Source organism: Amblyomma americanum, chromosome 8, assembly GCF_052857255.1.
Source record: "Amblyomma americanum isolate KBUSLIRL-KWMA chromosome 8, ASM5285725v1, whole genome shotgun sequence".
Lineage (NCBI taxonomy): Eukaryota > Metazoa > Arthropoda > Arachnida > Ixodida > Ixodidae > Amblyomma > Amblyomma americanum.
The window spans coordinates 92,255,582-92,399,760 of record NC_135504.1 but is presented as its reverse complement, the minus strand read 5'-3'; the positions used below and the strand labels follow the sequence as shown (position 1 = coordinate 92,399,760).

The 144,179-nt window shown below is 47.2% G+C and overlaps 2 protein-coding genes and 4 long non-coding RNA genes across 6 annotated transcripts; 1 reads left to right on the top strand and 5 right to left on the bottom strand.

Moving 5' to 3' along the window:
• Positions 1-44,942: 44,942 nt before the first annotated feature.
• On the bottom strand, positions 44,943-57,807 carry LOC144100543 (uncharacterized). Its single transcript, XR_013307717.1, has 3 exons — positions 57,671-57,807; positions 48,191-48,361; positions 44,943-45,080 (listed from the first exon to the last, which is right to left on the bottom strand). It is a non-coding gene; the product is annotated as an uncharacterized LOC144100543 (long non-coding RNA).
• A 4,084-nt stretch (positions 57,808-61,891) lies between these two features.
• On the bottom strand, positions 61,892-68,639 carry LOC144100542 (uncharacterized). The gene is made up of 4 exons (XR_013307716.1): positions 68,536-68,639; positions 66,619-66,665; positions 64,123-64,339; positions 61,892-61,978 (listed from the first exon to the last, which is right to left on the bottom strand). It is a non-coding gene; the product is annotated as an uncharacterized LOC144100542 (long non-coding RNA).
• A 2,387-nt stretch (positions 68,640-71,026) lies between these two features.
• On the bottom strand, positions 71,027-75,111 carry LOC144100573 (uncharacterized). The gene is made up of 3 exons (XR_013307739.1): positions 75,017-75,111; positions 73,111-73,157; positions 71,027-71,205 (listed from the first exon to the last, which is right to left on the bottom strand). It is a non-coding gene; the product is annotated as an uncharacterized LOC144100573 (long non-coding RNA).
• A 2,133-nt stretch (positions 75,112-77,244) lies between these two features.
• On the bottom strand, positions 77,245-78,324 carry LOC144100541 (uncharacterized). Its single transcript, XM_077633461.1, has 2 exons — positions 78,021-78,324; positions 77,245-77,675 (listed from the first exon to the last, which is right to left on the bottom strand). Exons 1-2 carry the CDS (start codon positions 78,305-78,307, stop codon positions 77,363-77,365), a joined length of 600 nt encoding a protein of 199 aa, XP_077489587.1. The 5' UTR covers positions 78,308-78,324; the 3' UTR covers positions 77,245-77,362.
• A 33,090-nt stretch (positions 78,325-111,414) lies between these two features.
• LOC144102608 (uncharacterized) lies at positions 111,415-113,212 on the top strand. The gene is made up of 3 exons (XM_077635834.1): positions 111,415-111,605; positions 112,395-112,456; positions 112,810-113,212. The coding sequence occupies exons 1-3, from the start codon at positions 111,415-111,417 to the stop codon at positions 113,157-113,159; spliced, it is 603 nt and encodes a 200-aa protein (XP_077491960.1). The 3' UTR covers positions 113,160-113,212.
• Positions 113,213-126,605: 13,393 nt separating this feature from the next.
• LOC144100540 (uncharacterized) lies at positions 126,606-139,268 on the bottom strand. Its single transcript, XR_013307715.1, has 3 exons — positions 139,131-139,268; positions 130,561-130,681; positions 126,606-126,811 (listed from the first exon to the last, which is right to left on the bottom strand). It is a non-coding gene; the product is annotated as an uncharacterized LOC144100540 (long non-coding RNA).
• Between the last annotated feature and the right edge of the window lie 4,911 nt (positions 139,269-144,179).

Genomic DNA, 144,179 nt, shown 5'->3' with positions numbered 1-144,179 from the left:
CCTTAAGATGGGGCCAATCTTTAACGTGCAATGACATCGCACCGAACACTGGCGTCTTTTGCTTTTCACCTTCATCGAAACGCAGCCACCACGTTCGGGTTCGAACCCGGGTATTCTGGCTCTTTAGACGAGCGCATTCACCACTCAGCCATCGTGGCGGGTCATTTAGCTACTGCTGAACCTGGTTAGAGTGCCCCCCTCCCCCCTACCATCCTCACACGTGGAAGTTAAATTAATGGTTGACCGCGAGAGGTTGGTCACCCACTGAACGCTGCTGATTATAGCAGTGCCGCGTGTCTGCCACAATGTTGTCAGCGCCGGTTAATGCATGAAGCCCCCATCTCTCACTTACCGCCGCCACGTACTCCAAAACGCGACTGAGGCGCCCACTGACCCACGGAGCCAGTCATGCGCCCTTGCTTTCCTCAATATGATCGGTGTGTATAGAACGTTGTCAACCCCAATGCGTCAACACAATGAACACCGACGGCCTATGGCTTCAGTGCCGCGTTTCTTCCACGTTGTAAATGCCAACGCATGCGGCGCACATCTGTCTCTACCGCCACGGAGCTCAACCCGTCGCGGTGGCTCAGTGGTTACGGCGGCGCTAGACTACTTATCCGGAGTTCCCGGTTTCCAACCCGACCGCGGCGGCTGCGTTTTTATGGAGGCAAAACGCTAAGGCGCCCGTGGTATGTGGTGCGATGTCAGTGGACGTTAAGGATCCCCAGGTGGTCGAAATTATTCCGGAGCCCTCCACTACGGCACCGCTTTCTTACTTTCTTCTTTCACTACCTCCTTTATCTCTTCCCTTACGGCGTGGTTCAGGTGTCCAACGATATATGAGACAGATACTGCGCCATTTCCTTTCCCACAAAACCAATTATTATAATTATTGGTTTTACGGAGCCCTACGGGTGGCTGAGGTTTACACCGTCCCAGGGGGCCATCAGTAAATGAATGAATGAACTTTATTCCCGTCATCAGGGGGCCTCACGGTTGGGGCGCAGCAAATAGGAGGGGGTGCCTCCAGGCCGGCTCTCAGCACCGGAGACCGCGGAGTATTGTAGTAAGCTGTCTCCGCCTGACGGATGAGGAGTCTTTGCTGATCCGGGTCGTGGCTCTGGATCACCTCATCCCAGGTGGCAAGGTCTGGGATGCTTTGTGATTTAGCCCCAGGAGAATCCTTACACTCCCAAATTACGTCAGTTTGCGAAGTCATTCTGTCGCAGCTACTGCAGAGCTCAGGTTCAATAGTGTCTTCATCGTGTAGCAGAGAGTACGGAAAAAATCTGCTGACCTGAAGCCTCCTCCAGGCCCTGCACTCCTTTGGAGTGAGTGACTTACCCGGAATTGAGAGTGCTCTCCTATCAAGTCTAGATGTTTCGGTAATTTCTTTATACGTTATGAGAGGGTCTTTATTCCCACTCAGGGGCACTTCCAGGGCAGCTCGGATATATAATTATCGAGCAAAGCTGTGAGCAGCCTCATTCGTTTGGTTTCGAAGCTCCCGCTCTTTATTGGCTTCGCCACAGCTGCGGCTAGGCGATGTCACGTGGTTCTTCTCGGTTCAAGGCCATATGAAACACACGCCGAACAAGCTACGGAAGGCAGTAGTGAAGCTTTCGCTTTAAAATGTGTGAGAGAAGAGTTTTATGTGGCTTTGCGCTTTCAAGTACTGACATTTTGCCAGGCAAAGATATGTAAAACTCCCTCGGTTGCTGCCATCACCATCGCTCCACTTAAGCGAAAGCTCCTAAGCCTCGATCGAATGCATGGCCTTAAAAAAGAGTGAGGAGGTGCAGCAGCGCAATGGCTGGCGAGGTCACTAATGTTTCGCGTTTCGATTAGTTTCAAAATTACCCGCCACAGTGACTCAGCGGTTACATGAACTAGCTACTGAATTCGAAGACTCGGGAGCAAATCCTGCCCGCGGTGATTGTTTTCATGAAGATATTGAACCATTGGTCCAATGGAGAACTGGTGACACTCCTGATAACCAGGATGACCCAAGAAGAGCCATTCACAACCTACAACGAAATCACAAGAAACTAACCAGAAGAACTCTCCCACCCCCACATAAATTACTGAACAGACTCTAACAGGTAATCCGGAGACAAATACAGAGACTTACCCTAACTCGACCTATTTTGCTAAATTTAATGATGAAATAAATCCTCTCTGCTGCTTCAGTACCCTCAGCCTCAGTACCTGGGTTCGAAGCCGACCGAGGCGGCCGTGTTTAGATGGAGGTTAAACGCAAAAGCCGCCCGCGCGCTGTGCGATGTCAGTGCACGTTAAAGATCCCCAGGTGGCCGAAATCATTCCGGAGCCCTCCGCTACGGCACATCTTTGTTCCTTTCTTCCTTCACTCCTTCATTTATCCCTTCCCTTATGGCGCGGCTCGGCTGTCCAGCGAGATATGCGAGACAGTTGTATGTAAGTGGTTTTTAATAAAATAATAATAAAAATGAAGGAAAGATTTTTGCTAGTCCCGGCATCTGCCATCGATACTGAAGCACCTGAGCTGGGGCAGCGGAAATAAAGGATAGCAGGCAGAATGGAGAAATTAAATGAAAGAGGTGAGGGGACAGAAAGAGAGGATAGGGGAGAGGTAATATACACAAACTATTTACATAATAAGAAATGTGCCCAGGTTGTGCGCGTGCTTAGTTCATGATCGAGCAATAAAAACACACGCGCACAGCACTCTGTTGACTACGACTGGAGTGAGGCATTGAGTTGTTAATTGTCTAGTTATTGCGCCATTAAGAGAATTCGGTTGTTGGCGGAAGGAAACGGCGTAGTATCTGTCACGTATCGGATGACACCTCAACCACGTCGTAAGGGAACGGGTAAAGGAGTGACTAAGAGAAGAAAGGAAGAAAGAGTGGCCGTAGTGGAAGGCTGTGGAATAATTTCGACCACTTGGGAATCTTTACCGTGCACTGACATCGCACAACACAGGCGCCTTAGCGTTTCGCCTCCATTAAACGCGGCCGCTGCGGTCGCGTTCGCACCCGCGTACTCCTTTCTCAAAAACCAATTTTTTTAGAATAATATAACGGGTATTCTGTTTGACTGAAAATTCTTCGAAAATATATGGTAATAGCCGCAGAGCATCACCTTTCGCGTGAGGTACCCGGCCAGTTCGATGTGAAGCACATATTTGCTTAGTCACATACTGTATAATTAGGATTATGACCCTTTATTATTGTTTTTTGGATAGAATAAAATAGGATCTATGATGGACGAACTAGCAGGTCTTTGAATGGTTGAATGCATGTTTGTGTTCTCTTTAAGGAAACCTTGTCTTATATAATATTTTTTATATTTCTCGCCGCCTGGAGCGTGGAATTTCGCCTGTGGTGGCGACAGATTTAATAGCGGACACCCTGCGGAACATAGAATCGTTGCGTATAACCTCAAATCTTTAATCCGCGCGTGCACGATTCCGCGTCTTCACAGGCCTGTGTACCTGATGCGGGGAGAGAGGGGCCTCTTGTCTGGTGGAAATAAAAGTCTCAATCATCAATCAATATCACGCACCTTGTTCAACAGCCTAGCGCGTTCCGCTCTCCTATAAAGCTGACCCTAAATTCACACACGTGATTTAGTTTTCACGATGCGTTTTTAGTGGCCCACTCAAACCACGTCTTCCTGCGTACAGATCAGTTCTAATGTAAAGAAATGCAGAGTACAAAGTGGTGGATATAGGGATCAAATTCTCACTACAGGAACAGATGATCCCTATAAAGGGTGACTGTTACCACAAAGAAATATTAAGAAAGTAGGGCCGGCTTGCGTGAAGCAAACGTCATTGTGTAATCATATTCGGAGTCTGAAACCTTTCTCGGTTTTGAGAGAAAGAAAGGAGCATTGCTGGTGCACTTCGTCGGCGGACACCTGAAGCGCACCACGAACGCCGAAATCTTGGCAACTCAGTTTTTTTAGTAAGCGTTCGTGGCGCGCATGAGGCGTCCCCCGACAAAGTGAACCAGTAACGAATGCGCCTTTACATTTCTCAAAACCGAAAGAGGTTTTAGACCGCTAGTAAGATTAGACTGGGAATAGACTGTCTTAACTGCTTCATGCAAGCCCCCTATTGTTGTTGTTGTTCCCTCGCCCCAGGAAGCAGAGGTGACCACCATCGCCCTAGCCCTTGCACATTCGGACGCCCAATACATCTTCAGCGGCTCCAAAACGGCTCTGTCCACCTTTGGCAGGGGCAGGATTCACACCAGGGGCTTGAATCTTACCTGGCAATGGTTGAACACTCGTACCCAAAATTTTCCGCATATGGTTGAGCTCCACTGGGTGCCGGCTCAATCTGGGAACCCTGGAAACGAGGCTGCCGATAAATGGGCCCTAGGTTTGCTTTGCCGGGCTCAGAACAGTCTCGATCCAGGATTCTCGAAGGAGCGGGTGCACACCTTTGCAGAGCTCACGCAAATACCCCGTTTGGACCGTTGGACGTAACCGCGCTACTCACCCGTTTCTTACGCACTACCAGCAGATCCTCTTCAGACGCGTCCATACCCGCTGTCATCCCCTCAGCTGTTATCCCACTATTATGGCACATCCCCTGCATGCTCCCCATGCGGTGACCTTCACGCCACACTCTCCCACATCCTTTTCGGCTGCCCTGCTGGCCCTCCCCCGCAAGGACAGCACGCCATCTGCAGCTGGGAGAACTAGGAGGTCCTGTTCACGTCTGCAGACCCGCATCGCAGCTTGCTGTGGTGACTCGGGCTACCGACGTCCTGTCCCAACATAACCTGCATGATGCAGTGCGGGACCGCGCCGTGGCCCGAGGGGCCGTCAGGGTCTTAAACTCACTTGCGAAAAAAAGTTTTTCTGACTGTCTGTCTGTCTAGGCTTATATTAAGTGGCTCAAAAATAAAAATTGAGGAATCTTCGAAAACACCCGCCGCGGTGGCTCAATCGTTAGGGAGCTCGGCTACTGATTCGGAGTACCCGGGTATCGAACGCGACCGCGGCAGCCGCGTTTGGATGGAGGCGAAACCCAAAGGCAACCGTGTGGCGTGCGTTGTCAGTGCACGTTAAAGATAACCAGGTGGTCAAAATTATTTCGGAGACCTAAGGCCGTGTCGGCGAAAGCTGTGCAGGAGTAGAAAGTTGTTACCAACCATTCCTTCATTACGGCACCTCTTTCTTCCTTTCTTCTTTCAGTCCCTCCTTCATCCCTTCCCTTACGGCGCGGTTCAGGTGTCCGCCGAGATGTGAGATAATGCGCCGTCTCCTTTCATAAAAGCCAATTTTCAATTTCCATTTCATCTGGGAAAACGAAATACAAATTTTGAGAGATTCGGAGGAGATTGGAACGAAAAGCGAGGTAACCAGAAATGAGGGTTAAAATAAATTCTTCACTTTGTTGTGTTGGTTGTTTTAGTTCTTGTTTCAGTTTAGCGGATTGTCTTGTCTTTGTAGGTGTGTACTTTGTAATTGGCTTATATAAGAGTCAGGTGACTAAAGGGTATAAATATAGGAGTCTTCGTCTCGAAACGTGTCCATCGTATACCACTTGTAAAATGAGCCCCGTCTCTGTGTGCTTGGAGGCTTCTGCCTCCACCGCATTGACTAGTTAGACCTGAGTCCCCAGTTTTATAATTAGGTCGTACGGCAAAAGCCGCTGCAAAATAATCGCAACTAATATTCCTTGGGTCCGTATGCTTCGGCTGCTACTTCAAGCTTCGTCGGCACAACTCCCACAGCAAGTGTGAGTCCTTCACGTCATTTTCCTTTGTTCGACTGGATTGAGCGTCGTCCTTCAGCAGGGATCAAAATGATCCATTACAGGGATGATCCGTTTCAAGTAATCTGCTTATCTGCATTCTTTTTGTCGGAGTCTTATTCTTTTTCAACTTTCGAGGTTCCCTTGGCGGGTATCGTTCGTAATCGGTGGTAAACCGCGGGGCGAAGGCGTCACTTCGAAATCCATGAACATCGATATGTAGAGCCGATGTGCACCATGAATTCTATCAAGGACTAAGAGGATATACAAAGCCTACTGTCTAGCTACAAGTATTTTTAACGGAAACCCCGAAATTAATGTCGAGTGGTTCGATTCAGTAGCCAGCGTCCGTGGACACGTTTACTTCACGGCGCACAACATGGCTTCTCATGAGAACGGGCATGCGAGATCTCAGTTCTTCAATCCATACGCAACGACAGAAATTACAGCCAAGCGGCCTTAATTCGAGGCATAATGGAGGGAAAATTAGTAGGAAAGGGCCAAGCACAGAATAGTTTTGTGGGGAGCCAAAAAATAATTTTGCAATATTAAGCGGCAAGCGATCGACGACGGCGTCCACTCCCCGACGGGGATTGAGCGCGTGGCGGCAACGGTCAGTCGCGAGGCCTAACGGAACCAAGGCAGTTCTACACTGCGTAGTAGACTCCGAAGCTCAGCGTTCGTTAAAACAGTGACTCACTTTTTTTTTTTATTCGAGGAATGTAAAGAGTTTTTTCTGGAAATGTCTCAGTACGCGGTAATACCGGAATTCCACATCAGCCGCCAACGGCGTTCTTACTGAGGCCGCGCTAGCCTTAGGACCCTGTTTCTCATTAGTTGGCACCAAAGGTCACTGCATGGAGGGTCATGACTGCCAGCAGAGCACAAAGGTGCACTCATTTATCCCCTCGATGATTATGGTGGTGTTATTTATAATGCAGGAAAAGCTATTCAGCCGCCTTTTGTTTATTCAGCCTTCAGTTTAGTGGACTGTCTTCTCTTTTTAGGTGTGCACATTTCAAATTGGCTTATATTTTTTATGTTTTACTTACATTGTTTTTAATTTCTATTCTTTTTATGTTTTTGCGTTTATATTTATATTTTTTACGAGCACTGGAGCCAGATCCACGTTCAATGTTGCTAGCATAGGCTCGTGGCCTATGCTTGCGTAAGGGTTCTTTCGTCTACCGCTCGACCAATGAGTTTTGTCTCGCTCCCTTCGAGGGCTTTGTCCCCCACCACACCCTTTTTTTTGCTTCGATAAAACTTATTTGAGAAAAGACAAGGGAGTTAGCTTGAGCATGACGCGAGCAAGCGAAAGGGAAGATGTGGAACACTGGTCCACATGATATCGCGACGTATGGCGTTCATCCCCATCACTTGGCGCACTCCAGCGTCAACTCGATAACATATTCCGTGGTAGACGCTCCCCAAACCGATCTTCAAAAATTTATGAGGGCACTTCTCTGCTTACGTGCGTCTGCCAAAGTATGGAACTTTGTAGAATGCGGGTTTACTTCCGCGACGCCTGTACCCACTGTTTTTTTCTGTTTTAATTACTTTCGTTATAATTTTTATTTTGTCCTGTGTGTATGTTTTTGTGTTTATTTTTATATATTTTTGCCCTGTTTTGGTTAACGTCTGCCTGACTGTACTTCGCTGTATTCGTTGCTTCCCTCTATTCCAAGCCGTGACCATTCGATGTGAGAAATTTATTACCCCCTTACTCCCGTTTTCGTTTCCGTCCAGTTTTTATTTCTTTATTTCCTTTGCGTTCGTTATATTTTTGCTGATGGTTTTGTTTTTATTTATTATTTTATTTTCGTGCTTTTTAACTTTTCAACTTATTTGATTTCGTTTTGTTCATTGCATTTTTGTTTATTTGTTTGTTCTCTTTATTCCGAGCTGTGACCGTTAGATAGATGTAAGAAATTTATAAACCCCCTTACTCTCGTCTTCCTGTCTATTCCGTTTTTGATTTTTTTATTTCTTTGCGTTCGTTATATTTTTGTTCTGATTGTTGTTTCTCTTTATAATTTTATTTTTGTTTTTAACTTTTCAGTTTATTTGATTTCGTTTCGTTCATTGCATTTTAGTTGTTTTAAGTCTGCTTGCGGGCAGCAATGTCAAAGCATGGAACTTTCTAGAATGCGGGTTTTTTTCCATGACGCCTGCAGGCATTTTTTCCAGTCCCTATTTTTCTTTTTTAATTCATTCTTTTGCGTTATTACATTTCATTTTCTTGCTTTAATTCTTTTTTGTTTTTGCTGTTTTAATTTTGATGACGTCTTTCGATTGACAGGTGAGTTGGACACTACCTGCTAATGGACACATCCGGCACACTTCCTGCTAACGAGCACTTGCGCCGGACCATGAACCATTACAGGGTTTCACCTAAAAAATGCGGAGCAAGTGTCTTCTGGAGGGTATCGGTGCTGCTGTTGAGGACTTGGGCCAGTTGGAGACTGCTGGAGCTTGACGGTCTGGAGGATAAAGCATCGGAACTCGGAACCACAAGACCACCACAGGACCTCGGAATTATTGACGACCACTGAACGGAACCTCGGCGCACTGGGTCATACTGGGCAGCCGCATCTTCGGGTAGGGGCCTCGTACCTCAGGATCCCATCTTGCTGAAGGACCTCAGAGCAACACAAAAACCGGCCAAGAGCGTTTCCTTCAGCTGCGGTCACCATCGCGAGTCGACACGTCATCGCATCAGGTGAGCATTGGCGATCACTACCGAAATGGCTACAGCGATCACACGCACAAATGGGTTTATGCTTGTTCATTGCATGTGCTCAACATGGCCCTCTTAGCCAGTCATTACTACCGGTCGTCGGTTTCAAATAGGTCGGTGCCTATCATTAACTGAGGGCGCTCATACAATATGAGGCGATGCAGTCCCGCACAGGACATGAGAACAGTGGGTGCATATGCAATCATTGTTTTGTACGGAGTGGTCACGCAGGAATTTTCGCTGTGTTTAAACTGGGTTCCTGGTTATTATGCATCGAGTTTTTGCCTCCGTGAAATAACTTGAGCAGCAACACGCACTTCCTGTTGTGTCCATCAAGCTGTATTTGCCATTAGATTCGCGTAGCTACCAATCCGACTTTTATTCGCGGTTGTGTACAGCACTAGCCTTTTCATGAATTCGCTGCTGCAGCTTTGAGCTTGCTGCTTTGCCGATGGAGCTGCTCTTATCGATTGAAGTGCGTTCCTACCAGTTGTGCTTTTATTCGTGACACCGACAATCATCACGCGTAGCAATGTCCACCGCGATGAATGGACGAATAGTACCTACATAAAAAATGCCACAGTACTGGCAGGAGTGACGTAGGCTACGTCATCAAATGGAGGATAAAAAAATTAGCTACTGTTCCACTACTGCTAAACCTGGTTAGAGAGCGTGTATCGTTCAACTACACGCGGCTTCGGGCGTCTAGAACGTTGAGTGCGTTCCGCACACTGGGTAGCGAGCGCGCCCACCCTGCCACACTGGCAGGTGGAAGTTAAACTAATGGTGTACCATGAGAGGTTGGTTACACAATAAACGCTGCGGCCTATTTGCTGCAGTGTCGCGTGTCTGCCACAAAGTTGCCAGCGCAAATGCATGTAGCCCACAACCCTAAAACCACCGCCACATACCTCAAAGCGCGATTGAGGCGTCCACTTTCCCAGGGATTAAATTATTCGCAATAATCGTTGTCTAGAACGCGGTGTACGCCAACGGCAATGAGCCCAATGAGCGCCGGCGGTCTCTAGCCTCAATTCCGCGTTTCTGCTACCACGTAGTTAATGCCAACGCATGCAGCGCACATCTGCCACTACTGCCACGCGGGATAAAGCGCGACTGAGGTGTCCACTGTCCCAGGAGGCCAGTTGTGCGCCTTTCCTTTGCTTTGGAAGAAAATTGTAGATTGGCATCGAAAACTAGGTTTGAGGGAAGGAAATAGCGCAGTAACTGTCTCACATACATCGGTGGACACCCGAACAGCGCCGTAAGGAAAGGATAAACGCGGCTCGGCTCAAAATTGCTCAAGGTCACTCTCCGGCCCACGCGTCTACTGCTTTATCTAGCGTAGGGAAGCTTTTCGGTTCAAAAGCGGCCTCATCTGTTTCAGAGAGTCAGTGGATAAGTTTTCACACTTCGTCATTCCTTTTCCTCGCCCCGTCGAGCTCGGAAGAAATATGGAAAATGGAATCCGTACACACACGCAATGTGTTGCTCCAACCAGTTTACTGCTTCCCGTTTATTGCGACCGTCCGTTTGCTGTATCTTGCATAAAAATTCTGGACAAAAGCATTTTTAAGCGGGAAAATTGTTTGAGAAGGCATTTTTTTCAAATGTAAGATTTCGCTATAACAATATATCCGGAGGTCTCCCTACGTTGGTGATGAATGTTTCTCCTATTGTCGATTTTGCTATACTACTACTACTACTAATAATAATAATTGGATTTTGGGGAAAGGAGATGGTGCATTATCTGTCTCGTATATCGTTGGACACCTGAGCCGCGCGGGAAGGGAAGGGATAAAGGAGGGAGTGAAAGAATAAAGAGGTGCCGTAGTGGAGGGCTCCGGAATAATTTCGACCACCTGGGGATCTTCAACGTGCACTGACATCGCACAGCACACGGGCGCCTTAGCGTTTTGCCTCCATAAAGAAGCAGCAGCCGCGGTCGGGTTCGAACCCGGGAACTCAGGATCAGTAGCCGAGCGCCCTAACCACTGAGCCACCGCGGCGGGTATTTTGCTATCGTCAAAGCATGCTTTAAAGGTTTCGCTACATGTAAAAAGACTGGACCATTACCTTAAATATTTTGGTAAGAGTATCTTAGAATTTTCAAATTTTCAATTTTTTTGTTCGAATATGCTGAACATTTGCTAACTTGCAAGCTGGTTAACTAATGTTATGTTATCATTTTAACTATTACTGATAGGCTCCTTAATTGTTTAGACGTGTAGCCTGCCATAAGCGATATCCATATCAGATTCTAGAATTTCGAAAATGCGGTGAAACTCGGCGCTGTAGTCCATGCAATTATGGCTACATCGCGCCAAAGTACACGCGCTTTCAAGAAGCTTGCAGGCAAAGCCGCCTCTCCAGTTCATGTAAGAGGTCGAAATAGCCAAAATTTGATGGGTGTGGCCGTGTTTTCGAAATTGAACTGATATCTATATCACTTGCGCTGGGCTACATGCCCCTCAATAATTAAGAAGCCCAGCAGTAATAGTTAAGATTACTATTCAATATTAGCCTACTAGTTAGCACTGCTTATAAACTCGCGGAGACATGCCGTAGTACAGCTCTCGCTTTTAGGAGCGCCATAGTTAAGGGGTGGGGGGGGGAGGGGGAGTATAATTTTGAACGCCTTTCCTTTTTTAACCGGTGCTTTCAACACACAGCGTACGGGCGTCTTTAGCTTTCTGAATCCATTTAAATCCGACCTCCGCATTCGGGATTGACTCCGCACCTTTGAGCGCAGTAACCAAGCATGTGTAACCGCTTAGCCACCGTGACGTGAAATCTGTTTTCTCATAAGCAAATGCGGAATGACATTGTCATTACTCAGTGCGCATTTGAAAATTACTTTTGATGAGAGGAAAATTGCAGTGATTTCCTCACTCATTGGTGGACATCAAGACCCCACCGTGAGCTAAGGATTCAAAAATTTCGTAGCTGTGGTCTCCGGAATAATTTCCGCCACTTGGCCATTGCACATAACACGGGCGCCTTGTCTGATGGCAGTGGACGCTAAATTTACGCAGGCAACTTGAGACTATAGTTAAGCAATGTGAATGCAAAAACATTTGCGTCTCATCGTGGGCTGCTAGTTAACGGTACCTGTTTACTATTCAGTACTAGACTGATGTCCCAAATGCTTCTAGGGTAAAAGCGTTTACGCCAAAGGTCTTTCGGGTGAAAGCTCTCAAGTTCAAGACTTTACGTTAAATGTCTTTGTTATCTCAAGCTTTTATCTGTTGTGTCCGTCGCAGAAATACCCCCACACAACACTCGTCAGCAGCTAGCAGTACTATGTTTTCGGTTGCTTCGACACGGACAAATTTCTGTGCTTACAATTGCGCTAATTCATTCCTGCTCGCCTGTAGGTCCCGAAGAGGATGCCGTTCCTTGCTTGTCGTGGAAACAGGCTACAAATACACGTGGTGAATCTCCGTGGAGATCACGGCGGCCTCGATGCATTCTCGCACAAAGAGGCTGCATTCTGCTCAGAACGAAGAACATGTTCAAGTGTACCACCTGCGGCAGCCCGCGCAGCAACTCGGCAATTTGACGTTCGTGAGTATCTGGCTCTTCGGAAAAATGTGGCTTCTGTGTGTCTCTGATGATTTTATTGCCGTTTAAAGAAGAGGAGCGACTTTTCGGTGATGGGCAGAAAATGTCCGGTCGTGCCATAGCGCCCGAAGAGGAGGAGAGATTTCGTCCACTCTTGGCGTTGGCTCGAACCTGTAGCTGATGTCCAGCATTTTTTGTCTGTGCAAGTCAGCTTCTCTTCACATTGCACAGGACATTGGTGCGCATCTTGTTGACAGTACAAGCGCTGATAAAGCACTTACTAGTGTAAAGCACGATGTATATGAAAGTTTCGATACTGGAAATAGCACCTAATGACATAACAGACAGTTTAACTACTGCTGAACCTGGTTAGAGAGCGTAAGCTCTGCTGTATCGGGCAAGTAGACGCCGCTTGGCGTCTGTAACGTCGAATGCATTCCGCACACTGCACAGGCAGCGCTTCCACCCTGGCAGGTGGCAGTTAATGGTTGATCGAGAGAGGTCGGTCACCCAATGAACGCTCTACGTGCGCTCCTCGCCGCACTCCTCGATGGCGTACAACGGCAGTTTCCATCGCACGACATCACGCGATTGCCACGTGACTACTCTACCGACCTCTACCGGCGAGTCGAAAGGTCAAAGGTCATGATCAGGTGGTGCGACACCGTGATGGTCCACAAGGTTAGGCTGAAGGGCTTAACTGTGGTGCAACTTATAGCCATACATGGCCTCTAACTCGGTGAAGGTCAAATGTAGTGCCCCGCGACACCACAGCGCAGTCAACCTTTCGCTTCAAAACGCCGCCGCGGTGACTCAGAGGTTATCGAACTCTGCTGTTGACCCGATAGACGCGCGTTCAATTCCGGTCGCTGCTTTCGAATTTACATGGAGGCTAAATTCTAGAGGCTCTTGTATTGTGCGAAGTCAGTGCACTTTACGAAAGTTCCGGAGCCCTTCACTATGCGGCGTCCCTCATAGGCTGAGTCACTCTGGCACGTTAATCCCCCGAGAAACCAGTAGGCTAGGAAACAAACAGGAGGTAGGGATGTCTGCGCTTATATCGAGAGTACAAAACTGATGACAGCAGTCCAACAGAAAATGGATAGTCATCGGGACTATCTTCCAAAGAAAAGGAAGTGCAGCAGGGTGTGGTGGGGAATACGGTGAGTTCGTTTCAAAACCGCACTGGGGAAAAGCTGTCTTCCTCGGTATGCATCAATATTGACGGCTCAGTGTTGCGCTATCGTGGTCTGTGTGGAGGAAAATATAAACAAAATAATCAAGGGGCAGTATTATCTGCACTGAAGCACAAATTGCACAAACAGAGCAGTGCACTGGTAATCCAGTCTTAGCATTACGTGCTGATAATAACGCGTAATAAAGCCAGAGCCACAACGGATGGGAAAAAAATTACAGAACTGCACTTGTCTGCTTAAGTGCCGAAATGCGAAAGCCTTTCCCTTTCGTCTTTCTTTCTTTCTGCATTTCTCATTTTTTGTTGTATTTTTAAATTTTGTTTGCATAATTTTTATTCTGTATTTTATTTTTGCTTTTCATTCACTAATTAGGCCTTCTCATGCATTTATGTCGTTTTTCATTTGATCAGTCACACGAAACCTGATTCAAACACAGCATTTTTCATTAATTCAATTTAATTAACTTATCGCAGTTTATCAAGAAAACTTTTCTCATTTCAAGATCGACTCACGCAATACCTAACACAATTAAACTTTTGCACATTTATCTCCGCAGAACGACATAATGACATAATCGTGCGGATAAAATTTGCGGACACTTTATTGCTGGCACGACATCATCATTTAATGCTTTCGATTTGATAACCTGAAATTTCGCTGTGTCCCCTGTTAGGTCGGTATTACTGACAACGAGCGAACGGAAGTGTGCACTGCACAAGCGCGCAACGAGGAACCCAAGAACATAAATGTGGCTCAAAGAATTTCTTGAAGGTCATGATAGTCATTGAAGTTCATGGTGCTGGAAATTCCATGATTGTTAGGTAAATAACAAATTGTCTATTTAAGCCCATAATATAGCACATTATCGTTTTATGCAGCAAGCTCGAGTCACTTAGGACGCTGCTCGCAACCTAATAATCAACGTCCCCAATCGCATCAGAGAATACTACTTGGAAGAAATCGCGGTCGTTGGCGGCACTTCCTGTGTGTTACTAGTTTATGAGAACCACACCTTCTGTACAATAATATTTTATTAAACCTTTAATTATTTTATACTGTTCAGAAACAGCCTTGCGTTTGTCCCATGATGGTTGCTTGTGCCCCATGATGCGGTACTTGCCACTTGAAGCAGGTGAGAGGCTTCTCCTCGGGCCTAATTTCTTCAGTCAGTCCACTACCCATTCTGTTGTGTAATACTGCTTTGCGTCACACAGAGCATCTCTAGTGAGAATATCAAGCAGCACGCTAATCCTGCACGTATTCGTCACATTTCGCGAGGGATAGTTTGAGTTAACACTCGCGGGTGAGAACAAGGGAGTTAATTATGAGGAGGTGCTGTTTAATGCTGTTTCAACATGCTCTGGTTTAAGGAGCTACGATTTCGTGTCCTTTATGCCCCTTTAGGCACATATTTTTTGAATTGAAGGGGATATCGTTTAGTACACAAAGATTTATTTTTATGAAAGACGCGGTGGGAGGCCTTACTTTATATGACCTATTTATCTGCTTTGCCGCTCGCAAAACAATCCAGTATGGTTCAGATAGACTGCTCGCTTTGCTCCTCAAATACCTTGCGGTCATGCACCATTGTAGCAAGTCGTTTAATATACTGCACTTCACAATAGCGTAGTCAGTACAGGTACACGGTCGTGCACTCTTAAAGGGAACACGCGCGCGCGTGGCCGCGCAGTTAGCAGCAACACTGCATCCCACACGGCCACGCATCGAGGCAAAATTGGAGTAGGGGAACATGGATGTGGCGATCAGTCTGCTACATCGATTTGGTGCTCGGCTCGCTCCGCTGAGGAACATCAGTGCTGATCTGCAATATTCGCGTTTGCAACAGGAGCTTATTTATACACATTAGGTGTCAGCTTCGACGGTTTCGTATATCTGTGACAACCACGTATGCACAGAGCCGCTTTTAGAGCGAAAGCTCTACTCTTTGCATTACAATTCCCTAAGGTCAAAGTCTGCGCGCGTTTGACCTTGAGCCGGCGGAGCGGAGGTGTGGCAAGCGACGTCGTACCACGTGACTCGCTGTGTGGAGGCGCCGCAGCTGCGCTCGCTCGGATCCTCGCCGCTGCTTTACCATGTGACTAGCGGGGAGGGGGGGGGGGGGCATCACAGCTTTGCTCGGTCGTTCAGTCGTGCCATGGATGAGGTGCTCGCAGGACCGACTCCGGCGCCAAACTATGGGTAACCATGCTTAACAGAGCTCTCGCTCCTATCACTAGGTTTAACAAGCGCTAAGCAGCTGCCAGTGTTTAATCTTTTTCTGCCTATCACGCGCTCTTCGCAGCCCAGGCCATTGCCGCTGATTCTTCGGTGTCTTGGAGACGCTGTCGGAGGCGGGTACACCAGAGCCTTACCTCTTATACTGGTGCGTGCATGGAGAGGCTGTAGCGACGGCCAAGCTTGTCTCAGCATGGCGTCGCTCGAGCCAGCGCAGTACGGTGAACATGTCCACGCCGCACGACCGCTCCCCTTCGCCCGAAGGAGCGCAATGCAAGCGGTGAGCACATGCATCCCTGGACAAATGTAGCACAGATCGGAGGCGCTCTCCTCTTTACTCTTGCAAGACATCAGTCCTTGAGAGAACAGATTTGATTATTGGAATACCGTGAAAATATGGTCGCACCGTAGAGCCTAGGGAAGGGTGCGTCAAGCAGTGCTCTGTGTAGACTGTCGCCTGGAGCCTGCGGACACCTTGAGTGACTGGCCGAAACACTCTTGCTGAACCAAAGTACTATGTCAATGGGATGCAGACAGGCTTTGAATATTCTGTGACCACTTTGAAAAGGACACAAAGCATGGCAGCTGTGTCAAGTCTGGCTTTCTGTGGCAAAAATTTGGAATATGGAAATATGTAAGACACTTTATGGAAGTATTGAAGGTAATGGTCCATCATTCTGCTATGTAGCAGAATTTTTCCTTTAAGGTGTTTTCCGTCAGTCGCATCGAACAGTAAGTCTGCCATAGAAAACCAATGGGGAGCGCTTTTGACTACAGGAAAAACGTGATAGAAAAAAAAATACAAGACTGCCGTCTGGTGATCCGCGAATATATCCCACTCAAAATGTTTTTGTCCAGAATTTTTTGGGTATGAGCTTGTAGACAAGTTGGTACAGATTCACAGATGACAACAGCGCGGTGGACAACACGGATTTGAAGGGAAGACAGATTGGAGAGTGGGTCTTTTCCATGGCATTGCTGTTCGTGGCTTTGTTGATGTATCTACTCCGGTAGAAAATCATGCGTTCATTGCTGAGACAATCAGGTTTTAAAATTTTCCCGCCTCTTGGTTCAAAGTCGTGACTGAAGGCCTGAACAGGCTTCCACAAGTTAATAGCAATTCAGTCTTGCCTGAGCGATCCGTGCAGCAAAACACAATCTTGATAGCTTGCTTCTGAAACTTGCCGAATGTGGCGACACCCATATTTGATGTCTGCAGCGCAGCTATTTGGCGCCCGTTCCTATGTGCAGCACCGGTGGCGTTATAACCGTAAGAGCTTGATGGGCAGACCGGCAAGGGGAGCGTAAGGAGCGAGCATTCGAGCAAAACATACACGCAACGCGAAGAAAAGCATATTGTCACAAGTGGCTTGCAGAATCAAAATGATAGGCACAGGCCACAAAAAAGGAAGGAAGGAAGGAAGGAAGGAAGGAAGGAAGGAAGGAAGGAAATAAATCAAGCAGTGTCCCAGCTTCTTCTTCTTCTTAGTAAGCATGGCACATACACACGCAAGGGGATTGGCCAAGGTTCAGTAGATAATCCCAATGAGGTATTTGCGTGGGGAAAAATAGGCGTGAGAAGACTAAATCAATATACAAATTCGAACAGTCAAATGAATAAAAGAAATATGAATTACCAGGAATAGAATCGATCATTTTTGGACATGCGACAAAATTTTGTATGCAGCTATCAAGGTAATCGGCCAGCTGCAAAGAGAACGCGCGACTCACTTCTTTGTCCTTAGACGCCGCCTGGGGACAGCTGGCGGCATTATTCCCCCTCCACATCCAAAAAAAAAGAAGCAAATACGTGGGCGCACTTGGAGCGAACTAAGTGCCCGTTACTGCGTAAAGTACGGCTTCATACACAGCATGCGCACGACCTCATGCTGCGGTCGACGGCGCGAACTGGGCAGAGTGCCATCGGGGAGGACTTCATACGTCACATCCGTGATGCGGCGCAGCACTGTGTAGTGTCCAAAGTAGCGGCTCAGAAGCTTCTCCGACAGGCTGGGGCGACGTACCGGGGTCCATACCCACACTTTGTCGTCGGGGTGGCACTCGACGTGGCGATGTCGTTGGTTGCAGCGTTCTGCATCCGTTGCCTGCTGCCGGCGGATGTGCATACGGGCCAGTTGGCGGGCTTCCTCTGCGTGCCGAGTAAATTCCTCGGCGTCTGGCATGAGCGCCTGGTCGTCAGGGGAGCACGGAAGCATGCGTCGAGCATCGATTGGACATCAAGGCCGTAGACGAGGCGAAACGGCGTGAATCGAGTCGTTTTCTGAATCGCCGTGTTGTAGGCAAAAGTCAAATATGGGAGGATCTCGTCCCAAGTCTTGTGCTGTACGTCGACGTACATTGCGAGCATGTCTTCTAAGGTTTTTTTGAGGCGCTACATGAGCCCGTTTTACTGCGGGTGGTATGCAGTAGTCCTGCGGTGGTTCGCGTGACTCAGCTGGAACACCCCGTGCATGAGCTTCGCTGTAAACGCGGTGCCCCTGGCGGTGATGACGGAGGACGGGGCGCCCTGTCGTAAAACAATGTGGTGTATGAAGAAGCGCGCGATTTGAGAGGATGTTCTTATAATCCACTTATTGCCAGAAGACGACACAGGGAATGGGCCCAGAACATCAATGCCGACTTGGTCAAAAGGAGTGCGAGGTGGCGCAATTGGTTGAAGCAAACCAGCGGTCTCGAGCGGGGGTGACTTACGACGCTGGCACTCACGGCAACCTCTGACGTAGCGGTGGATGGTCTTTGCAAGTTTAGGTCGATAATAGCCCTGACGCACTCGAGCGAGCGTGCGTGCAAGTCCCAAATGGCCAGAGGTGGGCTCATCATGACACGCCGAAAGGATGTCGTCGCGGAGGTCTTATGGCACGACTAGGAGGTAGGGTCGGTCACCGTTGCTGGAGTATTCTTGAACAGTGCGCCACTGCTAATGCAAAAAGAGTACAAGTGGCGGGAAAAGTGTCGAGGTATGTTGAAAGTATGGCCCTCCAGGTGATCCATGACAGACCACAGGTCAGCGTCAGCACGCTGCTTTGCCACTAAATCCGAACTGCTGATCACACCTCGGAAACGATTGTCATCCTCTGCGCTGTCATCAGCTTGCTTGACGGCTACGCGTGAGAGCATGTCGGCTTCTTCGTGTTTACGTCCGGACATATATGCAATTGTGGAATCAGATTCTTGAAGACGAAGGCTCCAGTGTGCAAGGCGGCCTGATGGGTTTCGGAGATTGGTAAGCCAGCATAAGTAATGGTGGTCGGTGACCACTTTAAAATGATGACCATAGATGTAAGGCCGAAATTTCATCGTGGCCCAGACGACAGCGAGGCATTCCTTTTCCCAGGTGGAGTAGTTGATTTCGGTGCGCGAGAGTGTGCGACTCCCATACGCGATCACACATTCCACGCCTTCTTGGTGTTGAACGAGGACGGCACCAAGCCCGATGTTGCTAGCGTCGGTGTGTATCTCGGTAGCAGCCTCCTAATCGAAATGTGCCAGCACAGAGATAGTGTGCAGCCTTTGGCGCAGCTCTGTGAAAGCAGCCTGTTGCTCGGAAGTCCAGACGAATGGTGTATCGTCACGTGTTAAACGGGTGAGTGGTTCAGCGATCTTGGAGAAGTCGTCTAGTAGGAACACAAACCCTAGAAGCGCTTGAGCATTTTCTATGTAGTTGGACGGGGATTTGGCTACGGCGGCAGTTTTCTCGGGATCGGATGGTATGCCATCGGCGCTCCCAACATGGCCGAGATACTTGAGCTCTTTGTAGCCAAAGTGGCATTTCTCGGGTTTAAGTGTCAAGTCGGCCAACCGCAGGGCATCCAACACGGTCCGCAGGCGTTCAAGGTGTTGGTCGAAGGTTTCTGAGAACACCACCACGTCATCTAGGTAAAATAACCAGACTTTTGAGGCCAGCCAGGACAGTATCCATCATGCGCTGAAACATCGCTGGCGCAGAGCAAAGGCCGAAGGGCAACACCTTAAATTCATATAGGCCATCGGGTGTGATGAAGGCCGTGTTTTCGCGGTCACGTTCATCAACCTCTATCTGCCAATATCGGGCCTTTAGGTCGATCGACGAAAAATACTTGACGCGGCGAAGTCTGTCCAGCGAGTCGTCGATGCGGGGCAGAGGGTAGACGTCCTTTTTCGTTATGGCGTCGAGCGTACGGTAATCCGCGCAAAACCTTAGTGTCCCATCCTTCTTCTTAACAAGCCCGACGGGCGACGACCACGGGCTCTTAGAGGCCTGAATAATGCCGTCTGTAAGCATCTCCTTCACCTGCGTTTGGATAGCGTCGCATTGCTTCGGGGAAAGGCGGTACGGCTGCTGTCGTATGGGGCGAGCGTCATCGGAAGTGATGATTCGATGCTTCGTGATCGTCGTTTGCCTCACTTTCGAGGAGGATGCGAAACAGGTTTTGTACTGGAGCAGTAGGGCGCGGAGGTCGGGCTGTTGAGTCGCTGAGAGCCCGGAGCTAGTATCGATGCGATCCAGGGACGTGTCCAGACGGTCCATGGCCTCGGACGCAAAGCACTCAGTGACATCGGCCAGTTGGTCGGCCCACGCGACGGCAGTAGCTCGGAAAAGGTGACGAAGTTCGCTCGTAAAATTAGTAATCAGGAGTTCCAACCGAAAGTTACGGAGGTGATACAACACTTCGGGCCGCGCAAATGACATGTGTCAGCAGCAAGGAAACGTTGCCCTCGGCGACTGCAGGTCCATCACGCAGCCCATCATCGCATTCGACGCTTGCAAAAACACTGGAGCGCGGCGGAATCAAGACACATTCTGTGGAAATACGATGGGCGGAGCTGCGTTGCCGAACGCCGGAGGTGTCGTCGGCTTTCGCTGTCGAAAACGTAACGATTCTGTGCCGCAGGCAAATAACAGCATCATTCTCACGGAGAAAATCTGCGCCCAAAATTAGGTCACGAGAACACTCGCGGAGCACGAGGCTGCTAACTATGAACGTCGAGTCGCTGATCTTGACCCTAGCCGTGCACTGTCCAAGCGGAGCAATGATAGGGCCCCCCGCCGTCCGGATCTGCACGCCAGAGCAAGGGGTTGTAACTTTCTTCAGAACCGCTGCCAATTTGCCACTGATAATTGAAAACTCCGCTCCTGTGTCCACCAACGCGCTAATGTTGTGACCATCGTGAAGCACAGGTATGTCGAGAGAGAAGCAGTCCTTTAGTTCAGCTGCTGTCGTCGACGTTGTCAAAGCTCTATCATCGGATGTCTGCGTCGTCTGCATCGTCAGGAGGCCTTTACAGCTTCGATATCCAGTGGCCACACCCAGGAGGTGGCGGTCCTCAGTTTTCCTGGCGAGGGCTGGGCGAGCGGTCCGCCGTCGCTAGCGAAGAGTTCTGCGCATTCGGCGAAAACGATGATCGGCGAGGTAATGGTGATCGGGACTGACGGCGCGCCATGGGCCACTGAGGCTGCTGGGTCATTGTACTCTTCAATCTCACGGGACCGTTGGCCAAACCGGGGCCTTGGCGCATCGGAGGGAAAACTCTGCAGGTCAAGCATTCGATATGGGCACCGGCGGAACAGGTGACCGGGCTCCCCACACTGGAAGCACAAATGCCGGCGGTCAGGGCCACGCCAGACGTCCGCTCTGCGCAGGGATTCTCGATCACTCGAGCTGCGGTGCTGCCCTGGCTGCACGGAGGGTGTCTGGACGTCGTGGTGGTTGAGAAAAGCTGCCGCTAGATTCGGGCCAGGGCATCGCAGCGCGTCAGCGTAGGTCGGGCGGCAGTAGCCTGTCTGGTTAGGCTGTGGATCGGCGTGTAGTAACGAAGGCCTGATAGCTTGCTGCACCTCTTCGAGGATAACGCTTATAAGGGAGCTGGCCACTGGCTGCGACGTACCACAAATCTTCTCTAGCTCCTCACGGACAATAGCGCGGATCATGTCGCGGGGAAGGTCGGTATTGCTGTTGAAAACCGGGAGGGACTCCGTACCAGAAGCAGCAAGGACTGGCCGGCCGTACGCGGTGGAACGCTGCCGGAGGACCTGCTCCATCGTGACTGCCTCCGCTAGAAACTCTGCTATAGTGCTGGGGGGGGGGGGGGGCTGCGCACGAGGCCGGCGAAAAGCTGTTCTTTAACACCGCGCATTAGGTGGCGCAGCTTTTTGGCTTCCGACATGGCTGGGTGAGCCCGTCAGAAGAGCCGCGTCATGTCTTCGACGTGCATGGTAACAGTGTCATTGTGCATTTGCATACGGGACTGCAAGTCTCCGTCAGCCTTCGTCCGCATTTCTTTCAGATCGGCCCACTAGAAGCCCTCAGCAACAGACGACGAAGTGACTCTGTCTTATTTGCTAAGTCCGCATTTGACCATTGATCCGCCCGCCGCGGTGGCTCAGTGGTTAGGGCACTCGGCTACTGATCCGGAGTTCCCGGGTTCGAACCCGACCGTGGTGGCTGCGTTTTTATGGAGGCAAAAACGCAAAGGCGTCCGTGTGCTCTGCGATGTCAGTGCACGAAAGATCCCTAGGTGGTCGAAATTGTTCCGGAGCCCTCCACTACCGTGAGATGTAGCGCCCCGGAAAAATAAAACACGACACGACGAGATACGAACGCGTGAACACGGCATCTGCATTCGGTCGTGTTACCCAACCCTGCAGGACACAAAGCCTATACCATGGCACTGAACTCGAATATTCACTTCTTCTGGGAAGAAAGCAACTTGTTTTTGTAGCTCTGAGGGTCCACTTAAGGGGACAAGGTAAGAGAAAATCTGAAAATTTTCGATTTTTTATTTTTGTTATGTTTCTAATTCTGCATTCTTTTCTGCACTTTTCTTGTATCGCAATTTTTCCTGCGTTGTGTATTATTTCACTTTAAAGAGCTTTGCAAATGAGGAAGCACGGCCAGGCCCCATTTTTGGTAGAGGCAATGTCTTGCCAGCGATTTGAAACACAATTCCATGAACGGAACTAAATGTCTCTTACTTCAATTGGAGTGAACACACATTTAAGAACAATCTCGGAGCTCTCAGGCTGCTTTATATCATTTTTGGCCTTCATTCGCATCATCTGGTCGCAAGCTCCAAAAAATACATCTTTAGTACCAGAAGCACTAAGCATGTGCACAGCACATGCTCTCATAACATGGAACGGTGCTAAAGCAGCAAGCGCAAACGTTCTGCAGCCCTTTTGGCTAACCTGGAGTAGCAACTCTCTCCACCGGCTGAAAGACGTTGACTGGTGACAAGTTTCGTCCTGTCGCTGAGCAGCATAGCAAGTAAAAACAAAAAGTGTAGGAAACTAAACGAGCTTTAAAAAACCCTAAATTACATTGGAATAATGAATATGGAGGTCGTGCCTGTGGAATAAATTGGTCAACAAATGTTTTCAAAGCGAAAAAGTAGGTAATATTTACTTTTTGCTTTGAACTCATTTATCTCAATGCAATTTTTTTGTAACGACATACCATTATCTTCAAAACAATACAAGGCAGAAGGCCCATTCTCTTTCTCGGCTTTTTATCATAATGTGGGAATATACTGAACTAAAATTAGCTATGCGAATTTTATACCGAGGTAGTCAGTTATGTTCATTTTAATGGCGCAAAAGCAGCTTCGCCAAAAGCAGCCTTGATTATTACCTAGTCTTGGAGAGAAACATAATAAAAAATTAGTGTTTTAATAGTGTTACAAAGTGTTCATTTGATCGAAAGAGTGCAACGCAAAGATAAAAATGATACAGACAGTTAGGCGCTACCTCTATTGGTTGTTGCGGAATGTGTACCGAAACATGCCCTACAATACATGGGAAAGATGGGGCTTACCTTGTCCCCTTAAAAAGCAAAGCACAAAATGGCCGGTGTGTTCCTCTTACGTTGAGGCAAGGATGTGCCATGCAGCGCATTACAGGACAACAATAATCGCCGGCGATGACATTCAACTTCAAAAAGTTTTCTTCTTGCCCAGGGCATTAAATGCTTCGTTAAAAATTGCTGAACGCAGTTACGATCATATTACCTATTTGATAAGCCGTATCTTTTATTTTTACTTGGAATGCCTCTCTATAGAATTTGAGGCTGAATACGCGACAAGTCTGGCATTTTTTTTAAACCTGGGACCTTTTTTACGTTCGCTTTGTTTTATTCCACTTCAAACATTTTTACTAAGTAGTACACGTGCTAGAAAGTCTATGAAGGGCTTGGTGGTACCTCATGAGTGTCGCATATGTTTTGTAAAAAAAAATTTAGCTCGTACATTTTGCGTTAAAATGAAGAACTAAAAATTTATACAACATGTTCTCCTGGCAGTTTATTCTTGGTTGACACTAAAGCACAGTGCGTGTACATTGTTCGCGAAAAATTTCGACCGTAGAAAAGAATTTTTTAATGACACGTAGTTTTGCACTCTTCTGGAAAATTCAGAGCAGGGTCACGTGACTACAAGTTCGTTTCCGCAAGATATTGGAGGAAATTATTTTCGACCGTCTGATAAAGGGTCATAAATTTTGGTTGAGAAATCGGGAGGGTCGAGCGCGATGTCTGGTACGTTTGTCGCGGTGTTTGGCTTGGAAGCACATACTAAGGAGCACAAAGGGGCACCGATTGCTGTATTCTCTTCTAAGTTCCTGTCCTTTACCACCAGTGCATGGTTGTCAAGCGATTCTTTGCATTTTCCACACCGCCCGAGGCAGAAGAAGACGGTCGTCAGTATGAGTAGCTAATCCCAATGTATCCTAACAATACACACGCTCCGTCCCAGGCTCTCAGTTTGCAACGAAATGGAGTGAATAAAATATTTTTCATTTTTATTTCGTTCCTTTGTTTCATTCTCGTTACGGAGACCGTAGCAAAGCCAAAAGGCAAGAAGCCTAACACAGGGATATGAGTAATCTATTCAACTACTTGACGTATCATTAGCAATATTCACATTAAAAAGAAAAAAATAGTGGCATGGGAGACAAGAGCTTAAATGTTGTTGCCAGAGGAACCTGAAGTTCAGATCTTGGATATAAATTTTTGTAGAGCGCTGCAGACATATCTCTGCAACCTTTGTTGATGGCTGTCACGTAGCACCCGTTGTGGAGACGTGACGAAGGAGTCGTTTCGATGCGTCTCCCTGAGTTGCCAAACTGAGAACAATGTTCTCTGTGACACAAGCTCACTTTATCCAGCTGCACCGTAAGCATCCAGTTCCGACATAGCAAGCCAGCTAAAAAGGGCCGGAGACCTCTCCGTTACGTCCTACCGTTTGAATTGCAACTCAACCAATCATCGTAATCCACTGAGCCGAAGCTCCCGGGTTTGAACCCGACTGAGGCGTCCGCGATTCGACGGGGGCGAAACTCAAATAGGCACCCGTGTGCTGTGCGATGCCAGTGCATGTTAAAGATCCCCAGGTGGTCGAAACTATTCCGGAGTTCTCCACTACGGCATCTATTTCTCCCTTCCCTCACTCCCTCCTTTATCCCTTCTCTTATGGCGTGCTTCGGATGGCCACCGAGTTATGTGAGACAGTTACAGCGGTATTTCCTTTCCTCGGGAACCGATTCTCATATTAATCTTTGGAGAATTGCCTTTTTGGGCGCGAAGCCCACACAGCTTGTAGCGATTTCAATTTATCGTTCATTCAGGGAGCATCTGCATTTGTGTCTGATTTTGCAGGCGAGCAAGACATTCCGCAGACTCTGAGTGGTCGGCCATTGCGGCAAGCCGCAGTGGGAAAGAACTACAGAGAGCCTGGAAGTGGAAGGTAAGTACGCATTTCATCTCCTTGGAACATGTGTGAGGGTATGCTGGACGAAGGAGCGCAGTCTCTCATGCGAGCGACGATGGTATGGTTGAAGTTGAAGCTGGCTGTACTGACTACTCCTAAAGTGTAACGTGGCCCACTGTGTGCAAGAGTATGCGCCGAATATAGCCGGGATAGAAAGTGAACCAAAATTGGTTGATAGCTTCCGCTGTATCATGCAGTAAGGACTCATTTTTTAATTCTGAATCTGTATCCCTCCATGATCTCAACCCTATCGCCGTGCATTCACTGTTTGTATGCAGAAGCCACATGGCAGTAAGCGGACGGTCAGTAACGTGAAACACGGGTGCGTATCATATGCATATGCGAACAGGGCTGGTCTTGTGCGGAGCTGAAATGAGGTGCGCTGTCGCAATCACTTTCGCGTGGCATGAAAAGGGTCCTTGCCTCGTGCCACTTTTTTACAAAATGGTCCGAGCTCAAATGCGAAATTTGTGATCATGTAACCTAGTATCGCTGGACAAGGTAATGAATACCGGTGCCAAAAACGGGTGCTCCGAGAAGGTCTTCGAACACCATTTTCGTTTAGATTGAGCAGAGCCGTGTTCCCACCGGTAACACAACACATCTATGGTACGCGGCCTGCAGTGACAGCAGGGACCTATAACGCTTGCCGGCCGATTTGAAGTGCTTATGCCGCAACTTCCGTTTTCTGGAAATAAAGGGACAATAAATGTTCACTGCTTGAATTCCACTTTATAATGAATCCTTAACTGTTAAACACAGTTTGGCTGCCTTCCGAATTACTCTAATGCTCACGTAATGCGAGACCCAAATCCTATGCTAGGAGTTAAAAAGAAAACACCAAGAAAAAATAATCACATGCTGAGTACTGGCTTTTACGGCACCTGCCTATACCGTTTTTTAGAGTGCCTGCTTTAGTCGTACCGATGCCCCTTTGTGCTGGAGGCACGGAAGCATGCTGGAAACATGTTGCCTATGGAGCGAAAACCGAAGCTCGAGGAGGCGGCCTCTACATGATGGAGGGAAGGGGGGGGGGTCGACTCACTAACGCTTGAAAGTAGGAAACGAGTGAAAGCTGTCGTCTTATTCTGTAAACTTCCACTCCTGACCGCAAGACACCCTTCATCACGCCCGACAGGCTCTTCGTGCCAGCAACATTTCATCGGATTATGGACAAGGTGTTGGCAGGCTTCAAGTGTCAAACCTGCTTCATCAACCTAGATGACATTGTTGTCTTACGCCTAACTTTGACGAACATCTAAAGAAATCGCACGCACTACTCGAAGCAGTCGAGTCTTCTGGGCTTACATTAACTCCGGAAAAATGCCGCTTCGACACCTAGAGGCAGCGACTCCTAGGCCACATTAGATACATTATTTATAGGGGGACCCTATCGGTTAGGGGCATAGTGTATAGTGGAATAGCGGGTAACTAGTGCGCATGCGTAGGACAATAACCGGAAGGGCGTTATTGCTCTGCGCCTGCGCACTGGCGCCTTGCTTTTCCCCTATTCCCCTGGCCGATGGGGTCCTCCCATTCCGAAAGTCTCTATCAGCAAGGACTGCGTCGTTTCCGCAGATATGTGGGGTATTCACGTGACTTGACAGCGTCACTTGAACACCACCGTGGTAGCACGGTTGGCCTAGTCGCCACAGCAACTGTCCGAGATATGAGCGATGCGCGATCATTCAAGCACAGTTAGGATGAGGAGGAGGAAAAAATGTTATTTGAGGCCGCAATTAAGGCCCAGGGAAGAACAGTGCTCGCTCCGCCAAGGCCCGCTGATAACCTGCTGAGTGCGAGTGAAGCCAATGCACTCCAGAAAGAAGGGGGGGGGGGGGGGGGTGTAGGGTAAATATGCAGAATCGTCGAGAAGCTCGTCATTTTTTTATATCTTGCTTCATGGAGGACTCTAAAGGTCCAACTCCATCGGCCCTTTCCAGCGCGCGTGCTGTGCGCTTGGGCGCCCACGCGCCGGCCGGAGGAAGTCGGCATATGCGCAATGTGTCGGCCGCCGCCGAGCGCATCCACAGACGCTCGGCTCCGACAGTGCCAGATATTCTGCGCGCGCTCTACTCGCGGCAGCGCGTATGCGATTGCCGCCGCGCCAGCATCGACCAATCAGTGGGCGTTCTGCTTCTGTGTATTCTAGAGCGGATCGGGTCACGCGCGAGACCAGGCGCGTACTCGAGCCATGCGCTGGGAGTTGTGTACCCATTAAGGAAGGAAAAATTCGTTTTTGCGTGTAGCGCTTTTTTTTTGCGCGTCCGGGCGCGGCGCTAGGCGCACAGACGCGTGGGACGCAGAAGTGTCTATGGAGTGGGACCTTAAGTGCAGCAAACGCGGAAACCTGCAAACCCCGGGCACTTTCTCTTCGAGCCAGTGTATGCTTGTATATCGTGTATCTAATGCTCGCAATGACGATGGCACTGCAAAATGGTGGATACAGTGGCATAAATAAACATTTATTTTTTTTTCCGGCTCTGCTTCATCTAAAATCTCAGTGTCTGGTGTCACACCATCAAATCCCACCTGTCCAGTACATGTTCGGTACTAAAATTGTCAACAGCAGTGCTCGACAGCACCCCTGAGCAATTCGTGGTCGTCCACTTAGGTGTTACTATCTTTATCTTAATGTTATTGCTTTGTTTATCTATTATCATTACCTAATTGCGTATTTCCCATTGTGAGCAGACTCTATGCCTTTTCATTTTCTGCAGGAAACCAAGGCGCCGGTGACTTCATCGGCCTGTCTCCTACAAGAAGTTTTTTTTTTTTGCCCTGAGGCATCTTTTCATTTATATTCGTTCTAAAACCAGAAGTGTGCCCCGCCCGGGAGTGGCCCTCAGTCCAGGTATTCTATGGTGGCTGCCGTCAGTCTGGCCCTGCCAACCAGCTTGCGCTGGTCACCCAGGTCCAAGCTCGACAGCACTGCTTACCATTGGGCGTGGGAGGGGTTGGGTGACAGGGGGAACTGCTGGACTCAGGTGGCACGCCCGGAAAGCATTCACGAATTTATCTGCTCATTCTTCATTCTGATGTGAAAACATTATATGCCTTATCCGCAACGAAACCCGGCGTCGGCGTTGACCAGCAGCAGTGGCCCCAGAAATTCTGGTTGATGTCAGCGTTGTATCAGAGAAAAATAAAATTCTTCCGACGGCGCCCGTGTGCTGTGCGATGTCAGTGCACGTTAAAGGTCCCCAGGTGGTCGAAATTATCCCGGAGCCCTCCACTACGGCACCTCTTTCTTCCTTTCTTCTTTCACTTCCTCCTTTATTCCCTCCTTTACGGCGCGGTTCAGGTGTCCAATGATATATGAGAGACACTGCGCCATTTCCTTCCCCAAAAAAACTATTATTATTATTATTATTATTTCGAAGGTACGGGAATTTAGCCCCAAACTTCCAGACTGAAAAGCGAGCATGGAACCCGCCACCAAACAGCGTTGCTTCTTGGCGAACAAAGGTTAACCTAGAATATGCGTCACCGTACATGACTGTGCTATGCGACTATGCTAAAAGACGTTTATGAATCCGTCTTCTCGGCATAGTCAAGGAGCTTAAAAATAGTCCTTAGAATACCTCTTCTAGACGTCGTAAAAGAACGTCTAGAAATGCCCAACAAAGACCTTTTTGTCTATGAACGCAGGTTGTTTTCAATATGTTTGCAATATGATTTGTTGCCCCGATTTCGTTCCCGCGAATTTTGTTCTTGTTCAGCAAAAGAGGAGCTAGAGCACAGTGGGTCACCGTCAGGCATTCGCTGTGCACTGCATAACCAGCCTCCTTCACGCTGCAAGCGTGACGATGGCGTCAACTGCTGCTGTTTCGCGTAACTGAAGAGGAAAAGTGAAAACAACGCTTTTTATTATGACGTATAAAGGACCATATCCAAAACAAACGGTACTAGCAGCAGCTCAGCTGATGGTACTAAATAGGGTAGCGGAAAAAAAGAGCGTACCTGGAATATATTAAATCACCAGCATCCGATGTAGATGAATGGTGCATCAGAAACGCAAAAAAAAAAGCAGCATTGCGACACAGAGCCAAGATCCCATTCGGAATCTCCCGAGGAAAGCTGCTTAGTCGCGGTGATATGCGCATGCACGATTAGGCTTATTAGGCAGCGAAACATTCATATATGGGTGCCTGCCCACTTCGGGAATACCGGAAACGAGGCTGCCAACGCTTTAGCCCAAGGTTCTCTCAAGCGGGCACCGGCGGTCTCCGATCTAGGGTTCTCACGGGAGCTCATGCTTCAGTGAACTGACGCAGGCCTGCAAAGCCGAGCGTCGGCTCTACCCCCCCAATCCCTCTCTCGACAATTTGGAGGCGGCTCCAAACACGCACCTTACCCTCCCCTTATATACGCTGCCGCTATCAAGTCCACACAAACCCCTCTTGTACCCTCTGCCACCACCCCAAAGCCACTCTCGATCATATCCTTTTCCTCTGCCCGGCGGATCATCCACCGGTCCCGCCGCGGTGGCTCAGTGGTTAGGGCGCTTGACTAATGATCCGGAGTTCCCGGGTTCGAACCCGACTGCGATGGCTGCGTTTTTATGGAGGAAAAATGCTAAGGCGCCCGTGTGCTGTGCGATGTCAGTGCACGTTAAAGATCCCCAGGTGGTCGAAATTATTCCGGAGCCCTCCACTACGGCACCTCTTCTTCCTTTCTTCTTTCACTCCCTCCTTTATCCCTTCCCTTACGGCGCGGATCAGGTGTCCAACGATATATGAGACAGATACTGTGCCATTTCCTTTCCCCCAAAACCATTTATCATCCACCGCGGTGCCTGGAGCACGTCTTACCATTTGGGAGGCTTGGAAGACCCTACTGCGCTCCGAGGAGCCGGCCAAGCAAGCCATCGCCACAGGCGGGGCTGGCAGCGTCATGAGCCTCCGGGACATGAACGTTTGAGTGCAGTGGAGCCGTGCGGGGGCCCAAGGACCTGCGTGTCCTAAAGTCACCTGTGTCTATTAAAGTTTTCACCACCACCACCACCGCGAAACATTCGTTTTATGGCGAGTAGCCCTACAAAAAAAAACAGCCCTGACCGCGCCGGCTTTGCTCAACGGCCAAAACCATTTGATAATATAATGAGGAAACATGCCTTGCCTTGTGACCTCAACCGTGCCAGAAGTTTGGAAGAACGCAAACATTATCTTAAGAAAGGAGAATCCAAGGACTTGAAAAATTACAGATCGACCAGCGTGCTGTACGTTGCCTACAATGTATTTACGTACAAACGAAATCGCTTATACAGTCAGGGCAACCTTAGACTTCAATGAACCAAATGTTCAGGCAGGCTTTCTTAAAGGACATTCTGCAATAGAGAACATCCACACTATCAATCAGCTGATAGAGAAGTGCGCTGAATATAACCAACCCCTATATAAAGCCTTCATTGATTACGAGAAAGCAATCTAGGGTGCGGAAACCTCAGCAGTCATACAAGCATTGCGGAATCGGTAGCCTTATGTCAATATATATATATATATATATATATATATATATATATATATATATATATATATATATATATATATATAGCAACTACACAGCTGCCGTAGTCCTCCATCAAGACAGTAATAAAATTCCAATAAGGAAGGGCGTCAGGAAAGGAGACACGATCTCGCCAATGATATTCACCGCCCGCCCGTTTACAGGAGGTACTCCGAGGCCTGAATTGGGAACAGTTGGGGATAAGAGTTAATGGAGAATACTTAAATAATCTGCGATTTGCTGATGACATTGCCTTGCTGAGTCACTCAAGGGGTGAACTGTAAATCATGATCATTGACAAACAGCACAACGATGGGCCTAAACATTAACATTCAGAAAACCTAAGTAATGTTCCCCAGTGGCTCAGTGGCTATAGGGCATTCGGCTACTGATCCCGAGTTCCCTGGCTCGATCCCGACCGCGGCGGCCGCATTTGATGGAGGCGAAAAGCAAAGGCGCCCGTGTGCTGTGCGATGTCAGTGAATATTAAAGATCCGCAGGTGGTCGAAATTATTCCGGAGCCGTTCACTACGGCACCTCTTTCTTCCTTCCTTCGCTCAGTCCCACCTTTATCGCTTCCCTAACAGATTCTAAAGAAACGTGCAAAAACTACACGAAGGGCAGAATTAGCAAAACGGCTCTCAGGATACTCAGCGGGCTAGCCCCTACCGAGTTAAACAAACCCAGACACAATCTGATTTGGATCCCAGGCCAAGCGGGGGTAGAGGGAAACGAAAGGGCAGACAGCCTAGCTCAAGGCGAAGCAATCCGAGCAGGACAGTCTAACGCCCCGGAGTTCCATCTGCAAGCCTGCGAGGGGGGATACGCAGAACTTTTAAACTTACACAGGGGGATCAGAATCAAATATCCACCACCACACAAAGCTCTGACAAAGGAGGAGGCCACCATCTAGCGTAGACTACAGACAAACACCTTCTCAAACCTACACATACTCAACAAAATGTTCCCATCACAATACAGGGCCACCTGCCCGTGGTGCGGAGCCACACCCACACTATCACATTACTTGGGAGTGCGAACGCAACAAAGCATTCCGCAAACACGAACACCTGAGTGCGGAGCAATGGGAGAGCCGTCTCACCAGCAGCAAGCTCACGCCCAACGGGCCTTAGTGAGGCACGCGGGCGATGCAGCACGGCTCAGTGGAGCCCTGGAACAGGGGCCCACCCATGCTGAAGAGAAGACTCCGATCGCCAGCGCCAAGAACGAAGACGACGGAGCTTTCGAATCCGCGAATCTCTTGACTGTATCAATAAAAGTTTTCACTCACTCACTCCCCAATAACCAATTTTCATTTTTCATGTTCAGCAGTCTAGCAAGGAATCAGCAGTTCACAATTGGCAGCGAGGGGCTGGAAGCGCTAAAAGAATACGCCTACTTAAGACAGGTAGTGACAGCTGGACAGGTTCATGAGAGGGAAGTAACTAGAAGAATAAGGATGGGGCGAAGCGCATATGGCAGGTTCTCTCATATCATCAGTGACAGTTTACTAATATCAACCAAGAGAAAAGTGTACAACAGCTTCATCTTACCGGTACTTACCTACGGGGCAGAAACGTGGAGGCTAACGAAAAGGGTTCAAGTTAAGTTAAGGACAACGCAGCGAGCTATGGAAACAAAAATGATAGGTGCAAATTTAAGAGACCGAAAGCCGTCAGAGTGGGTGGGGGAACAAACGTTGGTTAGTTGGGCGGATGAGATTAAGAAGTTTGCAAGCATAGGGTGGGCGCAGCTAGCAACGGACAGGGCTAATTGGAGAGACATGGGAGAGACATTTGCGCTGCCGAGGCTGTAGTAAGGCTGATGATGAATGAGGAAACATATCGTGAACTTTTCTGTCTCCTTGCGCAGACTACGCGGCGGAACGATTGTTCTTTCTTCCTGCAATAGCTTCTATAAGACGTAAATTTACTGACCGTTAGGCTGCAAATCAAAACCAGGACAATTCAGCGAAACGCGTGCAAGGAAATGCGTCGATATTGTTTTGACGGAGACGTTGAATGCGCTGTGTGGTTGGCGGGAACATGCCGGCTTCGACACAGAGAATAAAATAGTAACGGCGCTTTTAGTACAGCTCTGGTTCAGTGTAAATAATATGTGCCCACATTCTTCACCTGTCCGCAAGGCGAGGAGACCATTTAAGCATGGCGAATCAATTATCTTAGAAGGAGCGAAAGCACATTCTGTATACTAACTTGATAAAATAAGGGAGTAAAGCCATACCCATGCATGCGAACAAAATGGGAGGAGTACTGTGGCAATAATGGGGCATAGAGACCCACAATTCTGCTGCCCTTTATAAGGAGCACTGCTGGGAACTCGATGGAGAGGAGGATTGTGGGGGGATTGGGTGCGTAGAGACAAAGAGGCAGAGGGGGATGCAGAGCGAGTAGGAGGGAATGTGGTTTGAGTGCTAATCCAGGACACATTTGAAACATGGGTCGAATGACACCACTCTTAGCGTTGCGTACCCTAGCTGCTACAGGACAATGACAACGGGTGGTGGGACGTGCAGTGGCAGACCCTCAAGAGCAGAGGGGCCTCCAGGCCCACACACCGCACCCAGTGGCGTCTGCTACAGGAAACATGGTCCACCACTAGAGTCATCGCCACCAGCTTCGCCCAAATGGCAGCAGAGCGCAGGGGCGCCTCAAGTCCAATGAGACGCTGCAGCTGCAACAGCTCCCGGGAAGGTGATGCGAGCGACGATCGAGGCGCGCGTAGAGGTGTCCACAGTTCACTGAAGTCGGACGGCAGCTACATGAAGTCGGACGGCGGTATACATTTAGAGGCACGCGGACTGAAGGAAGCACGGTGGAAATGCCGCGCGAGCAGGGGAAGATAGCTGAGGAAGCACTACACAGCGATGGTGAGAATTGTGTCCTCAATGGTCGCTGCACGACGGGGATGTCGAACAACGACTATATAGAGTTCGTTGGATACCACTGCGTAGCGGTGGCACGAAGGGAAGAACGCGCGATATCCACCGTGCAGCGAGAAAGTCGCACGAAGGACAAAGGAACCACCGGTGTGACCTCACTGTAGCTTCTAGGCAGCGACGCGGACAGGTCTACAGACACGCGAAGGTTCGCACGAAGACCGCCACAGGACGAGTACCGGGCGACGATGGGAGGCCCACAGGATACTCACCCAAAGCGGTGGCGCGAAGAGCAGGGCGAGCGCACGAATTGACACAATGGCCGCCGTGCAGGGAAGAAGCCGGACGAGCTACGAGGGATCCGCTGCTGAAATGCGCTCAGTTGCAATACACAGTATAACTGTGTGCGTGTGAGTGTGTGCGTGTGTGCATGTGCGTATGTGTGTGGCTGCGAAAACAGGTGAATCATGTTAACCTGTTAGCTTTTTAACTGAATTTTGGTACGTAACTTTTTAATTATCACATATATTTGCCTGGTTGCGGTAACAGTTTTCTAGTCGGCTATTGGCAGTGGTGTTGCCAGTTATAAGAATCTCGGAACCGCTGAGGAGTGCGCGCAACAACTTCCACCAGTGCGCTTCACTTGGTGGCGCATGTGTCACATGGCCTTCCCTGCCTCGTTTCCATGATATAGAGGGTGACGTGGAGTTACGTGCGCAAAAAAGTGATTTCTTGGTTTTAGACTCACTTCGTAGCGCATTTTAGTTGCTTTCAAATGATAGAAAACGTGCTAGGGGTATACACTCCAAATAACTTTTACCGCTTTCTTTCAAACAGTGTGAGAAAGAATTGAGAAAGGGCCCAATCCAGACAAGGCTAATTTTCGCTAGTTTACCTTGTTTTCTCGCATTTAACATTTCTTTTCACGGGGTACTTCGCTTTTCGTTTGCAAGATTTGTCATTGGAGCTAGTACGCTTTCCGGATGCTAGACGTCTTGTAGAAGCTTGAGTTCACCGTTACTGGAAATGCCAGCTGAGCACTCAACAACATTGTTCGGTCGAGGAGCCCACAAACCACTTTTCAAAACATGGACTATTCAGAGAGCTACTGATGATGCAGTTCCAAAAGTTAATGATATAAATATGCGAAGAATCAAAGTGTTTAACGATTTTCAGTCCTGGACAGCTCTTTACGTCTAGACTGAGAAATTTAGATCCACGATGGATACATAGAAAGCTGCTCTAAACTCGTGGATTTAGCGAAACAGCACAGAAAATGTAAAATGAACAAACTGGCTGCACAGAGAGAGTGCGAAACTGAGCAATATTCGGAGGCGGTAATCAGCTTTCGAAGGCTTCGAGCATCTGTTTCTCAGAACATACTTTTTGTGTTCATGTACCATTTTTTTCCAAGCACAATCTCCAGCTCAATGAAATTTTTTGATCAGGTGAAGTAAGGACTCATACACACTCAAACCGCTCCAAATGGTGAACGCCGTTTTTCTGGGTACTTATTAAATGTTGAACTCTGGAACCTAGAAATTCGATCAGCTCTGCGCAAAATTAAATAGAATCTATTACATGATTTCCTTCTGGGCTCAGTGTTCTAGTTTCTGATGTGTAGGGACAATAGGCTTCCGTGCATGCCTATTTCAAGGCCGTGGGATCAAACGCTACTCAAGGCGCAATTTTGTTTTGTAAAAATAAAAATAAAAATGCGTTGAGTGTTTTTAAGTTAAACAGTTTTAGTGACTGTTGTTTCTGTGGAGTATTTATTTACACATTAAAAACGACAGCCTCAAGTGTCATCTCTAAGGCCTCTAGCCTAAACCATCTTCTATTGCCGAGTATTTTTGCCTTATCACTTATTTGCTGCGTTTTGTAATATTTTAGTTCCTGCTTTTGATTTTCTTGTTTTGTAATGAAATCCTACGTAAAGTCTTGCCCGTTCTTTTGCGGTAACACATATAAAATTAAAAACAGAATATTTGTTTTGGTTTGGTTTTATGAGGCTTTAACGTCCCAAAGCAACTCAGGCTATGAGGGACACCGTAGTGAAGGGCTCCGGAAATTTCTACCTCCTGGGGTTCTTTAACGTGCACTGACATCGCACAGCACACGGGCCTCTAGAATTTCGCCACCATTGAAATTCGACCGCCGCATCCGAGATCGAACCCGCGTCTTTCGGGTCAGCAGCCGAGCGTCATAGCCACTGAGCCACCGCAGCGGCTAACAGAAAATTTGTGTCACCTCGATAATCAAATGTGTGCTCAATTGGTGCTGCTCTATTTTGTCAGTATTTCAGTCAAGTAAAAGTATTCAGAAAATTGTTTTAAATAATTACGCGTTGGCGTGCATACCCGGAAAACGCGCATTATTTGCCATCTCCGTTACCACCAAGTCGTTTGTATTCATATTTGCTTACTATGAGCTGAAGCTTTGCCATCGAAGACCTCACCTCCAAGAACGAGTTGCCAACAGATGAAGGCTATTGGGTTACTCCCAGGGGTCGAAGATTGACCTCAGAAAACAGAAAAAATGCCGCTAAAAAACACTTAAGTGCAAGCAGGCAAACAAGCGCTCTGAAAACGATTACTCTTCTTTTGGCGGCCGGCTAAACCAACGCCACTTTGACTCCGCTGCAGCCGTTTACTGAAGAGATGAATTAAAGGAACCAGAAACAATAAACAACGTATTTAGTGAGAAGCCTCGCCATGTGTTGTCGCGAAAGCGGGCAATTCGTTTGACTGTGTACGTAAATCCTTTGTCAACGTGGTACAAAAGTTTTTTCTATTCATTATAACAGTTTGCACAGCTGCGCCAGAAGCGGTGCTGGGCTACAGCCCCACTTTTTCTTGGTACTCCGTTTAACTTTGGCGCCTGCAGAGCGCCTCATTCAAGTCATCTCACCTGCGCTGCAGTTGCCGTTATTCTTCCTTCGATATGTAATAATTCAGTTTGTTCCTTCATCATCAGCTGGACTACGCCCACAACAGGACAAAGGCCTTTCCCATGTCTCTTCAATTAACCCTGTCCTGTGCCAGTTGCGACCACCCCATACCTATAATCTTTTCATCCACCCACCTAACTTTCTGCCGCCCTCTGCTACGCTTGTCTTCTTTGGAATCCACCTCGTTACCCTTATCTTGCCTTCACATTACAGGCCCTGACCAAGCTCGTTTCTCCCCCTTGATTTCTACTAGGATGTCATTAACTTGTGTTTGTTTCCTCACCCACACCGCCCGCTTCCTGTCTCTTAACCTTACACCTTCCATTTTTCTTCCAATAGCTCGCTGAGGTTTCCTTGAGTTGAACCCTGTTCGTCAACCTCCGCTTATTCTTGACGTCACCGTTAGAACGTGCTTCTCCTTGATTCCTCCGCCGGCTGTCGAGGTAGTCGGACGTGCGTTCGACGAGCTCCGTCGACATCGGGGGTTGCGAAGCACTCAGGGCCGAGGGTGCTAACCTTCTTGGCTGGAATCAACGACGACAAGGGACGCCCGATCAGCGGATTCACCGAATTTCACAAGTTGGGACCGTATTTTTCTACATTTCATGCCCGTGAAGTCGCCACATGCCACGTGGGACGCTGAGCCTACTAAGGCCTAGGGGCAAGACGGAAGACAAAGGAGGAGACCGAGGCCTAACGGCCCCGCTAGGCGACTCTGTACGACATGGATGTCGTAGAAGGGACGGATATCGATCCCAGCGAATTGAAATTCCCTGGACAGTGGTTCAAGGCGAAAGGAAACGGTAAGATAGTCCCGGCGGAGACGGACAATGGTGGCCACGATTTTTTTTTCAAGCCGTAAAGGAACGGCTTTTCTTCTTGGCCCCTTTCACAATGTGTACGTCATGTTGTGAAGAACAAATAAAAATGAATGAATGAATGAATGAGAGGCGTGAAGGGAGACGACTAGCGGCGAAGTCGGTGGAAAGGCAATTCACAAGAATTCCAAGCGTCTTTGAGTACATCGTTATGAGACCTCAGGGGGTCTCGAGAAACCGCTGAAGCATGGAGGCGCTTTCCTGGCTGACGCAATCAGCAAAGCGGCCGGCACCAACGATAGAGGCATGGACGACATCATAACATTCAATACGAAACAGCAATCCATCCTCATTGCTACGGAGGACGAAGCGAAAAGAGAAATACGCAGCGGTCAAAGAACTCACGATAGGAAACGAGAAGGTGGCAATAAAAGCCTACGTGGCGGCACCGGAGAACAGCGGCAAAGGCGTAATCTACGACGTCCCATCCTTCTGGACGGAGGAAGAAATCATGGAGAGACTCGAATACTTCAAAACGAGGAACCCCTCAATCTTAGGGGTAAGAAGACTAGGGAAAGACTCCAAGGCTGTACTCATTCTCTTTGAGGACAGGAAGGTTCCGTGGCAGGTCTACCTCTCACCCGCACCGACTAAGTGCGTACTCTACAAAAAAAAGATACGAAGTTTGCTACGCATGTGGCCGTATGGGCCACAGAGCGGACGTATGCCCGGACCCTAACAACAAGAAATGCAGACAATGCGGAGAGAACAACCCGCAGGAAGACCACCAATGCAAGACCAAGGGCCAGCTCTGCGGCAAGGAGCACTCACTTGGCGACAAGAAATGCAAAGAGATGTACAGAACACCGTACGAGATCAAGAAAAGAATATGGGAGAAGAAGATCGAGAAACAGGAGGAGCTGCAAAGACAAGCCCAGCAACGGGAGCAGGCCGCGGACAGAGTTAAGGAGCTCCGCAGGGAAGGCAGCTTCCCAAGGTTGGGAGAAGACCAGAAGGACCAGGCGACCCCCGGGAGCCAGGAGGCCCCCAAAGAGCACATAAGATCGAGGTCCAGAGGCCCCAAGAACCCCTGGGGCAAGACGCGGAGAGACCCGAGCAGGGACGCGAAACAAGTAAGCTTTGTAGAAGGGCCCTCCCAGGCTAAAGATGATAAGGATAGGGAGATCGAACAACTAAAAAGGAAGGTAGAGGAGCTTCAAGGGCTCCTAACCAATTTTATCAAAGAACAGAAGGAGGATAAGAGAAAGGCAAAAGCGGAATCCCCCTCTCGCACACAACTAGCACAGCCAAAACAGATAGTCCAACAGGTCACCCCTCCAGCACCCAAACCGCAAGCAATAGCAGGCGAGGCGATGGAGGAGGAAGAAACCATCAGGAGACCCCCGCTCAAGCGTAGGGGGAGGAAGAGGCCGACATATGGGTAGCATTCAAGAAAGAGGGAGAAGCGAATTGGGCCGCAACTAAGGCTAATCAGGCAGAACTCAGAGAATTCATGGCACAAATGATGCTTGCCCACAATCAAGCGCTAGAGAACGCAAACCAATAACACGAAAGCCTAGTCGCAGAACTACAGGCGCAGAGAGTAGAACTGCAAGAGCAGAGAGCAGAGCTACAAATGCAAAGAGCTGAGCTGGTTGACCACGCGGAGCGGCAAAAAAACGTTGAAGGAATTCTAACTCAGCTACAACATGGCCAGAAACTTGCCAATGGAACTGACGAGGGTTCCAACGCAAGCGAGCGCTACTGCAACAATACATAGACACCTTAGAAAAAAAGCCGCTGGCAATAGCGATGCAGGAAACCGGTAAACTAGCAACCCTCCCAGGATATCAGGCATTTCACAGTCATAGGGGAGAAAAATCACATGTAACGACTCTAGTGAAAAGAAACATAGCGACAATTGAACATGAAATCAACTCTAAAAACATAGAAGGGTTTTTAGTAGAGATGCTCACGGGCGAAAGGAAGAGCCGAGCCTCTTTCTCTTAAACATCTACTCGCGACCAAAACAACGGAAATTCAGATTCAGGGCCATCTTTAGGCAGGCCCTGAAGGCGGCGGGGAGAAATCCCCTGATTACAGTGGGCGACTTAAATGCGCAACACGAGGAGTGGGGCTACAGAAGAAGAGACGGCAAGGGCAGGCAGCTATGGGAGGACATACAGGAGCTAGGTTTTACACTACACACCGACCCAGGCTGCCCGACCAGAAGAGGCAATAGCGTGATGGTGGACACCACGCCTGATCTGACGCTCTCCAAGAACGTAATAGCGGTTACTTCGGAGAATACAGAGCAAGACTTGGGAAGTGACCATTATATAATAGCCACAACATTAACGAAAGGGGTGAGGGAAAACCGGCAAAAACAGCCAAAAGTAACGGAATGGGAAAGATTTAGAAAACGGCGGGGGGAAATCTCGATCGGAACCATCACGGACATTGGGGATTGGACAGATACACTAAAGAGACACGTCGCTGAGGCGACGATATCTTTAGAGGGTTTAGACGCTCCAATAATAGCCGACAGCAGGCTCCTCCACATGTGGGAGGCAAAATATGGCCTAGAACGCAGACTTAAAAAGCAAAGGTGGAATCGAAACCTCAAAAGAAAGATAGCCAGACACAACCGGGAGATCGAAAAGTATGCGATGCAACTTTGCGAGCAAAACTGGTGTAGAAGGTGCGACGACATGGAAAGAGGTATGAGCCTAGCAAAAACGTGGAACATTCTGCGACACTTGCTAGATCCAACCAAATCAAAATCTCAGGCAGAATTCAGGCTAGCCAAAGCGCGACACGTATATGATGGGTCAGACGAGGATTTTATGGAGGGAATCATACAAACATACGTAGGAGATGTAACTTGCTTTAGCCTACCGGAGTATAGGGAGCCTCTTAGAGAGGAACTCGATGCGCGTATAACGGAGGCAGAGGTGAGAGCAGAGATAAGCTCAAAACGAAATCCGCTCCGGGCCCGGACGGAATCAAAAACACAATGCTGCGGCATCTAGACGACGAGTCGATCACAGCAATCACAAACTACATCTAGCAAGCGTGGTAAAATGGTGAGCTCCCCAAGCAGTGGAAAGAAGCTAGTATTATACTAATTCCTGAACCAGGCAAACCACCAAAGCTGGAAAACCTTAGACCGATCTCTCTTACATCCTGCGTAGGAAAGTTAATAGAGCACGTGATCCAAACGAGAATGACTCGATTTAAGAAAGACAACGAGCTATGGCCAAACGAGATGGTCGGCTTCCGAACGAGCTTGAGCACTTAAGATGTAATGCTGAGACTTCAGCACGACATCATAGATTCACGGTCGAGAGACGCAAAGGAAATCTTAGGATTAGACTTTAAAAAAGCCCTTGATAATGTCAAGCACGAGGCAATCCTAGCAGAACTGCAAGAAGTAGGTGTAGGCTGTACAACCTACAACTACATAAAAGACTTCCTGTCTGATAGGACAGCGCGTATAAAATATCAGGACATAGAATCAGAGGAAATCACGGTGGGTAGCAGAGGTACCCCCCAAGGCTCGGTACTATCCCCGCTCCTCTTTAACCTAGCAATGAGAGGCCTCCCCACGAGACTCAAAGAGATAGGAAACCTAAACTTCAGCATGTATGCGGACGATATAAACGTTTGGATTAACCAGGGTAGCGACGCTGACATCGAGAGCAAGCTGCAGGAAGCCACGAATATAGTGGTGGACTACACAGTAGCTAGGGGGCTCTCGTGCTCACCAGAGAAGTCAGAGCTCTTGGTGTACAACCCTAAATCTCTGAGACTTAAACAAGGCAATGACTTTAACATCACACTCGAAGGTAAACAGGTCCCCAAGGTAGACAAGATCAGGATTCTTGGTCTCCAAATCCAAAGCAATGGATATAATGATGCGACTATAAAGAAGCTGGAAGGCTATGCGGCACAGGTCATAGGAATCTTTAAAATAGCCCTCAAGGAAAGAGGGCTTAAAGAGAGGAGCCTAATTAAGCTGGTGCAGGCTTGCGTTATTAGCCGTCTGAGCTACGCCACACCATATTTTAATGTACGGGCCTCGGAACGAGACAAACTAGATTCGATAATCAGGAGATGCTACAAGCGAGCACTCGGTACACCCATAAGCACCTCAGTCGAAAGACTCTTAGGAATGGGAGTTCACAACACATGGAGGGAAATCGCCGAGGCTGTTAAAAAAGCCCAGCTGGAAAGACTTAGCCAGTCCAGCACAGGTAGGGCTATCCTAAACTTGGTAGGACTACAAATAGACAGAGGTATGCAAAAGAAGCAGGACATCCGAAGAATAATTAGAGAACCACTTAGGGTGGATCCTCTCCCTAGGAATATGCACTCCACCTTTCACAAGGAAAGCAGGGAGAAGAGAGGTGAGGCGCTAGTCAGGCGCTTCAGCGAGGAAAACGAGAAAACAGTAGCATACACGGACGCGGCGAGCGGCAAGCTGGGAGCGGCGGTAGCCTCGGCGGTGGATGGCCGGGGTGAGGCAGTCTCATCAGCAACCACACGCAGCCGCAATCCGGAGTCAGCAGAAGAAGCTGCAATAGCGCTTGCTTGCGTAGGGACAGAAGCAAAATTCATAGTTAGCGACAGCAAAACGTCCATATATAACTATGGTAGAGGTAGGATTGCACCAGAAGCGGTGCGGATACTAACAGGAGGAAAGATAGACAGGAAAATTAGCCTCGTATGGGCACCAGCTCAAATGTCAGTTCCAGGCAATGAGGCGGCTTACGCTCTGGCTCGAGATCTCTACTTCCGAGCCGGAGCAGAACCGCCCAACTCCAAAGAACTAGACGAGAGACTGCAGAATTACACCGAAATAACTGAAAACTACAGATTACAAAGGAGACTAGTCCCTCCACTGGACAGAGATCTCGGAAACAAAGAGGCGACGATCTGGCGGAGATTACAGGCAGGAAATTACATTAATCCGGTCTGGGCATCGCACGTCCTCAGAGACGAAGACATAGATTAAAAGTGCAAAAAAATGTGGAGAGGGGGACTCTCGATCACGTAATTTGGGAATGTGTAGATTCCCCAGGGGCTAACGAAGGAATTGATAGTAGAGAAGCCTGGGAGACCCTTCTGCGGAGCACTGACCCCGTCAAGCAGAATCAAGCCATTCATCTGGCGGTGGAGCCCGCGGAGAGCCAGCAACTCTTTGCCTGCCTTGCCTGCCTGCGTGCCGGGGGTAGGGAGTAGGGGGCCTCCCTTCTGATGGAAATAAAGGTTTTTGGAATGGAATGCTTCTCCTTGTTCACTTTGTGCAGCGCGTAGCCAAACGGCGGCTTCTACTCTTTAGACATAGGTTCAACACTATAATGATAAGTGTGACAGACTGTGAAATAAGCGTCGCGTGTTTGACGGCGTTCTCAGGCTTACGGTTGGCGTCGCCGTTGCGAATAACCTGAATACCCTTGAAATGTTCCGGGAAGGCCGAAGCGCGGAAGAGACGCAGAACAAGCGCTGTCAACGGCAATTCTGACAATCAAATGAGTGGAAATGATATCGGGTTCGCATAAGCACAATTAACGTTACTTGGACGTCGTTCGCCATCGAATAATTTCTCAGGCATGGATTACTTTCTTCCTGAAAACAAAACGAAAACACGAACCCGGACTGCACAGTTAAGAAATAAATCATTCAAAGTTCAATGCCTTCCACGTTACTCCAACGTTACCTAGCCCCCGAACCACAAAAAGCTCCATTTAATCGTCGCGAATTTGTGCAAGCGTGAAAAGCATTGCTCAATAGTTCTTGCGCATGCTAGAACGGCTCATAGGTGGCGGTAGCCTAGGGTCTTTGGGTGCACAACATGGCCCCGTCTTCGCCCGCTTCTTTTCTTCGAGCTAGGCAGCGCAAGCGGCCTACTTTCTTGTTTACACGGCTTGCGAAGCCTGCGTCATCATCCGCTTTTCTGAACTGGTATATGCAGATACATGCCCCTGGTGTGATGGTATTGCTACATTTACAAACATCACAAGGACATGTACAGCTAAATCCAACCACTTAGAGCCGCCGAACGCGGCGCTGTATCAGTGGGAGGTTACACTGGCCAGCGGCACCCTGGAGGAAGTAGAGGCACTAGTCGCCATCCCCAAAGCATCGGAGGAAGCTACTGGAATCCTGGACCGAGGACTCCACCCACAATCTGCTTCGGTCGTCATTAACATATTTATTCCCTCTCTTAACTAGACAACGTGATTAAGCTCCTTCGCCATTTGTAGACCTTTACATACCGCCTCGCTGAGCCGCCGCTTCTTTTCCTGATAAGCGGTGTTCTCACCGTTCTGCGCTGTTTGACACGCCAGAGTGTCCGAACGCTCTGTGTGCATAAGCGACACGTTGGGCCGCTATGGGCGCCCCTTAGCATGTAGCTACCTAAAGCTGCCTTTGGCGAGATAGAGCCTTTCAACCGGCTCGCTTGAACAGTCACGGCGGCAGCACTGCTGGCTCCAAGAAGAGGGCGCTCTGCCTGGGCTCCGCAAATTGTCGCTTCTTCCCTCTGTGCACGTTATATTGCGTTTCCTGTAAAGTTCAGAGTGATTATAGGCTGCACAATGACTATACGTCATGACTATAAATACGAGTGATGTTTTCATTGGTCATAGTACTTCACGTTTCATCATGGCTATACACCTCCGCTTGAGTGTTCCTAGACTACAGCGGTCGGCTTTTGTCCCAACGTGTCATATAATGCGGTCGCATTTAAAAACGCCGCAGCTGCATTTGCTTCGCAGACAGGAGTGGCGAGGTTCGATCTCTAGTGGTGTCAGGTACCCACCGGTAATACAATGGGTGCAAGCTTTACCCTAGCCTGGTGCTAGATTTCTTTGCTTTCAAATTTTTCGGAAATGGGTCTTTGAGGCTACGTTGAATCGATAAATATTTAGCATGCAATGAGCGATGAAATCCAAGTCGAAGCATTTAGTGATTGTAGCCTGGCAATTTAGGCCTAGCCGGAAACATTTAGCACCGCGAGCACAAAGTTTCTGGTAATACGCATTATCGGTCGCTTTATGTACTACAGGAAAAACCGTCTCCGGACCAGTTCAGATAAAGGCCGCTGTCTCACTGCACACAGTGCGGGCAGGGCACTTTTCTTCTTTTTCGCGCCCTCTCAAATATATGTCTCAGGACACAGTATTCGTGCGTTGTACAAGATGTCCATGCTGTCCTTACTGCTCTAATAATGGAATAATGGATACAAAGTCAAGGCCTGTAGTCTGACTACACTGGTGTCCAGCCGTCGACTGTCTTACGCTAGCCTGGAGCTCGACTTCCTTTACTTCCTTTAGATGAAACTAATGCGATATCAGCTCTGTTACCTTTGCCTGCAAGGTATACGCCAGAAATGAAGACACAGTTGAAGCGATGGCCTCCTCCAGCTTTTTCACAAGCGCACGAATCTTCCAGAACATTTGCGAAGCCAGGTAGTGATTTCTTTTATTGTTCAGGTAACGATGTCGTCACATCAAAGAAGGCAACGGCGTGAGCGTCAAAGTATGGTGACATTTTCAGCTGGTCCCGCCGGCTCTCGGTGATCTTTCCATTTTTCTGTACTGCTACTTTGCGTCTCGCCTGCTGCATCCGTCTTTTCTTTTCATACGGGATCTGCATATGCAAAAATGAGTAGCCACGGTGTCATACACCTTGTCTAAGTAAAGAAGGCATGCGCTGAACCTCAGCTGAGCATGAACAGCAGCGGTGCCTGAGTGGTTTCAGAATCCCATACCTATGCTGGAGGCGCAGGGTTCGGTTCCCAGTGTCGCCGGCTATACACAGATTTCAAATGAATTCAAGCCTACCCCATGCATTGTGGTCTGCTTATATTCAGGTGAAATTCTTGGAAAATGGTTGTTCGGCCCCACCTGGTGTAGAGAAGAAAATGCTCCGCGCCGAAACGCTTTTGGCCACAGCTGCCCTAATGGTGCTAGCTAGCACCACTAAAGTTATTCATTACTCCTTAACTCAGAGCATACCACTTAAAAACTAGCCAGGTAGCAACATTAAACCAAAAGGCTCTGTCCCGCATTCCAACGCTGCTCTGAAGCCACTTGACTGACAGTTATCACAGCCAAGCAGCTCGTAGCGTTTCGGCACGTGTGAACAGAGAGACAAAGCCAGAAAATGTTGACAAACCGTAAAAGCAAGTTTTTAAAAAATCACATAAAACCAACCCATGTGATCATTTTGTTTCTTCCTGCAGTGTTGGTAATTCCAGATCCTATCAGCAGAAATGTAAACCCTGAAGTGTAACACCATGTGAAGAAAAGCCATTTCTAGGTGATTTTGAAAAAGAGGATTGCCTTGAGCTTTTAAAACAAAGAATAATGTCAAAAACAACGAATAATGTAAAATGTAATTTGCGATAAAAGGACGAAATTATTTGCATTTATTCTCAGGGAGCCGTCTGTTCCTTACGCCAGGAATTAAATTATGCCAGAAGTCAAACTGCTTCCATGCACTCTTATATAACTCCGCATGACGAAGTAGGCAGTATTCCTCTCCGAAGCCTGGTGAGATCGGTAAACGGGAGCCACTGGTGCAGTGACTCGTACGCTGAAAGCGGCATCTTTCGCATGTAAATGTCAGCCGCTCTGCGCGCGTTCAGAGTCGAACTCGCCATATGGACATGAGCCCGTCACGTATAGTGTGCAGCGTCAAGTGCTACGCGCGTGCCAAGATCGTTTCACATCGGCTGCTGCTCATCTGCTGATTGGTGGTTTTCGGCCACGTGATTGTGTGATGTCAGTTTGCGGACGCCACACACCTGCCCGTTGACAGCTGGTGCTATAATAGCCGTTACAAACCACCACACGCGTGCCAACGTGGGACATAATCCTGACAGGCGCCATGAACTATGCACTCAAGTTTCCGTACTACGGCAACATGACAAAGTTGTTCGCGTGTTACTATTACTGTCAGTGCCCTAACCGTAACACGTGCGTGAAAATACAGTCCTGTCCCTGTTTTTTGCGCCGTTGCATTCTATTTACGAAGTTCCGCTTTTAACCTCAATGGCAATCCAGATAAGTTCATAAATAACCAAACAGTCCTTACATATTCTACGCTGACAGTAACTGCTTAGGCTGCAAAGGCTCTTCAACAGGGAGACGTTCACTGGTGCAATGGTCAGCACTTCGCCCCTATACAATCGTGGAATCACGGTGGAATGAACACGAAACGTGGAGGTACGCCGCGTAATTCTGAACCAAGAACTACACCAATATGTATTCGCAGAGTGGCTCTTTTGTAGAGTTCTATTCAAAACAAAACAGTTGCAGATATAGGGGATCTGTTCATTGGAAAAAGAAATGCCTTCATACATTGTATTTTATTTTGCACCTGGTCCTCCGCTTCGGCTGCTTTCTAAGGCGCGTTGTTTCACGCTGATAGGAATTTAATATGTGTACGTCTATTGTATGGATCGTGCGGTACACTGCACAGCCTCTATACACTGTACAGCACCACATATCCCGCATCAGTATGTGTAGCTCTCAGCGATTCAGTCATGTCGCGGAATAGAGTGTAAAAATTGCTGAAGCACTGATTGTTTGCTGTAGCACACAATTAAAGTATTCCATGTGATACAGCAGCTTCAAAGCTGGCTGACCTGCGCAAGAAGGATGTCAAGTGGCCATCGCGATCGCCCTGAAAGATAGATGGGGTAGAAGCAGCATGGAAGTAGGTGAATATGCGGTTTACAAAGGAAGGCGACAACAAAACGAAACTTTAGCTGTTCATGACTGCAGATGTGATCAGTATAAGCTACGATTGCCAATGTACTCGGAAGTGACATTCAAGCGAATATCCAGACTACGCGCGGCTAGAAAAAGTATAGGTACAGACTCGAATTAGACTGAGTTTGAGCTTCGTTAGGCTTGACAGAGTCGTGGGCGAAAACACTACAAGAAAAACATTTGACTAATAAATTCTTTCTGTTACAAAGACCCATTGCAATTAAGGCCTTAATACACGATATCATTTTGCGTATGGAGCAAATTTATTGGTTACCGACCCGGAGGCATCCCGGCTCTTGAAGCCTAATGGCTGTCAGAGAGTACAGTAACAAGAAGACTTCGTAGGTTTCTGTTACACCCCCCTAATTCTCAAAAAAGGACAAGAAAGCGAAGCAGAGCTACGATGTTTTATTTCTGCTGTCTCTTACATGCTGCCCGGAACATGGCGAGTCAACGCCATGGGACGGTTTCGTCAGGCTGTGCGGCGTTGGTTTTGTCGACGTTGGCGTAAGCTTCCGGCGGCGTTTTAGAAAACGCGTCGGAGATGGTAAGCCGCACGACCACTGTAAATTTTAAGCTTCGCATATGCTTCATACACGCGCAGAAGCTTGAAGACTGACGTAGTATGTACCGATCAAAGCCCTAGATGGCGATTCCCGCAAAGTTGCCGGATAATTTTTAAAGGGTCTACTGCTAACTACAATCATTCCAGTACCTCGAGTGAGGCCATCGCGCACAAGTTCTTAGATGGTTTTGCCTAAGCACACCATCGAAGATCCGTGGTTTCAGATAAACATGGGAGTCCAATGGTGAAATCGCATTTTCTAGGAAGCTATGAAGAGAAAATAGTCTCAGCTCAATTGTTCAAGCGATCACACCGGCCCAGTCCGAAGAGATCTAAACGAAAAGATCACAGAGCCAGCGCTTTTCAATGGGTGCACAAAGGGAGTGTTTCGTGACTGTTTCGTCGCAGTCACTCACCCGTCCATCGTGTAAGAAGAAAGGCTGCCATGGCGACCGCAACGCGAGCCGAGTCGATGATCATGGGCAAGCGATGCAGGTACTCCACACGCAAAATAAGCGATGCAGGTATTCCACAAGAAAGAAAAATAGAATGTGATGGCAAGGCACGATCCCAGCTCCACGGTGACCCTGCACGAGGTTAATTGAGGTGACATCAGAAAGCAGTATACTTGGAGTAAAATCAACTGGTTTTTCAAAATCGATTTGTTCAGATATGTTACGCGTTGCACTATCGAACGGAAAGAAGCAAGGAGAAGCTTCTGAATAATGTCAGGTCATCACTGGCTTATGCGCGCTCCACATATGCATTGTGATCTTCATCTCTCACTGCACTTTTGACAACTTTTGATGAGGGTAAACAAACAAGAAAACCCATAAGATCTCTCTTGCAGACAAACCTAGCAGTCGCCGCAGTGGTGGCTCAGTGGTTATGCATGGCGCTCGGCTGCTTACCTGAAAGGCGCGGGTTCGATCTCGGCCGCGGCGGTCGAATTTCGATGGAGGTGAAATTCTAGATGCCCATTTACTGTGAGATCTCTTTCGCGTTAAAGAACTCCAGTTGGCCGAAATTTACAAAACCCTGCACTATGGCGTCCCTCATAGCCTGAGTCAGTAAACCAAACTTCACATCCATTCAAAGTGCAGTCGGAAGGAGATGAAAAAAAAATCATTTCTTCGGACTGCTTCAAATGCATACTTTTTGCTTGTGTGCATAGACTATATTAGTGACTTATAGCTGCAAGAAAAAAAGAGAACTCATTCACTTAAGGCGGCCCGCGGTTCATTCATTACGCGCCATTATATACTCTCCCTTCTCTGGAAACAGAGCATGACTCCGTATTTTGATGAGGAAAACGCTGCCGTGCCTTCTAACAGCTCCTTCGCCACCGTTCATTGCGCATTCCGTTCAATCACGTGCCCTCAATTCCAGAAGCTGCCTTTGGTAAGCGGGTGTTTGTTCAAGGCGTAGGAAAGAGAGTCTCAAACAGAGACGGGGAATATCTGCGCACCAAGTCCGTTGATAGCGTCCGAGCATCACCTCAACTCGAGGGCGCACATTGCGAACTAAATTATGATCTGATTTGGTTTGGTTTATGGAGGGTGTAACGCCGCAAAGGGATTCAGGCTTTAAGGGGCCCCGTAGTTAACGGTTCCGGAAATTTCGTACTCTTGGGTACTTTAGCGTGCATAGACATCGCATAGTACACGGCCCTCGAGAATTTCTCCTCCATCGAAATTCGACCACCGCGCCAGGGTTCTAACCCGCGTCGTTCGGGTAAAAAGTTTTTTTTAAATAACAAAAGCATTTCTGAAGCTCTTTGTGGAAAGATTATTTTGCATAACACTGTGTCGAATGCAAATTTACCAAGTCTATAGGCTGGTGTGCATGCGCAGGTGGATGACACGTGTTGCTGTTGGTAATCATCAATCGCGCAGTTCGTTCGCAGTCAGTGAACTCGAAATCGGCGGCGGCACACAGCTATGCGCCGTTTTAGCATCGTTCGCAGGGCAGTGTGCCATGTTAAACAGCGCACTATAATTTGCTAGGAAGAGCAAGTGATCAGTCGCGAACCATGTGGAGCGGTGAGCGTTACCACTTTCACCCGTTCCTGCTAGGGTGGCAGAGCCACCCGGCCTCTTCTCCAGTAGCGAGGTGATGATCGGGTTTGACGTTGACGGTGACAGACAGCAGAGCTTCGAAACGTGGGATGAGCGTCAGAAACGTCAGTATTAACGCCCTAGCGTTAAAGGCCCCGTTTATCAGAAAATCCGCTGTCGGCGTTGTCCATGGCAGGTGACGCCAAGAGCAACCTAAGAGGCAGGTGGGTCACTTTGCTCATGTGACATTGCAGCTTCACCACAACCTACTACTACACCGGATAGCGAGCGAAGTGCCCACCGTGGCAGGTGGCAGTTAAATAATCATTGGTCGCTTGAGAAGAGCAACCTGAGCCACACAAGGCCAACCGCTGGGAGCACCTGCCACCGCAGGGCAGTGGCGAATCGCTTAACCAAATTCACCACTGCACCAGGAGGGGCGTGAGGACTTCCAGGTATCTTTGAAAGTAAAGCAGAGAATGACCTTGTGCATATATGGAATTTAGCCATCATTACGCTAGCACGAAATACCCTTTCCGAGCTTCATTGCCACTCCAATTTTTTTCAGTGCCATGATGGGCTAACGAAATAACGTTCGGTAAAGAAAGCATATGACACTACCCCTCAAGAAAGTGGAAAAACGCACTCATCAAACGGGCCCAGGCAGACAGTGCACACTTCCGTGTGTAGCTCATAGAAGCACTTTCTTGACCCCAGAGTCGCGTCGACAGTGGTTCATGTTGAAAGAGTTTTGAATGTGCCAGTCATAGCAAATCGCATTAATAAAGTTAAGGCGACCAGAGCTTCGGAAAAAATGAAAAGTATTGATGGTGAAGGAGGCTGTATATACATTTGTGCAGGGCGTTTTCAGAAAAAAAAATCAAAGGTTTGTTGTTCTCTTTAGGCCTATCTGCGTGCGCCACTGTTGTGTTGCAATTCTTTTTGTCCATTTGTCACACAGCTTCAGTCTATTCGCAAGGGAATAATACCTTCACTGTGCGACGCCGCCGCGCCAGAAAAACAGTTAAAAACACCGTGAATTTCAAACTGCATTTTCTCGCCTGTACTGAGTGCGCATCCCAGCTAGATAGTCGGAAATGATTCACGATTGCTACCATCTATTTGTTCAATCTCGGCGCCTTTCTTATCTACCGCTAGTGGTACAAAGCTTTCATCGCTAAATTTCTGGTCCCCCATAGGGTTGAACTTTACTCAAACTAGTGCAGACACCTATGTTTGGTGGCATGTTTTCTTCTTTTCAACGATGCGGAAGAGACCACTACGCATGAAATGCTGTGTGATATTCGCCTACGACCGCTATAAATTTTACAACCGAATTTTTCTGTAATGCTGTTTCGGTTTCGGTTTCAACAAGCGAACGAAGGCTGTGACGTCAGAAAGTGTTTTTTATTACGTGACACATGAAAAACTGCGATAATGCCGCGAAGCTTGCTTTTTGTCTGGAACCTGCTGCTCTCGCTCGCGGGGCGAACTTTTGGCTCAGTCACCCCCCGGCGCTGCTTCGCTTGGGGAATCTTCTTATCGCGGCAGGCACGCCGCATTATCAATTTTCTGGGACGCGAGACGCGACCAGAGTTATCTCGATTTTTCCTAGCCTCGCGCAAGTGTGCCTACTATGTTCTGGAACTTTCCTTGCCGCCTTTAAAATCGAGCACGGCTAAGAGCGGCGGGCATTCTGTTAGTCGACGACCGCCGAGCACGTTCGCTGCTATCGCCGCCGCTGAGTTTTCAGGGCTGTTCTTAGTGGGCGTAAGCCAGCCTATTAAAGTATTCTCTTACGAGCTGCTCTGTGCCTTCCTCAAGACCGGACCCCAGTCGGTGCTACGTGACCCCGGCGGAGTTCCCGTCACCACCTCGTGACATCTGGTGGAGGTGCGGGGTAACCCCGTACCTCTCGCCGCGAAGCTTGCTTTTTGTCTGGAACCTGCTGCTCTCGCTCGCGGGGCGAACTTTTGGCTCAGTCACCCCCCGGCGCTGCTTCGCTTGGGGGATCTTCTTATCGCGGCAGGCCCGCCGCATTATCAATTTTCTGGGACGCGAGACGCGACCAGAGTTATCTCGATTTTTCCTAGCCTCGCGCAAGTGTGCCTACTATGTTCTGGAACTTTCCTTGCCGCCTTTAAAATCGAGCACGGCTAAGAGCGGCGGGCATTCTGTTAGTCGACGACCGCCGAGCACGTTCGCTGCTATCGCCGCCGCTGAGTTTTCAGGGCTGTTCTTAGTGGGCGTAAGCCAGCCTATTAAAGTATTCTCTTACGAGCTGCTCTGTGCCTTCCTCAAGACCGGACCCCAGTCGGTGCTACGTGACCCCGGCGGAGTTCCCGTCACCACCTCGTGACATCGCGTCATCGACCTCAAGTCCAAGTCCATCACGCTTTCGACGGACGAAGCTTTACCTCCGAAAACGACCCCAGAGCAGTCAAAGGCCCTCAGTGTTCTCGATGAAGAACTAACCATCCCACCCCGGTCGAGCGTCATCGTCCCCGTCTGTGCAAGAAATTTTGAAGACGCAGAAGGCATCATCGAGGGAAACACGCAGTTGCTCTTAGACAGACGACTTGGCGTCGCAAGAGGCATCGCTCATTTGCGGCATGGAAAATCCGAAGTTCTGGTCACGAACTTCAGCGAAGAATACCGACACCTCAACAGAGGCACTACAATTGCGTTCTTGGACGAAGCAACTGATTTACTGGACGCCTTCATCATCTCTGACGAACCTGCAAATGACAGCCTAAAGCAAGACCATGCTCCCACGTTCGCCATCAACCCAGCATTACCCCGGGACCGACAAGAGAAAATCACCCTTTTTCTTCAAAGTTACAGCGAATGTTTCGCCTCGTCATCAAAGGTGCGACAAACGACGATAGCCAAACATCGAATTATAACCGGCGAACACACCAGACCACTCAGCCAAAGCCCTTACCGTGTGTCGCCGCGAGAACGACAGGCCATCCGGGACCAAGTAGAGGAAATGCTTCGCGACGACGTCATCCAACCTTCGAAGAGCCATGGGCGGCACCGGTCGTTCTAGTGAGAAAGAAAGACGGTGCTCTTCGATTCTGCGTCGATTATCGGCGACTGAACAAGATTACGAAAAAAGACGTCTACCCCCTCCCGAGGATCGACGACACTCTGGACAGGCTCTGCCACGCCAAGTATTTCTCGTCGATGGATCTCAAGAGTGGATATTGGCAGATTGAAGTCGACGAAAGAGACCGGGAAAAGACTGCCGTCATCACACCGCACGGACTGTACGAGTTCAAAGTCATGCCATTTGGGCTTTGCTCCGCACCCGCAACTTTCCAAAGGGTAATGGACACAGTGTTGGCAGGCCTCAAATGGCAAACCTGTCTCGTCTATCTAGACGACGTTGTAGTCTTCGCAGCGAGCTTCGAGGAACACCTCCGGAGGCTGAAGGCAGTACTGGACGCAATCAAGTTATCCGGACTTACCCTGAAGCCTGAAAAGTGCCGGTTTGCCTACCACGAACTATTGTTTCTCGGCCACATCATCAGCAAGGACGGCGTGCGCCCCGACCCGCAGAAGAAAGCCGCCATTGCCAATTTCCCGCAGCCTCATGACAAGAAGGCGGTCCGCAGATTTCTGGGATTGTGTGCTTATTACAGACGCTTTGTGAGGAATTTTTCGCGCGTCGCGGAACCTCTGACCAAGCTCTCCAAGGCAGACGTACCATTCACATGGAATTCGGCACAAGCGGAAGCCTTCAACGAACTTCAGCGTCTCCTGCAGTCTCCACCGGTGCTAGGGCACTTTGACGAAAACGCCGAGACAGAAATCCATACCGACGCAAGCAGCTTTGGTCTAGGCGCCGTGCTCGTCCAGAAAAACGAAGGAGTCGAAAAAGTAATAGCATATGCAAGTCGTTCATTGTCGAAAGCAGAAGCGAACTATTCGACCACTGAAAAGGAGTGCCTTGCGATCGTCTGGGCTACATCGAAGTTCCGTCCCTACTTGTATGGACGCCCGTTCAAGGTTGTGAGCGACCACCATGCATTGTGCTGGCTGGCTAACTTGAAGGACCCCTCTGGCCGTCTCGCTCGATGGAGGTTGCGCCTCCAAGAATTCGACGTCACGGTGGTCTACAAGTCTGGGCGAAAGCACTCCGACGCTGACTGCCTGTCACGAGCCCCTGTCGACACGCCGCCAAAAGACGATGACGACGACGCTTTCCTTGGACTGCTAAGTTCCAGCGACTTCGCACGACAGCAGCAATCTGATCCTGACCTACAGCGCCTGTACGAGTATCTTGAGGGGAAGTCTCCTTCACCTCCTGCCCTCTTCAGGCGTGGACTATCGTCCTACTGTCTGCAACAGGGAATCGTCGTGAAGAAGAATTTCTCACCGAACAAGGCCGCCTACCTTCTCGTCGTCCCGAAGAGCCTTCGGGAGGAAATTCTGCAGGCTTCGCATGACGAACCAATGGCTGGCCACCTCGGGTTTACTCGCACCCTCCGCCGAATCCAAGAGAGATATTACTGGCCTCGTCTATCCTCCGACGTCGCGCACTACGTTAAGAGTTGTCGTGAATGCCAACGCCGGAAAACGCCACCGAAAAGACCAGCAGGGTTCCTGCAGCCGATTCGACCGCCATCAAGACCTTTCCAGGAGGTCGGTATGGACCTACTTGGCCCCTTCCCAACATCAACGACGGGCAACAAGTGGATTATTGTAGCGACCGATTATCTCACCAGGTACGCCGAAGCAAAGGCCCTCCCGAACGGCACAGCAGCAGAAGTCGCCAAATTCTTCGTCGAATCCATTCTTTTACGAAGCGGCGCCCCCGAAATACTGATAACAGACAGGGGGACAGCGTTCACCGCGGAGCTAACCCAGGCCATTCTGCAGCACAGCCATACAAGTCACCGGAGAACAACTGCGTACCATCCGCAGACAAACGGGCTTACAGAACGCCTCAACAAGACCATCGCCGATATGCTTTCTATGTACGTAGACGCAGAACACAAGACATGGGACGTCATTCTTCCCTATGTGGTGTTCGCCTACAACACCGCTGTGCAAGAGACCACCCAAATGACACCATTTAGTCTCGTCCACGGGAGGGAGGCCACGACCACACTCGACGCCATGCTGCCCGACGTTACCGACGAAAGTAACCTCGACGTCGCCGCCTACCTGCAGCGCGCAGAACAAGCTCGACGACTTGCCCGTGAGAGAATACAAGACCAGCAGCGCACCGACGCCCGACGCTACAATCTTCGAAGACGCGCAGTGCAATACAAGCCAGGCGATAGAGTTTGGGTTTGGACGCCGATTCGCCGCCGCGGACTGAGTGAAAAACTTCTGCGCCGCTATTTCGGCCCGTACAGGATTCTTCGCAGACTGGGTAATCTGGACTATGAACTCGTCCCTGACGGAGTTACAGCATCCCAGAGACGCCGCACACGCTCAGAAGTTGTCCACGTCGCCCGTCTGAAGCCTTACTATTCGCGCTAATGACTCTTTGTGCTTACATTATGAGTATTTATTTTGTATGCTCTGTATCTTTATGTCCGTTATCCCTGTTTTTAAGCATCGGGTCGATGCTTCTTTAAGGGGGGAGTTATTCCGCGAAGCTTGCTTTTTGTCTGGAACCTGCTGCTCTCGCTCGCGGGGCGAACTTTTGGCTCAGTCACCCCCCGGCGCTGCTTCGCTTGGGGGATCTTCTTATCGCGGCAGGCACACCGCATTATCAATTTTCTGGGACGCGAGACGCGACCAGAGTTATCTCGATTTTTCCTAGCCTCGCGCAAGTGTGCCTACTATGTTCTGGAACTTTCCTTGCCGCCTTTAAAATCGAGCACGGCTAAGAGCGGCGGGCATTTTGTTAGTCGACGACCGCCGAGCACGTTCGCTGCTATCGCCGCCGCTGAGTTTTCAGAGGTGTTCTTAGTGGGCGTAAGCCAGCCTATTAAAGTATTCTCTTACGAGCTGCTCTGTGCCTTCCTCAAAACCGGACCCCAGTCGGTGCTACGTGACCCCGGCGGAGTTCCCGTCACCACCTCGTGACAATATAATCGCTGCTCCATCGTTTTAAATCGCTAAAGTGTTGTACCCAGCCTTCCTGAAGAGTCGGAATGAGGACGAATGTAGAAGCAGTGATTTTATTTGCAGTTTTTTTATGCCAAGTGTGGTCTATAACCACCCTTTGACGTCAAAGCCATCATTCGGCTATTGAAAGCGACACAGCCCGAGAAAAGAATTCGATTATAAATCATTTAGCGGGCGTAGGAGAAGGCCACGTAGTAATCCATGTATAATAATGCCTCACGCATCATTACAAAGAAGAAAATACGCACCCGAATGTTAGGTGTCCGTACTATTAATTCTGCTGCTTTAAATACTATACGATATATATTTTCTCCTGTTACCGCGTACGTGACCTAATCAAGCTGTAGGAAAATTACTTAATGTGTTAAATTAATAGGAGCACGCAAGAAATAAGTGCCCTGGCCCCACTGCAAAACGCGGGGAAAAACTCAGTATTTCGCATCTGATTCTTTGCATTTTTAAGTCTTTACGGTTCTGAGTTTGCTGACACCAAGCAGTTATGGTGCATGCTTGAAAAGGTGCAGAAGTTCTTCAGACACTACAACAAAGCAGCCACCTTTGTACAACACAGGAGCCTTGAGGTCATTAGAAACCACGAACTCAAACAATGGACTGACGTTCAAAGACCTATGCTCCCACCGATCAGTCCTCGCGGCAACGCCTATGCGCATGTTTTGTCGTTTCACGTTCTTGTCTTTCCCGCCGTTCAAATCTGCGATATACCATTACATGGTTACTGGACCAACAGAGGCAAGCTCAGGCGTGAATTTAGAACGTCAACATTTAAGTCAGCAGAATCGCTTTTTGGGCTTCCCAGTGCGTAGTCAATAAACACTGTAGCGCAGCAGAGTACGGGGATACAGAAAGAGAGAAAACACTGCCTCAGTGTTCGACTTTAGAGCGTCAACTACGGGAGGTTCAAGTGTTTACATCAGTGTGCTCAGCAAATGTGGGGAAGATCAAATCCAAACATCCGCGGATGTTTCCGTTCCAGAAATACCCCTTATGAAACACAAGGAGTGCCATCTACCTCATTGATTTTGCACTACTATTGCTAGTTACAGCCACCTTCGCAATATCCAGTATATTTCCTCGTCATATTAGTTAATAAATTTATAAGCGTGTGCACCACAACACGAGGAATTGTTTGACACCATCCGGAACCCCGCTGCATCAAACGGTTGGACCGTAATAGCTTCCTGAAGGTCCTCGGAATGCACGGTGTGGGGGCGGAAAGGCCGTCGTTGAGAACCCCACACATAATTTGGGCTTCTACTCAATTAGTGATATATTCCACAGGAACGTACAAAGTCATTTGACACCATTTTGTACAATCTGCGTCGAACGAGTGGCCCCCAAATTTTATGCAAATGGTGGTCCCGTAAAAAGGTGTTCCATGTTGAAGGCCGCTGCCTAGCACTTATAGTGTAACGGATCGAAAATATCGGTATCAATTGAGGCGCTACGCGCTCACTGTTATAGTGTCGTCACATGGTTATTGTTTTGGTCAATTTGACCTTCGCTGCCGATGGACCCGTCCTTGACAAACGTTAGTGCTAACGCTCTTAAAACACGAGCGATGATTTCCGGACGTTTTGGTTCGTCTCAAGAAGGACATTTACATGGCAAACGAGTGGCCGGTTAGCCCGAGGGAATTTTTTTCGATTTGCTCTGATTTGCGCCACACTCTGTATAGTTGCATTGCACTGGCCTCGTCCATTAGTCTAGTGCTCATCAGCAGTCACTCACCTGTCCACCGTAGTGTGAGGAAGGCAGCGACATCAATGGCAGCATGTTAGGAGCCATGATGGTCACGTGACGCAGGTATTTCACGCCAACATGTGGGATCCAACAGCGCGAAACAGTCGGGGCTGCTTCGTGGCTCTGAAGAAGGGGGAGTTTTTAGGAAACGGTCATTAGCCAAATTGATTAACAAAGAACTCAGACACATCACACCGAACAACGAGAGCGATCGTGCAGCAAGCAGTGAGTGGCGTAATTTTTGTATTTACGCAAGCCCACTCTGTGAACACACTGTGAACGAGATCCCGCATTGTGCTTATGACACTCATATCGATGAATTTCGCTTAAATAAAGGCACCTTTTTCTCTTTTGCGCGACTCAATTAAAAACCGCGAAACGACTCGAATCAGTTTTTTGAAGCGCTTTAAGTTATAATGTTAGACGGACAGCAAACATGAGGAGTGGTTTTGGAGGATTACAAAAACGGCATCCAGCCAACTATCCTATTGACCGCAGTGGTGGGCTAGTGGTTGAGCATCCACCTCGCATGCGGGAGGTGCGATCCCCAGTGCCGCCGGGTACCTATCGGTGATACAATGGGTACAAGCTTTCCCCTGGTCTGGTGCTGGGCTTAACCAGGGTGAAGTGCATGGGAAATGAGTCTTTCGCCTCACTTTAAGCAAACGAAAATACCCGGTGCCATGGCGCTTTTTCGCCGCAGATTCTCTTGCGCCATAAAAATTCACTATCATTATCATCGATCCTATTCGAGAATATATCTGCTTGCATAATTTGACGCAATATTATGGCGCATTTTACCAAGTAGCCAGACATTACGTATTCCATATGAGTTGCGTTTTACACTTCTGTGCACGCACGCACACACGCACGCACGCATCGAAAAGAATTTCTCCGTGATATTCGCTATTGTATTGAGGCAACGCGGGAGTATATTTTTCGAACTCGTTTCAATGTCAAAGTCAAAGAGTTTATTCAGGCAACGTGTGGTACAGTTGCCTAAGGCGCAGACCAAAAGGTAAATGGATGCCTGACAAAGAGTCCGCGCCCTTCTTGCTCCCAGTCGAGAGCGCAAGACATTCAGCGTATAAAATAAACACTAAACGAGAAAATACAGAGTGGATTGGTTAACATTGAAACTAGACTTATTTCATATCGAATATTTATGTACAACAGTTGGGCAAATATTGTGAGAAAAAAAAACAGAATAAAAAGAAAAAGAGTGGCCATGCCGGCAGTGACAACAGATACATAGTGATGCTATTTTTGAAAGCTTTCAATGATTGACTTTCCTGAATAATTTTTACAGCAGGATGGTGATCATTTATGAAACTGGAAATTCTGTAGCTAAGTTACTGGGTGCTGTAGTTTGTACGTATTTTTCCCTTATAACATATGTGCCGGGTGTTGTAGGTGTGTGTTTTCGTTAGATACTGATGACAAAAAGTGGTAGGATCGGAATGCATTTGTACGTAAGTAGCTAACGCTATATTTATGTTTATAACATTCCACAGCGTAAGGAGTTGTGTTTTTTAAACAATGGGGCCGTGTGGCTAAGGTATGGTGCATTATCTATTAGTCGGAAAAATTTCTTTTGTACTAAGTATATGTTTTCTAAGCTTGTTTTAGGTGCTGTGAAGTGCATGGTCAAAGTCAAGTCAAAGTCGAGTGTATTCTTTTGTCAGTAGACTCTGTGAAGCCGGACGTGATGCAAACGGCGTCAAAGGTTATTTCATGCATGACGCGCATCTTGTGTTCCTCGCATACTGTTTGCTGGTCAACGAAGGAGTGGTCCCGTTAGAGAAGTGCCAGTGGAGTCCAGCGGATCCTGAAAAACATTTCGCCACGGCGTCGAATCGAGCAGCAATGGACACGAATGGTGTAGGAGGTGCTCGATAGTTAAGCAAGAAGGTTTGGCCCTGTGCGACAGAGCTCAAAGTGCAGGAAGCAGCAGCGCCAATTATACTTACAGCCCGTTATCCTCCGGCATGCGTAGCACCGTGCAGGACGCTGCAGTTCAGGTCGAACAAGCCGAGTACGACGTCAACAGGCGGTAGCTCCCTGCGAAGACAGCGCGCACGAATATGGCCGCGTGTGTCGAAAAAAACATTACTTTAAAGCCTTGAAACAAAAACTTGAAACGTTTTGCCACTCTGAGAATTTTAATCTGCATATAAGCCCTATCTTGTCAGACAACTAGAGCAGAAGTGGTTCTGAGTGCCGCCCACTCGATCCGCACCAAATACGCCAAGCGATGAAGTAAAACGCTTATTAACAATGGATTCGTCTATAGCTTGTATCTTTCTGCCAGAAGCTACAGCATGACAACGATAGGCCTAGCGCATCTTTGTGCTCCATTTTTCTCGCTGTTGCATGAGACCTCATGAAAAGGGATGAAGGGTCATGTCAATATAGCCGCCCGCTAAGCTTTTCAGTTCTTGCAAACAAGCAGCCATTCTAAGTGAAAGCAACTACTGGCGCTGTTTACAACAAAGGTGATGTCCCTGACAGGTACTGCCAGTAATGTCTTGTCCAATGCTGCTGTAAAGGCACAGAACTGTCCTTGTTGAGCACGCTTGATGGTGGGCGTTCCAAAGAATGTACAACGTATGGTAACCCACCCATCATAACAGCGCTCGTACAGAGATGGTGCATTCTGGACTTTCATGTCGTTCAGAGCCACAAACTTATGCTTCGTGGCAGAGGACTTACTTGGACTCTTTTGACGGTGAAGAGGTCTTCGCGGGTAGAAGGCCTGTCGGTTTCATTCAGGACGCTGGCTGAACCTAGTGCCTGGAATAAAAGCAGTTACGGATGCAACACTTCTCAGCACTACCGTAAAATAGCGAGCCTACGCCCTTGCTCGAAAAGCGCCCACTCCTCTTATTCTTGAAAATTCGATTTGTGTAATAAAAAACGTGAAAACGCCAATGCGATTATGTCCCGTATCCGGGAGTTGTTCGAAAACATGGAAACAGTATGCCAAGCGCCCATCATTCGGTATCTTTGCGACGCTCATAGCTGAGGGAGGGGAGGGGTGTGAAGGCGGCAATGAGAACATTCAGACGAGGCACGGAAGCCCAACGTGAAGCAGTTTCCAAGAGACACCAACAAAGGGATTCGACAGAGGGATGCGAAACGACTCGCATCAGTCTTTTGAAGCGTTGAACTTGTGTTAGGCGGACGTCAAATGTGGAGAATGGCTGTGGGAAACTGCGAAAAGAGCATCCAGCCAACGATCCTATTCCACGATATATATATGTGTTTTTTTTCGGTAAATTGGCCCAGTATTTCACCAACTAGCATGCCATTGCTTATTACATGTGAGCCTTGCGTTTTACACTGTCCACACAAACACACACGCACATCAAAAATAATTTTTCTATGGTATTGGCTAACGCATTTAAGCAACGCGGGAGTACATTTTTCGATTTTGTTAATATTCTTTTGGTCGGTATAGTCTCTATGCAGGCGGGCGTGAAGTTAATAAATAATAATAATAATAATAATAATAATAATAATAATAATAATAATAATAATAATAATAATTGGCTTTGGGGGGAAAGGAAATGGCGCAGTATCTGTCTCATATATCGTTGGACACCTGAACCGCGCCGTAAGGGAAGGGATAAAGGAGGGAGTGAAAGAAGAAAGGAAGAATGAGGTCCCGCAGTGGGGGGCTCCGGAATAATTTCGACCACCTGGGGATCTTTAACGTGCACTGACATCGCACAGCACACATGCGCCTTAGCGTTTTCCCCCCATAAACACGCAGCCGCCGCGGTCGGGTTCGAACCCGGGAACTCCGGATCAGTAGTCGAGCGCCCTATCCACTGAGCCACAGCGGCGGGGCAGAAGTTAATGGCGTCAAAGATAATTTTATGCATGCTCATCTTATGCTGCTCGCATACTGTTCGCTGGTCAGCGAGGGAGTGACCCCGCAGAGAACGACCAATGGAGACCAGCGGATCCCAAAACCCATTCCACCCCGCCGCCGAATCCAGCAGCAGTTGGCATGAATGGTGCAGGTTGAAGTCGCAAAACAGTGTTCAGCACGCACAGCGCTTTATGCTCGTTATTTTTGCAAAAAGGTGCTTATTACAAGAAGATTCTCGTTAAGAAGGTGCTCGATAGTTAAGCAAGAAGGTTTGGCCCTGTGCGACAGAGTTCAAAGTGCAGGCAGCAGTACCGCCCATCATACTCACTGCCCGTTATCCTGCAGCATGGGTAGCACCGTTCAGGACGCTGCAGTTCGGGACGAACAAGCCGACTACGACGACAACCGGCGACAGGTTCCTGTGAAGACAGCGCTTACGAATATGGCTGCGTGTATCGGAAAAAAACTACGGAGGCTCTTAAGACTACGTACGTGGTTTGAATGCGAGGGAATGGTTTTCTAAATTTTATTTCCTGTTTATTGTTTACTCTATTATTTGTTTACTATTTTTTCTCTTCCTTTATAGTGACACGCCTACTCAGTAGCATACAGTCGTAAGGCAACGCATATATACTAGGTTTACATATACGTTCGCAAAGGAGCAACGCGGTTTTGTGGCCCATGGATTGCGTGCTCGACTCCGCAGTTTGAAAGTCCTGGTTTAAGGTCGCCGCACCTTTTAAAGAAATTATTTTTACACCACGTTGATGTCATGCGAGATTTTTCGTTACAAATTTTGCTGTCAACACCACCAAGTTTCGTTTCCGATAAGCTGTATAATGCTTTCCCAATAAAACGGGCGCCGAACGCTTTCCTGAGGGCCGAGCTAGAACTCTGCATTGCATGCCACTAAACATATTTTTTATCCTTAGATCTCAGTTTTTCCTCTCCACCGAACACTGAGCAGGAACTCCGTTGTGTTCCCGTTCTGGGAAGATGCGTGCACTACAACTGCCAAGAGGAAGGCACTCGGCAGCTGCAGCGGCAGAGCCAACACGCGCCGGGAGTCGAGAGCGCCAACTGTTTTGGGCCCGGACCATTCCCTGACTGCTCTACCCGGCCTTCGCAACCGACATTCTCCTCCAAAATAAAGCCAGTTTAATATTGGCGGAGGGGCGGGCTATCCGGTGAATTGTAATTTAACTTTTAGTTTTTTTCTTTTTTTATACTGACACGAACTATATACTTCTTTAAATTGCTAATTTAGCACGTACGAAGCATGTACGCAGACCGACACCAGCTTTACGGATCCTGCTCCATTTCCTCCGACATTGCAAATGACGACTGCATAAACAACGTTAGCATAATTGTCTCGCCGTTTACCGATGGCCAACCGCCAAGAGAAATGAGGCCTGATCAGGATAATCAGGCCTTCAGAGCGGGAGCACTCAGGAGGTGACCCCGTTCCTACTTAGAGTCACTGGATGCTGCTCAGAGCGAGTACTACTGCTAAGCCTTTGTGCTCTTGTACAGAGCGGCTCCTGTGCTGCAGAGCGGATATTGGACGTCATGAAAAAAATATTAGGAGTACACTTAAGCTCCGCTGTAAGGGCATGGCATGATAGCGTAACGCGTTTAATGTCCATGTATCCAGAATTGTTCATTGTCTGCTTTGCATTCATAGATCGCCAGTTGTCCTCATACTACAACTGGCGCATTGGTATTGGGGTTAAAAGAGGCGCCACTGCCACACGATGGCAGGTAGCTGTTTCCAAGAAAACCCAGACTTGGACAGCAATCTCGATCCGCCATATGAGCGCAGGGAGGCAACCCTTCAAGCACAGCCACCGGTGGAGCTGGTGAGACTCAGGTTGCTCTTCCGCAGCCACGCCTCCCGACCAATCAATCATTCAGTTAACTGGCGCCTGGTACGGTGGGCAGTTTGATAACAATCAATCAGTGACATTCAATATACCCGCACAACTCCCGCCGGCAGGCTTGCATTTTTTTTTTGCTATGGACGGTCTTGCCACCGTCAAAGGCGTTCGCCATTGCTTGTCTATGGCAGTCTTAAGTGCTCGATGCGAGGGATGAAAATTCTTCAAGAGAAAGATGTTGGCACACATCTGAAGAATGGACCGTTAGCTTCAATATTTTCATAACAGTACCTTACACATTTCTAATATTGAAAACTTTTTGTCCAAGAAAGCAGGATATGATAGACTGTCTACAAACAATGCAACCATAATCCTTTTGAAAGAGGCATTTGCATTATACCGCATAGGCGATAAAATTGTCATATTCAGTATAGAGTCTGCACTGACGGCTCTGAATTCAACATGTAAACCTCGGCACAACTTCTGGCGGAAGCAAAACAACAACAAGCAAGAAACGTGACAAAAAAAAACAAACAAACGAACCAACACTAAACACAGACAGACAAAAAAACTTCGTTTCTGGAAGTGAGTTTTCGACAACTAGACACAAAGGAGACACAAGGGAATGTATTGCTTAGCTAAAAATGGGAGAACGGCCCATGTATGCAGGAGTTCCAGACGCTTACCATGGGCTATTTTCCTCGGTCCGATATGCGTTGCCGGAGCATGGCAACGCAGTGATATTCATCGCACCGGGCTGCTTCGGAAAACGCCTCCTTGCACCGCTGCTTCGGCCACCGGTCGCACCAACACGAGACCCGAATCCGAAAGATGCAGCGGCGTGACACACGATGCCGAATGCCTCTTCCGCTTGTCTCCATGACAACGAAGAAACTGCGTCCTCTTCCGCGGCATATGTAACAAGAGAAATACGGTCAAGAATAAATCCAAACGTTTCGTGATGCGCAGTTGCTGCTCACGAAAGCGCAAAGAAAAAAAAAAGCGAAGACGTCACTACTGATTTCGCCTTAACCACCTTCGGTTTTGTGATTGGTGCAAGCGAATTCATCCCGCCATTAGATTTCAACGAGGACGCCACCTTTCTTTGACGACTCAGTGAACGACAAAAGTCCGCTACGCGCGCATAGAAACATAGACCCTTAGCGAACACAGCTTTGTAATACGGCGAAGTGGCAATGAGCGGAGAGTATACTCACAAGCTGTAGGAACAAGACATCGATTAGTTAACACCAACTTTGAACTCTGTATGGCAGCGATTCTTTTTCTTTTCCTCTCTTTTTTGCACCAATCCCGTTTACACAGGAAGTTTGGAACACCATGTAGTTAGAACACCAAAATGCCTGATATAACGCTTAGGTCTCTGCCGACGAACAGATGTGCTACTCTTGTGCTTTGTGCCCCCAGAGCTAAATTTCAAACCGGGAGGCACTGTGCATTTTTTTGGGCAGTGAAGAAGTCCGGAAATCTCGATCACCTGGGGTTTTTTAACGTGTACTGACATCGCACAGTACACGGGCCTCAAGAATTTGGCCTCCATCTACATTCGACCGCTACGGCCGGGATCGAACCCGCGTCTTTCGAGTCAGCAGCCGAGCACCATAAACACTGAGCCAGAGCGGCGATTGCCACAATTATTAGACACCTTTAGTGTGCCGTGTACCTTGTTACCCTTACCGGTACCGGAGGACCGGGTGTCCGCACGCGAATTCGCATGCGCAAATCACCTTGACGGTGCCAGATGGCGTCTGGTACACGGAAGCTAAGCACGCGCCTGCCGTATCGGGACCAATCAGCGCGTGCTCTCCGGTGGTGGGCGGGCTCGTGCTTCTACGGTAACGGTAACGGTAAGACGGTACACGGTACGCTGGCGCACCGTCGGCATAACCCCCAAGAAACATATCCGGCACTGTAAAGACTGCGAAAGTGACTAAGAAAAGGCCACGGTGATAGCTATCGAGGAGCAAATGTTGGAAAAGAGATGTTGGAAAAAAGGGCTACTGATCGTGTGGATGAGGGGGAACACTGAGAGGTGAACCTCTACCTGTTCAACACTCGTGCTCAGGCACAAACGGCCCTTGCGCAACGCTCCCCGCTGCGCTGTCTCCGCCGCCGATCTCTAACCACGTGAGACTCGAGATCGAAACACCCAGCGAAGTGACATATATGATGCCTGATGCTTCTGCTACAAGTGTCATGACTTTCTCTGAGAGGGCCATAGGACCCATTAGTTATAATTACTTGCTTTCTACCTTGAACAATTAACGGCCGAGCGAAAAGGTATATTTTGTCGCTATGTTTTCTCTTATGCTAGTGGTTGTTGGGGATGAGGCTTCAACCCCATCGCAGGCCACCAGGGTTGGGGATTAAATCTCTCCGAATGGAGAATCCCCAGCTTTGATTCTCATGCTTGTAAAAAGATAAACAAACCCTACTGTACAGTTCTGCTCCTTTACGGAGTCCGACAACGCCCTTCGGAGCCGGGGCCTGCGGTGCTGACGAGTAAGCCAACTCAAAGGCCCCTCCATCTCCAACTCTGCACCTCCAACTCTGGTGGCACCGGCGGTGTTGAAGCGCAATCCCCAACACTGATGGCCTGCGATAGCTTTGGAGCCCCATTTCTAACATGGTACAGGATACCGAATTATGAATGCGCAGATAAAGACAAAGGACGACAGAACTGGAAGACACGCCAAGGCAACAAAAAGAACGATGCATTTTGGATCCTGCGGATTCTCTGCAAAGAAGCTAATAAAGAAATCAGAGTGCCTGGTCTATGCTGCGAAATGACTTGGAGAGTTTCAACAACGATATCTAAATGTTATTGAAGCTGACTGGCAGGCCGCTATCGCCGTCGTTCTGAAGGATCACTCCGTTGAGAAGGTATAACTTCATATCTACGGCTGTGCAAAAGGCCTAGGCGGACAAGACCGCTTTGGTGCTTCTGGACAAAGTGGCCCTTCAAAATCAAAGAGGAGAGTTCTGACGCCCAAGGCAGAGGAGTTGAATTAAATTTTTTCTGTGCCCAAAGCCGACAAAGCGCTAGTCTTGGCCAATTCTGTCATGCTATGTCTTTACCTGCGCTTTCAAAATTCGGTGCATTGTTTTAAATAAAAAAAACTGAGTGGGGTTTACGCTGGTGTGTGGAAGTAAAAGACTCGTACCTGGTTGCTGGCGCCTCCCAAGTCCTCTCACTGGCTTCTTCACCCTCCTGAAATAAAGATAAAGCTGTTCGCTGGAGAACCTACCAAGCGACAACAACGCATAAGCAGTATTATGGACCCAACGTCACCACAGAAAAAAGACTTTTTTTTTGATAGTCTGCTACGCTTAGCCGTGGGAATAAATATTATAATTCAAAGATGGATGTTGGCGGTCAATGCAGTCCTGGGAAAATACAAGCATTTTCTCTCCCATTCTTACCCTCCGCCATTCCTGGAAATTAAGCGAAATAAATTGCGTACAAAACCGTTGTATTATTCCTACCGTGCATACTGGCAGATAAAAAATTCAAGGCGAACGAAAGTTCTGTATATTGACGATCGCAAACTTATCACCGCGGAAATGCGCTAAAATTTTATTAACTGGCGTTCGCGTTTGAAGTGCGCATACTAAATGTTGTTTAGCTGTACCATCTCAGTTTCAGGTAGTCCATGATAACTAATTTTTTAACCACATACATAAAAAAGTCGTGCAGCCAGAAAAAAAAATCGCCTAAGTGCACGTTCGGCAAAAAAAAAAAATTAAGTGCCCAAGCTGTATACCGTGTACTGTTAGGTCTGCATAGTATACAAGACTCCATTCTTTGTAGATCGATACAGCAGCTTCACTAGGAGAAAGAGCCGCACTCCGCTAACAGGCACACAAGAATCAACAGATGAAAAGCTAAATGCACTACACAAGTCCGGCATGCCAGTAGTTTTGTTTCCAGAACTATGGTAAAGAGTAAGGTTAGTTCTACGAAGGGAAATGTCACGATTTTAAGGCAGCAAAATTTACGAAGGCTTTCTCGGTGATCGCCTGTAGATGAGGTTTCTATAAATTCTAGTATTGCGGCACTTAGCGAAATAATCTGAGTACATTAACATACTGCTAGAACCAGGACCGGTAACCCACAGCAATTATAGCTGTGGAGAGCTGTGTCATGGTTGCCAGACTCATGGGGAGAGATAACTGCGCAAAAACATTTCAGTAACGTGCTCGTATTCGACAGCCGCGGCCGGGATCGAACCCACCTCTTGCGCGTCATCAGGCGAGCGCCATAACCACTGATGCACCGCGGTCATGTGACCTTTTGACGCCATCACAACCTGGCCGCCGTGACAGGAACAACCGACCAAACAGATTGAGAGGTTAATGACCTTCTGACACCGTAAATGTGCCCACGGTGACTGGTGGCAACCCGGTAGAAAATCTGATTAGACACACAATTTGAAAGTTTACCCCCCCCCCCCCATTCCGCCAGGAAGATTCCAAACGGCCCCCAAAATTACGCCCACTCTAGAAAATTAAGGTTGAAGAATGAGGGTTAGTTGACGGAGTACCGTTGATTAGTGAGTCGGATTGCTTTAATCTTTCAGTATAATCGAATGGAAGGTACTCAAAAATTCTAGAAGGGCCTTCCTCGTGCATATCGTATAAGGGCAATGGAAGCTTTTCTGGCCGCAGTTTTGGCGCGAAAATCGCAACAACGTTAGACTGTAGACACCATGTCAGGCAACCTAAATGCTTTTGCATTTTCTTTAAGAATGTGGTATAGAAGGCTCCTAAAATTTTTTCCCATTTTTTATGAAGACCCAAAGTTTATTCATTTTTTACTTTCCACTCTATACAATTTGTTGTTGAGGCACAGCAGCGCACTTTAGACACCTTCTGCTTCTTATTCGCCTTTTGGTCATTACCGCACGAAGCCAAAATGCTCCTGTAAAACACCGTCGTTTTTAGGTTGGTCATCCACGACTGATCATCGATGCTATGGTGTTCGTGCTATGAACGTTTTCTACACGTTGTGAGGTGAATAAAATAATTCCAGTGTCTAACCACTACAGCTCATGCACGCATTCTAGGCAATGATCACTCACCCGGATACTGTAGTGGGAGGGACGCTGGGTGGCCAGGTTCCCTGGACGGGCATCCACACGCGACGCAGGTATCTCACACGAAGAAGCGGGCTTCGGCTTCGGCTTCGTCTCACCTGCACAGGTAAATCCCACCTGAGGATTTCGCACTCAATAGAAAATCAAGAGCGACGCGATGACATCTATGTTTAATGTTTTTTTAAGGATCAAACAGCCCTTGGTTCTCAGCTGGTTAAAAAGAAACTCCGGAGATTTTTTGATTTCACTCAGTGGTTGATTAATGTTGCTGAGGGCTTTCTCGGCAGAGTACGAGAAAGCCCTCATGCTTAGTTTATAAATTTACTGATATATTTGGTCTTTTTTTTTACCCACACTTGGGGAGTACTTCTTTATAATTCCTTTACATCAGCAAAATCTTTAAGCGGGAACAGGAACTGCCGCGTGAAGTGCGGAAGGCTGCTTTGTGTGACGTCAGCCGCGGTGCCATTCTTGGGAAGAGAGGACCATGTGCGAGCTTCCCGCGTTGTGTCAAAAGCCAGTCGGCGACAGAACAGCACGTATACAAAGAACGACCTTTAGTTCACGGTTCCTGCTCGATGTACTCCGACAATGACGGCTGCTTAACCAATGTTAGTATAAATTGATCGCAGTCTTCCGATGATCCATAGCCTAGAGAAAAGAGGTCTCATCAGAATTATCAGGCGTTCTGAGCGGGAGCACTCAGAGGTGAAGCCTACTTAGAGTCACTGGATGCTGGTTAGAGTGACTACTCCTGCTCAGCATTTGAATTCATGTAGAGTGACACCTGTGCTGAACGGACGCTGGACCTCGTGACCGCTTTAAAGGGTATGACACGATAGCGCAAAGAGTTAATGCCCATAGATCCAGAATGGTTCATTGTCTGCTTTGCATTCGTAGATCGCTGATCGTTCTCAAACTAGTGTAGCGGTTAAAATATGCCCCACTTCCCCGGCACGTAGCTGTTCCAAGCACAGCCACCGGTGGAGCCTGCGACACCCAGGTTGCCCTTCCCCTGCAATGTCTCTTCAGCTGTCATTCGTTTAAATGACGCATACCAAGGTAGCCAGTTTACTCACAATCAAGTTGGCAAGTTGTGATGGCGCCACATGGTCACGTGACATATTTGAAAGGTGCCTCATTCCGTTTGCGTGCTTGTGCTCCGATGTTTCAAGCGGTCGCCGATGCCCAAGCCGGGCAATTTTTCTCGGACATGGCGGTAGTAACAGTCAGATTAAAAGTAATTATACGGATCGCTTGCATGCGGCCTTTCAGGCAGCGGTTATCACTTGCGCTAGATTCGCAGCACGGACTCAGTGCTTGAAAGTCAAATTGAGTTTTAATTGAAACGAAAGGCGGAGACCAGTTTGCATTAATAAATTACTCGTCCTAAACATAATTTACTCGGACCGGTGACAGTCTACATAATAAAAACTACAAAAACAAATCAAGGTCTACAAAACGGTGTAATCACACCCAAATATCCTCGACAAAATCATTCTCGAACGGGAAAAAGTTTAGAACACAATTTTTTCATATATTTTAAGACCTCACTTTAACAATCAATATAACCGCAAATCTCCCGTCGACTATCTTGCATTTTTTTTTGCTATTGTCGCTCTTGCCATGCCAAAGGCGTTTCCCATTGGTTGTCTGTGGCCGTCTTAACTGTTCGATGAAAGAGATGGAAAATCTTTAAGAGAAAGATTTTGGGTCCATTCGGAAAAATGGACCATTAGCTTCAAATGTTGATAAGAGCACCTTACACTTTTGTAATACTCAAATTTTTTTTCCAAGAATATTGCGCTCGTTAGACTGTCTATAATCTGAAGTATAAACTTTCTACAGACAACGTAACCATAATGCTTTCGAAAGAGGCATCTGCTTCCAACGGCATAGGTGATAAAATTGTCATATACAGCATCGAGTCTACACTGACGACTCCGTAATCAGCATGTAATGCTCACAAATACTGCTGAAGGAAGTAAAAGAAAGAAACAAGCAAAAACAAAAAAAATAAAACAACAAAATTGGCAGTGGCTTAACTTGTCTAACACTGCAATTAGGAGAAAAGCAAGCACGCTTGCTAAGCGTCTGAGGCTCGCCCATGGCAGCTCCACCCAAAGGTCGCCCAATGTCAAAGGTCAGAGGCCAACTCAAGGTCATGGGTCAAGGACAGGGGTCAAGGGTCCGCCACCATAACTGTACCACATTTGGTCATGCACGGCTATCCTTGGTTGGAATGAAGGTCGTTCAAGGCCATTGTGCTGTACACCCAAGGACTGCTTTTCCTAGCGTAGTGAAGTTTTTCGCTTAAAAACAAAACGAACGAACCTACAACTAGATACAAACTATACACGAGAGAGTATTTATCAATTAGAAATTGCAGAACACGGCCTATGTATGTGAGAGTTCCAGAGGCTTACCATGGGCTCTGTTCCTCGGTCTGATATTCACTGCCGGGGCATGTAAAGGCGGAGATATTCTTCGCTCTGGGCTGCTTCGGAAAACGCCTCCTTGAAGCGCTCTTTCTGCCGCCGATGTCATCCACGCGAGACACGAGACCGAAACATGCGGCGATGTGACACATGCTGCACGATGCCACTGCCGGTTGCCTCCATGACAACGAAGAAGCTGCGTCATCTTGCGTGGAGTCTATGACAGAAGTACAGTCAAAAATAGGTGCAAATGTTTCGTGATGGGTAGTTGCTGTCCACGCAAGTGCAAAGAATAAGAAAAAAGCTCACAGCCTTCACTACTGATTTCGCCTTAACCACCTTCGGTTTTGTGATCGGTGCAAGCGAGTTCATCGTGCCGTTGGATTTCAACGAGGACGCAACATTTCTTTGAAGACTCAGTGAGCGACGAAAGTCCGCTACGCACGCATAGCAAAATAGACCAGTTAGCGAACAGAGTTTTTTCTTTCCTACTCTTTTTTGCATCAATCCCGTTTATACAGCAAGTGTGGAACACCATGTGGTTAGAAAACCAGAATGCCTGACTTAATGTCTAAGTCTGTACCGACGTACAGATGTGCTACCTTGTACTTAATGCCATCGGACATAAATGCCTCCAGAGCTAAATTTTGAACCGGGCGGCGCTTTGCTGTTGTTGAAACCGGTTGTTTACTTTAGGTTAGTTTCCTGGGGATTAACATTCCAAAGCGACATAGGTTGTGAGGGACGCCGTAGTGAAGGGGTCCGGAGATTTCTATTACGTGGGATTATTTAAAATGTACTGACATAGCACAGTACACGGACCTCTAGCATTTCGACCGCCGCGGCCGGGATCGAACCCGCTTCTTTTGGTTCAGCAGCCTTGCACCATAACCACTGAGGCACCGCAGCGATTGCGACAGTTAATAGACACCTTTAGTATGCCGTGTACGGTGTTACTGTTACCGGTACCGGAGGACAGGGCGTCCACATGCCAATCCGCATGTGCAAATCACCTTGACGGTGTCAGATGGCGCGTGGTACACGGATGCTAAGCGCGCTCCTGCAGTATAAGGACCAATCATTGCGTGCTCTCCGGTGGTGAGCGGGCTCGTGCTTCTCCGGTAACAGTAACGGTAAGACGGTACACGGTACGCTGGCGCACCGTCGGTATAACCACCAACAGACATGTCTGGCACTGTAAGGACTTTCAAAGTAACTAAAAAAAAGGCCACCGTGGTAGCAATCGACGAACAAATGCGCAACAGTAGATATTGGAAAAAGGGCTGCTGACCGTGTGAACAACTGGGAACACTGCGATGCGAACCTTCTCCTGTTCAACGCTCACGCTCAAGTAAAAACAGGCCCCTCTGTGCGCAAATTAGAGGGTGCTGAACGTCGCGGAAGCTCTCACACGTCCGATATACTGCTAGCCCTGCAGATGGTCCAGCTCATCCGTTGTGTACCACGGTTACAAGCGCCGCGACCTTCTCTAAGAGAGCCGTAAGACGCATTAGTTGTAATTACTTGCTATCTTGAGTAAACAACAACCGAGCCAAAAGGTATATTTTGTCGCTATGTTTTCTCATAGGCTAGTGGCATTGCATACCGAACTTTGAATGGGCAGATAAAGAGAAAGGACGACAGAACTTGAGGACACGCCAAGGCAACAAAAACAACGACACATTTTGAATCCTGCGCATTCTCTGCAAAGAAACTAATAAAAAAGAGTGCCTAGGCTACGTTTTGAAAGGTCTCGGAGAGTTTCGAATAACTGGATCTTAAGATTATTCCAGCTCACAGACAGGGCAGGTTCGCCGTCGTTCCGAAGGAACTCTGGCTGAGAAGGAAGAATTTTGTATGCGCCTGAGTAAGAGGCCTAGGCGGACAAAAGAACTTTGGCGCAGCGGGACAAAGTGGACCTTCAAAACAAAGGCGTCAAGTTCTGACTGCGAAGGGAGAGGAGTTGAATAAAATTCTTTCTGTAGCCAAAAACGACAAATCGCCGGACTTGCCAAATTCTGTCAAGCTATGTCTTTACCGGCGCTTTCAAAATTCGGTCCATTGTCTTAAATCTAAAACTGAGTGGGGTTTCCGCTGGCGTGTGGAAGTAACAGACCCGTACCTGGTAGCTGGTGCCTCCCAAGTCCTCTCTCTGGTTTCTTCGCCCTCCTGAAATAAATATCAAGGTGTCCGCTGGAGAATCTACCAAGCGACAACAACGCTCATGCAGTATTATAGACCCAACATTACCACAGATAAAATTTGACGTTTTTTGATTGTCTGCTACGCTTAGCCGCAGGAATAAAGGTTATAAACCAAAAATGGACGATGGCACTAAGCGCAGTTCAGGAAAAATACAAGAAATTTCTCTCCAATTCTTACCCTCTGCCATTCCTTGAAATTAAATGAAATAAATTTCGCACAGAACCGTTGTATTATATCTACCACGCATACCGGCAAATCTAAAATTACGGCGGAACGAAAGTTCTATATAGTGACGATCGCAACCATATCACAGCGGAAAAGCCCTAAATTTTTGTTAAGTGGCAGTTGCGTTTGAAGTGTGGATACTAAACCTCTACCATCTCAATTTTAGGTATGCCACGATAACTAATATTTTTAACCACATACATAAAAAAGTCGTGCATCCAGAAAAAAAATGGCCTCAGTGCACGTTCGGCAAAAAAAAAATTAAGTGACCGAACCATATAGCGTGTACTGTTAGGTCTGTATAATATACAAGATTCAATTCTATGTAGGTCAATAGAGCAGCTTCACCAGGGCAGACAGCTGCAGTCCGTTAACAGGCACTCAAGAATCAACAGATGAACAGTTAATAGCTCTACACAAGCCCAGTATGCCAGTACTTTAGTTTTGGCAACTACACTCAACAAGGAAGTTAGTTCGTTGGTCTTAAATGTCATGATTTTAAGGCAGCAAAATTAGCGAAGACTTGCTCGATGATTGCCTGGTGCTGAGGTTTCCATAAATTCTAGTATTGCGGCACTTACCGAAATAATCTTAAAACATTAACATGCCGCTAGAGCCAGGACAGGTAACCTACAGCAATTATAGCTGTGGAGAGCTGTGTCATGCTTGCCAGACTCATGAGGAAAGATAACTGCGCAAAAACATTTGAGTAACGTCCTTGTATTCGACAGCCGCGGCCGGAATCGAACCCGCGTCTTGCGGGTCAGCAGGCGAGCGCAATAACCACTCAGCCACCCATGTCATGTGACCTTGTGACGCCATCACAACCGGTCCGCCGTGACAGGTGCAACTGACCAAACGGATTGAGGGGTGCCGTGACCTTCTGACACCGTAAATGTGCCCACGGTGGCTGGTGGCAACCTGGTAGAAAATCTGAGCCCACAATTTGGATGGTGGCCTCCCTCCCCCCTTTGCCAGGAAAATTCTAAACGACCCCAATATTACGCCCACTCCAGAAAATAAATTAAGGTTGATTAATCAGGATTCGTTGGAGAAGTACGGTTGATTACTGGGTATGAATATTTTAATTCTACAGGATAATCAAATGCAAGGTACTCAAACATTCTAGAAGGGGCTGCCTCATGCAGATCGTATGAGGGCAATGGAAGCTCTTCCGACCGCAGTTTTCGCGCGAAAATGGCACCAACATAAGACTGTAGACACCATGTCAGGCAACCTAAATGCTTTTGCAATTTCTTCTGTAAGAATGTGGTGCAGAAGGCTCCTAAATTTTTTGCCCTTTTTTTGAAGGCCCAAAGTTTTATTCCCTTTTCACTTGCCGCTCTACAAAATTTGTTGTTGAGGCACAGTGGTACACTTTACACACCTTTGGCTTCTTAGTCCAATTGGTTAATTACCACACGAAGTCAGCATGCTCTTGTAAAACACAGTCGTTTTTATGTTGTTCATTCACCACTGAATATCGATGCTATGGTGTTCGTACTATGAACATTTTCGGCAAGTTGTGAGGTGAATAAAATAATTTCAATGTCAAACCACTACAGCTCATTCAGTCATTCTAAGCAACGATCACTCACCCGCAGACTCTAGTGGAAGGGACTCTGGGTGGACAGGTTCCCCGGACGGGCATCCACACGCGACGCAGGTATGTCACACGAGGAAGTGGGCTTCGGCTTCGTGTCACCTGCACAGGTTAAATCATACCTGAGAATTTCTCACTCATAAGAACATCAGCAGCGACGCTAAGACTGATATGTTGAGTGTTTTTTTTAAGGATCATACAGTCCTTGGCTGTGCTTAAAAAGAAACTCCGGAGATTTTTTGTTTTCACACAGTGGTTGATTAATGTTGCTGAGGGCTTTCTCAGTGTAGTATACGAGGAAGCCTTCATGCTTAGTTTATAATTTTGCTCATACATTTGGTCTCTTTTTTTACCCAAACCTAAGGCGTACTTCTTTAAAGTTCCTTTTATATCGGCGAAATCTTTCAACGGGAACAGAAATTGCCGCCTGAACAGCGGAAGGCTGCTTTGTGTGACGTAGCCGCGGAGCCATGCATCGCCAAGAGAAAGGAGGCCTGATCAGGATAATCAGACCTTTGGAGCGGGAGCCCTCAGAGGTGACGCCTACTTACAGTTACTGGATGCTGCTTAGAATGGTTATTACTGCTTAGTATGCGTGTTCATGGTAGAGGGACACCTGTGCTGTTGAGCAGACGCTGGAAGGCGTGAAAAAAAATGAAGGGAAGACACACGTTCCGCCTAAAGGTTATGACACGTTAGCCTAAACAGTTAATGCCTATATATAAAGAATTGCTCATTCTCTGCTTTATATGCATAGATCACCGGGTGTTCTCTAACTGGTGTAGCGGTTAAAAGATGCCCCACTGCCCCGGCACGTAGCTGTTACAAGCACAGCCTCCGGTGGGACTCGCCAAACCAAGGTTGCCCTTCCCTAGCAATGTCTCTTCACCTGCCATTCGTTTAACTGACGCATGCCATTTGGACCCTATGCTCACTATCCGGGTGGCAAGTTGTGATGATGTTACAAGGTCACATGATCTATTCGACTGGCTACACATTCTATTTGCGCGCTTGGGCTACGAAGCTTCAAACTGTCGCCGATGCCAACACCAGACAATTTTTAAGACATGGGGATAGTAACAGTCTACAAAAGAAGTTTATTCTACTGACGTCTTGCGTGTGGCCTTTTAATTAGCTTCTCAGCATGGACTCAGTACTTAGAAATAAAATTCAGTTTTAATTCAAACAAAAGGGAGCTAAAGGGAAAGACAAGCTTGGACAATTAAATTACTCGCCCAAAACAAAGTACTCCTTACAGAGGCAGTCTAGTCAGAAGCGCTCTCGCAGCCACCCAACCAGCAGAGGTAAGGGCAGGGCAGCCCACACCTGATATGAAGCTGCTCAATCTGCATGAGAAGAGAGATCGCGCAGAGCGACGGACGCGACGGACTGACAGAGCCGCCGACTGGACTGTCTACAACCGCTTGGACGCAGCAGCGCGCAGCCACGCCAACAAGCTATACCGCCGGCAGTGGGCTTCACTATGCCAAAGGATGGAGGAAGATGTCAGCTCGCGGAGGCTGTTTGACACCCTGCGGCGCATCACCGAACCACAGGCAAACCGTCAACCGCTGGCCGCCCTCGCAATCTCGAGCGGGCTCAGCTTTGTAGAATTGGCAGAGCAGTTTGCTGATCGATTCGCGCCGCCCAGCCCCGCAAACGCCGCTAACATGAGCTCCTGAGAGCCCCAGAAGCGACGCCATAAGCTCTGAATGCCATAAGTACACTATAAGCAAACAGGCAAGAATCTGTTGTGCAATTCCGACAAAATCTTGCAGGGACTCCACGGTGACACAAAATCACTGCATGTGTGACGGATATGTTAGGATGCATGCATTCCGGGCTGAGGAGCTTACTGATATCCTGAATTGGTTAATGTAGGCTGTGCTGTAAGGTAAGCACAAGATGAAATTCCAGTTCCTTCGTTGTTTTTGTAACAGACTATGACACAAACACAAAAACTTACTTTTCATAACAAAAACCTTGTTTTATGCTAGCCATCACTCTCTCCATCTTGTCCTCCATACAAAATTGAGGCAATGCTGATATGTGCCGGATACTCTCCATTTCATGTTGGAATAGTGCTACTAAATGTTCGTTCCCACACAGCAAGGCCTGCTGGTATAAGGTAGAGGATAGGGCAGCAAACGTCATCATCCGCGATCAGAACTTAATGAACTAGAATTTCTTATGCACTCTTAAACACTACAGTAATTTACCTTCAGTGGCAAGCACGACGCTGCTGCCTTTGCAGCCCCCTCAGGGCTGCCTCCTGTGAGATCCCTGGTTGCTGCCACTGCCACGAAACTTCACCAAGAGTGCTGCAAAAGTATGCAGCGAACTAGTCCCTGGTCGCAGCAGCATCATTGGGGTGATTGCGTGCATGCGTCGCAGCCAGTGGGAAGTACCGAGGCTCGGAGTTATCCCCCAACACCCTCTGGATGCCTTGCCGCCAGCGTCCTTCCACAACATTCCCCAACATGTCCTCTCTGTCTGCAAAGGTCTGAGACTGAGGGTTTCGAACTGCCAGGAAGTTGTGGAGGACACAGGCAGCCTTTACAATGTAGTCAACGTTCTCGGGGTGCAGGGGGATTGTGCGCAGAAGTATACGCCACCTCGCTGCGGTGATGCCAAAGGCATTCTCGGCACACCATCTGAAAAAAAAAATGAATGCATTTAAAACCATAACAATCTCCAAAGAAAGGCTGCACTATGTCCAATGCATTTATTCATTAACAAACACATGCAGAGGGGATGCAGATATGGTAACAGAAACACTAAAATTATTATACAACGGAATTTTGTTCATTTGTACCAACTTGCTTGCTTTGAACATTCCATTTGTTCAAGCTGATGCTTTTGTCCCGTCAGTATGACGTTTGTTTCAAAGGCTTTCATTCATCTGAACTCTGGATAATATCTTTCGTCTGAGGTATGTTTTCTACCACTTTCTTTCAATGACAATTTATCAAGCTTAATGAAATAATGCCGCATCTTACCGTGCTCTACTTAATCTGTAATTGAACACCCTCTTCTCGTCATCCAGCTGCCTTGATGGGTAAGGGCGCAAAAAGTCTGTTCGAAGCTGAAAAGCTTCATCGCCCACAAATGCGTAAGGCGCAGTCGTTGCCGTCCCAGGAAGTTTTTCAAGTTGTGGAATGGGGAGGCGTCCTTCAATGAGGTCATATCCAAAAGCACTGTTCTTGAAAGTTCCGCCATCGCTGTGCCGACCTTCCGCACCCACATCTACAAGTATGTACTTGCAGTGGCTGTCGACGACAGCCATCAGGACTACAGAGAACGTGCCCTGAAATGAAAAGCATAGCACTGACAATCACCACAGGCGATAAGACATGTGAGCCTAAATGCTCAATGTGGCGATGGCCAAGGCGTGACTGCATGCTATAAGGCATGATAGAGTCATGTGCCCAATTAATCGTGATAATGATAGAGGTATTTTTTGCCTGTGTGAATCTCTAAGCTGATAGGAGGCTGTGATCATCACTTTGCAGCAATGCCTGTGCCTTTTACGGCAGCAGGTACGACTGCCTGTAAACAAGAGGCTGCTCGTCAGAGCCAATACCAAGAGAAATGAAGCACACAGCCCGATCACTTACAGTTACATTGCCTCAGTATTAGCAAACTGGGGAATCTTGCACAACAACACAGACTGATAGCAAGTTTGCATGACGTAATAAGTCTAAACAAAGGCACCTACACACGAATGAGGGAAGTAGAGATGAGACAGAGTGCTCTCTCTAAAGAAGGTCAGGCTAGTTGGTGCTTTTGATAAACGGGCTGTGACGTTAACAACACAAGGGACAATGTGTGTCCTGTTGGTAGCTTGTCGTTGCCCCTTGTGTTTTTCAGCGCTAGTTACCATGTCGCACTGCTGTCTCGGCTCTCCTACCCTTGTCAGTGTGTAGGTACGTTCTTTTAGCCTTATTACGGGGAATCGTGAACAGCATTTGTTCCCATGGCAGCCTATGACTAAGTCTAAACAAAGCTGCCTTTTATCAAGCGACGTGCCTTATTCGTCGCATTTTCTTTTCAGTTAGTTCAATGTAGTCAAGAAGCCACGGGGATTAACCAGTGGCTAGCGCACACGATGCAGTCGCCTGAATAGCACTGTTTAAGCAATCTAAGCTCTGAGGTCAGGCGTAGTCGCAGTGGAAGTGAAGCTAGTTGAGAGAACAGCGTGCAGTCAGAGCTCTGTGGAAAGGAACCGGCAGCATTCTAGTAACTTAGCGCAACGAGAGACGGCGCTGTAAACTAGTGCCCTGCCCTCGTCCCGCAGGCGCCTGCATGCTTGCTTTTCTCAGCTGAGAGAGTTGCGCCTTACGAGAGTTGAGATGCAACGCTCACGAGCAAGACTTGTGAAGCGTAATAAGCTTCTGACAAACCAGCTTGACGGAGGCAAGAAGGAAATGGTGAAGCTACAAGAAGAAGACGTCACACAAAGGTTGCAAGCTCTTGATGTGCCACCACCACAGCTACTTCTTTTGAGGGGATGTATTTCTGCTGCCAAATGCACAACCAAAGAAAACAGAAGATATGCACACGACTGGCTTCTACTGTGCCTGCCCCTCAATATACGAAGCCCTGCTAAATATTCTTTCTCGCGAAGTAGTAGCATATTACCGCTTTCCTGTGTGTCCACAATAAGGAGGTACACAAGTATGGTTGGCTTATACAGTTTTATTCACGCAGAGGTGCACCTCGACATTATAATGCAGAGCCAACTGTCGAGTTTACGCTTTTTCTTAATGACATATTTGATGCCCTCAACCGCCACTTCATAGCAGAAGGCTGCACTATCGGATACAAGGACTTTGTAGTAATTGAGAGTTCCTCCTGGTGGCTCGACAAGTGGGAACAAGAATTTCCCATTGGAGACATTCCCACACTATCTCCTGACCCAGTCAACTGCAAAGGCATTGCTAGCGACATTAAAGTCAGTTAAAGGGCTGTCCGCTTACCTCCTGCCGAAATGCGAGTTCAAATATAGTCTCACAGCTAAGATGAATCAAGACCCTTTGGAATGCTTTTTTGGAATATTAAGGAAAGCAGGAGGCCAAAATAAACACCCGACATTTGCAACATTTTTGCCGCTTTGCCGAATGCTTTCACTGCAATCTTTGTTGAGGCCACCACAGTTTGGGAACTGCACAGCTGCTGAAAGTGGCCAATCTGCTTTTGTGACTTTGGCTGACTTTACAGGTATATGCAAGAGTTCAGCTGTACAACGGCCGAAAAAGGTGGAAGAACTGAGACATAAGCTGGATGGTGTGATAGCAAAGGAAGCTGCGGTTGCCGCCTATTGGCCCCGACATTACGGTGATTTCAAGAAGGGCCTGACGGCATATTTTGGCTTGGAGCTCCCGCCGACTCTCTGCACTCCTGCTCCGGACTCAGAAACACCGCCGCCACACAACTCATGACCACTGGCCGAATCACCCCTCATAGCTGCTTCGGCTTTCCCTCCGCCCGCTCCTCCGTCGTCGACCCTCCCCACACCTGTCTCTCCACTATCGCCGCCACCGTATGTGCCCAGCCCATGGTTCGGCAAGTGCCACGCAAGCACGCGTCGGTCTCTTGCCAACCTTCTCCACCAGCTGCCTCAAACTACACCCCGATCTCTCTCAAGTTTGCTATTTGAGGTCCCGGCTAGCCGCGACTGGTGAGTCTGTGGAGCGGGCTGTCGGCGTTGCTGGCCAGGCCGGTTGCCGAAAGCGGTCTGTGTGGCGCGAGCGAGATCTTCTTCATCAGTGCCACTAACGACGCCAGCGCTGTTACAAAGTATTTGAGCACGATTACTGCAATGCAACTGTTGTTGACTGCATTATTTATTATGTTACTGGATTCGTAACAAGGAAGCTAGTCAATCAAACACAGTGCATTGTTTGCAAAGAAGCAATTAAAGGACACAAAGGCATCTCAAAAGTAGCTGAAGCTGACCTTGCTAACTTGAAGACGAGATGGAGGCTAACACATCCAAATGCACACCTTTTCCAGCTTTTCAAACATACTGTGCAAGAGTTTGAGAAGTATGCAGACCGGAGGGATGCATATGGTAAGACTACAGATAATGTGCTGGTACATCCTGAATTTCCTTTCCCCTGTAATCTTCGCAAAGGCAATATTTTGGCCAAGTTGTTGAACTGCTATGTTTGTCTGCGCAGGCATCAATTCTGCCGACAGCTAAAGACTAAGAATGAAAATAAAATCCAGGATTTGCAAAAAATGTCTAAGCTTATTAGAGCTCGTGCATCAGGAATACATCGGTGAACAGGTTCCACGTTGTATTTCTCATAAGCTATAAATTTGTGTCAGTGTTTCATTTCTACTTCCGTGAGTAAAATGAATCACTTCGCATATTATGTTTAGTGTTTTCACGGTCACTCTACGGACGAATAAATGCAGCGTTGTATTACGTGTTTGCATATGGGAAACAAGATCCCATGAAGATATTTGCCCAAGACTGCACATCCCTTCTTGGTGGTACGCAAAGCCGTTAGTACATCAATTTCTCTTAACATTGCTACATGTCATTACACCGGTTGACAACACTCTGCAAAGTAGGTCTTATCAGATGAACATAGCACACATAAAGCAGCACGGACTTGCTTTGTCAAGACAGGCGGAGCCTTGTCATTAAACCGCCTTCATGTGGAAACATTCTACTGGTCATGTGCAGTTTTACCTTGTAGTTATAGTACCTGCTCCCGGAAATGGGAGGGCACATGATGGCCACGTGCTTCCCGTCGACCGCTCCCAAGCAGTTTGGAAACTGCCAACGCGAGGCAAAATCCTGGGCAATCTGCTCCCATTCTGCCTTCGTAGGTGACTGGAAGCAGTCAGAAGCACTCTTGTAAGTGGGACGGTGGCAATCTTGCAATGTGTCGGGGGGCAAAAAGCCAACATCCAATAACAGATATATGCAATGCGATTTTTTTGTCATTCCTCCTGTTAAATTGGTGTTCTTTCGGGCAGTGCGACAAACATGACAACTGTCAGATTTCTAACAGTTATTTTCATACTGAACTCCTCTTTCACCTATAAAAGTTCCTTTTGAAGCATAAACCTATCTGCACCTTTTATGACTTCCATACCTAATATTTGCTAGTAGTGTACTTAATGCAAAACATTTAAAATTGCCATGTACTCCATCTGTGTGCAACTGGTAGCAGTGCAATCATAGAGTAGTGAATAAGTTAAAGGAAACAATTTTGGATTGGCTAGTTGTAAAAACTCGGACAGTGAAACCAGGGCACAGATAACTAGCAAACAGTGAGTAATAGACCCTCTCGAAAAGCCGCCATGAAGATGGGAACATGAGAAATTGCCACATTAGACAGCACATCACTAAGATACCAACACTGACCCTCAAAGCGGAGTGGGCATACAATAATGAAATCATGCATCTGTTTAACCATCCAGCACCTGAAAGGAAGTGCAATGAGTGAAAAATTTTGCTGCAAATGTTCACCTCACCCGCATGCAAAGATCTTTCAGCCGTCTCCAGATGGCCCGACATGCTGCGTGGATGCAGCGCCTTGCAGTCTCTACCCCCACACGCAATGCAAGTGCAACGTTGGAGATGTCTTGCCCTGAAGCCAGATAGCTAAAAGCCAGAGGGAGAGAATCAATCCATGAAGAAGCCTGACATTGCACCTTCAGGTTCACTTGTATTTGATCACTGTGTGAGTGTTCCAGTTTCATAACCAGCTTTTCTAGAGATATGTGAGGCCAAGCACTTTCACGGTGTGAAGCTTCCAGATTCTGGCAGTGCTAGATTACAGGTATAGCATTTTTATGCATTCAAAATTTTTCACTACGACCAACATGACAGCATTGTGTAAACCTACATGACTATTCCTATATTCCCCTTCGTCATTAAAGTTGCCCTCACCTCTTTGTTACTTTATATTTACCATTATTTTGCTCCTGGGAAAAACGCCACAGTGCTATAGTGTGCTATGCCCGTTTGCTTTTTTCTCAACACTACACTGTTCTAGCCATTCCTTTCTGCGTAAAGACAATTGCCGTTTTGCCTGTAAAGTATGTCTCTTTCTTCTCTTTTTTTATGGCTGAGGTGTCCATTTTCCTGCATTCTCAACACATTTATCATTTGTTTACATCTCAGCTCTCCTGCCAGCAGCGTGTACACCTCTTTGCACTGCTTCTTAGTCATTTCAGCGTTTATTTACAGTAACGTCCTATTAGTTTTGTCATATTCCTACTTTTCTGGGCTTTTATTTTACTCTGTTGTTTTCCGCCTTTTCAGTTTCCAGCTGCTGCATCCTGACCTTCCAGTGTCATCAGCCTTCCTTGTTAAAAGTTTCTAGCCCTTCTTGCAATGTCTCAATTATTGCATTTTTTTCCTGTTTCCTTTAACTGTGCCTTGGTGCTTTTGCCCCCTTGCGCAAGACTGTTTTGTTTTCCAATTTTTCAAACCTTTTAAAGCACCTAGCAAGCTATCTCTTATTGGATGAACTAAGGAAAACTCTGCCGGTCCAGTCTCCCTCACTGATCCATTTCTTTGTTATTGTTTTTAAAGGACCTTTAATGGGCTAAAAGGGTACAAATGTCCGTCTCACCACACTAACAGATCACTATTTGCCAAAACGACACTTCTAGCAAAGGAAACTCAAGTACCACAAACCTTAATGCTATTGCCAGTCGCTCGCCTGGCTCCAGGGGCTCTCTCACAACGTGCTGCCGTGTGAGGTCTGGGGAAACCAATCCGAGCACTTCATCAAATAGCTGTGGGGTCATCCGGAAGAACTTGTAGAACAGATCATGGTCTCCTTCCCGCATGCGGCGCATCTTTTGAGAAAATATGCAAACTATTAGGCTAATCAGCAAAAACCAGACAGCATGATTACAACACTTGTTGCTGCGTTATTACAGCGCAGCTATTGCGGGGTGTTTCTTAGAATGAAATAAGAAGTGTTATTATGCGCATAATATTTAAGCCAGGTTAGGTTTTAACGTGGTATTCACAGCTTGACCTTGTAGAGGTTGACGCAGCTCTCTTACTTCGCCAGCCTTAGTTGGATCTCCAATAAGTAGGCGCTGCGCTTCTGCCAGAGCAGCGCAGAAGCACCCAAATTTTCACAGCCACCGATTCTCCCGGAACTGCTTTGTAATAATGACGATCACCTGAGCCCAGAGTGTAGCCACGGTTTTTTGAAAACCACGCTTACTCCGAACATGCGAGTGATCGAGTAATGTGACGTTAAATTCCTTTCTAATTTATGTGCCCTTTATTGGCGAAGGAGAACATCGGAGTTTACGGCATCCGCGCAGTCAAAAGCGAAACGAATGAACGACAGTCGGCCCCAAAGAGCGCCTAAAGTTTTCGAGCTACTGTGTGTGTAGTATTCCATTCAGATGGAACATGACTGCAGCTCAACTCCACACTCACGCTGTACTCTTGCAAAGGAACGAAACAACTTACCGCTGTGTGATAGAGGCCTTCTTCCTTGCGCACCGCAAACACGGGCCGAACCCACCAGCGTGGCCGTCTCCGCTGGCGCCGCCTCCATCTCAGAATGACAGCAAGTACTGTTCGAATCAGACGCAGTACAAGTCCATTTCGTTGCTGTCGTGCGCACACTGCTGGAATGATTGCGGCACAAGTATGAGCAACACCGAGAATGCTCGCAATGCTGACGAGCTGACAAGCGTTTGCGGGTGACGAGCTGGCGGGAAATGCCGTCCATGCAATGCTATGGCGATGATGCTGTTGGTTAAAATAAAGACCTGAGAAAACTGCACTGAAATACGTGCCAGTTTGAATGAAAAGCTACTATTAAAACTGCAGTTCAGTTTATATATTACATAACTTGCCTTGCTACTTTCAAAATCTAAAGATTTCAAGTGGCAGTCTAACTGTTTTGGCCAGTTCCAATCTATGAGGTCTAGCAACAACGTGCTAGCGCGCGCACGAGCGCGAGTCAGCGACAGGCTATGGAGGTGCACACCACTTGCGACGCCCGTCGCGACGGGGCGCTGGGCGCACAGGCGCTCTGCGCGTACGCGTAGGATGTGCTCATCGAGTTGGGGCTTAAGAGCTGAAGAGTACAGTGAAAATGCTAAGGGCGATTACGTTACTCGGTAATAAGTTATAAATGCGAAGCCCTTGTGAGTGAGTACCTTCTGCTTTGAATGAAGAACGTTTTTTTTCCTAATTTGAATATTAATGAAATTTGGTTCAGGCATTCAGATGTTTTTTTTTTTCAAATTAAGAAACATTATTCACTCTGAAGAATGGCCCCTTGTACGGTTTTCTCGGATATGAAAGGCAGAAAGCTATCACCATTCTGTTGATAAATACTGCTTATATTATGCGCCATTCGCGCTTGTGTGGTCTTCTAACTAGTTTTCCTCTGTGTATGCTATCCTAAAGTCATTTTCAAAATTTGTAGGGAAATCTCTGAAACATTTCTTGTTACGTGCACACTGGTTTTTCTTTTCATAATGCATGGAGCTGCCTTAGCTTACTACCCCGTGAACGGCTCGAACTGCGAGATATTGCAGACGTTTTATATTGCAGAGTGTTTTATTGAACTACCTTTCTTCTACAGTGACCCCTTTCATATGAGTGTCTCCAAGTCCCCCACAAGCTTCTGTGCTAATCAAAAATCGCATGTCCCGTCGTTCTGCGTTCTGTGTGTTGTCTCTGTTGCTCTTGAATTCTGGAAGGTATGCACCAACTTGCACCCCAAGGTGTTTTATTGAACTACCTTTCTTCTACAGTGGGCCCTTTCTTATGTGTGTCTCCAAGTCCACCACAAGTTTCTGTGATAAACAAAAATAGCATGTCCGTCGTTCTGCGTTCTGTGTGCTGTCTCTGTCGGGTTTGCATTCTGGAAGGTATGTACCAACTTGCCTCGCAGGGAGTTCTATTGAAATATTTTTCTTCTACAGTGGGCTCTTTAATATGTGTGTCTCCAAGTCCACCACAAGCTTCTGTGGTAATCAAAAACCGTATGTCTCGTCGTCCTGTTTTCTATGTGCTGTCTCTTTTACGCTTGAATTCTCGAAGGTATGCAGCAACTTTCCCTGCAAATTGTTTTATCGAACGACCTCTCTTCTACAGTGGCCCCTTTCATATGTTTGCCTCCAAGTCCACCACGAGCTTCTGAGGAAATCAAAACGCGCATGTCCTGTCGTTCTCCTTACTATGTGCTGTCTTTGTTGCGCTTGAATTCTGGAATATATGCACCAATTTAACCCGAAAGGTGTTTTATTGAACCACGCCTTCATAGTTTAGCAGTTGGGAAATGAAAAGAAGAATGATCATTTTTCACAGCTCGTCTTATTCTTTTTTTCCTAAAGCGCGTTTTATCGTTATAACGGAACGCTGTAGAGGGACATGTGCTGAATGATTTAAGCTATATGAGGTTCTGAATATTATATGCAGGAGCCTAGCGCTTGTATTCGTAGATAAGAGTTTTCGTTCATTTCACCTGGCCTTTCTGAGAACGTTGCACGTGACACATGTTTAAGCCGGTCTGTTTATCGAATATCTTCCGGTCAAGTTCCACACAGAGATTCACTTTTGAATACGAGAGATCTTCAAAAACTTCCGAGGCTCGTAACTGCTTCTTTATTCCCTGTGTTATCAGTCGCCTTCTGGACAATTCTTTTTCGAGCAGCAGTAGGGGTATTGTGCTTCCGTCATTGGTGTGAGGAAACAAGGTGGCTTCGCTATTATTAGGCTGCACCTGTAACAAATATTTTATTAAGAAGGCAGAAAAAAATTCCAAATAAACAAGGAATCGCAAGGCATGAAAGCTGAAAACCAAATCGGTGTGATTAGGTAACGAACTCTTTAACAGTAAGCAAGTGGAATTTCTGCGCCGTTATTGATTTGTCTATCCACGATTATCACAAAACGTATTGGTTCTTGGAATACAAAGGCACCATTTTTGGGTACGCTTCCATCTTTTATTATTGTGGGACCGCGCTATAATCCACACAAATGCAACTTATAACTCCGAAGTTTATAGTTTGGTTTGCTGCTGGTTTGTTTTGGCTCTGCTATTGTTGTAGCCTGCTTGCGTTTCGAGTTCTGCTTTTTCTTAAACTCAGCTCTGAATCTGGCGCTACTACAGTGTGCTATGCGTGTTTTCGCGGCATTTCAGGCTCTCCTGTAACAGCCCAATGTAGTTTCGGGGCCTGCCCTTGAAAATTTGTTACTTTCAATCTTTCGGAAACTTACACTAATGCTTATGTACATTTTCATGAGAGAAGAATGCCGCGGAATAATTTTGTACTGTTTGCCGCTGCAGTGGCTCAATGGTTGTTTCGCTCGGCTACTGACCCGAAACACGCGGGTGCAATCCCGGTCGTGGCGGTCGAATTTCGGTGGAGCCGAAATTCTAGAGGCCCGTGTCCTGTGCGATGTCAGTGCACATTAAAGAACCCCAGGTGGTCCAAATGTCCGGAGCCCTTCACTACGGCGTCCCTCATAGCCTGACTCGCTTTGGGACGTTACATTACCATAAGTAATTTTATACTGTTTCTTTATTCAGGTTCAAGGCCGCCGGCACGTGATCTTATCATTTTTTGTGACGCCACACGCGGCCATACTTGTCTGCAGTGATCGCGCTCACGCGGAATTACTTCCACATTGTTCCAGGTTGTTGTATTTGGTTTTGTTGCCTTATCTTGAGGTTTGCTTGGAAGCTTTAGATTCAGTGCAGCCGAGTTCACTAGGCATTTTGTTCCACGACCGCCAAGCCCGTTTGTTGCCATTGCCGCCGCGGTGTGCTTCAGTTATTTCTAGGTGCAGGTCAGCACAAGAAGCGTTTTCTTTTGAAAAACCTTTTCTATGCCCTACTAACTGCCGTCACAAGTGGTTGAAACCAGGTGGAGGTGGTGAGCGAGTTCGGCCGTAAATACCATTTCCCTGTCCGTGACGAGAACATCAGGGGCGCCCTGGCGCAAAAAGATGTCAACGAAAAGGTTGGCGACATCCGCTGCAGTACCACCGGCAGGGCTTTTGCATCGAAGCAAAAAGTCAGGTAGCCGGCCACCACGAAGATCCATCAGTTACCCGCTGTGGACATTGTGTAGCGGCCGAGGCAATCCATCCTAATCACTTGAAAGGGCTAGTTCGGTAGTGATATGAGCTGCAATAGTTGAGCTGGCCGGATCGGTGGCGTCTTTCGTCGCTGGCTCTCACTGCATGTTTTGAGGTACCGTGTCATCTCGCTAGGCAATTGTATCCAGTATTATTTATCTTGAATACTGCGTAGGGTGCAGGTAAACTCAAGTGGCCGCATTGATTTTTTTTAAGTGATGTTTATTGCCTCAGGGCATATATGAGAGATGAGTAAGATGCTTAAATAAATCAAGTAGTGAACGATGATATGGATCCTGTGTCCAGGCATTATAGGAATCCGGATTGTCCGGTGAGAGACCCACTGCCGCCTGTTGCCGAATTCTCGTCGGCTTCAGCTCCACGCAAACCCACAACAGGTGGCGGATATCCGCCTCACAGTCTCTGATCTTGCAGACTGGACACCCACGGCGGGGATATAAATCTTTAAAATGCGGCCACTTGCGTGTCACAGCTGTAGTTAGGGCCACCCCGACCCGTATCCTCCGAAGCGCAACCTCCTCTGCACGGGTAAGACCACAGGGGAGGGTCACCGAACACGGAGGGATTAGAGCACGTGTGTGTGCGGCGCCGGAGGTGTTCCCTTCTTGTTAAAAGGAGGGTGGTGTCATCCAGAGTGAGCACTCGAGGCAAAGAAGAGGTTGGGGTCGAAAGGCGGGTCGCAGAATCTGCGCCACCTTGTGCGCTCAGGGGGTCACGCGAGATCCACTCAATACGGATACGCTGCGGGATTCGTGCGCTAGACGATGGATGCCTTGGCAGATTTCTGGGGTGCGACTGACTTGTCGCTGTAGGCGTGTGACGCAAAGGGCGTCGGTGCGAATGACATTGCGGGCCGTAGGTAGCATGGGAACGGCGGCCACAGAGCGAAGTGCCTCTCGAACCGCAAGCATCTCCGCACAGAAGGAGGAAGGAGGTTCTGAGAGGCGAAACCTTGACGTTTTGTTCAGGGCAGGCTTGCAAGGACAGTAAACTGTCGTTGTTGTTTCGCAGGCCATGATGCTTGCGTTAACGTACAAAACGATGGAGCCAAGCGGCAGATTGGCGTCTTCCTCTGTAATTCGGTCGCGAAACGACGATGTCGCGCAGGAAGATGATGGCCGACGTAGATCAGTTGGTTTGTTGTCGCTTAGATGCACTGAACGCCAGGGAGGAAGAACTGGCGGCGGTGGCTGTAGATTGGAGTGCGATGAAGCATACGCCCTGAGTGCACGTCGGTTCGTCGTGCAAAGCTTGCAGAATTTCTTCTAGTAAATGTGGGAAGATGTGTTGCCATTTTGCATACAGAAAGAGGACCGTGCTTAAACCGTGCTTATGGTGTAGAAGCCTTGCCTTCGACAATGTAGGCCGGGGTCCGAGCGTTTGTGCTACGCGATCTCACTGCAGCTCCATCATCGTTATAATCGTCAACCTGACTACGCCCACAGCAGGGTAAAGGCCTTTCCCACGTCGTTACAATATACCCAGTATTTTTTCATATGCGGCCAACGTATCACCGAAGCTTATATGTCCCAAAAAAAGAGTCCTCATCGTCCATTTCCAGCGGGTTTTCAAAAAAGGCTCGAGATAAGCAGTCCAGATTGGTGAGCTCCCATTAAGATTTGTAGACGACGGTGATGTAGAACTCCTGAGGGCGCAAGCTCCATGCTGTGAGGCGGCCGGAAGTAACCTTGTAATTGGCGAGCCAGCACAGTGTGCTGATCGCTGACCACATCGAATGGTACTCAGTACAAGTAGAGACGCAACTTCGACGCAGCCCAGATGATGGCGAGACATTGCTTCTCGGTCGTGTAATAGTTAGCCTAGGCCTTCGACAGGGAGCGGCTAGCGTAAGCGATGGCATTTTCCAGTCAGTCGCTTTTCTCAGTGTGGACGGCCCCTACGCCCACAAGGCTTGCGTCAATGTGAATTTCTGTTTCGGCGTTTTCGTGCGACAGCACTCAGACACGCTCAGGCGTTTCCCCATTCCAACGTACCAATCTTTCGCCTTTCGCTCACCAACCACATCCATGAATGTTGTCAGCCGATTTTATGGCCCTAAGCCGTCGCCGAGCGAGATCTACGCTAAGCTAAGTTTCTTCTGTGAGAAATGAATAAATAACAAACAAACTGAATAGTGCCGCAACTGAGATTCGAACCGGCAGCGGCCCGAACAGATCAGCTTCGCAGGTGAGTACACCAGAGCACTATGCTATTGCCGTCGCGCTGTACATTGCAGATCATCACCTTTATCAACTTCCATCTGCGGCGCGAACAGATCAGATCATCTTAACCCCTATCAGAACTTAACCTGAGTCGAATATCGTTGCCACACGTGACAACGACGCTTCAAAGCAAAACCATGAGCCACTCAGGCTAAACACATGCTTTTGAACACCTTCTCGGTTTTACTACGTTAAATTCCTATTATTTCTTTGTCAATGTGCCCAAGGACCGGGAAAAGACTCTAAACGACGCTGAAGTTATGTGACGGCTTCCGCTTGCCGTGCTAGCCATTTAAATAGCATGACAGCCTTTGTGCGTTAAGTCAGAGGGTTGGCGAAAAATTCTTGACAAACCATCGTTATTACACCAACAGTCCCAAGATCTGCGCGCAGCGTTCTTGTCTCCAGGCAGCGGTAACTGTGGGACAGCACCTGTCTTCTCTAGATGCGGTCATACTCCATCCTTGCTTACAATGTGGCCCAGAAACAGCAGCCCTGCATCGGCGAAGTTGTACTGCTCTGCTTTCATAATTAGCCCGGATGACTTCGTAGCTTCCAACACTGTTCGAAGCCTTTTTTGTGGGGACCAATGTTCGAGCCAAAGAAAATGATGCCATCTGAGGACACTAGAGAAATCTTCCGCATCAACCAGTCAATACTATATTCCTGACAAGTTGGAATGTACTTGGTGTGGAACATAGACGAAATGGCATCACACTGAACTCGAATTTGCGATGCGACGTTGCGAATGCGGTTATTTCTTGGCCTCTTTCATCGACCTAAATTTGCCAGTAGCCGCTCTTGAGGGCCAATCGGAGAGATGTACTCTCTGTTAAAGAGCCAGTCCGATGTGTCGGCGATGCGGGAGAGGAGGGTAGACATCCTTGTTCATTATGTTGTTCAAGCAAGGGCAATCGAATCAGAGCCGGAGTGTGGCGGCATTACTTCTTACTAGAACTAGTGGTGTCTCCCAGGGCTTCATCGAAGTCTTCATAACGTCGTCACGAAGTATTTCTTCCGCTTGGTGCAGAAGAGGATTCACAGAAGGCGCTTTAGTAGAGAGGCCTGGCGTGCTCGTCATTAGCAATGCGATGTTTGGCAATAGATGTTTTTCGGATATCGGACGACGTCTAAAAGCATTCGCTGTAACTTTGAATATGAGTGAGGATATGCTCCTATCTTTTCTGGGGTACTGCGGGGGTGATGTCGAAAGTGGGCGAGCTCGCTTCTTTCACGAATCTGGGGCGGATCGAACGTAGAGGGCGGAGGCGTATCCAACGTCGGCTAGTTCGACTAAGGCAATAATTATGCCACTGTAGAAGTGTCAGTGTTCCTTGAAGTTTCTCACCATAACCCTGTCTTTTCCGTTTCAGAAATGAGTGTTACCTTGAGAAATGGCCGGTCCTAGGTCTAAGAGCAATTGCGTGTTTCGTTAAACAATGCCCTCAAGGTTCTCAGTAATAGTGGCACCCTTCGGGCTGATGACGTAAGCGGGGTTGTACGCTACCGTCTTCCCCGTGTACACTCAACACAACGGGATAATTTAGTGCTCCCTTCGAAGGTTGGGCTTCTTCTTTCGAAAACGTGATGAATTTGGATTCAACGTCAATTATCACACGCTACTTAGTCTAGACGTATAAGATCACGACTCTGGAAGATTGCTGCGCAGCTATTCAGGGCGCCATATAGGTATCTTTGCTGAACTTTCTTCCTGCGGTACACAGCCCTGACGGTGCAACTTGGTGGCCTCCAGCGGTGTATATTTGCGGAGCGTCCCAAGTGACCACTTTTTTGATTGGTTTATTGGTTCTCATTATAAGAGTTAAACATCCCAAAGCTGCACAGGCTATGAGGAATGCCGTTGGGGAGAGCTCCGGAAATTTCAACTACCTGAGGTTCTTTAATATATCCTGACATCGCACAGCACACAAACCTCTGGAACTTCGCATTCATCGAAATGCGACTGCCGCAGCCGGCATTAGACCCGCGCCTTTCGGGCCAGCTGCCTAGTGCCATAACCACTGTGCAACTGCGGCGGCTGATCGCTTTCTTGTGTTCAACTGCAAACGGTAAATTAATGGCAGAGCAGTAGGCTCTTGTGTCCACTACAGCAGTTACCATGCGACCGCCAACGGCTACTTTGAGGACGCTTTTCCGTGTCCTCGAATTGTGGCATTGCAAGTTGCTCTTGGAGTCCGGTCTCGGCTCCTTCGGATGCTCTGTTCGTGGCTGAGGTACGTGGGTGTGGTTTTGCTGAGCGGCGGCGTCATTTTGATGTCAGGTCACGTCGCGTCAACGCTGTTTTTGTATGTGGCGTCGACGTAGAGGATGCGAGTCTTCACCAAGCGTGGTCGGTGAAGTACCTTTGCCGTTTTATTCGTAAAACACCGCTTTTGCTAATTTACCTGTCATTAGTTTTCCCTAAGCTGTCTCCAGTCGGGAAATGTGACGCATGTTAAGCAACTCTACCCAAGCAGGATAGCTGTTGGCAATAAACTTACGTCCGCCCGAAGAAGTAGCCATAGGTACCTTTTACCTCGATGCAACTATGCTTCACGCATTGCTTTGTATCGCAGAAGTTATCATCTGGGCTGTATAAAGAGCCATTATAATAGCACTTTCCTGGAAAAGAAATTATGGAGGATAGCTTCAACGCGGCTCCTCTAGCAATGCGAAGATGTAGAGATTAATCGCGTAAGGAAAGTTCGGCGTGAGCGTACAGTGCCCAATGGGAGTGATGATCTTCAGCGTTCCAAATAAAGCGATATTAGTCTGACTTCGAATGACGGGGGCATGCAGAAAATTACGGTTTTCTCGGCACTTTCTGTGCCGTTGCAGGACACGATGCAAGAGAAAGCCGATGTTCTTTGCAAGTGTTTCTAACCGTGATTCCGGCCCTCAAGTTCGGCTCGTGCCTTCGAACAGCTCATTTGGCAGCCATAGATGTCTGGAAGCCATGCCTCGAAGTTGTAGCAGACTCAGCACACAGTGCCAGTTTTGAAACGTACAGCAAATGCTTAGGATTGTAGCGTCATGACGCTTGGCGTCTGAGAAGAAATGACTCGGTAGGAGGCACTAAACGGGAATTTAGTCCAAAGTGTTAGGCGTATGAATTCTAACAAATGGTGCAAATGTCAGTATAAATAGAAAGTTAAACACGACGGTGCGAGAAAAATGCAAAAAACGGCCAGCACTTTTCAAAAGCGGTTTCAATGGCGTCCATATCACTATTTTCTTTTAACTACAATCCGGCAGCGCTGTAGCCCCCTTTCGCCATTATTGCGTTAGAGCAATGTCTGTGTAAAATTTACGTGCACTTTCTACAGCAAGCTCCTTGATGCTGTTCCAAGAAAAGAAAATTGAGAGCCTGATGGAGATAGAGAAGGCGGTACTGTCTGTTTCATCGGATTAGAATTTTATCAAGGCGCATGGAGCTGAGGGGACATTTTTGTGGATACTTTTGATTTCTGCGGAAAGCATTCTTTGTTCTGCCGTTGCTGATATCATCGTGACCTGTGGGTGGTTATTAATCAAGATTGTCTGTAATATTGGAGGTCATGGCGACTGATTAATATATGCGCTTCCATTGCTATGGTAGAACGCAATGGTCTCTTTGAAGGCACGGCTAGTTTACTGTACTGTGAGCAACGCGCCTTCATAAAGGGTGACTTCGATTGTATAGGTAACCCGACTGATCGCGTCACTGCTTGTGATCACAGGGAGAGAACGGGTGAAATGTTGTCACGTAGTACGGATGATTCAGGGAATCGGGTTTTGCAATATTTCGCCGCATTCTGAGGCCTTGCCACCCTAGCTTCGATTATTTAATTAGGAGATTAACTGCGCGAAAGCGTAAGACGACAGTATGGAACACATACAACACTTATAAGCGCGGATTGTGAACATTTGACAATCAGCGCTTCTAGGTGTCGTTGTGTTCCTTGCTGTGGTCTTGGCCGTTCTCTGAGTTAACTCCTTGTTTCTACAACCGCAGCGGTGACCTAGTGGTTGAGCATCCGCCTCGCATACGGAAGGTGGGGGGTTCGATTCCCAGTGCCGCCGGATACCCATCGGTGATACAATGGGTACAGGCTCTCCCTTGGTCCGTTAATCGGCTTCTTTAGGGTGAAATGCTTGGGAAATGGGTCTTTGAGCCTAATTTGAGAAATGAAAAATACCTTGTGTCATGCCGATCTTTGGCCGTAGATGCCCTTGCACCATAAAAATCCATAATCATCACTCCTTATTTCTGTATGACCCAACTATCCCGTCAACTCCTGTTGCGTAGAATAGATTACTACATAATCTGTGTTGCTCCTTTCTAGTCTGTTTGTGTGTTAAATTCTCCCACTTTCTCTCTACTGCCAGAGTATGACCGCTGCTTGGCTCGGTGAAAATGATCGTCGAAACTTTAGGCTGTTGAGGTCGCTTTGAAAGCTACACTTTTCACAAATTAATGACCACGAATTTTTCATTCTACTCCAATCGCAGCCGCATTGTAGTATTTCTTGTAAGAAGCCGTTGTTTGCAGTTGGCAGGCAGTTTAAGTAGTAGATACGCGTGATACCCAGTCATATGTCTCTTTTTATGTTTCACAAAATATACCAGAACACACTTATAATTTTTTTACAACCTCTCTGAGTTAGCATAATAACTAGTTGGCATATAAAGTGAGTACGTTGCTTGCGAGAAATGTCATTTTCCAATAGAGGGCGCAAAACCAGACAAGGAAGAGTTCGATCTTTTCAACGCACGCTTTGCACTACGAAAGACGGAGAGGTCAAGCTCTAGTTCTTCCAAAGCGTCATGCAACGATAAGATTGATTCCGCTCATTTTGTCGGGTGGCATTCTTGTAACCATATGTGACCGAAGCATTCTTGCTGCTAATGAATTCTTGTGGATTTCTCATGGAGTTCATAGATTGGCGTTGTCGTTTCTTTTCACGTGTTTTATGTTCTTGGTAACACACCTGTGAAAAGATGGTTTTTCAGTTATCAGGAGCCGTTTATTTCACAAGAGGTACAAACACACATCGACCAGTTACCTCTCGCAAGCGTCTAGTTTTGCTGGAATTGAAAGAACGGTTTACAAATTAAAAAAAATTGTTCTCACTCACTACTTTCAGGTTGCATGATTTCACGAAGGTTTTTGATTCAATGCTCTTCACGCGGTTTTTTCTCTGAAGTTATACAGTATTAATTCCGAAGAGTTATGAAGACGGAAAGAAGCACTCGTGAAAGACTACACGCTAAACACGTTGGCATAGGCGGAAAATGATAAACAGCGGCCTAGCCTAGCTTCGTCCTAAGTCCATTGTATCACTCTAAGTTCTTCGGCCTAAATGGCCATGATATGTGTTAACGGAAAGTGCAAAATGCCATTTGCGTTGTACGAAACCTTTTTTCTGGACAACAAACCGGACCTCCACATCTAAAGTTATTCAAAAGAAAATATGTCTTCGTGTGCTTTGTAATTTTGTCTCTGCTTTTTAGTGGAAAATATCGAGCCAATCTTTCTTACGTGCAAAGTTGTACATCTTCTTTGGAATAGGAAGAAAAGGGCACAAATGATACACTTTGTTTTTATTCCCACCGTGCGGGATATCTTGTGGGCGCTCAGCTTGATTATCTGCGGCTTGTTATGAAAAATGAAACTCTACAGCACAACCTCTATTACAAATTCTCTTTACTATATATATGCTCAGAGCTGCATGAAAAAGGCAATTTGATCTTTTCTGGCAGGGAACAACTGGTGCTGTAGGAGACAACCAAGCTATTGCATAAAATTCGATTTTATAAGAAGGCGCCGGTTTCCTGCCTAATTAACGCATGAAACTTCACGACCTCTGCAAAAATATGCACTTAATGTCCACTTATTCGGCCAAATATTCTTTCGAACTTCTTGCATGCTTTATGCTCCATATGCACATTGACTTCTGAAAGCCACTAACAGTCTTATGGCTTAGTCACTCCGTTGAATTACTGTTAGATCCGATCACTTCACGGGTTGCCGCCTCATGAACGAGGAAGATTCATAGCCTGGATAACCGAGCCATAATGTAATCACATGTCATATATTTTCACCGCCGCTTCTGCCGGGCACATACTAGGGGCACACACTCCAGATGAAGTTGAGTGATTTATCCACGTTTTTCGTTCACAGAAAAGGTAAGCGATTGAAATGAAGCTACATGGTTGTAGTTCGCTACAAAAATTGCCATCACATCATTTTGAGAGAGATCAAAGCGCGATCAGCTTCCAGCGGCTATACGAGAACTCACTGCGAGCCAACGCCAATGGCAATACCCGCAACCTAACCAACCAAAAGCGCAAAAACGCTAACTGAAATTGTATGGCTTATCCTTCTTGTAGGCGCGTGGATCTCGCCACATTGCCTGTTCAAAGACTTTTTGTAAAATTAAAGCGGTTACAAAAGTTATCAGGAGATATGTGCAAGTGGCCGGCCTTTTGCCGCCGTCCAAGGAGAATGATTCAGAAAAGGTGCCCATCTAGATATTGAAGTGTTCTGAAAAAAAAAACGACCTGTTATATCGTTTTATTGAACCATTCCTTCGTATACCTAGTTTTTTTGTTTGTATTAAAAGAATGGTTTGGATGCAATATGGAACCGCAATAGAAAGTATAAGGGAAAAATTCGCTCTCGTTGCGACTGTTTACAAGGCCGCCTGCTCTTGTTCTTATCCTACTGTTTTGTGCTGATAATTCTGTTTTAGTTGCATGCTGTTCATTTCACCTCGGTGACAACGCTATCAGTTCATTAGTGCCTGTCGACGGCCGAATTGGTTGGTTTGGTTTATGGGGGTTTAACTTCCCAAAGCGACTCAGGCTATGAGGGACGCTGTAGTGAAGGGCTCCGGAGATTTCGACCACCTGTGGTTCTTTAACGTGCGCTGACATCGCACAGCACACGGGCCTCTAGAATTTCGCCTCCATCGAAGTTCGACCGCCGCGGCCGGGATCGAACCCGCGTCTTTCGTGCCGGCAGCCGAGCGCCATAACCACTCAGCCACTGCGGCAGCAATAAAAGACGACCGAATTCGAATGAAATATCATATATAGTACGAAAACTGCATCTGGCTCCTCAACAAAAAAGGCCCAAAGGCGGAATAAGGATCAATCATTAATTTTGATTTTAAGTTGGTGCTCAAAAATTCAGTGCAGTGTAAAGAAGAAGCTGTGTAAAGGAGAAGTTTCCAGGTGAGGTTTCCTGCCAACTGCTATTTATTTCGGATTGTAAGTGAAGATGCGCTTTGACAATAGAAGAAAGAAAAGACAATAGAACAATACCACGATACCAGGTCTTCCATTATAAGGTCATTGTATTGCCCGTTTTTCTCCGTTTTGATGTCTGGCAGTAGAGCCATTGAAGTCTCATTCTTGTAGGCAACGGGCTGACGGAACTCCGGCGCTGATGAGGTGCTTCTTGCGGCGAACAGCGTACCTGCCGCAGGATAAACTCGCCGTCGCACGAACTGGCACGACTTAAACGCGATCGCGGCTGCGGGTGCTACTGAGGTCGGTGTTTTCAAAGAGAGCCAATATTAAAGATTTGTCGTTGCGCTCAGGCATGCAAATGCGGAAATTTGCAAGGAGCTCGATCTCACTGGTCTAGTCTCATGACGTGGCAAACACTGCATCTCAAGAAGCATTTGGTGGTTACCGAAGAATTAGTGCTAAGACTTCAATTTGCATGCACCTATAATGAAGGCGGCTCTCGCTCTGTTTTCACGTTGGGGCACACTATGGATCAAGCGTTTTGTTCGCGGCACAGGTGACCATCCGCTTTTATTTCTCAGCTGCGTTTTTAAAGCTACACTCTGTCTTCTCTCTAGGGGATCAGTATATCAGTACAAACTTTTTCCGGAAACAAATTCCTTCGGAACTAATGTGTTTTGAGCGAGAACTCTCACAGCTATGTCCAGTTTGTTCCTGTTCGTTCGAAAACCTATATATGCTGATTTCAGAAAATATCAGTACACGGGGAAGGCTCTCATGCGGCGGAATCTGTTTCTACGAGAACGATGGCGCTAAGCCCAAAGTGCGTTAAAGAAACCTAAGCGCATGAAGCATTAGAAAATGTCTGGACGCACGCTGAAAAAAATTGCGAAAATGCCTAAAGTTTTCGTGAATTTTGTTATCATGCGCGAACGGTCTCTTCAGCCTTGATTAAAAAAGCATCATTATTTTACATTTTATCAGTTCATTTCGTTGCTCAGAAATATCACACGTCTGCTCCCAGGTGAAGAAATCTTAAATGACCACACTGGATTAAAGAAGTTCATTTTAGCTGGTAGCAACTGGTTTCAGCTGGAAATAACACTTACTTTGCTCCTTATACCAATTTCATCAAGTTGGATATTTTAGCTTATCCTCAAGCTAATCAGTAATTACTCCCTTCATCAACTTCTGGCTTCTTGATGTCAGCCCATCACTGATTGCTTTCAGTACCGTTTTTCAGTGACAGGAACTCCCAAAACGTCGATTGTTTAACTAAAAGCACGAAAGATACTCCATGCTCCCATTTTTTTCCTTTACCGGCACTACAGCCGCAGGACGTCGGGAGTAATTTGCCGTCCTTACCCGAGATATTTAGCGCTGAAATATGATAAGTAGGCGAACTACGTTGACTACGACCACATAGAAATCAGAGCAAGCACGACGCATGAGGTGCAATGGTGACACGCTACCGTATTGTCCGTAGTAGCCGCACGGCTGTGCTAAAACATTTCTAGAAAGAGGCATGGCTGTAAGATCCTGCAGTACCGAGCGATTCTACAATACTATGAGCTTTGTGCGTTGGGTGGCGCGGGCTGCTAGCCGGCACGGGTAGCACCAAGCGAGTACCGGTAGCCTATATAACAGCGGGCACTGAAAATTCCAGATCTAGATGCCATGCATATAAAGCATTGCCGGTAGTCCAGTTGATGTTGGCTTATTCTACACCTCGGAAAGAAAGCTGGGCAAATTGAAAATTGTTCAACACCTAGGACAATCACAAAATAGTGAAAATACCAACTAGTTCCACAAAACGAGTGGCTTTAGTGGATGAAATGATTTTAAATTTTGCTTAACGCAGATTCTAGAACTTAGAGTATTCGAAGAGTTTCAAAAGGTGACGAAATAAAGGTTAGTCCAAAAACAGTGAACGAAATTTAAACTTGACGCCGCAACTTCTTTCGTAGATATTAGCAGCCATGAAGATCGAAACAGCTGCGCTGCTCGTTTTACTGAGCGCGGCGAAGATGTCGGATCCCACCAGCCTGACGAAACGTGTCCTGATCCCACCAGCCTGACGAAACGTGTTAACACTGGAAACTTATCCAGTGAGGCAAGCCTAGCATTGCCGTTCGAGTTATTAGCGGGCATTATATGGGATGTCATACGGCTTAGTGAAGTTAGGAGGACAGGTGAGGCGCACAGAGTACTCAGGGAAGGGCATATACTATGCTATCGCGGATTAGCTGAAAGACGAGAACTAGGTATGGGATTCCTCATTAATCGGGATAAGGCTGGCACCGTAGAGGAGTTCTATAGTATTAAAGAAAGAGTGGCAGCTATCGTAATTCGGCTTAATGAGAGGTACGTACTAGCTTAAGGTGATGCAGGCTTACGCGCCTACATCCAGTCATGGGGATCAGGCTGTGGAAAGCTTCTACGAAGACTTGCAATCGGAAATGAATAAAGTGAAATCACAGTACACTGTACTGATGGGCGACTTCAATGCGAAGGTTCGCAAGAAGCAGGCTGGCGACCAGGTGGTAGGTGCCTATAGGATATGTTCCAGGAATAGCAAGGCAGATCTACTAGTGGAGTTCGCAGATAGAAATTACGAATCATGAATACCTTCATCGGCAAACGAGAGAACAGGAAGTTCACCTTAAAAAACCCCAATGGTGAGACTTAAAATGAAATTGCCCTCTTACTATGCGTTCAACCTGGCATCGTCAAGGACGTGGACGTCTTCGAAAAGTGCGTTATAGCGACCACAGAATCATAAGGCGTCGAATATGCTTAGACTAAAAGACTGAACGGCCGAAGCTAGTTATGAGGAAGTCCATTATATACTAGAAGAGGGAAAATAGAGGAATTCGAGATATCGCTACAGATAAGAAATGCAGCTTTAACTGAGGAAGGCGATCGTAATTTTCATACAATGAAGAATATTTTGACAGCTATCATCACGTAGTGCGCACCAGAAGTACGCGGAAGGACGGTTCCACAGAATACCGGCAAGCTATCTCAGGAGACGAAATATGTGCTTCTGAAACGCCTAATCATGAGGGCGTCTAACCCTAGAGACAGAATAGAACTAGCAGAGCTATCCAAGTTAATAAATAAGCGCAAAGGGGGAGGGGGATAGCGGACATCAAGAATATAATATGGAGCGCATCGAGAATGCTCTAGAGAACGGAGGTAGCTTAAAAGCGGCGAAGAGGAAACCATCCAGTCAAAACACACTAGAGAACTCTAAGACAGAAAATTTCTGTAGTCTGTAGTCTAGTCGTATTTTGGGCATGTCTTGTGTAGTCTGTCTTGTCTTCTGTAGTCTCTCTTTTCTTTTGTAGTCTATCTTCTGTAGTCTGTCCTGTCTTCTCTAGTGTGTCTTGTCTTTTGTAGTCTATCTTCTGTAGTCTGTCCTGTCTTGACTTCTGCAGCCTGTCTTGTCTTCTGTAGTTTGTCTTGTCTTCTGTAGTGTGTCTTGTGTAGTGCTCGTACGCTTTGTCGCAATCGTTGCTGTGTCACCTGTCAATTAACACAGGCTTTGTGTATTCTGGAGTAGGCAATGCACAAAAATGCACAGCTGCTTAATGATCGCCTATCAGTTAACATAAGCTATGTGAATTTCAGAGTAATTCTTGCATAAAATCATTATAATTGAAATGCAAATAATCTGTCTTTTTTAATCTTATGTGCTTTTTAATTGTTAACGTGTTAATTGAGAAATATGTTAAACTAAAAACGGGGCATCTAACAAGGGCGTTAGCCCTCTGCTTTGGCACCTCTTTTTCAATTCAACCTATATCCCTCCCTTACATCATGGTTCAAGTGTCCACCAAAATGTGTGTCAGTTACTGTGACATTTCCTTCAGTTTTCTTTCAACTAATTTAAAATTTTTCAAGGATGCAGTTTTAAGAACGTAGAGGTACAAACTGTGCACTATGGTCATATGCCGTGGGAATAAACCAGCATAAGATCTGTGCTGACAGCAGTTTGGCCAGTGCATTTCAAGGATGCTATACCATACAAGGATTCGTGTCATCGTGCAATGGTACATTACAGACGGACATTTTGGTCTCTGTATCAGAAATACTGGTACACCATCATTGTAGAGCAAAACGTTTTTAAAGGGATAAATGAATATATAGGGCCTATTCGAGGACACATGTGCGTAACCGGCAACAGGTGTGCAATGTCAAAGCACCTGAAGCTGGCTCAACTCCTTTAAGCTAAGAGCAGCTGCTTCAAGAGCAACATGAGCGACTAGATTTTGTACTAGTTTACAGTTCCTGTAATTATAAGCTGAGGTACTGCTGTGAAGTGCATGCAGAGTTTTCGTGCATTCCTAAACATAGCTGCAAGCCTATGTTGAAATTATTTTTCTATATAGGCCGGTAACGCATGCATCACTGAAAAAGAATAACTACCATGAACGGCTCAGGAGGAATGACACGGCCAAAAGCAGGAAGCACGCATGGCCTAATAGATGCTGACAGGTGGCAACTGCAAATAGATGCATCCAGAGGAACAGCTGTCAGTGGCTGTAGCAATGTCTTGAATGACAAGAGAGGAAATTGTCTACTGCTTTAGAAACTAAATTTAGACGTAATATAAGTAAATAAAAAGCGATTAGCTAGCCCATGACAATAGAAATGAACAGATTTTATGTATTGCACCCACATTGAACAGATTTTATGTAATGCACCCACATACATTTTTTGAGCAGAGTCAGGATGACTGTCATAACCACACTGAAAGATGAGCTGGCTGAAATACCGCACACCAATTTGAATATAGGAAGCACAGGTTTTCATTAAATCCCATCATGGTGGCTTGCACCAATGTCTAAGTATTAAACTGAATATTGCGACCAGTCTGCCTAGGATAAATGAGAATAGAGAATGGAAAAAAGCACGTCTTCATTAGAAAAAGCCTGAAATCTCACATCACAGCTTAGCACCATACAAAAATTAGTAGCGCCCCCCCCCCCCATTTAACAAATCTGCATACAAATAAAAACTGCACAAATTTGTCGACTCTCAATGCAAGTAAGGGCAACAGAAACAAAAAACACGAAAGAACACTGGTGAGTATGGTGACTGGGGGTCTGTGGGTAGGATTCCGTGCCTGGGAAGAGTTCCGAGCTCGGAGAATTGCCGGCAGCACAGCTGATAGCACGCAACCGAGAATAAATAACAAAGTGGAAATAAGTAACAAACAAACCTTCGACAATGGCGAACGACTTGAATGCGGGCCGCACAAGCTAGGGATATAGCAAAAAAGGTAAAATCCTAAATAAGTGTGCAGTTGCATCTTCGACAGCTCGCAGTGCTCAGAAGAAGAGTAAGCATCGACGCTTACTGCTCAGGAGAGGCGTAGATTGATCTAAATTGGACATAACACTGCCTCATATCCTGTTCCATTAGGGTAGCACAGGTTAGTTTACAAATGACAAGGCGAGGAATATGCACCAGCCTTTCGCATGCGATCACTGTCTCAGAAGAATTTAGTATGACGAATATTAAGGCACAAGCGCTAATCCGATAAGTACCAACCCTGAGCAAAATAATGCTGTGTCTGATCACAGCTGGCCTAGCGCGAGCGTTCCGTCGCGCGGCACTTCTCGCTCATCGTCTTCTACGCAGTGCAAATCCATGCTTTTGCACTAAGTGTCGAAGCGCTAGCAAGCGACAGCGTAACTCGGTTGTGATATATCGTGCCATTTTTATTTGTCACGGCACACGAGTACTAAACGCACATAAAGACAATGAGAACAACACTTGTCATGCATGCAAGATATAGGCTCTGCTATTTTGGCGCCGTATTATAGCTACGGCAACCGCATGCAGACTGCCTGCACTCACATCCCTATATAGCCGCATACAAAGAGAGCGTGTGAATACAGATCAGTAGAAAAGAAACGCAATGCAGCACTCACAGGTCATATGATTCATCCAGGCTTAGTAACACCGCGCAGGAGTCTTCGTTCCCTTTAAAGATGACAAGACGTCGCAGCACAGCCTTTCTTCATGACTTACCCTTTGAAACTCGCCAGTGTTAACAGGGCGTAATTCTTGTCGTTGCCTTCCTAACGCACTCCTGCTCACCTTCCTATTGAATGAGTTCTTTTTCACACGTGTCCTCCGTACAAGCACTCAAGCAATGCCACAAAGAGGGAAATAATACAAAACACGACGCATCGTGGCGCCGACGGCTGCGCTTTCGCTTCGTTGAAATAATGCAACCCACAAACAAGTTTGTTTTTTAAACCACGAATATTTAAACTATGTTCACAACAAAGGCGCTGTATTTTTGAAATTTATTTTTGCATTATTTAAGAATATCAATGCGCTTGCAGTTACTCTTTCTGGCATGTCGTTAGCAGAAGCTGCGATCCTGTGATCCCCTGAAGGGACCCAGATGTGCTAGCAGGCGACGGCGCAGACGACGCTGTTGACTGAATGCAATTTCGTTTGAAGCCAGATAAAATCACCAAGCTGCAACAAAAAAAGCGAAGAAATGCGTCGTATCACAATTTGGCGAATATCGGGGATATGTTGAACGCAATTGGCACGATGGATAGCAGCTGCGATGCATTGATTTGCGCGACACTGGCACGTTCTCCGGAGGTCATGAAACTTAACAGCTTAATCTGTGACCGGTACAAGCGGATTGCTTTGATATCAACTGCGTTAGAAAACTACCTCGATACTTGCGTCACAGTTTAGCTAATATGCAATAGCGGCTCGCACTCGCTGCATACTTATCGCGCGTAATTTCACAAGGAAGAGCCCACTTGCGAAGCAGCCGTGTTTTCGAGTTCGAATCGTTACGATAAATACGAGCTGTTTTGGCACGTACTGGAATTGAAGTTCTCACCTGTACGTCATGAACGGTGACGATGGCGTCGCGGACGATCTTAACTAAGACTCGCCGCAACGCAGCCGATAGCCCAAGCATGTGGGCGCTAAAAGTGGTTCATCAGTACTGCAAACGTGGGCATAAAGTATCGCTCAGTCGCAGGCCAGTCGCTCGCTGCTCGATTTTCCAGCATTCCGAGTGCAAGTCGCAAGCTGCTGAGCCAATCAGTGAGCGAGCGAGCTTTCGGCAACGGCGCCGCCCGCGGGCGCGCAGGGCATTGGACTACGCGCTGCTTCTTGGCTGCCCTAGTCGTCGCTAAGCGTAGCGGGTTCACATCGATGCAGCAGCTAAGTTCACTTCGGAATTGGCTAGCGCTGAGATGCTGCTCTCGTGATCGCTTTACTGCGAACCTCGTCTCATAGTAAAATAAACATATGCTCGGTTTCCGCAGCACTTCCAGGAGCAGAGAGAGCTGAGGCCAGGAGAGCCGCAATTGAGCAGCAGCAACTGAAGGCGCTATGGGAATACATTTGTTTGTATTCCTGTTGTCGCTTCTACCAACAAGTCAATAGTGGCCAACGATACTGTATCCAACGGCTCAGTATGGACTTAAACAAACATTACAGTCGAATTTTTTTGATGCTGGCGGCCGGCATCCCGGCTGGCATGGCGGCCCCGAGAAGGGCGCCCTTACGTTGTTATGACGCTTAATGTTTATGACCGTAGTGCACATCAAAACCGCCAGACATCCTCCTGTTCGCTCAGGTTGTCGTAGCACACTGTCACACTGGAACCAGAGCACTTTAAAGGACCGAGCGCGGGGGCGCAGGATCTAGACTGCGCCAAAGCAGACGAAACTCTCGACACCGCACGATAGACGTCAGTCCCAAGACTTAATTCTCATTTCGGCCGAGAACCAAACGAGAAGGAGGCCCGCAGGTCACCCTTGCAGGTGTGAGCAATTGATTTGTTGAGTTGCTGCCTGATCGCAAACGACTGCTGGTCGCATGCCCTTTGCGGCTTACAAGTCTGAATGGGCATTAAATGTGCGTTCACATTAGCGAGTCCCTGAATTCGCGCAAGTTAATTGCTTCGGTGGCGAGGGGGAGACCCGAACAAGTACACCCTTTTATGGAAGTCGCATGTGACATTTCACACAACTCCTCACCCAATCTGTAGCGTCGCGGGGTATAACGCCACGTCACCTGACCAATATTTGGGTTCTTGCTCCTCAGGGAAATTCAAGCGAAGGCGCGAGGCAACGCCCATTTGCGCGCGGAATTTCTGGGCGTCCATGTTCAAATCGGTTCAAACACGCCGGCCGCCGCCTTTCACGTTCGGCTGAATACGCTGTTCTTTATATTTAGCGATATTTTCGCGTCACTGTCATGAAATTCTCAGCGAAGGCAATGAACGACGTCGTAAAGTGTTTTTTTTTTGCTATTTTATGATAAGCAGCACGGTACAGCCGCTAAAAAATTCTCTGCCAACACTGGATCAGTTTTGGACGTAAGAGCGTTAGCTACGGGAGGTTCAAGTGTTCAGATCGGGGTGCTCAGCAAACGTGGAGAAGACAAAATACAAAAAACTGAGGGTGTTTTGTTTCGGAAACATTCCACCTAAGATACATGCAGCCCCATCTACTTCAAAAATTTTGCACTAATATAGCGATTTACAGCCACGTTCGCTATGTCCAGTATGTTTCCTCCTTATACATCAGTTAATGAATTGTATAAACTTGTGGATTACAACAAGACGGATCGTTTGACCACATCCGGAACCCTCTACGACAAACGATTAGGCCATAAAGGCCGTCTAGATGTCCCCGGAATGCATCGTTTCGGGGCGGAAAGGTCGTCGGTGCGAATCCCACAGATATTTTGGGCTTCATCTCTGTGGTGTTCTTAGGTGTAGCTCTTTCCGTGTTGCGTATTGGCAACCTCTTGAACTCATTCTGTGCAAAGAACACTGTGTGTTCTCCTGGCGGAGGGTATAAAAGCCGCTTACCTAAAATAAACGCTCTCTCTTGTTTTGTTCGCCGTTACCGGAGGTTGGGCTCCCTGACCGGTGTCTTCTCTTATTTTCGCGCCCTTTTCCTTCGGGCCGAGATACAACATAAATTGGCGACGAGGTAAAACTGTGTAAGGCACACGCCTGCCAGCATCGCCCCGAAGCTTCGTCAACCTCAAGGATGCGAGCTCAACCTGTGTCGCCCGCTCCAGCATTCTCCGTCGCTCGCGACTTTGCGCCGGGAAGTTAGGCCTCGCAGCGCTACCATTGTCGCCCTGTTTTTTTGACGCCTGCGTTTCGCTCCATGCCGGTAAGCCATGGCTGCCTTCTTCAATTGCAACCCGCCGCCGCCTCCGTTTCTTGCTACGCCGGGTCCTGTATCAGTGCCATGGAAACAAAGGAAGCTTGCATTCCTCAACTACTTAGAGGCAATCGGTGGTAGGCCCTCACACATCGACGCAGGAAAGCTATCCTACTGAATGCACTAGGCTTGGAGGGGCCGCGAAAATTTTAGTTTGGCGCCACTTACTGCGTTGGAGCTCATCAACGTGAATGTCAAGACCGAGCCCGGCTCCGATGTTTTCGACGAGGCACTTTCACTGCTTGACAAGCATTTCGCTACAAGCGTCAACGAACTGATGAAGGGACACCGCTTTCGGCAGCGTCGTCAACTTCCGGGTTAGCCCTTCGAAGCGTATGCCGCTGCACTACGTGAGCACACCGCAAGCTGTGACTTCGGTGACCAAATCGAGAAGGCCGTACGAGATAAACTACTTGAAGGAGCAACATCGCAACAAATACGTGAGCGTCTACTTTTCGAAGGAACAGGCCTTACGCTGATGCGAGCTGTAGACCTTCGCAAACACATCGAAAAGACAAGCCATGCACTAAATGAGCTGTCAGCTGATTCGGTCGACCAGAGAATAGTTGACAAGGCGGCACGTGGGAGCGCTAGTGACATTTCGGCGTGCTACCGTTGTGGGTCTACCAGACATCGTGTCAGTGCACGAAAATGACGATCAAAGAAGACTAGATGTCGCAACTGCGACAAAGTCGGGCACTTTGCATCTGTATGCTGTCAACAGGCAAGTCTGAGTCTCCGGTCAACCGGAAAAGCAAGACCACGTCGTAAGCGTCGAATGCAATCTCCGTTCTCAACCTTAGTTCTGAAGGCATGCGCGGGAAAGGTATTTATATCGACGATAATGTGAATAATATTACTCTGAGTCCCCTCGTCGACACTGGGTCGTCTGTCTTCCTGCTTAGGGAAGCAAGTTTTAAAGAACACTTCTCCGGCTGTCTACTCACGGATGCAAAAGTGAGGCTGGTGGACTACTCAAAGCAAGGGATTGCGATGAAGGGTTGCTTTCTGGCGAATGTAGCCTACAAGCAAGTTTGTACTCCTGTTCTTTTTCACGCCGTGGAGCGTGGTACATCGTTTCTGGGACTTGATGCCATACATAATCTCCAAATTGGCATTGAAGTGGATACACGGTCTTGTCTACAAACAGAGTCGCAGTCTTCTTCGCTGCTGCCAGCCCGCCTGCGTGGTGAGTTTTCACAGCTGTTCTCCGGTGAACTTGGCCTGCCCAAAGGTTTCGTGCAACGAGTAAAAGTTCGTCCTTCGGTGAAGCCTGTAGCTGCCAAGATACGAAGATTGCCGCTTGCCCTGCGTGAACGTGTGTCTGCTGAGTTGCACCGACTGGAACTGTCAGCCATCATAGAACGAGTGGATGCATTCGAATGGGTGTCTGCTATAGTCGTTGTGGAGAAACCTAATGAGACTTTGTGTTGACCTACGAGAGGTGAACAAGGCTATGATAGTGGGTGGGTGGGCTCCACCTCCCCCACATAGAGGAACTGCTGCATCAGCTGGGAGGTGCACCCAGATTTTCGAAACTGGATTTGAAAGCAGCGTACCATGAGCTAGAACTGACAAGTGAGAGCCGCGAACTCACAACAATTTTAACGCACGAATTCTTATTCAGGTTCACGAGAGTGTGATTTGGCCTTCCATCTGCACCTGCAGCTTTTCAGAAGTTGATGTCAGCTATACTTAAGGGGTGCCGACGGGTACATTGGTACATCGACGACGTAATAGTCTGGGGAAAGACTCCTCGCGAGCATGGCGAGGATTTGCGAGAAGTTCTGAGACGGATCTCTAACGCAGGCCTCACATTGAACGAGAAATGTGTTTTTGATGTCGACAAAATATCCTTTTTGGGACATGAAGTCAGCAGTGAGGGCATTGCACCTATGCAATCGAAGGTGGAATCAGTCACTCGGGCCGTGGTGACAAAGTATGAGTCAGCGCTACGATTGTTCTTGGGAATCGCGCGTTACTATTCTCGTGGTGGAGCCAATAAGAAAACTATTGTGCAAAGAACAAGCATTCGTCTGGGACGAAGCAGCGCAGCATAGCTTTGATGCACTCGGAGCAGCCTTATCGTCATGCAGTGTCATCCACATGTTTGATCGAGACTTGCCAGTGGTCGTGTCTACTGACGCATCCGACACAAGGCTCGGAGCTGTGCTGCAGCAGCAGGCCGGGAACGAGCTGCGAACTGTATGTAGCCTTTGCATCCCGATCATTGACAGTTGCTGAGCGGAAGTACTCCGCAGGAGAAAAAGAGGCCCTTGCATGTCTCTTTGCATGTGAACATTGGCATGTTTACTTGTGAGGTCGACGGTTTCTTGTTCGAACTGATAATTAGGCGTTCGTGATATTGCTGTCGTCTGAAGGTTCTGGAAGGAGGCAGCTACGTATTGCAAGATGGTCTGTCAGGCTTCTGTCTACAACTTTGACATCGTGTACCACAAGGGAAGTGATAACGTAGTTGCTGATGCCTTGTCGAGGTTAGCAGTCACGTCTGCAGCTGAGCCGGAGTTGGACGAAGAAGTGGTGTCTGTGGTACTGTCTTGTATCACCAAAGGACAACTCCAAACAACTACTGCTGAAGATGCTACCTTACAGGCTGTGTCTGAATGCATTGCATCAGGATCGCCGGCCAAAAAGTTGTTAGGCACAGAGCTAATGCCCTACTATAAGGCGAAGGAGGAGCTCTCGGTAATAGACGACATTATCTTTAGAGAGGAAAGACTTGTTGTGCCCGCAACCTTGACATCCGTGTTGTTGTTCGCAGATGACACGCATCCCGGCATATCGAGAACGAAGCAAAGGCTTCGAGGGAAATTCTGGTGGCCGAGAATGGAAAAAGAGGTGGAACATGCAGTGAGAAGCTTCCATGTTTGCCAAGCAGCTGACAAGTCGGCAAAACCGGTTAGTGGACCCCTGCAGCCTGTTGCGTTTCCGGAGCTGCCATGGAAAAATGTGGCTATTTCATAGTACGCCCCTTGAACGTGCAGCAGGCCAGCCTGAAGTTCATAACAACTCTCGTAGATTATCATTCCAAGTGGCTAGAAGTTTACTTCACCAATACAGTGACGTCTGAAGTCGTCATTGATTTTTTGTGTGGTGTCTTCAGCGTGAAGGCTACCCGGAAGAACTTGTCTCGAACAATGGACCCCAGTTTAAGTCTCAAGTGTTTGAAAATTTCCTGAAGGGGAGGGGCCTCAAACATTGTGTCTCCTCGGTGCATTACCCCCAAGTTAATGGCTTATAGTAGAAGGGTTTAATAGAAGTCTCAAGGACGTCATCCAACTTTCTGCCTTGGAAGGCCAATGCATCCAGTCAACTATAGTGGGGTATTGGGCCGTCTACCGGGCAATCCCGCACGCACTACAGGAGTCTCGCCAGCTGTGTTACATCATCGCTGCCAGCCCAGAACCTGCCCCAACATTGAGGGCATAGCTTCGAGGGAGTGTTTCCAACAGCCTGCCTTGGCTATGCGCCGGCTGCGTGCCCGTGTTCGGGAAAAGCAGACTTCGATGAAGGCTTATACTGACGAGAGCAGAGCGGCGAAAGTTCCGAAGTTCCGGGTGGGAAGTTATGTGCCAATTCTTAACTCAGTGTGTACGGGAAAGGCAGGATTATCCTACTTAAAGCCCTTGCGAATAAGAAAGCAGCTGGGTCCGAGTTCTTTCCGACTGGAGGATGGCCGGACATGGAATGCATCCACCAGAGGAGCGTTGACCGAGAGGAACCAGCGGTCATGGCAGCTGCCCACTGGGAAGATCGCAGACTCAGGTGCTGTTTTACCCGCTTATCCAAAATAAACGCTCTTTGGTTTTTGTTCGCCGTTACCAGAAGTTGGGCTCCCTGCCCGGTGTCTTCCCTTATTTTCGCGCCCTTTTTCTTCGGGCCGCGATACAACGATCTCCATATTTATTTTATCCTCAGGAACATGAAACGCCATTTGACAGCATTTCGAACATTCTGCCTAAAACGGGCGGCCCCCAAATTTGATGCAAATGGGGGTCCCTAGCGTTCCTCTTCGATTGCCGCTATATTGACATATGTAAAACGGATCGAGGGTATGGGTGACAACTGAGGCTTCACGCGCCCACTGTTGCTATGTGATATAGTGTGGCAACTGTCTTGGACAATTTGACCTTCCCTGCAAACAGACGTGTCCTTGACGAACGTAAGTAGTAAGAGCAGACGCTCTTGAAGCTGAAACGTGGAAAAATTATATCGGGGCCCGAATTACGGAACTCGCTCTAAAGTTGTAGAGCGTTACGTCAAAATGACGACAGCATGACGACAAGGCGAGACGTCAACGCGTGACGGAACGAGGAATCAACCAATGGCTAGTAGGGTGCCACCCCGGAAGAGTTTATTTGCACGGCAAGGGGCCGTATGCTAACTTTTTTCTAAGAACACGCAGTGAACAAAATAAACATTGTTTTATTCTTTCATAAAAGTGTATTTTACTCTCACTGCCATGAAGTAAAACAAGAAGGACATTCACTTTTGCAAATAACTGCTTTCGTGGGTAAGTTTTGTTGCCATGAGGGCGCGCTGGCAGATGTAAACACTGAACATGGCGGCCTTCAAAAAAGCAGCTGATCTCACGGCTAGTTCCCGCTTTTTTACGCGTCGTCTGAAATCAAGGTTCTATTTGGTTGTCCAAAGTGAGCGGATAACAATTATCGAAGCCAGTGAAGGTCACGGGCCTCCAGAAAGGAACCTGCACGAAACGTCGGGCCCGAAAATCGACGAAGACAACTTGAGGTAAGCCTGTGTTATAGGTTTAAAGATGCCACATGCCAAGCATGTGATTTGGGTTCAGTTTCTTTCACTTTAGCAAATTCAAGACGTCCACGAAGCACGGCTTGCTGGATAAAATCAACTTTTTTGGCTTCATAAACGTCTGGCACAAATGATTCAGTTGGGAAGGAGCAAGAACCAAGCAAGGTGGTTGGGCGCACGCTAACAACCTTGCTCGTTTTCGGTCGTTCTTGGCTGTGCTATAAGTTGCTGCAGCGCAGCACACGCATATGTTCCTGTAAAAACATTTTAGCCCGAACTCAGGGCAAAGGTTTTTCCCTGTTATTCCTTGCTTTCGAAAAGCGGAGCAGAAACTATTCCCTGTTTGTTTTCCCCGCTGTGTTCGCTGCTGCAATTCTCTAAGCGGGAATTATAGTCTCGAAATGGCGCCAACACGAAGAATGCCGAGCGAGCAAGAGCTTATCATAATAGAGTTTACGGAGAGCCATCCGCTCTTGGCTCGGGCTTCTGCCGACCTAACAAACTCATACACAGCTGTTGAAATGCGCGAGCTGTGGATCCAGCTTGCGTCGATTCTCAACAACAAGGGGTCGGCTGTTAAAAAACATGATGTCTGTGCCTTGCGCCTTGCTAGCACTGTTTATTCCATCTGTGGTGTATTTTAGGCTAGGAGGAGGTGCAGGAATGCATAGACAAGTGGTTGATCATTATTGATTGCTTCTCTTTTGCTAGTGCTCTTTTAGTTTCATGGTTTGCCAGTACCAATCAGCCGCACCTTTTACCCTGTTACAGCAGAGGAGATGAACGGGGAGCCTCAGCAAGTTGTCGACAAGACACACGGAGCCCCACAGACCGTGAGTTGGCTTGCCATTATTCAAGCTCCATACTACCCTTTCTGGCAGCTGCTTGAAAGTAATAGCACTATACTCACTGGCAGCATTTGCAGCAGTAGCCAAAATACTGCAGTGATTCTACAGTACACACAAAACTATCTCTCTCTGGCTTTGCCACGCAGTGCAGAATGTTTATTTCTCTTGCAGTGAGGCTGTGACATCTCCTAGCAGTCTAGCAAATGTGCACATGAAATATGCTACAACAATGCTGCCCAAGATTGCTGTCCTGTATATTTATGTCAAGTCCTCTAACACATTGTACCAAATGTTTTGCGTATTCCACCACGTGATGAGCACATTTTCTTTCCCGACAGCTACACCGGTGCCCTCGCCGCAGCCCTCACAGCAGCACACACCAGAGCCCCCACTGCAGCCCTCAACGCGTGCCACGCCTAGCCTTCTTGGGAAGCGACGGCGAGACGATGGGGCCAATAAGGTGCTGCGCCAGATGCTGTATGAATCGCATCGTTTGGATTCCCTTACTGACGCCCGGAACCACCAGGACGCTGCTTTTCAGCAGAGTATGCTGGAGGTGTGTACTCGCTGCGCACACTGCACTTTGAAGAGTCGAAGCCGTCACCTGAAGCATAAATATCAGTGCTCTCTTTTGAGCACCTCTACTTCTGTTTTGACGCCTCTTGTGGGAGGTGGTTGGGACAGCTGAGTTTATGAAACTGACACGATTCTTCTACAACCATACTTTGTCCAAAATATCTCAGCACCTGAAATTTTACATAAAGCTTAAGCGGGATCTCAAAATTGGTTGTCAGTAATAATTTGTAATTGGAAGTATTTTTACATGCAGGCCATATGGGAGGTGACAGATGCTGTGCAGGCGTCAAACAGGCAGCAAGAGCTGCTCATCCGGAACGTGAACCTACTGACGCTAATCTTACAAAAGCAGCTTGAGCCACCTGCACCACATTGAATTGTTCATATTTATGTGCATTATTTGCTTGTATTTATTTTTATGAAAGAACATCTTTATATGTTTATATTTATTCAAGAACATTATTTACTTCTCTGCCAGGTGCAGACTCATTGAACTATTTTTATTTGCTTGTTAAAATTTCTGTTTTATGTGTTCATATTTATTTACATTGTCTGCTTCTCTGTCAGGTTTCAGTTTTTGTATTTATTCAAGATCATCTCTGCCATGTGCCATAGCATCATTTTTTTATTTCTTGTAAGCTCTGCAGGCCCGGATGCTTCACACTGTTTATTTTCTTCCAGTTATGTAATTTAAGCTCTGCCAGGTGTGAAAGCCTCCTATACTCTTTTATTTTTCATTCCTTTCAAATGTTTACCTGCAGCTGTGGCAGGTGCACAAGGTGCAATTTCTAGTGCTTGTTTTCTTTCATTGCAATATGTGGGCAAGTGCAATATGTGGGGCAAAGTTGTTCTGAAGTGACTGCAGTTATGAAGGGCATCATAATATGGGGATTCTGGATAAATTTTGAACACTTCTGTTAAAGTTCTGTTAAAGTTGTTTGCATGTTCCTGAGTCGTTTTTTTTTCGCATTACTTTTCCTGCTTTTCCGTACATTGTCCATTGTGTGCATTGTTACATGTTCTATCCTCAGTAGACCCGAGGAAAAATGAGGCTTGCCAGCATTCGTCCAAAGTCACTTCTGAACTAGTGTTGAATGCAGGCAAAAAAAAAATTTGGCGGACGCTTGAGCTCCGCCTTTAAAGGTATGATGCAACAATGTTAATGGCTCTCGTTTGTGGGTCCCTTTACAACTTCAAACGCAGCCATGTTGGCATCATCGTCTGTGATACTCGTGTGTCTTTTACACGTAACATGGTTTTTTAGTCCAGTAAAATCTACGAAGAGCAATGTCTTGTGTAGCACTTGCTGTGCATTCCACCAGTTATGTAATGTGTTTCAGCAAAGTGCAAACCAGGGCTACATCGAGCCTACAAGTATGCACAACATACCAAACCTGTGGTTACTAGCATTCAAGCTGGCAGTCAAGATGAAGCTTTTTTTTAAGGGCACACAGCGCGTAAGACTTAGACGGAAAGCAAAGAAAACATAGGACGAGCGCTAATCCTGTGTTTCCTGTGCTTTCCGGCTATGTCTTTCGCACTGTTCGCCTTAAAAATGTACAGCCAACTCGCCCGTTTGACCACAGTGTAAGATACAACTGTTCTTGTGCAATCTCTGCGCAGCACTCGACAAGGCATATGCAAATCACTGTTGATGCTGCATTCTTTTGTTTCCCTGCTGTGTGGTACAGTTGGGAAACTAGTATAAACAGCTGTGGCGAAAAAAATTATTGTGACCAATGAATAAACGTGGTGCAAAAACAAACGCTTTACTGGTGCCTAGCAGTCTCCACACCACACTTTTCCCTCGTGCACATTCATCAAACACATAGTTACCGCAAGCAACTGTTTGCCTAAGTGGGCAGGTCGACGTAAGCAACGGCGAAAGACGGTGTACAAGGATGCATTTCACTTGTTGGACGAGCTGTTTCGGCGTGTATTTCGACTTGAGAAGGAGAAAGTGCAGTAGCTGTGCGGCAAGCTTGCTGATGCACTGAAAGGCGTACTGGTGACCACTGCCGGTGGAGCAGCAGTTGGTGTTTGCACTTCATATCTTGCCACTGGAGGCTTTCAAGCACACGTAAGAAAAAGTAATTTACAAATGCTGGAATGTGGCTACCAGTGGCCAAGGGCATCATATCACACCGGGGCTCACGCACTAACAGAGGGCAATGGCACTGCCCGTAGCAAGAGTGGCTACGACAACTCGCCACGCCAGCACGGCGAGTCATTGCAGCCACAGCTGCCAGATGGTCTAGGGCTTACTGCCGGTGGTGCTGCTGTTGCCGCTGCTGCTGCCGCTGCTGCTGTCGCCGCACCATCTGCAGGTGTGCTTACCTCTGCGGACGGGTTGTGCCAAAGAGGCCAATTATACGGTCTCGCATGGCTCTACCACGCAGGTAGATCATGCGGGATCCTGTCCCCGCCAAGTACCCGGCAAGCAGAGGTGGTCCATTGTTGTCAGGGTCATCAGTAGTGTCGTCTTCGTCTGCAGCCAGGGCTTCTCCAAGACAGATGTTGTGCAATGCAGCACACGCTGCAATGATGACCACCGCCCGCTCCGGCTCGTAGTGGAGTGTCCGGTACCTTTGAAGGCACCGGAAGCGGCTTTTGAGAATGCCAATGCAGCGTTCCACAACACATCGCATTGAGGCGTGTGCTGCGTGTTACTGCCCTTCTGCAGTGTTTGCACCAGGATGCCCTGACACTGGTGTGAGCAGCCACGGCTCCAGTGGATATCCACTGTCTCCTGCACGACCAAAATTTGCAGTGAAGTGTGTTGTTGCCTATGTAATAAATGATTCATATCAAGCAGTTCAAAGCCAGTATGCTGAACCAGAATTCATAGGCATGCAGAAGATTTATGACTAAGGGGTACCTCTGTAAGCACAGCCTTCTAGGTTAATGATGTACTGTGATATCCTACACGACAATAACGATGTGCACACCTCTTCTGCCTTGGTGTTTTACGCTTGAAATACGATTCACTTTATAACAATGTTTCTTGTGCCTCTGCACCAGCAGTAAGAGTAAATACACAAAAATAAATACGATACATCATACTGTTGCATGTCATCCATGTTATAACCCGCCTCATTTAGGTATGAGCCACTGCTGTAGCTTAATACGTGCTGTCGAAGTGGCCCGATGATCAATAGGCTGCTTACCCAGAAGAAACTCTCCATCCTCCAGCAGTCCGTGGTCCACCTTCCGACGCAGCCGTGAGTAGCGCCAAGAAAAGGCATCGTGACAAGACCCCGGGCAGCGAGGGTCGACCGCAAGGATCTTCATGTCTGCGTCGCAGATCTGCGAGAAACACAGGCAGACAATCTTGGACGTGAACTTCCACTGTCGAGGTCGCGGCTTTCGAACCCATGCGGTCAGAAAGCCAGTCTACTCACGATCATTGTGTTCATCGCGTAGTATCCTTTGCGGCTCCAGAATGCTGCCCAGTTTGCTGGGTCTCCCTGCGGCGCTTTTATGGCAATCAGCGTGCCGTCGACGCAGCCGACGACGCCGGGGATGGTGCCGCGGGGAAGGAAGGTCGCCTTCGCTGCAGCTTTTTCCTCGGGGTGCGCCGGGAAACGCACCCATCCCTTCTGTGCGCCGACTTTGCAGATGGCCTCAGCCACACGCCGCACGCACTTGCTCACCGTCGGTTGTGCGAGGCCGACGGTCTGCTCGTTGCCGACGCACACTTGAAAGCCCCCGGAGGCAAAAAAACGGAGAGCGCACAGCACCTGCCGCCGCACCGACAAAGCGGTCGTCCGTGCGCCTCGCAGTTCGTCTGCAAGTTCGCCGCACAACCACTCCACTTTCTCCTTATCGAGTCGAAATAACCGACGGAACAGCTCGTCCGGCAAGTCATACGCGTCCTCGTACACCGTCCTTCGTCGTTGCTGGCGCCGACGTTGCCGCCTCCGCCACCAATAAACAGCAGACGCCGCCGCTGCCATTTTCCCTCTAAAACTCTGTAGACCGACTCTTCGCGGTCGCAAAAAACAGTCTAAAACCGCGGGCATAATTAGGTGTTCAACGTCATGCGTTTTTTCTTGTCCGTGACGCCATTGCAGCTTCCCGTGATGCAACTTTTCAAAATGGCGCCGGCGACCAATAGGAGCGGGAATTTTAGAGCGCTCTCAATTGTAGAGCGGTCGGAGCGAGTTCCGTAATACGGGCCCGGGTTCCTTTGAACATCTACACAGAGAACTGCGCGCATGTACATACATGCTGCCTTTGTGATAGCCGGATGAATATGGCGAGTAATTTGCGCGGATTGAATTAACGACATTCTTTTTCGCAACGTGCGTATATGTGTCCTTGGCCTTTTCTACGCATGTAGTAGTAGCGGTACAGTATGTTACATGGCTTGAAGAACGCGTCACAGCAGACAGGAGGACACTGACTTTCAGTAGCACCATTCGACGTGCGCACGGCGATTAATGTCTAGGCGCTGTCTTGGCTGGCTACATGCCGCCACCGCAAGCACGTGCGGATACGCAGGCACCGCTGGCTTTGTCGCTTGTGCATTACAACTTTCCATGCTTTCAAAGCCTCATTACCCTTGAGTATGCACTACTTTCGTCACACTGTCACGTAAGAACAGAAGGAAACTTAGTGGGTACTCGAGCAGTGCCTCTCCTCTACGGCAATTCTCGTTCGGAGAGAGAGAGCTCGGTCGCGGGAAGCGTGTTGAAAACTTGACTTGTCATTGTGAATTAGCACTTCATTTCGCTCGGTGCTCGTCGCCAACAGACCAGAGCACCTCGCTTCCTCTTCGCGACTCGGCACAGTGAACGCGAATTAGGCAACCTTTGGTCAAATTGGTCCTATCGCTGTCACACGACGGCACGACAGTATTTTTAGAATTCTGCATTAAAACAATTACCCCCGCCCGGAATCTGTTGTATGACACATCCGACGATAGGTACCCATCGCGCGAAACAATCCACGACAGGTATCTGTCCAGTGACACATCTCACCACAGGTATCTGTCGTCCGACACATTACACGACAGGTATCAGTCGCAAGGCACATCCCACAAGCTGTTGTGTCGCGCGACAGGCCGCACGACAGGCACTTTTGTCGCGTGAAAATAGGCGTGCTGGAAATCTGTCGCGCGACTGAACCCACGACAGGCAACTCTGTTGAGGAAAGCAGTCTTCGTCGCGCAGTACGACTCCCTCTGTCGCGCCACGGTACCTGAGAAAGAAACCTATCGTGCGACAAATGCTGCGACAGGGACCTTCTTCGCACCACAAAATACAGGAAAGATGTCTGTCGTGCGGCAGAACCTACTACAAACTCCTTTGTCGCGCGAAAGAACCCACGATACGAGCCTCTGTCACACGACACAAGGCACGACAAGACAGCATGTCTTGTGACACAAATAGAGGCACGACGAAAAATTCTGTCGTGTGTTTTGATCGGACAGGCATAGGTAAAAACCGGATATATGCGTTAAGAGGCAAAGAGGGCGAAGTCATTACGAATGTCGATAAGATAGTTTATGTAGCCGAAGAGTTCTACACAAATTTATACAGAAGCTAGTGTAATCAGAACGTTGATGACTGATACAGTAGCACACAGCATTCTTTCATCCCGCCAGTAACGAGCCAGGAAGAAAAGAAAGCCTTAGCAGCAATGCAAAATGGAAAACGAACAGTGAGGATTAGGTAACAGCAGATCTGTTGAGGGGAGGAAAGGAGATTGTGCTAGAAAAACTTAGCCACCCTGTACACGCAATGGCTTATCACCTGGACCTTACCAGAAGCTTGGAATAACGCAAATATTATCTGAATTCATAAGAAAGAAGACGCCAAGGACTTGAAAAATTACAGATCGATCAGCTTACTCTCCGTTACCTGCAATGTATTTTCTAAGGTAATCACTACTATAGTAAGGGCAACCTTAGACTTGAATAAACCAAATAATCAGGCGGACTTTCATAGAGGATACTCCACAATAGATCATATTCACGCTATCAATCCGGGGATAGAGAAGTTCGCAGCATATAACCAACCCCTATATATAGCCTTGATTGATTACTAGAAAGCATTTGACACAGTGGAAACCTCCGCAGTCATAGAGGCATTGCGGAATCAAGGTGTAGATGAGCCTAATGTTAAAATACTGGAAGATATATATATATATATATATATATATATATATATATATATATATATATATATATATATATATATATATATATATATATATATATATATATATATATATATATAGGAACTGCCCAGTACCATAGTCCTCCAAAAATTCAGCAATAAAATTACAATAAGGACGGTCGTCATGCAAGGTCACGCAATCTCGCCAATACTATTCAACCCCTGCTTACAGTAGGTATCCCGAGACCTGAATTTGGAACAGGGGGGGGGGGTAAGAGTTAATAGAAAATACCTAAAGAATCTGCGCTTCGCTGATGAAAATGCTTTGCTGAGTCTCTCAGAAAATGAACTGCAAATCATGATCAATTAGTTAGACGGAGCTGAACGGTGGGGCTAAAAATAAACATGCAGAAAACCAAAGTAATATTCAACAGTCTAGCAAGGAAACAGCAGTTGACAACTGGCTGCGAGTTGCTGAAAGTGGTAAACGAATACGTCTACTTAGGGCAGGTAGTGCCAGCAGATCCAGATCGTGAGAGAGAAATAACTTGAAACATTAGAATGGGATGGAGAGCATACGGCAGGTTCTCTCAGATCATGAATAGCAGGTTACCAATATCCCTCAAGATTAAAGTGAACAACAGCTGTACCTTATCGGTACTCACCTACAGGGCAGAAACGGGGACGCTACAGAAAAGGGTTCAGCTTAAGTTAAGGACAACGCAAAGAGCCATGGAAAGAAAAATGATAGGTGTAACGTTAAGAGACCGGAAGCGGGCAGAATGCGTGAGGGAACAAACTACTGTTGATGACATTCTAGTCGGAATGAAGAGGAAGAAACGGGCTTGGGCAGGGCATGTAAGCGAAGAGTAACAGAGTGGTCTCCAACAGAAGGTAAGCGCAGCAGGGGCTGGCAGAAGGTTAGATGGGCGGGTTGGATTAAGAAGTTTGCAGGCGTAGGGTGGGCTCAGCTGCCAAAGGACAGCATTAATTGGAGAGGCATGGGAGAGGCCTTTAGCCTGCAGTTGATGTAGTCAGGCTTATGATGATGATGGTGATTTGAATTCAAGAAAGTTTATTTTTATATGTACAGGAAATGGGAATTGGGCGAAAAGCAACAAGGTTGCTTGATACGTTCCCTGATGAAGTTCCCTCACCCACTCTGCCAGCATCTGGTCTCTTAACATTACGCCTATCATTTTTCTTTTTATAGCTCGCTATGTTGTCTTTAACTTAAACTGATGCCTTGTTGTTAACCTCCCTATTCTGTCCCATAGATTGGTTACAGCTGTTGTGTGCTTTTTTTAGGGATATTGATTAACTAACATTCATGATATGAGAGAACCTGCCATATGCGCCTTACCCCCATTCTTTTTTCAGTAATTACTCTCTTGTGCTCAGGATCAGCGGCCACTACCTGCCGTATGTAGACGTATTCCCACACAACTTCGAACACCTCCCTATTAATTGTTCCAACAACTGCGCCACCAATTCTTTCGCGAGACTGTTGAATATCACTTTGGTTTGCCGCATGTTAATTTTAACACCTAACGTTCTGCTCTGCCGGCCTAATTCATTTATCATGCATTGCAGCTCTTCCATCTCCTGAGTGACTTGGCTAGGCAATGTCATATGCGAATTGCATATTACTTAGGTACTTTTATGCAAAACGGTTCCAAATTCAGGATTCAGAACACCTCCTGCAAAGAGGCGGTGAATGCAGTGACGAAATTGTTGGCGAGGCCAACTCACTCAACACTTTTAATCTCTAATATAACTTTGCTGATTAAGTTGAATTCTACATAGATAAAAGAGGCGTTGGAAAATGGTGAAGCAATCCACGGCATGAAATGCACACTGCTTTCCTGAAACACAATTTTTATTTAACTCCATGGCTGACAGAAACGTTCCGCATATACCGGGTGTGTCAGAAATTTCAGAACACACGTTATAGGTTACACCGCATCCTCTTTTAAAAAGCTAAAAATCTTTTTTCGCTGCAGCTAACCACGACAGAGCATCAGGCCACTCAACAAATGAACAGTCATGCTGTCATGGTGCTCTTGGCTGCAGGACACCCCGATTCAGAGATTGCGACATTATTGAAGGTTGCCCCAACATTCGTCTTCAAAGTTCGGAAAGAATTGGGCGCTGCCAGTGGTGATGTGGATGCAGTTTCTCAAAGGAAACGACTTTGTCGGCGTTCTGATACTCTTAGGACGCCAGAATTCATCAGTTGCATCCAAGCTATCATTGATGAAGACCCTGACAAGTCGATAACAGCCATTGCCACTGTCAGACGCGTGGTTCATGATTTTCGCTCTATGTCCTATGCTATGCGGAGAAGACAGTTCATGTCCGAGAAAAGCAAGGAGGACCACCTGAGCAGAGCTAATCGTCTCCTGAACAAACTGAAACACCCAGCGGAGCCTGGAATGGTGTGGTTTTTCTCCGATGAAAAATCTTCGTCCAGAACCAGAAGGTAAACCGCAGAAATGATAGGAGGCTGTGTCGAGGCCCTGAGAAAGTCCCAACCGTGATGAGGACAAAATTTCCAACATCAGTGATAGTCCTGGGTGTTGTGAGCAGTGAAGGAGATGTGATGCCTCCTCATTTTTTTTCTCCAAGGTAGCCGGGTCAATGCTGAGGTACTGAACACAGTTTTGAAGCCTTGGATTACTTCTTTGGCACGTGGGTGGCCATATGTTTCCCAACAAGACTCTGCGCCATCTCACACAGCCCATACAACCCAAGAATGGATGGCTGAAAATCTCCACGACCATTTCACACCAAACATGTGGCCTCAGAGCTTTCCAGATCTTAACCCAATAGACTATTAAGTATGGGGCCTGGTTGAGAGGCAGTCCAATAGACACCCACACAACACCATTGTGGGCCTAAGAGGCGCTGTTGTTGATGCAAAGGCGAGGCAATGGCGAATCACTGCCTGTGGTCAGCTTCGACCATGATTGCTGCTGTTGGCGGTTTCATTAAATAATAAAATTCATTGCATGCATGACTACCGGTGCATAATGTTAACTGGTCCTAAACTATCTCTCCCCAGTATCTGTGCCCGTTTTCGCGTGGACATAACTTTGTTCTCAAATACCTGCCGCGCCCGGTATGAGGCGGATGTGCTCAGTATTGTGTCTGGTCACAATAAGGGCGCTGACGGCTGACATCACCGGCTGATGCTAAGTCTTAGATGAACATTACGGTGAAGGCAGGAAATGAAAGCTTTCTCATGTTTCTTTCCGCTTGGTTAAAGAATGCTACAAAGCTTGCTGTTCGCACTGTTCGACTACCTCGTCCTTACTGCCAGTTGAAATATTTCGTCTCTCCCTGCTATCTCTTACCCATCCTTGTTAGTTTTTAAGGACAAAATACAGCGCGAACAAAGACGACGGACGAAGAAGAGGTGCACAACACAAGCGCTGTCTCGCAAGTTGCGAGACAGCGCTTCTTCTTCTTCTTCTTCTCCTCAAGTAATATGGCACATACCCACGTGGGGGGATTGGCCAAGGTATAGGGTAGAATGCCAATGAAGCATTTGCGCGGGGAAGGAAACGTCAGAAGACTGAATCAAGATAAAAAAAAAATTGGGAAAAATAAAATGAATTCAAGAGGTATGAGTCATCCGGAATAGAATCAATCTAGCCTTTTTGGACATGCGAAAGAATTTTGTGTATAGCTAACAGGATAATCGATTAGTTGCACTTATGTAATCGTGAAGGTAGCCGCATACACTGCTTAACGGGAATCCCTTGGCACTCGCACCGAACGATAGAAGAACTGTAAGAGACAGAGGGAGTCCTAGTCTCGAAAGAGGAACCTCCAGATATGGCTTTCTCTGAACCGCGAACCGCCGGCAAGAGAGGAGAAAATGATCGATTGATTCAACTTGCCCACATGATACACAAAGGTTTGTCGCAGCGAACCCGCACCTGCATAAGTACAAGTTTAAGTGACGGATTCTACATCGCAGGAGCGTCATGGACACTTCACAAAGCCTTGACTTACACCACCGGATATTCCATGGGTACTTTAGGTGTTGAAAGTCCACGGTATTCAGCAACGGATCACTCAAAGTGGCTGAAATATGTTGGAACCGCTGGAAACGTGAAGCTGCTAACAGAATGAGGTGAGGGACGGGATATATTACAGGTGCGCTGAGAGCTGACCTTGCCAATAAATCAGCCACCTCGTTAAAATAGACGCCTGAATGCCCAGGTACCCAGACCAAACGGATCTCGCGCACTGTGCTCGGAACAAAAAACCTAAGTGAACGAGTCAAGAAAGATTTTTCCGAATTTTGGAGAGAGACAATAACTGAAAGGCAGTCTGTGAGAATAAGAACCCGTGCGACATGTCTGGGAATTTTGAGAAGAGCCAAACCAATGGCCAAAAACTCTGCGAAGAATATAGGAGTATAATCAGGGATACGAACGGAGTAGCTCCAATCTAGATCCTGCGAATATATGCCAATCGCCGCCTTCTCACAGCTGCCGGAGGCATCAGTGGAGAGAACAGTATGATGTGGAAAATTCTGTAGGTGTTCAGAAAGAAGACCATTTAGGGTATGTGCGGGCATATGCTTCGCATGGGACGGGAAAATAAAGTCATAATAGAAGACGGGATCAGCCTGCGTGTCAGCAACTCGTTGCAAGGAGATCAGATCAACCTGAAGCGGAGCTAACAGATTCTGCGTGAACCTAACTTGCGGAAGCTGATAACGTGGCCAGTGATTAGTCAAAAAAAGGTGTGGTTGGGATACAAAAATTGGAACACTAACGCCTGGGGCCGGGTCAAAAGACTTGAGGAAAGTACGCACTGTTAGAAGTTGGAAGCGGGAATAGAGGTTGGGGATACGCGCTTCCAGATAAAGGACAGCGTTGGAAGCTGATTTTGGGAGCCCGAGGCATAGCCGTAGGGCACGTCTTTCCAGTAAGGCTAATGGCTGCAGCTTGTAGTTCGCGCTACCAGAGAACAAGGGGCAACCAAATTCCAGAATCGGTCTCATATAAGCCTTATAGAGCAACAGTAGCGTGTCACGACGCATGCCAAACTTTTTATTGCCAACTCGGGTCAAACGGCCCAGTGCACGTTCCCCTTTAATAACATTATTCTTAATATGGTGTCGCCAGTCCAAATTTTGGTCATAAGTAACACCTAGGTATTTAACCGACTCCACCTGCGGAATTGGAGTGGAGCGGTAGGCTAGCGAGATGTACATAGGAGCGTCGGGTGGAAATACCAGCACGCCGCATTTGCTGACATTAAGTGATAAATGTTGTGCACCTCTTCTTCCTCCGTCGCATTTGTTCGCGCTGTATTTTGTCCTTAAAAATGTACGTAACCCAACTAACCCAACTTTCCATCCTATTAAAGCTTGTTAGTTTTCCTGGTACAACCGCTACACCAGAGCAGCGGTATTTCCTGGTTTCATCTAGACCGGGATATTAAATTTTTTTCTGAAAGGAAGTATCTAAAACTTCTATTGCCGCGCTTTGCTAGCACACAGAACACCGCGCGCGATAGGCTGTCGCTGCATGTGAACGTTGCAAGCGGTAGTAGAGGGGCTACTTTAGCAGAGTATAACGCGTTATGTCTCACAGCGCAACCTTTGATAATTTTTCGCAATCTACGTTTTCATTCTATTAACCGCGTTACTCATGTTGCATTCCTCTTCAAAGCCCAATGCACAGTACTTGATTTGGAGCCTTTCTCCTAGGCCCTTGTTATCAGCACTGACAATGTAATAGCAGAACACACTGCTAGCACATTTATTGGATGCCCTGAGGAACACGCTGATGGAGAGTTCAGCAGAATGCACTACATTTCAAGTTTATTCTGGTATTTTTATTATTTTGCATTTTTCTTGTTCTTTCACTGAACGCTTATTCTTGCGTAGTAAGCCCTTGCACTCAACAGAAATAATTTTTATTCCTTTGGCTCCACTCTCTAGTTATCTTACATTATTATTTAGAGCACTAATTCTAATTACTCCACTGATAATGATTATATTTTTCTCTCTTTTTTACATGTGACAAGTTTTTACTGCTATATCATGCTTAAAGCGAATAATTATCCTTGATGTGTGTTATTTTGCGGCTACCGGCGTCTTTTATCTCAAGAGGAAGTACAAATTCACATGGCGATTATATTAGTTCGTAATGAATTTTAAACGCAAATCTCTTGTGAGTCCTTTCTTTTTTGGATGAGCAACGTTTTATATTATGCTAATCTGAGTACTAAGGAGATTTTATTGAAGCATTCAGATGCTTTTTTTTTCACAATAAGAAACAAAATTGACTATTAACAAGGGCGTCTTGTACGGTTTTCAAATATGAAAGGAAAAAAAAACCTATCACCTTTCTATTCATAACTACTCCTTATCTTATGCGTAGAGCAGGCTTCTGTGGTCTTCTAACTAGATTATTTCTTTGCGTATGATATCCTTAAGTCATTTTCAAAGTTTGTCAAGAAATGTCAAACATTTCTCCTGAAACATTTCTCCTTACGTGCAAACTGCTTTTTTTTTCTTTTCAAAATGCACGGAGCTGCCTTAAGTTATCCCGTCAGCGGCTTGAACTGCGATGTTTTGTAGAAGTGGCCGCTTTCACGGCTGCGGCCGTTTTCACAGATGAGCGTTAGTGGCGCTAAGCTTTAACGCGGACTGCAAGCTTCGCTGCAGCTCAAAGTGAGAATCACAAATGCGTGCGGCTCTACGGCACTAGTAGAATGACGAGCGCCGTCTTATATTGCCTTGTGGGAATCAAGAAAGTCATATTTACCCTTCGCAATAAAGGGAAAGGAAGATACAGAAAAAAATGAGAAGAGGCTGTCCCGGAAACAGCGTTAGGTCCAGAAGTAAGGGGAATAAAATTGCTCAGCTGCGGCGATATAGATTGCCCGCTTCTAGAGATACATTCTGTGCCTCGGTGTAAGCAAGAGCAGCTTTAGTTCTCGGCATTCGTCAGAAATTATCCTCTTGAATATGGTTTTTGAAAACAATCGAAAATACTTCCGCAAAGTCGATAAATATTTATTGTCGCGCTTAGAAGGACGTACTGTTTCCTGAAATTTCAGCGGCGGTAACAAATATTTTGTATTCGCTTTTCAAAGTGGGCGCAGTGCCTGATTTTATATGGAGGTTGTGAGAGTTGTCTTTGAAGCCTTCATTGTTTTTGCGGTTGAGTGATGAAAAAATGAATGGTCATTCCTGACAGCTCGCGTAATTTTTTCCTAAAGCGTGTGTTATGGTCATTACGGGACGCTGTAGGTCATAGCTGCAGAATAATTTCGACTATAGCCGATTCTGAATATACGTGCTCATAGGTAAGAGTTTTTGTTCACTGCATCTGGCTATTCTGAGAACCTTCCACGTGACACATGTTTAAGCCAGTCTGTTTATTGATGATGTTCCGGCCAAGTTCCACACAAATACACTCATAAATTGGCTCCTGTAAATCCTTCTTGAATACGAGAAATTTACAAAAACTGTCGACGCTCATTACTGCTTCTTTATTCCCTGTGCTATTATTGCCCTTCCGGACATTTCTCTTTCGGGCAGCAGTAGGGGTATTGTTCTTCCGTCTTCGATGTGAGGAAACAATGTGGCCTTGCCCTTATTGGGCTGCACCTGTAACAAATATTTTATTACAATAAGAAGCGAGAAAAGAATTGGAAGCAAAGAAGGAATATAAATGGCGCGAAAACTGAAAACCCAATAGGTAATTTCAAAGGGAACTCCTAATAGGTAAGGAAGTGAAATTTCTGCGCCGTTGGTGATTTGTCGATCTCAAGTTTCAAAACCCCAATGGTGTTTGAAGTTAAATGCACCGTTTCTCAGGCCACTTCCATCTCTTATTATTCTGTAGTTCTAGTGTGCAATCCGTAATAAAAACTTTGAGGTTATCTTTCTTTGCTTGAATATTAACCCCGTCCTCCTCGGTTGAAGCAAAATACCGGTCAGGCAACGATATGCTTCATTGCTCTGCTTTCCGTCTGTATTTAGCTTTATAATGCGCTGTTTAGTCCTCGCAAAAAATTCGCAACCGAGAAATATTTATAAAAATTATTTGAGCACAAAAAATGGAAATATTGCTGTTCAGTGTCGCACTAACATAACCATTTCCAGTAACGAATTTTGAGAGGTGGAATTTGGGAGCAAACGTGACTGGTCGTGTCGGTAAGGCGCAAATTTATAACAGCAGAGGAGACGCTGACAGTAAGTGTGTGCACGCGCACTGAAGCAGGGTAAAACACTATTACACCTTTTGGTGAGAACAGCAGCTCGATAATTACTACTAACAGAGAACTTAAATGCTGTAAATTCTCCCATTGAGACTTTCCTTGGATATCCTAGTGTCCAAAAAGAAGGAAGATGTAGGGATTTGGCTCATTTTCATGCGCATGTGAAATGCATTCTGAAAATGAGAACGTCTAAAGAATGAATTTGGAGTCACAACACAATTATCGAAGGGACGCAAATTGAAGTGCTTGGTGAGCATTATGTTAGAGCTCAACTTTTCTTCCTATTTCGAATAAATAATTCTTGCTTTCTACTTCCGCGTAGGTTTGTCTTGATTTTGTTTTGCGATTGGTAATGCTTAAATGTACTTCCAAGTTCCTCTCTGTCCGGTTCTTGCTTGCCTTCTTTGAAGATGTTGGCCTGCATTCATTCGAGAGGCGGTAAGAATAAGCTGTCTGCTATCAGTCAGCGCCATTTCCAATACTTTCTTCTTGAGCCGTTGCGCCCTTTGACTGTGCCCAATGTTTTGAATTTTGAGCCGTAAAGGTAAGTTACATGGAAGAAAACAACACAGTAATGTCTTGGTGCCCGCTATAGCAGCTCAGCCGCACGGCCTTGTTCAGCGTGCACGTGAGAAGTGTGCATCAAACAATGCTTTTATTGACTGTTAGTGTCACGGATTCGAGTTTACCAGCGATTCTGTTGTGTTCTATATGTCCATAAAAAACAAGCATGGTCGCATGCTTTTTAAGGCGCTGGCACTAAGGTTCGCGTTCAGAGAAAAATGTCGCTTGCCCTTCTGGCCCTTCTGGCAGGCGGCATACCGCGCTATAGGAAACCTTTCCAGGTGTGTGCGTGCGTTTGTAAGCGTGTGTATTGTTACGTGATGGTAAGCCGATAAAACATGATGACATGACGGATCGTGATGGCATGACTTAGTGGCTGTGGGCCTAACTGAAGTGCTCCTGGCCATGCCAGTGCCCACTTTGCCTTCTACTAGCCCGTGACAGGACAAGCTGCTACATGACGGAAGCCATCAGTCACCGAAACGGAATAGCGTAGAGGAAGGTTTTTTTACGATTTGTGGTGTTCATCTATGAGAGACTAGAGAAATTATTTTAAATATATTGTGACGAAGAAGACGACGAACTGCGCAGTGGCGCGGGCAGGAGCGCTCGCGCTAGGCCGGCAGCCATTAAATCATCTCATTTCCATCGATCATCGTGTCTCTTTCTTCGGCTGGCCGCCACGTAACATTTGGTGGAGGTGCGGGGTACCGTCGACATCCTGGTCCAAGGAGCTTCGGCGTCCCGCGTCAGCCGTGGTAGTCAGCCGTGAGTTCTTGGTGTGCGTCGCTCTGTCGTGCCCCAGCCTTTGAGACCCGAACCAACTTCGCCGTTGTTGCCCCCCCCCCCCCCCGCCCCGTCCCCCGCCCTGACCACTCAACACGACAAACTGAACACGACGCAAGGACCTGACCTACCGACCCCACCGACCCGAGACCGCGCTTACATCTGAAGACATCGTTCCCCTGCCCAGGCCGTTCGGCGTGCCCTGGGGCCTCGACCGTCGGCTCTTGGCGACCTGCGGACCGGAAGCTTCAAGACCAGGAATCATTCAGACATCTCATTCATCGTGGCGGCCAGCACCTCACCCCTTTCTCGTTCCTGTCCATCCATCATCCATGCTCTTTAGCCCGTAACCACTTCGCGCGACTCTGTCGCCGATCGGGACGATCGCTCGGTGGCCCCGAGTAGTGTGACGAAGAAGACGACGAACCGCGCAGTGGCGCGGGCAGGAGCGCTCGCGCTAGGCCGGCAGCCATTAAATCATCTCATTTCCATCGATCATCGTGTCTCTTTCTTCGGCTGGCCGCCACGTAACAATATTTCATTATAAAGAAGAAGAAACAACAACCAAATGCCGCCAGTGGGACCCAAGCCCAGAACCTCCGAATAACGATCCTATTTTTTACCTTCACTTGGCTACTCAGCAGGTTGCCTAATGTAGTTTGCATTTGGTTATTATGCAGTTAAGAGATCCTCACCGGCCCCGTTACGCAGGTTGTGAGGATGTCACAAGGTCACATGACCTACGTGGTTGGCGAGCCATCTGCTTTACCGCTCAAAACGCCGCGGACGACGCCGGAGTTTCTACTGAACGGAAATCGTGACTGATATGCATGCATAAAACGCCTGTAATAAACACTGTTTAACTTATTATTGTTTTTGCACCATGCCATATTAACACACAAAACACAGCCAATATTATTGACATACCCACTCAGTTTGATAACAATAATAGGAGTAAAGAGCATAACCTCGATACAGAATAGAAAACAAGTATAAACAATGCAAACCAGCACAAATTTAGAGAGACAAGTCAAACAATGAAAAACAATGGCCACACAGTGCCAGCGTACCCAATTTGCATTCAGCCTGACTACGGATATCGATCATCGTTTTTAGGAATATTTTTATATATATTTTAATAGCCGCGATAGGTAGTCGTACGAGTAAAGGTCTGTTTCCTTTCATGCGTCTGGGTGAAACCAGAGGATGATTTTACTATCAGCTCTTGGGACGCCATGACACTCCAGGAAAGCACTAATTTGCGAATGGGGCTCAAGCTTGTATTTACGAGGAGACACTGGCCATTACTTGTACGTAATTTGCCTGCCCAGAGTAGAGGATATAAGCGATCCTTATTTATCGAGATAGCAATGAATAAGGTTATCCTGCCGGCGGCCTGGAGTATTACCAAAGCAAGATTACCAGGTTTCGCAGAACGACGTGTATGTACGAGGCATATTTTTTTTTCTAGGATGAAGACAGCACAGCTAACCGTTATGAAGCATATTATTTTGCTGGCTAGCAATTGTTATGAAATGCGCTATGAAAATATATTCCCATCATCTTTCTCATTGATAGCCTTGAAGCGCGGCGGTGTTATGACAATATATTTTTACTCGCGGCGACTCGAAAATTGAAAGAGGGACTTCCCCCACAAAGCAGCAACCTCAAAACAATAGTCGTTATTACACAGAAATAAGACGAAAGTCCTTGCTACGAGTTGGAAATTGTAAGGTATCTTAAGGAACTGGTCCAAAGAGCGTTGTTGAAGGTGAAAAAACTTACGACACGGTGATGATGTACCCATAAGTGTTGTTTAACTCGACGCAAGTGCTCTTTGCGCAGCGTTTTGTAACATAGAACCTATCGACCGGGCAGTATACATTGCCATTACGATATCACTTTCCTGAAAAATAAAAAAATGCACAACAGCTTTAACATGATATGTCACCAATACGAAGCCGATGAAGATTGATTTCATAATAAATGTTCGGCGGGACGATTCAATGCTATGTAGCTTGATGGGCTGAGTTACCAGACGAGTGAAACGAGACAATGACTGTAGGTATCGACACTGCCAACAGAAATTCCATTTCACAACCAGTAAATGTTCGCGTTCAATGGCAAGAATCGGATGCTTGACGAAAGTGACTTGTAGCGTTGCAAATGAGGGGATATTAAATCGCATTCCAGCTTTTCTGATGAGGGTGAGAAGAATTATGTACTCATCGGCACAGTGTGTGGCTGTAGAGGAGTGGATATAACACCACAACTGAACCTCAACTCGAAAGCGAAACCGAACCCATAATTTTTTCCACCATAGAACTGAACCTGACCTTGAGCAGTTCAAAGGAACCATTCCCAAAGGTTTCCAGACAGGCTACAACCCCACATTTCTGCATTCCGGCATACTTTTCCTTTCTTTCCGGATGAAGTGAGGTGTTTTAGTGCGTCCGCTTACCCTCCAAAAACTGCCTGCGATAGGCAGTGCATATCTGATACCCAGTATGCGCGAAAGTAAACCTGAAGGAATTCTAAAGTCTAGGAAGAAACATAATTGTACCTGCTTCAATGTCTTTTTCGGCAATTCTAAAGCACGGTAAGCCAGACTGATATAAAATATTGAGTCTACTAGATCCTCCCTCTGGTACATGTTTGCGTATGGTTTTAATAGAACTGTCAACACTGGTCTAACTCATAAAGCACCGACTGAGGATAGAATTCCTTTCCTATGGCACATACCATAAAACTAAATCATATTGTCGCAACGGCCCAATCACGTTGTGCGAAATTTGCTTTTTGTGACACTCTTTGTCTTAGGCAGCAGATACTAACTGAATTCTCACAATGGCTCAATGGCTGTGGCGCTGGGCTGCTGATCCGAAGTTTGCGAGTTTGATCCCAGTCAATGGGAAGAAAATATAGCTGCGATGAAATGATTTCATGTTATACCGACGCGCAGAAATTGTTCCTCTGATAAAAGTAATGATTGTTCCTCTTATACAGTCTTAAGAGGTTTGTTTTGGAACGTTGTTCTGAGAGCACTAGATATTGAATTATCTTTGGGAAGGCTTACATCTGCTTCTCGCTGTCACACGGCACTTCATGTCTTTGACGTGAGGCTTATGCTTCTTGGCGTCTTTCGTAGAACGTTTGGGGGACGGTTTAGTTTGGTTTTAACGTCCAAAAGCAGCTCGGGTTATGGGGGACACTGTAGTGAAGTGTTCCGCATAATTTCAAACGCCTGCAGTTCTTTAACGTGCACTGACATGGCACAGTACATGGGCCTCTAGCATTCTGCCGCCATCTAGGAGAGGCCGCCACGGCCGGAATCGAACCCGCATCTTTCGGGTCAGCAGCCGAGCACCACAGCCACTGAGCCACCGCGGCAGCTGCCTGTACAACAGCATAAGTGCAGCATTCACAGCAATCTGCCTAGAGTAAATCGGATATGAAGGTGGCTGAAATTTCATTCTGGCAGTGATTGCTCGGATAAGTGTCAAAGAAAGTGCTGAAGAGGAGACGCTGCACAAGCGCACCCCCCCCCCCCACACACACACACACACACGCACGCACGCACGCACACACACACACACACACACACACACACACACACACACACACACACACACACACACACACACACACACACACACACACACACACACACACACACACACACACACACACACACACACACACACACACACACACACACACACACACACACACACACACACACACACACACACACACACACACACACACACACACACACACACACACACACACACACACACACACACACACACACACACACACACACACACACACACACACACACACACACACACACACACACACACACACACACACACACACACACACACACACACACACACACACACACACACACACACACACACACACACACACACACACACACACACACACACACACACACACACACACACACACACACACACACACACACACACACACACACACACACACACACACACACACACACACACACACACACACACACACACACACACACACACACACACACACACACACACACACACACACACACACACACACACACAGTGGGGTTCGAACTAACAGCGGCGCAGCAGAGAAGCTTCGTTTAGTGATGGCTTAAGCAGCTCGGCAGTCACCGGAGCTTGTTTCTATTCATATTTCTTGGAATAACAGGAACATTCCTGAGCCCACTCGTGTCTAAATCGAACGGGACGAATTCAACGATCTTTTGATACCGACTATGCCACCACATTCCCTTACTCTTGCCGCACATTAAAATTAGAGAAGGCACACGTCAAAAATGACAACCAGTGAAGAGGTTGGCTTGCGCATCATATCCTTCCCGCCGTGTCCCGTGCTGTTCTCTTAACAGTGTGCTCGCTCAATGCTGCGGTTTAACGCGTTCACCTGTCATGCGGTTCTACCACACAATATACACTCCTATTAACACTAAAAGTTCACACCGAATTCAGAAGTCTTTCGTCACAAGGAGAAATCTTATAGTTAATGACGTGATCATGACGTCCTATCTAATCCTCTCTTGAGGTATGTCCTAAAAGAACACAGCATCACGAAAGCACAAAAATCATTTCATTGTTGAATGGTTCCTTGTTGCTCGCACACGTAGCAATTCGCTGGCCATGGCACTAAGGTGCCCTTGGCGCGAAAGCAGGTTCTACTGCGTAACATCCAAGTTTGAATTGTAAAAAAGGTTTTTGTGGAAAATTGAATCGAAATCTAGTTTAGTTTTGTTTATGGAGTTTAACGTCCCAAAGCGACTCAGGCAATGAGGACGCCGTAGTGGAGGGCTCCGCAAATTTCCACCTCCTGGGGTTCTTTAACGTGCACTGACATCGCACAAGTCAAGGGCCTCTAAAATTTCGCCTTCATCGAAACTCGACCGCCGCGGCCGGGATGAATCTAATTCTGCCGAACTCCATTTAATACACTGGTGTCAAGATAAGGCTAGTTAAGGTGAAGGTTTGCGGGTAGGCGAAGTTATGACCTATAAGAACCTTTGTGATTTTTCATCTGGTGAGGCCGTACAGGTGTTTTAAGGAAAATAGAAGAGTGAAGAACTCGAGCTCATCAACACAAAACTCTCACGAACACGTCCAGAAAAGACGGGTATCCACTCAGTCGCTCATTAAGCACAGCGTCTGGAAAGATGAGGTTCATGGTTTTTAAAAAGGACTAGTGACCAGTGTGAGTGAAGTAAGCATTTTTATTGTTTATGAATTACAATGAACTTATGGAATTCTTATGGAGTTTACTGATTTGTTTAGTGGTTGTCCTGGTGTGTGCGCTTCAGACTTTGCCATGGGTTTCACGTTCTTTGCAAAACATTTATAAGCAGATGGTTGCTCAGTAACCAGCAGCCATTTATTGTCACAAGAAGCAAAAACACTCGTTGGCCAGTTGACATTCCTGAAAGCGCCTTTCCTTGATTTAATTTCGTGCAAATTTTAGAACTTTTATAAAAAAAAATGCGAAGATACGTGGAATCTACCACCGGGCTTTCAGAGTGCGGCGTGAGCGCACGCAGAACACGCTACAAACGATGTTTTTTTATGCACGGTATTTATTACAACCGTTTATATGGAGGAAAGAGCTAAATTAGTTACAAATTAATCAGCCAGTAGCCTGGCAAGTTAAAGGAAACCCAACACCACACAACTAAAACGTACGTCTTAACACACATTAACTAAAACAGTGGCGAGATAAGGCAAGACATCAATAATGGGAACAAATCCGGTAATAGCCACTGTATTCCTAAGTGTCTATCTGCTGGTGCACCATCTGGCCAAAATGTGTGCTGGGGGCGACGACAGACCCAGCTTTCCGGTGAAACATGCTCGTTTTCTACAGGCTACGCCGTCCGTGCAGGAAAATCATTTCAAAGGGTTCGTGGTCAAGTTGGGTGGCCATTTGGTAATGCACACTATAGGAATTCAAAACAGTCTTTCTTCAGTGTCATAAGTAGAACGTCCCAAAACAATATCGCGTCTTCGCAGCCAATCGGGCAGTGTTCGATGGTTTTCAGGTGCATCACATAGGCGACAATTAACAAAAGAACGAAAAATTATTTTTTTGTGGAGCCACTTTTAACAGGTAGAACTTCATCGTGAAATTTAACGGAAAAGTTTTAATGCAAGACAAAATCGGCATTTTACGTACTCGTATCAGTACGTCATAACCAATACAAATAGAGTGGAGAGAACGGTAAAATGGAGGCGGAACGAGCATAGATAGCAATCCTTTCTAAACATTTTTACGTCAAACAGGAAATAAGTATTCATAAGGAAATCTTACTGCCAGAAAACGCACAGAGTCATAAACTTCCTTCATAAAGCAAATAATATGAGCCACTCTATAAAACTAAAGGCAAAAAGTTAGGAACAAGGTGAACAAAATCAGTTCGCAGGGATGCTCTGATATTTGGAGGGGAGCTGTCACAGAAAAAGAAGAAACGGGTCAGCAGAAACAGGCCTGAATAGGTTATCGCGCCGCATCAGCTCAAAATTAGAGTACCGTATGAACATCGCAAATGTTCGGTGTAGGCTTTGGATGTAGTGTCTCGTGCTGTGGAGTCCTTGGAAAACGTATTAATTTTTGGTGCCAGAAATATGTTCTCGGGCTGCCCTCGACCAAAAATAAATAGGCTATTCGGAAGAAGAGTCGGAGCATAGCTCTGAGGGGCCGGGACCCGCTCCCTCCAGTAACGCCCACTACGCTTGAACTTTGGAAGGGGAACTCCAAGGTACTTAGGCGGCACCCGGGGCTCTTCAATTCCAGCATAATGAGTCGGCATTGATCCAATAAACCGGACCACAGACCGGAATATTAAGAGTTATTCATTTGAGCGCCGGAGAAAATGCCAAACTGCTCAATGGTGGCTACAGTTTTTCGATGCTGGGTTTATCAATGCAGAAAAACGCCAAAGCACTGGTGTACGCAGGCACTACAAGTATCGCTATAAACCTATGTAGATAGCAGTCATGGAGTTTATCACTGATATTCTTTTTTTTGCGCTACACATCGTAAGAGAAGGCTAAATTCTACCAGATGGTATTATTAGAAACTTTCAGTAACGTCGTTTTAGTTTCTGCTTGGATTCTATCAAGTGTTAGTTTAGGCTGTGCGTGGATGTATCTGTACTCTCTTTCCTTAACAAAATCTCCAAAGTACATTTGTGTTGCATTGCTCTATTGTATTGTTTAATCGCTGTACTCCTTGTGTTGTATTTGAAAGTGAGGAAATATATTTGTGCTATTGTAACCGGGTAAATGTTTTATCTAAAGAAAATTTGATTCTGCTGCTGCATGTTGCAAACAAGTGTATGGAGGCTAAGGCCTCATCAGACTTCCGAGCTTTTAGCCTTACGCCACCCGCATGAATTACCTGTATTAGTTCCTGAAAAACAAAGTTACTTTCTTACTTACTTAACTTCATTGCCAAAGACAACAAAACCACGGATATTGTTGTTTCGCAGCACACTCAAATAAAGTGAGTCCAGGTATAGGGTAAAGAGTAGCGGTGACGTAGGACAGCCTTGCTTCACGGATGACCGAATTAGTACACGCTCTAAAAAGTGACCGCTAACAATCAAGCGAGTGGAAGAATTCTCGTAACAAAGTTGCACCCCTTTTAGTACCGTTGATCTAATATTGGTACGTTCGAGATGAGAAAACAAAAGAAATTGCCGGACACTATGATGAAATGCCTTCGCAAGGTCGCTACAAAGGCTTGTTGGTTGCAAGTGAATAAAAGTGAATCTAGTGATTGCGTTGTAGTGTTTGACTTCGTAAAGTGTTTTTGTGTACTGCTACGTGTTTTTTTAATTACCAGCAAGATCATTTTTAAACGGGACCCGGAAAGTACTGCTTTCTACTCTATTAAAAATTTAAATCGACTGCCAAAAGCTGTGGCAAAGCAGAGCCATCTATGTGGTAGAGATAAAAGTAAATATGCATAGCTTGCAGTGATGTAAAATAGGTGGTGTTATGACCGTGCTCGGTTTGTGTTTCGGTTTATGGGGCTCTACGCTGCAAAGCGACTCAGTACTATGAGGGACGCCGTATTGGAGGGCTTCGGTAACTTCGGTGACCTGGGGCTCTTTAACGAGCACTGACATCACACGGGGGTTTGGATTTGAAGTTGGAGGACCGGCAAATGAAACCTTTGAAGGCGTTGACTGCTCCGAACGCAGAACCCTGTGTTAACACCACGGTTTGGCCACTGCGGGCGGCAGCGTGAGTGAAACCCTTCGCGATCTGTTCGGGCGTCAGACGGGCACGCAGCGGCGAGCAGACCTGTATGCGTCGTGTTTTCTGCGGGTGTTAACCAATGCGTTTTTATGGAATCTGTACCGGCCGAGCGTCTCTGATGTACGCGTCTGTGTGCTGTTGTGGTCAACAAATGCGAAGCAGATCTCCATTGCGGCCTCTGTTTTTGTCTTTTCTATTTAACTCCTAACTTATTCTCTTCCCTCACGGCGTGTCGTCTTCCACTCGGAAAGGGGAGGCTTAAGCGTCATCCATTTCTATTTTTTTTTTACTTATTTGTAGATACTACACCATTTATAGGGTTAGCAGGTGTGGGTGCGAAATAGATGAACTTTAACAAAAAATTTACAAGCATCTGAAAAAATAAAAACAAAATGAACCATGCAAGCAAAGTGCAAGAAAAAAAACGACCAATTTCAAGTGGGATTTCAATGCGGACAATGTCATCATTTTCTGCTAACCGCGTCGTGCAGCATAATGGCCTGCTTTCGGTAATGTAGCAGTGAATCGCTGTCTGTGTAATTTTCACCTCCGCTTATCCGAGCATGCGCTTTCATGTCGTCGCACAAAAGAGAAGAAACTTGCGAGCAAGACAGAGAACGAGTGGGCACCACTCCCTTTTTTTTTTGCCTGAAAAGAATTTCCTCATGACGCATGGTGATGAGCGGTCATTTTTACCGGTTGCTTTTTGTTCCTGCGAAATGCTTGCTTTGTTATGCGCCGCTACCTACATTATGATGTACTTGGAAGGCACGCGACTGAATACTACCTGTGATTTTATTGCTTCGGCAGAACGCATTAGTCTTTTTGTAAGCCTGACTATTTTGCTGCACTGCGAGCAACACGCTGTTTGGTGGTTTGCTTTAATTGTATACAGGCGACCGGAGTGACCGCGCCGCTACGGGTGATCTCAGGGAGAGGACGGGTTAAGTCTTGTCGCGTGATGCAGAAAATGCAGGAATTCTAGTTTCCCAGTCTTGCAATATATTCTGAGGCGCTCTCACTGTAGCACGGGCTAGATTTACGCATCATCCGCACACATTTCCCGTGAGATATGTTATACTGTTTCTTTTCTTTCTGTTATATACGTATTGTGGTTGCTGGGCTTCGGGAAATGATGGTTCGAAAATCAGACCGTAATGGACGCTTTAAAAGCAAAAGTCATCACAAATTAAAGGCCACCTATCTTTCACTTTTCAGCTCCCGCAAGTGGAAGATAGCATTTCTGGTAAAAAGTCATTGTTTTCAGCTTGAGGAGGGTCATGGTCGCAAGTCCATTGTTAGAGAGCTGCATATAGTGCATGAAAAAGGAAATTTGCTTGGCAGAGAGTAAATGGTTGATTGGAACACTTTTGATGTTGAGCCGACTGCAGGTAGTGGCGTCGGCCGTCCGCAATTCTTAATTGAAAGCTGCCGCGGCAGGTAAATTCATAAAATTCTTTTCCAATAGATGGAGCCGGTTTCCTGCTTAATTAATCCAGAAGACACATCTTTGGCGGCTATAAAATGGACATATTTTTCATTCATTCTTCAACTTGTTGCAAGGCTTGTGCTCCAATACATACATTTTTTCTTCAGTTCTTGCTCGCTGTTTTGCACATGAACTGTCGCAAGCCGCCAACACGCTATTCATTTTTATTAGATAAGAGCACTTCACAGCTTGCCGCCTATTGAACATGCAAGAGCTATAGACTGGATAACTGAGCCATAATATAATGACCAATCAGAAATGTCCAGTCCTGCATCTGCCTGAACATTGCTAAGGACCATTGCGCGAATTGAAGTAGCGTTTCTGTCCACGTGTTGCCTTTAAAAAATCGCAATTTTTAAAAATCAACCCAATTGATTGCAGTCCGCTTCAGAACATGCCTTCACATCAGTTTGGAAGAGATTCAATCAGAATCCCTTTCTTCTTGCTTTAAAAGAATTCCCTGTGATCCAGGGTCATTGGCAGCTGACACAGCTTAACGAAAAATAAGCGCATAAAGCACCAAATGGAAATGCGGTTCTTGTGCTTCTGCTTACCATTCTTGTAGGCGCCGGGATCACGGGACATTCCCTGTTCAGAAATTTCTGTCAGACCTAGCGCGGTTGGAAAAGTTATCAGGAGGTATTGGCAAGTCACCTCCATGTTGGCGTCGTTCATAGAGTGTGATATCAGAAAAGAACCCCTTCTGAATTGTGAATAATGTGCTCTAAAAAACGGCTTCTGATGTCGCTTTCCTCCGGAAATTTTTCTTTTCCTTTCGGTATGTCTTCAGTTCATTGTTTCAGGATGCATCCAGGAAGCCTGATGTAAAAAATGAGGAAAAACGTCGCTATCCTTGCCGCTATTCTCGCCACCTCCCGTGATGATGTTTATGCTACTCTTTTGAATTTGATATTTTTAGTTTTTTATGCTGCATTTCTCACCTCATTCATAACGACTTATTTTTATTTACGCCTATCGACAGCCAAATTTCTGTCAAACAATGCTCGCCTTACAACGAAGAATTGCGTCTTGTTCCTGATCAACCGATCTCCAACGGCGTTATAACATCTTGCTCATATCACAGGATTCTAGCTTTATTTATAATTAGTACGCTCCCAAACTATTTTTTGTGAAAGAGAAAAGCGGAGAACAAAAGTGGTTCTGATATATGGCTGCCAGCTAACTGCCATTTATGTTGCATTGAAGCTGTGAGGTGTTATGGAGATGCCAAGACAGTAAGGACAGTACACTCTCTGAGCAGTTTTGCTGTAATAATTGTAATGGAGCGCAGTTCGTTCCGTGCTTCAGAATGCCTTCGAGAGGCAGCGCTCGCATCCGATTCTGAACTAAGATTCTAGCAATTTCAACGGACGGCGACAAAGTCACCGTTTTAAAATAGAATGTGTCCGTACTCTTGCGCTCTACCTGCTTCACTGCTACTAATAATGGGGCCACCGGTAAGCGTAATAAAGCACACTGACAGTTTTAGTAACTCTCAGACGTAAAGGAACATGATAAGGTATATTGGACAGTGACAATTTTGGTGGTTTAGGCAATATTGAACATGACACTTTCAAGTCGCAAACATCCACCGCTTACTCTGCTGGTTAACGAAATTACGGGATAACTGTGGCTGTCCAGCACGCTGGTGCTTATGTCATCAGGAGTTTTATGCAAACAAGGTGTGCAAATCAGGCCGCAAGCAGAGGGATGCCATCTTGTCGAGGTCTCTAATTGAGGTGGTGCACGAAGACGACAAACCAGACTTTCCACTCATCGCAGCCGAAAACACCGAAAGCTCTGTCCGAACAAGGCTAGGACGCAAAGCTGAAACCTCTCGTCGACTTACTGGAAGCGCGTTCCATGGAGGTTCCCCAGATCTTCGCAAAACACAGTCCTCTTTTTGTATGCGAAGAAGCGTTCTGTAACAATAATAAAATAAAATTTGTTTTTTGGGGAAAGGAGATGCCGCAGTATCTATCTCATATATCGTTGGACACCTGAACCGGGCTGTAAGGGAAGGAATAAAGGAGGGAGTGAAAGAAGAAAGCAAGAAAGAAGTGCCGTATTGGAGGGCTCCGGAATAATTTAGACCACCTGGGGATCTTTAACGTGCACTCACATCGCACAGCACACGGGAGCCTTAGCGTTTTGCCTCCATAAAAACGCAACCGCCGTGGTCGGGTTCGAACCCGGGAACTCAGGATCAGTAGCCCAGCGCCCTAACCACTGAGCCACCGCGGCGGGTGCAGAAACCGTGTTTGTTACAAAAAGAAGAGACTACCTCATCGTCGTTCCAGAGGCTCCCCGAGACCAAATATTGATAGCTTGTCATGAAGAGGACACCGCCGGTCACCAAGGTTATGCCCTCACTTTGGCACGGATCCAACAGAACTATTACTGGCGCAAACTTGTGCGAGAGCGCGACACTACGTGCGCATCTGCCAAGAGTGTAAGTGGGAAAAAAACCGCCTGTAAAACCAGCTGGACTTCCACATACGGTAGTGACCAAAGTTTCGTTGGAGCAAATTTGCATTGGCCTTCTTGGCACTTTTCCAAACTCTTCGGTCAACCGGTGGATAATCGCCGCAGACGATTATCTCAGGCGCAACTCTGAAACCAGGGCACTCTAGCGCGGCACAGGAGCCGATGCTACGAAAATTTTCCCCCAACACATAGTCCTGAGGTATTGCGCCCCGGCACTTATAACCACGGATAGAGGCACCGCTTTCATTTCCAAACTCTTGGCATCCGTCATGCGACTGAGTGGTACTACTCACAAGAAAATAGCCACCTACGATCCAAAAAGAATGGTTTGACCAAGCGTGTTAGCAATACTCTCGCCGACCTGCTGTCTATGTACATTAACGTTGAACAACATCGATCTTGTGACAATATCCAGCCATATATTATTTTCGCGTTCAACATGGCACATCCAGAAACCATGCGGAGGACACCCTTCTCGCTGTTGTACGGCCGCGTAGTATCGACAATTTTGGATAAAATCTTGTCCCCAGAAGACCACTACGCCGACTTTGGTGATGAGGAATTTACTCGTCGTGCACAAGGAGCCGGACAACTCGCGAGGCTGCGTATCCAGCACCAACAAGGCGGTGACGCCCGGCGTTACAACCAGATCCACTGACTGGTGACATTTGTACCGGAGGAGAAAGCGTCGGTATGGCCACTCATTCGATGCCGAGGTCTTTCAAAAAACTGATAAAGCATTACGCTGGCTCTGCACAGTTCTCCAACAGGTAAGCGACGTCCATTACGAACTTCTTCGGCATGGCTTTTCCAGCCCTACTCGACGACCGCAGAGACCTCAGATCGTCCATTTTTATAGCATGAAGCCTTATTTTTCAAGGGACCTTCAGTGGCTAAGTGTAGTGCGTTACACGATTTCGTTTTGTTTTTTTCTCCTCTATTTTCTTGTAAAAAAATCAGGTCGATGCTTTTAACAAGAAGGAGATAAATGCCCGTCTCCAACAATAGCCACTCCGTCGCTGCTCGGCACGAAGCTCGTGTGCCACGCTGGCGGCTTTGGTGAAGAAACTGAAATTCGGCTCTTAGTGCTCTTGCCCCTCATGGTGCTTCTCGGTTTTGTTGTTGCTCTGCCATCTAGGCTAGAGATTCCAACGCAAATGGCTAGGACGCAATATATAAAATATAAAGCACATTAACTTACTGACCAAGAAAATACAACCTCCTTCCTATATAATTATTCTAATCAATATAAGCAGGGTGCGTTGCTGGGCGAGTTGAATTGATATTGTGAACACTGATGCGCTGGCAGACGAAGGACGAACGGAGGACGAGACACACAGTGCGCTGCACTAACAACTTTATATAAAAGGAAGGCGATCCGCTCGTTTTTATACAGTAATCCAGGATAACTGTACAGTAACTGTATAAAAAGGTCCGGATCGCATTCCTTTGATATTAAAGTTATTTGTTCAGCGCCCTGTGTGTCTCGTCCTGCCTTCGTCCGTCGTCTGCCAGCGCATCAGTGTCCACGCTATAAGCATTACACTCTGGCACAAGTAACAGTTTAGATTGGCGTAAGGAATGGCTCTTTACCATTCCTTTAAAGCGCGGAGATTCATAAATATAACTTTTTCTGTGATTCCTATTGCAAATAATGCTGTTAAAAGCGTCACGAACATGCATTTAGAAACGACAGGCATGCTCGCTTCAACCTAGGAGTATAACCACATACAGAAAGCCGTCTATAATTAAGAGAAGGGAATGTCTGCTGTTTTTGATGAAAACCAGCGTTGTATGCCGTTTCCGCGGCCGATGTTTTTCGCGCTGAACTTCCTTCACTCGAGAAAGGTTTCTCCTTGCATTAGCAATTTACGCGTGCAATGCCAAACGTTCAAGATGCAAGCTCCTTGTCGCTGCGGCAGCTGTCATTGCTTCCAAAGTTTACTTTTGTTTTTGCGCTAGATTTTATGCGCCTTCTTAGAACTCCTCAACTACTCCTTCTTTGTTATCAAGGCCTGCCGATGACTAAACCTGTCCTATTGAATTTCGGTTTACTAAACCTCCGAAGAACTGCATGTGGTTGCTGTTTTAACGGGGCCAGAAGACGTCAGCCGGTTTTGATCGAAACAGAAGATTGAAAATTATGTTCATAAAAGCACTGAAAGAAATTTATCAATAGAAAAACAAAAGACAGCAGGACAAAAGTTCCTCTCAATATTTGTCTGCCGCTGTCCTCTTATTCAATTTAAGGTGACAATGAGGCACTTTACTTCGAAAATCAAGGAAAACTCACACATTGCAAGAAAACGGAACTTTCTGACTTTTCTTAATGGGATGCTAGATTGTTTTTGCTCTTACCTCTTGCGATGGAGACTTCAGGTAAAGGGCCGCATTTTACTTTTTCTTATCGCTCTGAAATTTGCAGACGATGCATAACCGCCACTGTTCCTTTTTAAAAAGCTCAGATATATTTTACTGCTAAAAATATGGATAGCAAAATAGGCGCGCTGGATATATACTTCATCTTTTAACTAGCTGTATAAAGCCGATGAACGAAAACAAGAGAAAGGGCACATTCTCGTTAACTTGCGGATAAATTTTGAAATGAAAGTGTGAAAATGTTTTCTGTACTGCCGCGAACCTTTGCAGTATTTTTTCATTTTTCAATGCTGCCGGCACGCCGCTTTATCGCTTTCTTCTCGATGCAAGACGCAACCACATTTATCTCGACTGATCGCATCCAGGCAGAGCTGATTCTACGTTGTTCCAGAATGTTCTAGTACCTTTCCACGTTTCATCTCGAAATTTTGTTATCGGCTTTAAATTGAGCACGGCCGACAACGGCAGGGATTCTGTTCAACGCCCGCCGACCACGCTTGTTCCGACCACGAGTGATTCAGCCTATTGTGGGCGCAAGTCAGCCCACATAAAAAGTTTTGTTTAGAGACTGTTTTCGCAGCCTTTCTACTCTCAGGTGAGCAGTCACCACTTCGTGACATCTGGTGGAGGTGCTGGGCTGCTTTCCATGTACCGGACCGCCCCTTCAAGTCGTTCCGCCAGCCCTATGTGCTTCGCACCCGAGGACGAGCCAGCAGCTTACCGAGGCAGCCGACGTC

Bases quoted from the DNA above. Each gene is read 5' to 3' on its own strand.
- LOC144100541 (XM_077633461.1), bottom strand. From the start codon at position 78,307: ATGGCTGTCGTCGACAGCCACTGCAAGTACATACTTGTAGATGTGGGT. The intron at 77,676-78,020 runs GTAAGATGCGGC...TTTTTTTTTCAG, and splicing joins TACAGATTAAGTAGAGCACG to ATGGTGTGCCGAGAATGCCT.
- LOC144102608 (XM_077635834.1), top strand. From the start codon at position 111,415: ATGGCGGCCTTCAAAAAAGCAGCTGATCTCACGGCTAGTTCCCGCTTT. The intron at 111,606-112,394 runs GTAAGCCTGTGT...ACCCTGTTACAG, and splicing joins ATCGACGAAGACAACTTGAG to CAGAGGAGATGAACGGGGAG. The intron at 112,457-112,809 runs GTGAGTTGGCTT...CTTTCCCGACAG, and splicing joins CACACGGAGCCCCACAGACC to CTACACCGGTGCCCTCGCCG.